The sequence below is a fragment of the Numenius arquata genome, chromosome 4 (assembly GCF_964106895.1).
Source record: "Numenius arquata chromosome 4, bNumArq3.hap1.1, whole genome shotgun sequence".
NCBI lineage: Eukaryota > Metazoa > Chordata > Aves > Charadriiformes > Scolopacidae > Numenius > Numenius arquata.
In genome coordinates, this window is record NC_133579.1 from 56916971 (window position 1) to 57046278 (window position 129308).

The following is a 129308-nucleotide window of genomic DNA, read 5'->3' on the forward strand; positions in this document are numbered from 1 at the left end:
GGGATGTGGGACCAAAGGGCCTTTTCCTTCAGCTTCCTTGTGTGTCCTTCCTTGGGGTGATCCCACTTCATGGGTGGTGCCAGCCCAGTTGAAAAAAAGAAGTAGGAAAAAAAAAGGCAATTATAGCTACGTGTGCATTCAGGAAGGGCCAGTGCACGGCAGCTCCCCGGCGAGGGGGCTGAGCTGCAGGCCTGGCCCTGCGGGGGAGCATCAAACATACGTCAAGCCCATGGGGGACAGAAGCTCCCTTTCTTTCCCAAACTCCCTCAATCCTGAAAAAAATCCCCGAAGATCAGGTCTTTGAGGCACCCTGCAACTTCGAGGGAGTCAGTAGTGAACAGTGGGATGGAATGGTTTTGGCCCATTTGGATCACGAGGTGCGGAGGGCTGCCTCCCCAAGGCAGTGTTTACCCAAAAAAGGGTGATCTACCTCGATGATTTCTACCAGGGGGTACAAGTTGTCCTTAATTTCCAACTGCAATAAGGGAGGGGAGGGGAAGGATGGGCAGAGAGAGGCCAGAGTTATTAGCCTGTGTCCTCAGGAGAGAAGGCTTCCTCCATCCCACTTTGCCTCTCTCTGGAAGCCAATTTCAGCTGAATTCAAAGCAGTCTCAGAGGCATAAGTCTCAAAAATAATTGAATTTCTACAAGGCTGATGAGACATAGCAGTCTGGGAGAATAAAAGATCCCAGGGAAGAGAATGCGGCCAAGACTAGGGGGGACAACTAGCTGGTGCATCAGGAAACACCACTTGTCCGGCTGTCCCCTGCCTGGGCACCCAGTGGACAGGGACACAGCCATAGCCTCGCCCAGGCTGCGCCGGGTCTTCTGCTCACAGGGATGTAAACTCAAACAATATAGGATATTTCTGGGGACGTGAAACGATTTTTAGATTTATTTTCCATGACTAGTTTCGTTGATGAGGGTGTTCCGTGCTATAGATACAGACAGCATCAAATTCCATGGCTGCAGTTTGAAGGTACATAATCGAGGTTGCAAACAAGCTCAGTATTTTCAGAGGTGATGGATTGTCAGCAGGTGCTGATATGCTACATGAACACAGAGTTTTCTGCTTGGGGTTGCACACCTTCCTTCAGCGACTTCCAGTTAGAGCTGTAGGCTTGACGCAGTAATATCTGGTAGATGACCACTCTAGTCCTTTGAGCCTTAAAATCAATTAATAAGAAAATGTTAGCTAATAACTTTCAGCTATAATTAAATAGGTTTCATGGGATATCAGACAGAATGAATACTCGTTACTTCTTTTAGTCTATCAATGAGATTACAGGCAAGAAGTGGGGAAAAAACCAAAAATTCCTTCACCTTTCTTCTGAGTATCACAAAGCAAGAAAGATGATGAAACAAAGCAAACAAACAGATGCAAGCCCTTCTTTCACAGCCCATTTTACAGATTTCTTTAAATAAACCCACAACCCCATAAGTGAGTAAGGATCTCCGTTAAAAGACAGATTCGGTTCCTGTTGGTTTTGACATGACTTACAGAAGTAACACAAGTTTGTTTTGCTTACAGTTCCCTGTGCGTAGCTGGTGGTGATTATTCTTACTGAGCAGTAGCATTTTTCTTCATGGGAAAATAAAATCAATAAATATTTAATTCATAAATGTAAGAGAGGGTATGAACAAAAATATACAACTAATAAAGACAAATGTCTGTCGTACTCATGAAGTCTTCTTATTAAAGAGTCAGTGGAAAAAATGTCCCTGCTGGGCAAAGAGAATAAAATAAATTGTGGACTTTATACTGCAAACACAGCATTAAAAAAAAACCAAAAACAAACAAAAAAACCCCCCAACGTTAATGCATCATTAAGGTTGAGTGTTTAAATCTACAGAAGCCAGCACAAACATGAAGGAAGATTCCTGCGGCAACGTTAATTGGGACTTATTGCGGACTGTGTTATTGATGATTGCATAGATTCGGTTGCATAAACAAATTGCCAAAGCTGTATACAACTGGAATGCAAATGAGGGATGTGACGTGCAGCCATATGGCTTCTCCTACAACATGAGACCCACCAGGTAACAAGTGCAGCAGGTATGGCTTATGGGTCACCTACAGATACACACACACACGCATATATATTACCTGTATAAGCATGAGGCAAAAAAAACCCCTGGCTACCAAATCTTCAAGATACAGCTTCTAGTTATTTGTGTTTACTTATTTGCAGGCAAGTTAACAAAGGCTGTGGCTAACAATGCATTCCTTTAGTGCATGCATAATTTAATTTGCTTCATCTGTTGTATCTGCAAATGCTGAAACATGACAAGAATGTAACACTCCTGAAATCGTAAAGCACTTCTATTTAGTCATTTCTATAGCGAGACGAAAACTTTGTGTTATTTCACGTCCCACATTGCCAATAAAACCACAGCTGAGCTAACACACCCCAGTCCCTATGCCTGTTTTCCAAAGTACAGTGTCCTGGGGACATACACTCTAAATTGCCTATGGTGGCTTCAAAACAACACAAATCCAGCCTGCAAAAAGACCCCATCCATCCTGGAAAGCACATACTAATGCTATGCCAGAAAGGCTAGTGTCTGTCTCAGCTCCAGCAAGTATCATTGGCCTGTATCGGCACCAGGCAATCAAAACCTGGGAAACGGCGTTTAGCCAATGCTCTGTGTGTGTGTGTGTGTGTGTGTATTATTTGCATTATGGCAGTTCCCAGAGACTCCAAGCGAGATCAGATTCCTGCTGCACACAATACAAAGGTAGCGATAGAAAATTGCCCCTCATGTCCAGGTAGGCTATTAACCTTTCAGAGAAGGGGGAAAGTGAGCGTCATCCTCTCAGATGGTTCCCACTTCACAGGGGAAGTGCTGACGTGGGCTGTACCTTCTACTCAATGCTGTGGATTGCAGTGGGAATTTTGGTGTCATGACATTTTGTTCAAAATGAAATCAAGTGCAAATTAGTGATCCCAGACACTTTATCAACTTGCCTGAGGCCACACGCTGTGACAGAACCTAGAGCTGCCAATTTCCCCACTAGCACTTCCCATGCCTCTTCCCACCTTTTTTGCCTCTTATCAGAAAAAAATAATGGAATTCTCATGCAGTGTTGCATCTTCATTGCTACTTTTGCTTCCAAGTTCCCCAGCATCTGAGCATAGGGTGAAACAGACAGGGGGGACATCCCGCTTAGATGATTTAACTAATCTCATGCAAATGTACTCAGCAGTCTTGGTACCCATCATGCTTTCACCTACATAATGACCAAGCCAGCTGAATATTGCTTTTTCCAAAGATAATAGCATTTTTATGTATTATTCCTTAAAGCTTTTTGTGCTCACACACTGAAAAAAAGCCCCAGCTGAGGAATAACAGAAGTCAATATACTTAGTATCTGTCCAGGTAATTATGCGTCTTCCTCCCATGTTAGCTGAAGAGAATATGATGATGATAGGACATCATTAACATGGCTATTTTTTTCCTCCCTTTTCTTACTTTCAGCATATGAAATGGAAAACTGCAGTTAAACATTTATCATTACATCTTTTCTGGCTTATATTAGAAATGCTGCCTGCCTGCATTTATCTTGCATTTGAGAACCAGGAAGGATTTTGCGGGCAAGACAAAACACAGAAGAACTGGTTTAAAACAGAAAACAATAAACTTGCCTCTCCTGATATGAATTTATGTGATTTAATGATTTCTGAATCATCTGAGTCCAGATGAAAAAACAACAGTAACAAAAGACTATATATATAGTTTCTTTAGTAACATAAGCAAATCCAACCAATTCAATAACGCTAATGGAAGAGTTGTGAGCTCCTCCTCCACATCCTTCACCCACTCTCAAGTTAATTCGCTAGTGATAAAACCCACCCCAACATACCTTCTCCCCAAGGAATCAGGATTGATTATGAAAATGAATGCGAGTGATTTTTCCTTCTTCACATCCAACCAGGCATTGCTCCTGCCCGTGCTCATATGAGCTGACCAATATACAAAGAGTTTTGAGTGAAGGTTGGGATTTCAAATCTGAGACCAAGGAGCTGGAGGACTGGGCTGGAGGGAGCTGGGTGGCTTGCATATGAGAAGACAGTCAGCTCATCACCTCAACCAGAACCATTACTTGGAAAGGCTGCAGCAATGTGGCACACGCTGCAATAGCATACCAGAAATCCATGACCTCCAGATAGGTCCAGTATATCAAACCTTGCTTTAAAAAAGGAATGATAACAGACTGACAAAAAATCTAAGTTCTTGAATTTTGTAACAATCAGCCTTTAAGTTACACTCTTGAGAGAGCATTTTGACCTTTTGATCCATTGGCTTCCACGGGCTTTGGGAAATTCCTGCTGATTATGGCAGTTGTTGGCTTATATCCAAGGTCCATGCACTGGAAGAGCTTAAAATCTATATTGATGCTTTATGTGGATATGGAAGAAAGCTACAGGCCCCCCTCCGCTCTGACTACAAAAATATGACTGCTTTCATAGCAGCTGTATGCCATGCTGTTTGATCATTGTTCAGTGTCTTTCAAGTTATTTCCATTAGGAGGAAAAATTGCTGAGGGATTCAGGTATTTTTCACGCAATCCTGTTGATCTTGCAAAAAAGAAAAAGAAATAGAAAAGCCTTGAAGATAGTCTGAATCAAATCAGAGATAATTTCTTTGTCATTTTCTAGGCTGCACTCAAATGTAAAGAGAATTCAGCCATTTTCTCAGGATTCTATTTCCAACTTTTTTCTGTGTCCAGGACAGTTCCCTTTTTCTGCCTGTTTCCTGGCTACTCTGGAAAATACACTCCAGTAACAGTATTTTATTGCTTAGATCTCTTCTCACAAGGAACAAGCAATAGGACAAGAGGAAATGGCCTCAAGTTGTGCCAGGGGAGGTTTAGATTTGATATTAGGAAAAGTTCCTTCACCAAAAGGGTTATCAGGCATTGGAACAGGCTGCCCAGGGAAGCGGTTGAATCACCATCCCTGGAGGTATTGAAAAGACGGGTAGATGTGGTTCTGAGGGACATGATTTAGTGGTGGACTTGGCAGTGTTAGATTGATGGTTGGACTCAATGATCTTAAAGGTCTTTTCCAACCTAAGCGATTCTATGATTCTGTGATTTCACTTGAAGTTCTAGTTTGCTAAATTTCACTCAGGCACATAAAAACATCCTCACAGCCTTTCAAGAAAGTTTGTTACATGGAGTCCGAAACCAAAATAATCAGCACGACCCTGTTTTGGAGCTTCAACTTTTGCTTACCACTTGTGGTTCACAGCAGCTTTTTCCACCTTCAGCTTCAGAAATTCCAAACACACTGCAAGAAAGTGGCTTGTGATGAAGCTAAGTTACTAACAGGCTTCCTGGTGGGTAGCATGAGGCCAGTGCCGGATGAATTCTGAAGAAGAGTTTCAAGATACTGGAAAACAAAAGCACTGTTTGTTGGGCGCTTGGGGGTGTTGGCTTTTTTTGGCCTAATTCCATTTCCAATTAAGCCATTTAGTGAAAGCAACAACAATAAAATATTTAATACGTTTTGTGTTCCCAAAAATTAAAACCACAACAAACCAGAGCAAAATGCACAGAACAAAATGCTGTTCTGAAACGGACAGACTAGATTAATCTTTTGCTGGAATACCTCTATTTTTGCCCAAAGTCTGAGAAATCCTAGGCAACTGACAACTCCCACTTCATCAACAGGAGCTGGGGATGCTCCATCCACGACGAGCTCTGATCTGTTTGCAGTCCTGCTTACTGCTGCCACTCTGGTTTAAGTGTTATATGAGAAAGTTTTTCCCTTTTATAAGCTCTCTTAGCCACACTCTGGTCCTCCAGGTCACTTAAGCACATGTTTAACTGAAGCGCATGATCAGTTTCTTGAACTTAAGAGAGGACCCGACTCTGCCCCACTGCAGTCAGCAGAGCCAGGTTGTCCGATGGCAAGCACATGCTTAAATGCTCTGCTGGATTTTTGCCCAAACTGTCAATCTTTTATAGTTAATCATTTATCACCCTGCTTATGTGCTGGTAGCTATGCTTCAGTGTGCAAATATGTAAATTGCTTTCATAAAGCTCCACGCACCAAGCACAAATAATGCTTTCTCAGCCCTTTACAGGAGTTCTCCAGTCCTGTGACATCTCAGATAGATCAAACAGCACTTAGAACCGGCAAGAAAGTTACTTCTCCGTTAATTAAACGGAATCATTACTGTGTTCCTCTTCTTAATAGTGAGGCGCATTCGCAGACTTGCAAAATAAACAAATAAATAATGCCATTTAGCTCTAACCTGACAAGTATTACACATTTTGCCTTTAGGAGCGTGTACATCGATCCATCTTACACACACCGCCACTCCCGCAGCGAGGAAGGGAGCAAGCTGTCAAATGCATGATAAGCATATTTGCATAAGTGTGGCACAGATTAAGTTAAATAACTGCCTACAACGAGGGTATTTGCAATGTATCACAAGGTAATTCTCCCAAACACAAGTGACCGGTTTAATTTCTCTTTCCCTGGCTAAGGTTAATTGCTGTGAACTACAGGGGAATGTCACCTCCGCTTACCCGTGCCCTGTTGCTTTGCATTCAGAAAGCTCACAGCTCCCGCGATCTTTCACAAAGAATTAAAATTGCCACGAGGAGAGAAAATATAGTTACTGCCGTTCAGTTTCAATATATTGTATTGGAATGATAGGCGGCAATGGTGCCGCACTGAAATAGAGCCTTAAAATACAATTAGTTGCAGTTCTGTAGATCGCAGAGCCAGTTATTCTGCACTCCTGCCCTTCCGTGCATCCACTAATGAAAAGGCTGCTGTTCCTCAAATGTCAGGTGCTTTTGCAAGAAATGAGTACCAGGAAGGGAAAATGACAAAGTCTGTTCCCTTGCTCCGTAGAGCAATTTTCGTAAAAATTTATTCTCTGTCAAGCAAACTGCCTGAAAAAAAACATGCAGTCAGCCACTTTTTCTAAGAGGAAGCTTGAATACTTCTCAGATTGAGTCATATTAAAATGAATTAATGCCGACGGCTGGTCTCCCAATCATTAATTGAAAAAAAATAAAAGTAATACCCCAACCTTCAAGTATCATTAAAAAAAATATCTTAAACAAACAAACAAAAGCAGCAAACCAAGCAAACAGGCTCCCCCATGACAGACTAGTTGCCATCATGACCTACTGAACAGGACAAAACTTGTCCCCTGAGATGTCCTGGGCTCGGGCACTGACTCTGCAAACGCTCCCAAGCTTCTGCCGCAGTGCCGGGCTGGCAGGTTGGGTCCTGGGCCACCCAGGACACAGGTGGAGGAGCAAGGGTAGGAGGGACTCTCAGGGGGAACTGCAGAAAGCCATGCTTGGGGAAGGGGTCCGCTGCATGACTGTTTCGGGATTGGCAAGGAAATAAAGCGCCAGGAAAAGGAGGAGCTTGGGACAATGTTTTGGAAGGCTTGTGTTCAATTCAGGTCCCAGATGAAGATTTGGCCGTCATCCCAAATACTAGGAGGTTTTCCTTTGCTATGTAATTCTTTAAAAATGACATGCACGTTTCCTTTCTACTTTTGTCTGTAAATACCAGTCAATTACCAAGTTACATTAAAGCAAATAAGTTTGTAGCATTTTAAAGGAAATATAATGTGTCAATGTAGGTTAGAAGAGACACAGAAACATACTGCTTCTATGAAAAAATACATGGTGGGGAAATGGATATTTTATTTTCCCAGTAGGTCAGATATAACAATCTTCCTACTCAAAACCCACGATGGAAACTATCCACTCATTTCTGGAGATCTAGTGAGATGGACACACAAACATCTGAGCAGCTAAATATAAGTCTGAACAGCAGTGCTTTGTACAGTAAGTTCTAGTGTCTCTTAACTTAATATGGAAATTGATACAAAAATAAAGTATTTTCAGAGCCTGTCTCTGCTTGTGTGCTCACTGGGACTCAAACCACCAAATTTCAGCCCCTCTTGAAATTACTCCGCACTTTTTGTCTTGCACTGTCTCATATGCCAAGACGACAGAATAATGAAGTCCAGCACAAAAGGCCACGGCTATTGAGATATATAAAGGTTACTCCAAAGAAAGTCAACATGAGAACCACACTCAGAATGCCTTGTCCTTTAGCATTTCTTGCAAGAGCGGTAAGCTAAGTTTAATTAGAGGAGTATAGGTCTTGGTCAGAGATTTCCCCAACCCAAAATGCCAGTGGTTCAATTTTGCAACATTTGTTACTGGACACATGCCCTTTGGATCAGCTTGAGGTTGCTGAAGCTTGGGGTCGGGCTTGGGCAGGTACTGCTGGAGCAACGCTGCAAAACCCCGAGGAGGAAGGGAAGGCGGTGGGAAGAGCAAAGAGCCGTGCTAGTCACACATGGCTTTCACATATTTCTCCTCCCATCTTGCTGCAAGGCAAAAATGGACCCAGGTGTGATTGCACTTGCAGTGATTTAAATTTACATTGTCCAAGCCTGACCCTGCACTATCCCGTCCCTCACTCAGCCGTTGGCCCAAGCACAGGGCCTGCAGGACTCGGCAGCCGGTACACTGGATCACAGGACAATTCAGGCCAGGAAGGACCTCCTTGCAGTGGAGGTGACACCCCGAGAAGTAGGGCTGCAGGGGGCAAGAAATTCAGAGCAGAAGCGGACTCCATCACCGGGCGTTTCCCATTGCAAGCACCCGGGGCTGGGGATCTTGGTGTGGTGCTTTCTCTCTCCCCCTCTCAGAGAAGGCGCTGCATGATAGCCAGTCATTAACAGGTTTGTCAACGCTACTGACCCGAGTGAAAGGTAAACCTGTATGTCAGCTTCATCTTATGTAACATTACAGGAAATAAGAAAAAAAAAAAAAAAAAAAAAGCATTTACTCTTGCAACTCACATGCAAAATAAAACGCAGAGTAAGGTGTGTTTTCCTCTATTTCCACTTCATATTATCCACCTTCCAAGTCAGAAAGTTATGAAGCTTGCTGCAAGGCGTAATTCAATAAACAAAGAAAGAAAGAAAGTGTCGACAAGGTCGATTTCAAAGGTTACAGGAAGGGGGCAAGTGCCGTACTTTCAGCCTTCTCTCTCTTTTCAGTCCTCCTCAAATGTTAAAATGCTGTGCCCTGCCCCGGGGCAAGGAGGGAGCTCTCGCAGGTGGCAGCTGAATTCAGAGCCTCTTTAAGCTGATGAACTGGAATTCAACCCTGCGCATCCTTATTAACATAACCAGCCCTGGAGAGACTAACTGAGGAGACAGTTGTAAATAATTTGGTGACTGCCAGCCACTGTGACGGTCAGTTCCAGCTCATCTTGAGCCCTGTCTCACAAACGACCAGGGCTGATCTGGGGCTGTCCCACACACATGGCAGCAGCACAAGATAGGTTCCCAAACCTTCCCCAGCCACGACAGCTCACAAAGCAGCTGCCCAAAGACAACACACAGGACACAGGAGAGAAGAAAGTCAAAGTTTCTTGCCTTTAGAATGGATGAAGCCATGTGATGACGGAGAAGGGGGCATCTTGAGCAACCCCACCACTGTGATGCAAAGCACAGCCCAAAACAGATGCAAGACAGAGACATACTCCCTTCCCCACCACAACTGCAGCTCCCCAAAATGTTTTCTCCAGCTGGCTCCTGCTCACAGCAGCCCACATCTATCAGGATGCAGCAGCAAGCCTGGCACTCTCCACGCTCTCTTCCTCCTTGCCAAAGGCATCTGAGAGAAGTATCCTCACCACCCCAAAGACACAGGAAAAGGGACTGCAGGATCACATGGACAATTTTGGAAAGCGATGAGCATCATACCCTTACAGATTAGCTAGGGTGGGGTAGGAACTGAAATGACATTTGTATTGCAGCTTGGCCAAAACAGAGACCGCAGTTCCAGGGCGATGCTGGAGAGCAAGGTTTGGGTAGGACCATGAATGTTCATTCATATCTTTATTCTCATTCAAGAATGTGAAGGCTGTAGCAGCCTTACAACTAACAGCCACGGCATGCATTGAAATTGCCAAAGCTTGTAAAATCTGGAGGGGGAAGGGGAAGTCATTTAGTTTGAGTCATAAGAGGTCTTGATAGAATCTAAGCTTCATCACCTCTGAAGAAACAGCTCGCTCCCTGGACGGATATCAAAAGGCTGCTGTGTACAGCCTTGATAACACAGTAGCAGAGAACAATTCCTAGCGCTGAAGATTACAAGATCTTTTCTATCAGCTGCTCTTCAGTACAGCTTCTCTTGCATTACACCACCTGATGGGCAGTCCAGGTTTATGGTTAACTCTTCAGGGGTCCATGGCCCTGAAAGCAAGAAGATAGAACCCTTGCAAAGGTTTTTATACTATGAGTATAGTAAAAAAAAATAATAATGCAGCCCTAGACATACATAGCAATCTACCTGCCTTTGCCTGCTTGAGGTTTTCACTGGCTGGAGCCTCACCTGTTCTAGGAATCAGAGCATCTGCAACTCTGCTGCAGGTGAAAAAAGGCAGGCAGGAGGGCTCGGGGTAATTCTGCCTTTGTGCCCTTCACAGTAAACACAGTGGCTGGGTAATACCTGCACTGGCCTGCAAGACTGCTGGCTCAGAGCCCCCTTTCTGTGGCCCGAGTCCTGTCTGAGCCCCATGAAGAAAAATGATGCTGGAAGACCCACAAGTAGAGGAAAAGAAAGCTTAAACTCAGCTGAGAACAAAACGGTATTCCCTACCTTATCTCCTAAGGCTAGGGAGGACTTCTTATTGCTGATGACATTTGTTTCTGGAAAGGAGAGGAACATGCATCCGTGGGAGGGGAGAATCAACTTTTGTCACACACCCCATGGGGCTGTGTAAAGTAGCTGAGTGGAAGAATTTTTGACACCTCCCTGTGCTGGAGTAAATCCAAAAGTGCAGGCCAAGACTCCTGCAGGAGCCTCCCCTGGGGAGACACGGGAATAGCACAGCCAATCCTGTCTCTCCATCAGAGCTGCTCTCCAGCACTCCCGCATTCTCGGCTAGAAGCTGAATTCACAAATGGCACAGAGATGCAAGGGACCAGCAGGAGAAAGGGAAAGGTCAGCTAAGGCTGCTACCACTACGGCCCAAGCAGAGCAAATGGCAAACAAGAACATACCCCTGCAAAGCAGCGTGTTGCAAGTGTTCCCCCATGCTCATCGTCCCCTTTCTGCCCTTACAAGAATGAACGTAAAAACCAAAACCAGACTTTATGGAAAGAGACACTATGGAAGCCATAAGCAGAAAGAGTAATTGATGCAGGCTGTACTTTAGACAGCCATTTCCACTCACCTGCATACCAGAGAACATGGATTATTCCTATTCATAGATGAGCAGCACCAGACGCAGTGGGGTGAGATGCTGCTTCATTACCAGCCCACTGTGGTAAGAAAAGACATCAGGCTTGAGCTCCTGTGCATTCTCCCATGGAGCGTGCAGCACCAGACAGTGTGTACCTTCAGTGTTTTCACTTAGTAGGTAGGGCATCCACTTGGTCTTGTCATAGATAACAAGCAGTTTTGACATGCCTGCAGAAGATGTGCCTTCAGGGTGGCAGTCCTGCAGGTCCCGCGTTCCTACTTTTTCAATCAATTCCTTCACATCACACCAACGTCAACTGTTCAGCTGCTCCCATCAGTGAATTTGCTCCACAAACAGTAGTTTTGCAAAGAAACCACTCCAGCAATGGTGGCTGGGATGCTCAATGGTACAGTTTCCTATAGCTGTGTGTACTGAAATGACAGTGCTGTAGACAGAGATCTCAAGACATCAGTCAGGTCACACAAAGCTGATCATACAGTACCCCGCAATGATACAGTACACTGTAGATACTTGTAGACTGGGGCTGAGGTGGGGATAGCTCTCCATCGCAGAGACTCACTGGATCTAAGGAGAACAAGCGTTGCAGATTCCCATGCCTACACATCATTTTTGCTGTAGCAGCAACTTTCCACCTGCTCGTGGTTTCTCCTTGCCTTGGCTGTATGGTATGATTATCAGCCGTGGGCACATGCCCACCTTCTGTCGTGTAAGTCCGTGGGCATAGTCTGTAACAAATGTGAAATATCTTCCGTGACCGAGGCCAGCTGTGCTAGCAACATGCCCAGTAGGACTACCCGACCACTACCTAGTGGAAAAACAGCTCCTTCTCCAGTGCTCAGACACTCTCAAGAGGCACTCTGAAGCTGCATGGATGGCTGCAGGCCCACGATACGGTATTTTTCTAGCACTCAACAAGCAGATGGAGGTTTGTGACTGGTTTCTCCCAGCCAAACTTCCTGCAGAGGGATGACTAGTTTCCAGAGCGTTAAACAGACGTGTGACCACGGCCAAATGCCAGATGGCTGGGAAGAGTGTTAGAGCAGCCCTCATGACGAATGTCTAGCCCCGGCTGCCAGCATCACATACCGTATGTATCAGCTCCCAGATAGGAAGGCCCGGCTGCAAGGTGGGAGTGTGACACAGGGATATTACATAGCACAATTTTTAGTGATGCCATCATACAATAGTGCAGAAAGAAGAAAGTTTTTTATTTCACTCACTTCCTTCACTGTGCAAAGGGATCTGTTTCAAAAGCCCTTCTATTGATGGTGTGGTTGGAAAAAGCTGTTTCAAAGGCAGCACACCTAGCTTTCTGTGTGTGGCCTCCTGCTGAGCAGGAGATACAATTTTTGCTTCAGGACACACAATTTTTGTTTAATTCTCACAACAGATGACCTCAGGGAGACATGAAGCATTGAGGTGTAGGTGGGTACTGTAGTTTGTGCTACTTAATCAGCTGTGGGTTCGTGGTAGGGAAGCCGATGCTTGCTGTTGAAAGGGCTACAAAGTCACAAGTCTATCTCAAAGCCTCATGCAATGTATTTACAGTTACTGGGTCCCCAGGGCCACCCACAACAGCAGAGCCTCGTAAGCACCCTGGCTCTTCGCTCCCACTTGTAATCAGCGTATAACCAGGGGATTTGTGTCTGCGTTTGACTCACAGTGCAGCCATTACCCAGGCTGACGCTTGTAATCAGGAGCAGAAACAAGCGGAAAGGAAAACAAGGAAAGAAAGGAAAAAACAGTCTCCATGTGGCATCACTCTACGCAAACCACCAACTCCAGCTGCAGTTTCGTGACCCTCTTTATGCTGATTAACGCTGGGCTGCCACTGAAACAGTCAACCCTAACCTTCCTGCCTGCCCCATCATGAGCTGGACCAGTCAATCTGTCTGAATGCTATTTTGCAATTATTTAATCAGGTTCCTTTTCATTTGTACCAATTACCTGAGCTGGCATACTGCTCAGCTCACCCAAGCACAGGAGGCAGCAGGAGAGCACAGTCAGCAGCAGCAGCAGTTCACACCAAGATTAGCTAAAATCTGTTGCCTTACGAGCCACAGCCTCACAGTGTACCAGTCTTAACCTGCCTCAACATATCCTCACACGCACATCGACACAGCTTGCAAAAAGCGTAGCCAGTTTCCAAGACATTCAAATGGTATGCCACATCGGCAACATACTAATCAGTGATCTGCCCAGACTGATTCCATTTACACTTTAGTCGTGAGATGCTTATGCAAGACATGAAATGAAGCTAGGGCTCTGCAGACTCCTAATGACAGTGAGTATGTGAGACAAACAGCTGGCAGACAAGTTATAACAACCAAAAAAAACCCCAAAAGATAGTTTCCTATTTTTTTTTAAAAAAGGATTTTTTTGCCGTTTTTATTTTCAAGAAATATGTACACTTGGAGAATAAAGCTGAGGTTTTTTAGCTCCACTGATGTCTAAATGGCAATCTCCAAATGCAAACTTCAGTCTCGGGACAGCATTTAACTTGTATCAGCAGAGTGCTCCAATCCCTGGATGGGATTTTGGCACTCTAGTCCATTAACATATATTTACATTCCAGAGGTGGAGATTGGTTCAGAGGACGCCTGAGGATGGAAACAAGGCAGGAAGATTTATCCCTTTATCATGTGGAATGGTGCTTGGTCCTTCTGGGAAGTTCAAGTCTCTTTGTAGTTAGCAGCTGGGCCAGTCCATTCATCAGCATCATAAATATGGTCAACGACATCACAAGCACATAGTGGCTAATGCTGCAAGGAGGAGACAGATAAAAAAAGTGAGAGAAAAATGCAAATTTGCAGAGTAAAAAAAAAAAAAGACATACAACCCTGTGAATATATTTTTTTTTCTTTTTAACTATTCCTAATTATTGGCCTAGTATGTCATTTTATATATTCTGCTCCTAGAAAAAAAACTATTTTAGCAGCACTGTCGTGTAAAAACCAAAGTCTGACAAAATAAAATGGTGGGGACAACAGAAAACACAACTGAGTGTATACCAAGTGAATAAGAGGTACTGGTTATATTTTTCATTCAAGTGGGTAATTCAACATATGTGACTGAAACCATTGCAAAACTTCCATTTGCTGTGAACTGATAATGCAGTTATCAGAACCTAGGGAGAACTTGCCATCACGTAGACATTCCTTGGTAGTAAGACAACTCAGATATTTATGTCAGCTGAAGCACAATTTTCTAGAGAAAACACTATTCCAGTGATGACCAGCTTAAAGAAAAAAAAACTCCACTACTTTTTCACTCAGCTTCTAAAAATTGCAGAGTTCTCTGCTGTGGCAACACATGGTTTCAAAGAGATTAAACAAATGAGGTCAAGAGTGGCTAATAAACATAATTTGAAGATGCAGCTCCTGGGTTAGGAAGTCCTTAAGTCACTAGTGATTAAAAGGATAACAAGAAGAAAGCCTGTTCTCCACTTGCTCAAATTCTGGTACCTGATGTTCACTAGTGTTACAGATTTAGGATCAGACTGAGACTTGACCTGGGATATTCAGCATCCTGTGTTCAATGTCTGAATCAAGCCACTATTAATGTAAACCACTAGCCATTAAGAAATAAGACTTTTCCAAATCCAGTGAAACAGTTTGCTTTTTTCCTGGGACTACTGAAGATACGGGCTTTCTGACATGAGAGGCGCCCTTGCCCACTATTTCAAAGCAGATGGCTCTTTAGGGTGAGTGGGGTAACTTCAGACTCAATGAAATCTGAGTTTAGTCACAAAAGTGGATTGCAAGGAGCACTTGCCCATTTAACGACCTGGAATTTCTGCCAGAGGACTCATTCAGTTTGAGAGTTTAGCCACGGAAGAGCAGCAAAGCTCATAATGCCAACACTACTGATCCTCACGACCCCGAGACTGACAACCCTGGTGCTCGCTTTGTGCAATTTAGCTCTGTGAAGTGGAGAAGCACCAGCTCTTAACAAAGCTGGGCTGCTAACTAGTGTGAGAGAATAAAAGTAATCCAAAAAGTTCACTAATGAGCAGGAGCTCTTCTACAGCCAGGATACTAGCAACCAAAGGAGCTGGAGTCTGACCAAATTGGATGGAGAACACAGAAAGGGGCTTGACTCATGCTACAAGTTTTTTCTGTTTCAGTTGAGCCTGACTAAACCTTCTCACAAATACCTTGCTCAAATTACATAGTTTTAAGAAATCAATTACAAAATTCCAGCGGCATAACTGGGCTTAAACCTCAACAAGCACAATCCACCCCAACAGCCTGCAACTTGCATCTCTGGAAACTCCCACCTGTACGCAGCACAACTGAAAATATTCACCAATGTGAACAACTCAAGGTTTAAAACACCAGACAGGAGCCATCTTTCCTGCATACCTTTCCCATAAGCATCTCCCCTCTCCAGCTTTAGCTAAGAAGAGCAGCACACCTACGAGCCACGCTGCTGCTCTGTTTCTGTGGGGAAGGTCTAAGAAGACACAGGGGGAGCATGAAGTCAGGCACAAAGCCTACTTCCACCTGGTCAGTGCACTTCAGACTTCGCAGCTCACAGCGCATTTACAGGAACAAAGATAACACAAGTCCCTCAACTTCCACACCCTCGGAAGTCCACCTGGGTGAGTTACAGGTTCAGTTTCAGTTCTCCATGGGAAAGGACATGTTGACAACTGGAAGTAAAACCCTTGTTGCAGTTATCTTCATGGTGTAATGCACCCTTTGGGACTGTACATGCACCACAGGTACAGAAGTTTGCATGGCTCTTAAGGGAACAGCCACTTAACAGTAAATAGCTAGATGGCTTAATGTCCCCTGCATTACTGGTAATACCTCAAATTTCCTTCTCACCTGGCACCGGAATTGTAGTTTTTAATTTAAATAGCAACACCACTTTCCTTCTAGCTTTCAAAGAAAGCTTGAATGAGAAATCTGAAAATCGGAAGCCAAATGAAGACCCTGCCTTTATTCCTAAAGACACCCTGAGACAGTCACCAGAGGATCAGCCACTTGCTGCCATCAGTATGGTCCTTACACAGGCATCTGAGCTCCTGTCTAGACCGAAAGGAGCTTTTCCAGATGTGGGTGCTAATCAATGATTTTGGGGGGCATAGAAAGGGGGCTTTCTCAAAAGAAAAAACTAACCACAAACTCTGCTTTGCTGCCTGTCAGTTGAGGGACTGGGTCCTCTGTATTTTTGTAGAGAAAAGTGCTGCACACACTTTTCCCTTGCTATACTGCAAAAGGCTGAATAGTTATGCTCCTTTATTAAAATATCAGATGTTCAGAGTAAAGAAATATAGATATATGTATTATGCCATAGAGCACAATTAAAAACAATTTCAGCCTACTTGCAACATAATTACAAACAGCCAGCATCTCTAGGGCTATCAGCAACTGGTACTCCATTGCCTGCAGAGAGCTCTGCTTGGTAAATTAGTTCTCAGGCTGGGGTAATGCTGTAATTAAACAAACAAACCAAGCAAGACTCTTACAGGTATCTGCCACAACAGCAGTGGCAAAATCTTGATCCCTATGCAATCCAGAACCACACCCTTGGCTGGACCTGTAGTTACAGTGGAACGGATAATTCTCAAAACAAGCTTCCTCCATCAGAAGTCAAACCCAAGCTAATAATAAGATTCCAGGCTCCAGGCAAGTTAGATCCATGTGGAGGAAGAAGAGACATTAAACACGTACAAGAAAATAGCATAGTGGGGCAAAGAGGGGCAATGCTTATAAAGGATGAGATGGGCAGGGACAGTTAGTGGCAGAGAAGAGGTTAGGTGGTGTCGGGCAACACGGATGATCTAAGGTAAGGCAGGACTGTTCAACGGGAAGGCAAGTGCCCTATGTATGTATGGATCAAGGTCAACAGGCAAAGCTGGTGCTAGGAAAATTTTTTATCAGGGAGGAAGACACCTGTTTCAGTGGCAAAGAACCAAAAGGAGAACATATGAGGTACTACCACCTCCTGGCTTTGTTTGTGAAAGTGTACATCAGTGAGAAGTACTAATCAAAATCAAGAAGAATCAAAGACCGTTAAAAAAGAGGAGTGGGGGGGGGGGAATCAAGCTTGCTCCAAAACATGGCTTTCTCCCAAGACAGGCTAATTCCTAAGATGGCAGACCTGATTAGAAGCTGGGAAGACAGGAAGATGGAGTAAGTTACCATAGCAATTAAAAAACTAGAAATAAAACAAGTGAAATAAAAACAACTCATGCACGGACTTGGAAGAGCACTCTCCAAAAAAGTCCGAGGACCTTATTTCTACACAACATGCTACTTTGAACTGTGGGATTGTTCCCAAGCACACACTGAGACATGAGATTTAGATTCTGAATTTAGTCTCCTGCATTTCCAGCCAGGATCCCACACCCTCTCTCCTCTGTTTCATACAAAACAAATAATGAAGCACATCACTGCTAGCTCCAGGTTTAGAAATTGTTGGTAAACATTATTTTTCTCCTAGTTACAAAACCTTTGTTTTAATAGTAAGACCTAGAAACCCCAGCATCCCAAACCTGACATCTATTCTGCTATCCTAAAATCTAAAAACCAGTCTCCTGCACTTTATCTATGTCCCCTGAACTTTGAAACTGCAGAAGAACAGTTAAGATTGTATCTTTGTCTTTATGTTCCAGCGAGCGTTATAAAAAGAGGAAGGGAGCAGTACAGTATGTGTCTGTATAAAACTATATAATACTGCCATATAAAGAAAGCTTTAGGATTTATCTTGACTATCTGAATACTGAATATACAGCTATTTACAAAATGCATATACTGTATAGATATAGTAGGCTTTAAAGGCTGTATCTCTCTATCTATAAAGGTCTATAGATAGAGATAGGTAAACATACCTTTTAAGCCACAGAGAAATTATTTTAGTGACAAAGAAGCCAAAAAGCTAGTTATTCCATTTGTATGTTAGTCAAAAATAAAAAAATCTGTCAGAACAAACTTCTCATGACCACGTACTACATACTGATAGATCAAAAATACTAGGAAAACAGCATTATTATTTTTACAAAATGTAATAGTCTGTTCTTCTAGGGCATATGATGCAATTTGGGGTGACCTCAAGATATACAGGTAGAGGGTAAAGTTTGCAGACCTCAGAAGCTTGCGTAAGCCACTGCTACGATTTCTGCATTCACTGCAAGACCATTATCCTGTTATATCAAAACAATGAAAAGCACTCTCTGAAAAAAAGTTCACATTGATCTTGGCATGACCATTAAGCAATGGGGCTGTAAAACTTTCTAAGAAGCCACAAATATTTATGGTATTTGATAATTTACTGAGAAGAGGGAATCAATGGTTTGTTGATAATTGCTGAATGTGGTAATACAGGACCGTATGTTGGATCTGTTGCTGCTCAGCATTTCATTAAGGATTTGGAAGAGTGGGAAAAGTAGAAATCTCTTTACATGCAAAGACAATACTTAAGTGGCATGGTGAATTCAACCACAAGAATAAAGATATCACATTTTTAAGGCAGATATGAGGCATAGTAAAATGATGTTAATGTGGTTAAGACATGGTAGAATGCGATGTAAAAGCAAGGTGTTAGGGGTGAAATTAAAAAAAAAGAGAAATATGTGAAATATGTTAGTTCAGTAAACAAACCCTGCTTCCAAACAATGAGAGAGATCCACTAGGAAACAAAACACCACCATAAAAAAGCAGCGAAGGTCTTAGTTTATAGCAAGGGATTTAAAACCAGCTCTTACACATGGAACTTCTGAGCACTGGTACTGGAAAACCCAAGTATTGCCTAACAAGGGTTTCCAACTGAACTTGCACATTCTTAGTGAGAAGACATACAAAAGTTTTGAAGTGTGGTAATTAGAAAATCCATAGGAAGCTATCACCACAAAAGGTAATGAGTACAGAAATACACATCAGAATCTTTGCAAATGTGGCACATACACCACTGGACTTTAGAGGAATGAATCTTCACTGGGAAATTAAAATGCTGCTTTTCCACCTGATTTCAGTGATTCAATGATGTGATAACTAGACATATAAAATGAACCCTGATAATTGCATGCACACATACATACACATTTCCTATTAGTGCCACGAAAAAAAAAGGAAAAAAATAAAGATGAGAGCAGCTGTCCCTAAGGATGCTCCTATTTTTTTGTTCCATGAAATCCTGCACAGGTTTTGTTGAGATACAAACAGTTGGGAAAAAAAGAACTACAATTTCCTTAACTGACTCAGCCTTCTCGGGAAAATTTTGGCAACACCTAAAATGTCAACTGAGATGGGATATTTTCAGACCTTGCTGTCAGAGCAACAACAGAAAACACTGCAATGGGAATGCCACAGAGCTGTCACTGCAGTTGCGATAGGAGGACAGGAAAGAGCCACGTTAGTACCTCTCTCCCACTGGTTTTGGGAATTGCCCAAAACCCCACGAAGCTCATCTTCCCTTTCAGGAATAAGCAAAAAAAAAAAAAAAAAAAAAAAAAAGTTATCTTCTGCTGTTGCCTGCTAATTTTGCCAAGGCCTGAGGATCACACGTTAGAAATCTGCTCAGAGGAGACGGGTCAGGTGCCAAAATATTGCTCATGCTAGGTAATAAAAGAAGGACCACTTCAGCTCTGTGCCTGTGGCTTCATCTCTTTTCTTACGCAACCTAGTCATTTTTATCTTATGTGCATATATGCACATACATAGAAAATATATATAAAGAAACTACAATAAAATAACGTAGGTGGCAAAGTCAAACACTCAGAAGTGAAATAATGACAAATTTAAGGCTGCCTGAGCATTATGCATTACCATGTTAAAAATTAATCACAAATTACTCTTTTGAAAAGACATTTTCAGTGCTTTCTTCAGTGCTCAAAACACACACGTGGAGAGGCAAAATTACAGTTGTGTGTAATGAGCTCCCCTAAACTCTTCAACATAAGGCAAACTTCCAGCTGAAATGCATCCAACAATCTATCACTGTTACAAATCTCTATGCAATGAAGACCGTAAATCAGACAGGAAGGTTTTGGATACTTGTAACAATTAATATTTTTGCTTGCTAACTCCCAACTAGAAAGCTTCTTGCCCAGCAGAACAGAGCTTTTCTGAGGTCTCTAACATCCTTACTGATCTGCGTAGGAATTCAAACCAAAGGGTGACGCCATCTGATTTACCACAAAATGATCATAGCAAGAAAGCGTGACGTTAAAGCATTGTTTCCACTATTTGATCTAACTGTATCTCCTCCCTTAAGAACCTTCAAAAGGTAGCCACAAGCTGGAATTTTAACCTCCAGAGAAAACAGGCAGGATACGTGCGCACGTGTGCGTGCACACATGCATGCGCTGGAGGAAACATCGGGGCTCAGCAAAGCACAGAGTAGAGGTAGACTAAACAGAATATTAACAATGGGTCACTATTCAACTTCTGTTTAAATAACAATGTCAAGTGACCAGATTGGCTGGATTATTAACAACACATTCCCTACTGAGTTTATTAGAGCATATTATCTATTTCCACAACTCAGGGAACACAGATCTGAAATACGTATTCCTCGTATTTGTTATTTCTGGACTATTCACAAATAAGACCGCACAGTTGAAAACCCAGCCCATGATGTATGCTGTGGAGGCTAGTACAACTCATGATGTAAAATAAATTATCTCATTTTAGCTTTGATTTCTATGTTTAAATGCTACAAATTTACTCTTCCCCAACTAGGGGGAGGATAAATACATGGGTCTTGGTAGCCACCAAGATATTTGCACAAGGTTCATTAATTCATAGGGGATTGTATATGGAAGCTTAAGTAGATTCAAGATAATTAACAATTTTTATAAATTAGTATTTTAACAGTGATTACAATTAAAATGCAAAACAGTACTTAAAATATTTTTGGGTTCTGTTCTTCAGAAATCAAACAAATCCTACTAACTGTTTTTCTTGCTGTATTAGATTCATTACTTCATGTTGCTCTGGCACAGATTTTTAAGACACAGGTTTTAGCCCGGGATATACGTGTGCACACATGTATGCAAATACATTTTAAGTACAGGGAACATCACTGAAGCATTTGATTAAGCAGAATAATTGGAAAAAATTACAAGAATTCTGAGTAGATAAACAACAATATTAACCTACGAGCCTTTTAAAAATGCAATGGAGGCAAAAAAAATACTGTACCTTGTTCCAATATCCAGCCAGCTTCCATAATCTTTAACCAAAAAGAAAAAATGCTGGGAAATAAAAACGACTTTGATTAGTACATCAACATTGCACAATTTGAAACACAAAATTAAAAACCATGTTTTCAGGCTGTTTACTCCAAGTTTCTAATTCTTCAAGTAGAACAAGGGCAAGACCTTTTCAGGAATGCTCATTTGGACCAAAGCAAAGAAAAGTTCAGGAGCCAAAAATAGATTTAACATGGTATCAAACACAAGCAGCTAAAAATGGACTAAGTTCTGTCACACTGGGCTTGCAAGAAACAGAAGATTACCAGCAGAGAAGTTCTTCAATAAGAAAATTCAAGACACATGATTGTTTGAAATAATGGGATCCCAAATAACACCTAGTGCCAAAGAGAAGGCTGCATATTTATTTTCATGGAATTCTGTCACAAATTTCTTTGGGCAGCTCTGGTAGTTTCCCACCTGTAAAATGGGAATAGCGCTGGGAGAAGACAGCACTTGCCTATTAGTGAATCCACCAAATTCTAGCTGGTGGCCACATTGATTCAAGACCACAAACTAGTTCTTTTTTTTTTCCTGCCAACTTTCTCATTTCTTAATAAACACACAGCTCCTGCATCTCAAACCTCTTTGGTAATATTTTATTTTGTACTCCAAATACATATTTGCTAATTGTTTTAAAATAGTTAAACCAAAATAGGAGAATATGTGAGATATAAGACCTGGATATACTGGGGCTTGCTACACAACAGTAACTCTTCTTTTGGTCTAGTTAGACTGATTTTATTAGTGAAATGCTATGAGTGTGGTTTACTGGTATTTTAATCATTTTCCTGTGGAAGTTGTAAAAATCAGATTAGTCAAACAGATTTATTTGAAACTGCACAAAACTATACCTTATCAATTTCTCACTCTACAGACACATTAGTCATTATTTGGTTTTTCACTCACTGTTTTTGCTATCAGGTGAGATCCACAGATCACACTGTCCAAGGAAATCACATCTGGAATGCTTACTCCAAAGGGAGGAAACTCAAACAGCGGGTATGAAGTAAGAACACCAGCTCTACCTGCTGCTTTGGAAGGGTTTCTGTTTACCTTATGATACCCCAAGGTACTGCCTGCTGGGTTGAAGACAGTTTGAAGGGGCAACAAAACCATACTTTTAATCTGTAAAAATTATGTTGGGGTATTGTTCAGCTTTGGGTCGTTTTAGCTAGCTTGGTTTGTGTAGGCAGGCTTTCTGAAGATGTCCTTTGTAATAAGCTGTTAGAAAATGCTATGAAGTGTTTTTTTGAGTATTGCTGATCTCCTACATCCGACAACTCTAGCTGGTGGGTCATGCATTTCTTCTTTTCTTCTCTTTTTGAAAGGAAGGTGGGGTGAGTAAAAGGTTCAAAATTCCTGAAAAAATTAACGAAACCCTGCACACAACTAAACCAAATATTCTTATTTAAATTCTTCCTAAGAATTTCACTGGAAAGCACATGAAAAACTCAGAACGGTAACTTATTCCTTCATTTTTGTCTCTTATTATTATGAGAATATTGCTTCTTCAGAAGCATTAATTACATGAAATTCAAAGAGCTGTGATTGGAGGAGTTTTATATCTAAATTATGCTAGGATTTCAATCCAATTCACTGCCCTAGTTACAAAAACTTTGAAGTCTGAAACAAATTCAGATCTCTCTAGACGGAGTTAGGACAGCGCTCTGCTTCTTGATCTTATTTGAATAGAACATGCAACAACAACTTACCAAAGCCATAATATCTGAAATCACAAGAACAATGAGGAAAAGGCTGCAAAGGAAAAAAAAAAAAAAAAAGGAACTAGACCATCAACCTTTATTCATGGCCACAGATGTTACATAGCTTATTAAAACCCTCATAAAGGAATTAAAACAAGATACAATTTTTTGCACTTGCCTTTCAATCACTCACATACATTTCAATTTATTAGAAAACAGATAAAATATATGGCTAGAACATCTGGCATTTGTAATCCCACCCTGCTTGAAAAAGACATTTCACATTAACAGAGTTTCAATCTTGCAACAGAGAAACCCAACACAATTCATTTACTGGCGAACAAGAGCATCTTACAAACAGCGCCTGCCCGTTCCTCATGCAGAAAGCTCATATGCTGGTTAGGCCAAATAAAGCTGATTTAGACGTTTCAAGCTGGACTCAGGAGCGAGCAAAGCTGTTTGGTATAGACAGACAGATACCTGAGCCGATCGGTCCTATCCTGACAACCACCCTGCTGGGGAGGAGGCTGCTAAAGGAGGTGCTCACCCCCTTTCCAGATCCCTGGGTGCCCATAAGCTTGTCTGGGAATGCCCAGCATTTTGGTGGCAAGCTCCCAAACCCATGGGCCTCTCTGTCAGGCAGGAGTTACTTAAGGAAAATAGGCTCAGCCAGTAAAAGGAACCAGAAGGGAGCGCGCAGAGCTATTTTTTCCCCCATTAACCTAATCTTCCTTTCATTAAACTATGTAAATCCTAAATTACATGAAAGCAATTGCTATAACTGGTTAAAACTAGTTTCTAAGTTAATGACACTAAAGCAATGTTGCAAATAGCCGACCCATTAACAGAGAAGTCTTTAACTAGAGTATAGTTAATTTATCAGTACTACCATCATAAATTCATGAAGCTTTTTTGCGAAATGCTGCAGCATTGCACGAGCATGTACTGAGGGGACATCCATACCAATGCCTCCTGATGAGGAAGTTTCTGATAGAGCCTACGTCAGCTGTGCTTCATCAGTAAATCAGGATGCAACGAACACACTGTATCTCAGATGCACTGAAAGGCTTCCCCTCCACTCACCTATGGCTCAGATAGGATGTCGCAATCTTGTAGTGCCTAGGAGGCACTCAGCTAGAGGGCTGTTTTCACAGGCGAGTTCCAAGAACATACTCTGACAGAACATTCCCCATGAACAGCAAAAAAAATTATCTTTAATCTGTAAACAGGAAGTTCAGGAGCAATTTGTCCAAATCGGAAAAATCTACTTTTTGCCCTTCTGGATGGCAGGAAGCCTTTCACAACAGAAGGACAACACTAATTTCAGGGCATGTTTATATACCACAGAGACAAGATTGTCCCCTGTGATGGCTTAATTTATCTAGCAGGGGTAGCAAGAGCAATAAAGAGTGCGGCACAGACTTCAGGACGCGCTGACAATCAGGGCGCCACCTCTCCAGGGATCCTGGCCACATCTTGTGGTTTCTGCCTTGTTCCCAGGCTGACACTGTGGCAGTATCACTGCTGTCGTTACCTGAGCACAGCTAAATGAAGCTGGCACAAATACCAGCTGGAGTTACAATCCACAGCCCCGTAAAGCAGCACAGACGTATTCATGTCACCTGATTTCAGAAGTTGATATCGTTTTCCCCTCTCACACACTCAGATGCACATTTCATAAAAGCTTGCAATATCATTGGTGCTGCCAAGGCAAGCATTAGCAAGTTAAGAAATGCTGACCTTTATGATGCCTGAGCCCTAGAAATGTAAATTGCTAGCTAGTCTCAATTCCTCCATGAGCCCTGCTTCTGTATAAGCCTTAGTGAGGAGGACAAATATCCTTCCTTGGGCGTGCAAGAACAGCCCACGTATGCTGTACGCACAGCTAAGGCAGAGAAGGTAAAAGGGATGGTGAGCCTTGCGCTTCCTCTCCAACAAGAAGGCAGATTTCAGGCTGCCATAGTATCATAGAATGGTTTGGGTTGGAAGGGACCTTGAAGATCATCTAGTTCCAAACCCCTTGCCATGGGCAGGGGCACCTCCCACTAGACCAGATTGCTCAAACCTCCATCCAGCCTGGCCTTGAACACGTCCAGGGATGGGGCCTCCACAACTTCCCTGGTCAACCTGTTCCAGTGCCTCACCACTCTCAGAGTAAAGAATTTCTTCCTAATATCTAATCTACATCTCCCCTCATTCAGTTTAAAAACATCACCCCTCGTCCTATTGCTACACTCCCTGATAAAGAGTCCCTCCCCGTCTCTTCTGTAGGCCCCCTTTACATACCGGAAGGCTGCTATAAGGTCTCCCCAGCACTGGTCCCAATACCGACCCAAAAGGAACTCCATTTATGATTGGCTTCCACTTGGACGTTGAGCTGTTGACCGCAACTCTTTGAGTGTGACCATCCAGCCAATTCCTTATCCACCGAGTGGTCAATCCACCAAATCCATGTCTCTCCAATTTAGAGACAAGGATGTTGTGCAGGACAGCATCAAATGCTTTGCACAAGCCCAAGTAGATGATGTCAGTTGCTCTTCCTGTATCCACCAATGCTTTAATGCTACCACAGAAGGCCACCAAATTTGTCAGACGCTATTTGCTTTTAGTGAAGCCACGTTGGCTGTCACTGATCACCACCTTATTTTCCGTGTGCCATAGTATAGTTTCCAGGAGGATCTGTTCCATGATATTGCTGGGCACAGAGGTGATCTGGCCTCTAGTTCCCTGGGTCTTCCTTTTGTACTGGGTGGCATTGTAAAAGGGGACAACAGGCTGGGTACAGGCAGGATGATAATAAACAGGAAGGCAGAGGGCATCACACAGAGTCAGGGCAGCTTCCTTCTGCTCAGCTGAGAATATACAGGACACTGCAGTCCCCCTGCCACTGTCCAGTGAGACTTTCAGTCAAACCCACACAACATCCCATGGTGACAAACTCAGAACCACGTGGTTGACAGGGACCTCCTCTGTCTCAGCACCATTCGTAATCCCACATGATGAGCGTAGGGTTCAGTCATGTGCACTGGGTGCACTGAAAGGGGCAGGGAGGGATAACAGTAAAAAAAATAAAAACTTGAGACAGTGAAAAGAGTGAGGGTAGTTCAAGTCTGGATACAGCACTCTGTGAGGCTGGGCATCCATCCCATGTTCTCTCTGAAAAGTCTTTAAAGATGGAGACAGGACTGGCAGCCATCTAGTCCTACTGCAAAAAACATGTAATACTGAATGCACCTGGGAAGCACTGAACTGCAATGGATGTGCACGTAGCCTTCTTTTTTTTAAAATCCTATTTGTGATGAGGTCAGTGCTACAAAGCTATAAATTGATTACATTATAAACGGGTTATTTTTAAAATACTGTCCTATGGGCAGAGATGCAACAGAAAACAAAAATCAGACTTTGAATTCTGCTCATTTTTCTACATTACTGGGGAAAAGTGCTCCTTCTGTGAATTGTCAACAAAGAATATTAAATATCTGATTGTTTCAGACAGGGCCAACACTTTCATTTATACTCATTTATCACTAAGAAAAGAATTCCTGAGCTTGCAAAATCACTGAACAAAATCCCAAACCATAATAACAAATAAAAGTAATGATGTGATCTACATTTTTTTTTTTATATATTAAATTTAGATTAAGATTTGACAATTTGAATTCTTGTGAAACAGACTAGAAACCCTTTCTAATGCAGAAATATAGCATTTACTGTACCTCTTGGAAGACAGTTGTGTTGTGACTTGAATAGCTTCGAAAGCACATGATACCAGAACAAACGGGATTACAACCTGTTTAACACACAAGCTACATTTTGGTTAACAGCCATATTTACAAAACAACCTGGCAGGTTGTGGAAACATTTTTCTGCTTTTGAAATTATGACAGAATGTGTATGGCACAAAAATAAAACATTGGCAAGAAAGGGTAGAAACTAATTTTGCAGGAAGCACTTTTAGTAAATGAATAAAAACCCCCTTCCATGGTCATAGCTGAACTGCAGTGAAATAAGCCATGAGGTAATATGGAAAACTATAATTAAAACACATTAATGATCCTCACTTCATTTACCCATTTTAGAACTAGTGATAAATACTTCAACAAGGCTAGAAGACAGAGCTATTCAGATCCAATATCTCATTTGACAGGGTGCAGAGCTCCAAGTGTAATAGGACAATCCCATCTCAACCACAAAAAAATCTGAATATAGAATATATTCAGTAAGGCGAGGATCACACTGCCCCTCCAAAGCCAAGCCAAGGAAATGGAAACAGTAAAATAAGAACAATACAAACAAACAAGTTAGAAACATGAATGTTGCCTTTTGCTCTTTTCAAAGTTGACTTGTAATCCTTAAATTAGTAGTGTAAATGCATTGCTATAACCTGTTCTCTTGCATCCAGAAGGTTTGCATTATTGACTTATGTCCTGCAGTATAACAGGCAGTATGCCTGTAACTTAAGTCTGCTTTCTCTGGGACAGAAGCAGCAGAAAGGCAGAGGCAGGAAATACTGCTTGTTTTAGCAATAACCCATAAATCCCATGTCTCCCTTCCTGTCGGCCTCTTTACCCCTCCAGCTGATCCCTTATTCAAATATTAGAAAAGAGCTCCCATGCCTTGCCTGCAAACAACAAGTGCAATCCAATCTTTGATAGACTATTAAGAATACAAAAAATAATATTAAATGTAAAATGACAACCTAATCAGTAGAGCATTCAAAGCCTGTACTTAATGTAATGTAGACAGAGCTAATAAAAAATACATATATCCCTCAATGTTTCTGTAGATATTATACTATAGGGAAAACATAATTTTTATAATAATTTAAGTATTTTCAATATTTAAAATTACCATTTTAATACAATAAAGCAATCTAATGCAGTTAAATTATACTTCCATGCACTTTAGCTTCTCTCTTTTAGGAAACAGGAGGATCCATCACTACACTACAAAGGCTGAAAGCTTCGCACATGGTTAAGAAGGCTAATGAAGCTCAAATACACATGTATGTTTTTGTATATTGCAAACAGCAACCCTGTATGTGATATGTTGCTTATTAAACAGTTCTTTGAGAAAATGTCACTAAGAGAAAATTACTAACCTTTAGCACAAGCAAGCCTCCCATCATGAAGGGACTGAACACAGTCAAGAAACAATAGACAGAAGCAGGATCAAAACTAGAGAAACATGAAAAAGACATTACAACATACCCTTGAAATGGCATTTTCCATTAAAAAAAAACGAGTATTTCGTTACTCCTGTAACACACTGTGCCTGTATACATTTTTAAACAAGGCTTCAAACTTTCTCTTCTCTTGCTCAAATATTAAATTAGCCAGGACAGCTGACCTCACTTTTCTTTCTCTACAATTTTTCTCTGCTTGTGTCTTTTGAGGCACCATGCTATTGGTGAGCAGCCGAGCTCTCTCTGCTCACGCTGCCAATAACTTCTAATGGAAATTGAGATGACCTCGTAACCAACAATCTCAGGCTCTCAGGCAACGTGTTACAGAGAGCAGAAATGAAATAAATTGTTATCGTTATTCCACTGACAACTGCTTTAATTCTGCGGCCCCGATTTTGCTAACCAAATTTATATTTAGTATGTCAACTACAGGAAGAAATTTTTGTACCCTGTGTCTCAAATCAATGAATAAAATTTACCTGTTAATAGAAGCTATGTTTCCGGTGCCAAAAAAAGCCGTCACTATGAAGAAAACCTAGATGTATTTAAGGAAAATACACCACAAAAATGGTTGCAGCAAAACAAAACCAGCATTTTCCCCCCTTCATTCCAATTTACTTTCAAAATCCTATCATGAAACTACAAGAAGGTGACCCAGTACTACAGCTTTATCTGCATTAAGAAATCCAAAGTATTGTCTAGCTCTACCCAAGATTTCACAAATGACTATCAATTTTAAAATACAGGGACTGCCTGGGTAAGATTTTAGAGCCTGTCTTGAGGCCCCTGACAGAAAGCTGCAGCTTATTTTTTCTGGGCCCCTACCTAGCAAGACAGGAACATCCCTGGACCGCAATCCCAGCTATGCATTCAAACACACATGCTTTTGCAGAAAGCAATGACATATGCATGTGCACTGCACAGCAAAAGAGATGGCTTTATTAAGGAACCGACCACAGAAGAGGTAGTTGGCTGTGAAACAAGACGAAAGGTTCCTATGCTATACCCCCCATAGTTTTGTTTTCCAAAAGTTATGCTGAGTCTATCCATTGCCACATGGGACTCACAGGTTTTTTTTCTTACTTGAGAGAAGGAGGGAGGATGACTCCAGTAGTATCTGTATAGCTGTAAGTTTTTTTATAAACCCTACCCTTTTCATCTAGGTACAACACTTGCTGCTATATGAGCCCACGAAAGACATTTTTCTCCCTCCTGAGCACATTGAGGCGCATTATAGCTCACATGTCTTCAGTTGAAGAATGGTTTTTAACTGCTTTTTTTCATCAGGCAGAGGGTTAATAAGTGACAATGGCTGCTGTTGCCAGAGCTCCCTCTGGTCCCTCCACTCCTGTTAGAGCTTCTGCACCGGATCATTTAAGTCTCTGCATAAACAATTTGCTCCCAACTGTTCAGAAGAATCATTGGAATTCTGCATGCAATATTTTTGAAGGATTAGGTCAGCATAACTAAAGAAATTATGCTTCCCAAGAGTATCACATCATTTCAAGTTTAGTAACACAGCAGTCTTAACAGCATAGCACAGTCCTGCCAGTTATAAGAACAACAGTTCTGCAATAAAACAAAAAAAAATACTAGTAGCACATAGGTCTAATCAAAATGCTAAGCATAAGCAATCTGAATCTTCTTCTGGAAGAGCAGGCTATAAGGTCCCTCAGCACATGCTGACTGTTGGGCCCTATTTAGGCACCTTGAGACAAGAAATACAGCTCACAGGGTCATAGTTGCAATGTGACTGCTCTAGTAGAAAAGGTTTCTCTTCTAAATCTTAAACAGCATCTACATTAAAAAAGCCAGGACATCTTTTGAGCAGGTGTGTATCATTCCTGGTCTCTGCGAAGGAGACCTGCAAATTGTGTATTTTTTCAGGAGGTGAACAAAATACATTCACCTGTTTTAGATTAAGATGAGATTAAATTAGTACTACATTCAAGTGTTAGATTAAAGTAGCCGGAACTTTAAAAAATACAATTGGATTGTATGATTTTTGTTTTGGCTACTTTTTAGCATCTGGCAGACAGTAGAAGCCTTAATAAAAGTTAGCTTATTTTTTGTTAAAATAGCAAAATAGCAAATGAAATTGATAAATTTACTGCAAGGTGTCTCAGCTGCTTTTCAGGTACACTCTAAAGCAAAAGCAAATGTTCAACACCTAGCAAATTGTTTTACCTCCTTCCTTAGTGATGAACTGTCTTTTCTTAATGAGGTATCTGTCACACTTCCTCTGCTGCAGGTTCCCAATATCCAAGAGCGTTGTCCCAAATTCCAACAGCATAGACTCTCCGACTGTGGTCCACCCTCTCAGATTTGGTTATTCCACAAACTATAAGGCCTATTTTTGTGTGAGCCACTACTGAGACAACTCCCTCCCCATCTGCAGCTATGATGCACTAGAAACCCATATGTTCTAGACTGGCTTATAATTTCTCTCCCACTTGCACACCCATCACCCTTACTGCCAAATACCTTTCACTTAACCACAGTCCCACAATGGAAGAGAAAAACGACAACCTTATCAAGTCTGTAAAGTATCAGGAAAAAAAAAAAAATCAGCTGTAGTTTCAGTTACAGTAATGCAAAATAACTGCTCTGTTAGTGAACAAACAGCTCTTCCCTCCCAAGCCCATATAATTTCTAACAGCAGAAACCACGTGTGATATAAATAATTCTAGGCCAGATTCTGGGAACACGTTTCACTAAGAGTCTGCAAGAACTTTCCTTTTCATCTGCCTGGATATGGCCAATGCCTGCCAAAATGTAATAAACCAAAACCAAACTGAAAGCAGGACTCCTAAGAATAAAGTTTACCTCAACTGCAATGGTCAAGAGAGACCAAAGTTTTCAAAGTGACCAAGGAGGCAGATTCCGAAACAGCGCAGTTTGTACTGAGTTTTTTACTACTTTATCAAAAGACACACTGTACAAGACCATTGCCTTTTGAGCAACAAATCATCTTCACCAGCTTGTTTCCAGTGGCTACCAGGCTACAAATTTTGATGGCGGGGCCTTTTGAAACAAACCCATATTCTCCCTGGAAAGCAGCAACCAGCAAAAGGATACAAAGAAAAAAGACCTGCGGACGTCATCTAGGTGGAGCTGTCGAAACTGAGTTATATCAGTAGCATAGGCGAAGTTGAAAACTGCAAGCTGGAAGGACAGCAGAAGAAATCAATACCAAATATCAACTGATGTACTTTGATAGAACCACGATGTTTTTACTGAAACATATGAGAAATAAACCTACTTCCCTATCAGCTGTTATTAGAGTAGTATTATGATGAAGACTGCAAACCTTTCCCATATTTTCATTATACATTAATGAATCTGCCAGAAAGATTGTACAAGTGAGATGATCAAATGAACAGTGGAGCTTCCGCTACTATCTACACTAAAAATGAACTCCTATGCCTTAGACTAATCATCACCTTTTTTCATCATAAATATTCCTCCTACACACACGCACTTCCACTGCTCACATGAGCATGTGGATAAAGATCCACAGAAATAAAAGACTGTAATTATCCTCGGTTGACTTATGTTGTGAGTAAGAATACTAAAATATTCTCCATCTCCTTTACTCAGTTCTCAGCACAATATCACTTGACCTGAAGAGAAATTGTCTTCATGGAGTTTAAGAGGTCAATGAACTCCTTTTCACTGGGGAAAAGAAAGAATTCAAGTGATAGAGATTGAACACTGAAAACATTTTAATTAAAAATAATCTCACATCATCAGAGAACTAAGCTGGTTTCTCTAGGACAAGATTTACTTTGTGGTATGTATTAACAGGCATTCTAGAGATGATTTTTCTAACCTAAAAACGGGAAGCAGGGGTGAGCATTATTGTTCCTTCCACTTGAAACCAGAAGTCAAATGACATACAGAGAGTGATAACAGAAAACTTAATTACAGCTTACCTATGTTCTTTTCATTTGCATTTGATTAATAAAGTGTTCATCACTGTTTAATACTGCTTTAATAGAAGTTTATTTTAAAACAAACAGAACGTCAGCCCACCATCAGACAGAGAAGCATCACAGATGCCTTGTTACAAGACGCAAAAGGTAGAGTGGGTTCTAGAGTGGAAGAGAAAGTACATCCCACAGACAACTCTGCTGTGCTAGAAACTTCCGCTTGCAATCATGGCCTCATGCTAAATATATACTTTTTACATTCAGATTCCTTTACTATCACTTAAGATGCTACAGGACATTCTCACACAAAATATCATAACTATATGTAACATAAATGAAAAGTGGTTCCCAATTTCGTTTCTGATATTCAGCTTTGAATTGGTAAAGTCTATTCTCTCTCAAGTTTTCAAACTGTGTCCCTTGCAGAAGAACCGCAAACCCATAGCATGTGTCAGGTCTGCTCTGGTGACTGCCTTGGCTCAGATCTCACCTCCCGGCACTTCTCCCTAATTATTATGAGCTGCAAAAGGAAGGAAAGATGTGTTTCCCCCCTTCTCTTACCAGTGACTCTGGCCACTCCCATGCATCTGTACCCAGGTTCTCTGTGACCTGCACCACGGAGGGCACATTTGGGAGAAGCAGGGGAGAGCTGTGCTGCACACCCGCCTGACTCCGAGCACCCAGACAGCTCTGCAACCAGCACTTTGGATCTAACCAAACCAATAACACAGCCACAGTTTGTTAAACCATTCACCTAATCTAAAAGCTAAGTAGCAGTGGGAGCAGCATGGGCTTTGAAAATTGCTAACACAATATGCTAAATTTTAGGGTGAAAGAACTTGCATTGATACCCGTTATAAAACTCCATCGCTGAGCAAATCTGAGAATGTACTAGTTCCAATTTAGTCTCTAGCTCCTTGTCTGTCTAAGCATAAATAAAACACCATCCTTGAAGAAAAAGAGACCTTCTCAGCCTCTCACGGACACTCAAGACTGCCATCAGAATAGAAAAAGTACAATGACATTGTACTTACTCTAAAGAGAGTTACTGTACCTTATGCTGAATTAGCACTGCACTTCATGAACTGAGCTTTGTAGCCCGCAGAACATGCCACTAAGTCAAAATGATTTCCTGCATTCCTAGAAATGGCTCTGATGTGGAATATCTTAAATAACATCAATTATAAATCCGTCTTACAAGGTCACATTATCATTTCATAAAACATCTGATACTGGCTTCCCAAACTTAAAGAAATACAAAGTGTAGCTCCATGAAAACCACTCAGAACATTTATTATATCCTAGAGGAAAATAAAGATAAAGTTGATAATTAACCTGATATAGCTATCTGGAGCTGTTACCTTTTGTTTGAGTGAAAGACCATAGTGCTGCAGTGCTTCTTGCTCCATATTTACCCATACAAACATCAAACCAGACAGCACCAGTGGAAACAGAGCTTCATACCTGAAGAGCAACATAATAATCATAGTAAGTGCAGTCACTAACAACCATTTAACATCAAATAACTGACATGTTTCTTTTCTTCTTTACACAAATGATATACCAAAGACATAGTGGCATTCTGCCCCCTCTCTCCCCGTTTCTGAGGAGTACCCACAGCTGGTTGGTTGAAGTTTAAAGCCATGCAGTAATTAAATGGTAAAAGCAGGAGAAACAGAGGCTGCTGTCATGTTTTGCACCTATTTACTTATTTGATGGCTGCCACAATGTTGGATGACTGCCCTTTGTGTCATCATTAATTTTAACAAAACTGGAATAAAATTAGAAAGAAACAGGGAAAAAAATATCACATTTGGCATCTGTAAAATAAAAAGAGCATTATATTTTTTTTCTTTACCACATACCAGTCCATTGCAACAGCAGCATCAAGTCGTGCTCTAACCAAGGCAGCTAAGCTATTCTAGCTAGACCCCTGACCTCAGAGGAGTACTTCTGGCTTCTGCAGCACTCAAACACAGAAAACTGTGAGTATGCTTACATGAGAGATTAAAATCCCCGGATAACTTCGGAGTATAGGTTGGCATTGGATAATACTAGTTTGTCCCTGCCCTCTAGATCTCAGTTGCACTTCATGGTGCCACTCAGTGATTTTTTTCTTTTGGGATAAAATTATACTACTGACACTGACTGTGACACTAATACTGACAAGATTGTGGTTTTTCCTTTTTACTTTTTTCCTTCTTGGACACAGACTTGTCTAAAAATGAGAAAATTATTGCAATTAATCTTGATATTGTTTCTGTGTTGTGCCTCCCCACTAACACAGCTAACAAAGGAGTTTCAAACTGGCAAAAAAAAAAAAAAATTCGATAGACATTCCTGCTTTAATTATCACAATTATAAGCAGTCAATGAATATAAAGATGACAATGCTTGGGTTATCAGTAAAAAAAAAGTACCTGCAAGCTTCACAGTGGTCTACACTTGCCTACAAACTGAATGCCTTCAACTAAGACAGTGGCAACTGGTCACACGCAACCGTGCTCTTCAACTGGCTTCAATACTTCCATTTAACTGTACCTAGAGAGGTGCCATAATTACCTAAGCAAGGCACTGGGTTATTAATACATGATATAACAGAGCACTGAGGAGAGAAACACCGGATACTTGGCACTGAGCATCTTGCTTTGTTTGTTTTTTAAGAATTATTGCAAAATTTGTTGGTCTATTTGAACATTGTAGGAAGACTGTAGGGAGCTGTCAATGTGTAAGGGGTCTGGTGCAGGACCAAAATACAAAGGGGGAGGTTACCAGTCTGAAAGAGCATAACATTAATGCTTTATTCAGTAGCCAGGATAGGCTAAGAAGGTCAAGTATAAGAGTGTGTGTGGACAGAAGGTAAGATTAGGATCAAAACCTTAATGGGGAAGTGGGAGGAAGGGGAGGCAGGAGATTAAAAAAAAGAGATATGCTTCATCTGAAATGAGAGGATCCACAAGAGGCAGCTATTGTAAAATGTCTGCTGCAAGATATTTTATTCCACTTAATTTTCCATGGTAATTAAATCCAGAGGATAAGTGGGAGGGGAGGTGGAAAGAATGGTTCCTACACTCCCCATTAATTATGCTTTTAAGAGCTACTGAGTCTGGGGAAAAAAAGGGTTGGCTGACAGTGTTTTCTTCATTTACAAGCTCTGAGGAGTTTGTCTTCTATATGAAAAGAAGCAAGGCCTACACTTTATGGGGACTAGCATCCCTTTGCAAAAAGTTACTTCCATGAAAATCTCTCTGAATAAGATTCCCCTCATTTTAGGGTTACCTGTCTCCTGTTGAGTATCATTTAAGCCATAACTAGGCACCAGTGCTGAACAGCTGGGAGAGAAGGTTTTTTTTTTTGTTTTTGTGTTTTTTTGTTTGTTTGTTTGGGGTTTTTTTTGTGAGCAGAAAAGCACATGCCAAAACAACAAAAGATGCAAACTAAAACAGACTTATTTTGGTGCAAGATTGTTTGAATACATACTCTTTCAGTCACTGCTTGTTCTAGCTGAAAGGAATGTCAACAAAACAGATTGTTTATAATACAAGGAGAAATATGGAAGTTCCCCTGAAATTTTATTTAGGGAAGCAAACAGATAAATGGTGAGACTACAGCAGGAAGCACACATTACACCTTTGACAGAAATGTTAATGAGATTCAACAGACAGTTTCATATTTAGCCCTTGATTTTCATACGTAAGATCAACCCAAACAGAGTAAGCAAGAAGTACCCTGTGCTGAGGAGCAGGTAGGTGGACATCAGGGAGAGCAGTACACTGAACAGTCGCTGGAAGAGAAACGTAGGGCTCAGTAACGGCAACACCAAGGAAGAAACTGCAACAACGAGAGATTCATCAGTCAGTGCATGGAAAACATTTCATCCTCTCTAACAAGATAACATTCTTCAGACCTTGATGCTTTATGTACAGAAATTCAATATGGGTCATATAAGCCCTACTTTTCAGAAGTTACTTTTGCTAAAGAAAACCCAATGTTTGGAGTGTTTAATATTTATTAAAAGGAATTTTTGTTCTCTATCATGTTAATTCCCTGGCTTTCTAGTTCACGCCCTTAATAATTCCTCACGAACTACTGTTCCCTTAAGATAACGCAGAAGCATTATCCCAAAAAAAGGTCAAACATGACTGTTTAATACGACTCTATGAACCACTTACCATGGACCTGAGGACCTCCAGCAGCCCAAAGACTGCAGTCACAGAGCCATTGCTCTACTGGATTAGATTAGGAAACCTGCCACATTCTGAGCTGCAACTGAAAATACTGGTAGTACATATACAGAAACTACCGACTTCTTGAACTTGAAAGTTTCAAAACAGGAACATTTGAAGGAACTACAGGGGACCTATCTGTTGTGACTCATGCCTCTTGCCTTTAACTTGTAATGCATTTCTCTAATGCAGGTGGAGGATCTAAAGAGTGGTGTGTTGCTCCTTAGTGTGGTCCATTGCTCAGCTGCCCTGTCGGCCCTGGTTAGCAGAGTCCGTGCTGCCCCTAAAGAGACTTCACTAGCTGGGAAACTTCTGCAGACGAGGACAGGGCCCAGTGGTTTGCAGGAGGTGAGGAAAATTGGGAAGAGAGGAAATGGGATACTGGAAGTGTCAGTACAGAGAAAGAAAAGTGGAGGAAAAGTGGCCAGTGCTTGAGGCAAGAAAAGGGAGAAAGAAAAGCACTGTTGTGATTTCATCTTTAAACCTGATTTTTTTAATATGAAAATTTTATGCCTTTATGAAGAAGTGCATTGAGAAATAACATCGGTGTGATTCTTCGTTTTGCTATAGTGCCCTCAATCACTCAAAGACTGCATCAACAGTAAGCCATAATTAATTCTATTAAGGAACCAAAATACAATTGTAATATATGGGAAGTGTTCACTTTTTTTTATTGTCATACTATACTTTAGTATTTACAATAAACGTATCGACAATAGAGAGATGAGGCTGTTACTAAAACCTGTGGGTCAGCATGTTTTATGTTCTGGCTTTCAGCCTTGGCCGCTGCGACAATTACAAAATAAGTGACTTCATTTTAAGGGTGCTTCAGTCTTTCAGCATCACTTGTAGCTTTTTATACTTAAAGAAGGTCCAGCTCAAGGAGGAACTCCAGGGACCTTACCACAAGTCAGAACAGCTGAAAAGAAATTCAGTGTGGCAACCAGCCTCTGTGAATGACACTCAACAGATCAGATGTGCATCGCTCTCTGGGCGCAACCACAGATGACAACAGATGAGTGGCTGGTGTAGATGATAATTAGCCATTCCCTTCCATCTCTGATGTGAGACATCAGATACTAACCATCAAAAGATCTGCAAGTTTCTGGCTGACCTATACAGATGTCTGTATGTGTCCTCTGCACACAGTTGTGACCCCAAATTCCTCAAAATTTGGCAAGGTGCTATGATAGAATTCTACTGATGAAAACTTTAAAATGTAACATACCTTCATTTGGAAATATCTGCTAGGATAAAGATGGTTCTGAAGAACATGGGAAGCAGCTAGATTCACTTTATGACTCCTAGTTTTACCTCTATGTTTGTGGTTAAGTCCACTGCACCAACCATAGAGCATAACAGCTAAAACCAGCTGGACACAGGCCTGCAGAAACCCACCATCACCAATTCATTTGCCTGGTTCTCCAAAAACCAGTCTTTCTTCAAACAAATAATTTTAGGCCTAAATTAAAACTTTAAACAAGATAGGCTTCATATTCATCAGAATAAATAGCTGGGGAGGGGGGAACAATTTGCTGGAAAACTTCAGAAGTCTCAATTCCAGCCCATCACTATTATGAATAAATACTGATAATTGCGTATTTCTCATTATATAAACACATACAGCGGTGCAAAATGAGAGTTTAACAAGTAGCAGTGTCATTCTTCCATAACTAAGCAAAAAGATGAAGAGGTGTTTGACTACCTGAAATGACACCAACCTTGGAAAAGCTACACTAGAAACCTTTGTACCTTAATTCTTACAACGCCATGTTTGTGGTAGATGGTAGGGACAAGGCAGATGCTAGTTGTGGTTATGCTAGTGACAAGGCATTTCTCTCCAACAGGAGTACTGAGGACACATTGTTGGATGCCTTAGCTTTTTACCTGCTTGGTTCTGTGTTTAATTATGTAAAGCAACTTCAACAAATGCATAAAGCTCCTTGTATATCATATCCACTTAAAATGATTACTTCCAGTCTGAAAGTCTTTGCTAAAATATTCAATACCACCATGGCAGCAAACTGACTTCTGTGTACACACAGTTTACTTCACTTTCAGGTTTATTTTTACCATAGAATCATCACCCAGAGCAAAGAGAATCTCTAATATACTTTTTCTTCATAACTCTAGACCTCTCTGACTGGTCAAATCATCTCTTAGATGAAAAAAGTTTTTTTTCTCACCCTTATACAGGAGAGGAAGATAACCTTTACCCTTAATTCCTGCTCCAGTAAGCCAAGCAGGACGTCATTGATTTCATTGACTTTACAACTGCAAGGGATTCATCCACACAGAGATCTCCACTTAGCTTTGAAGGCTATGAAGAGTTAGGAAAGCAGGATGTAAAGGAAAACGCTCCAAAGAAAACTACATTACAAAGAGAGTGTTGCTCACACACATTGATCACAAACAGTTGTAATAATTTCGGATCTCTTTGCTCAAACAGAAGCAGGATTGCCAAAAATGACAAGATCTGCTTAAGTTAAAACAATGTCACCAGTACAGAAATGTACACAATATATGACATCCATCAGCCAGATAGCAAGAGTTGTAATTCTTTCTTTTAGCAATATTTAAATTCCTAGTCCTGACTTTTAGCAAAGAGTTGCTGACAAACTTTGCATGGGATACATTTAGATGTAAAACAAATCTCACATTCCAGATCACTGTGGGATGAACAATGCCTAACGTCTTCTAACAGAGCCGTACAGAAATGATTTTATAGCTGAAATACCAAAGGTATTGCTTTACTGCATTCCATAACCCCGGTGATAATTACATTTGCTCTGTTTAATCAATCCTAAGATTTTAGAGTGGTGAAAACTCCATAGATTTGTCAATTGTTTTTTTCTTTAATAATTATGTTCTAATAGCTGTCAATCATACATTAGCATCATTAGTTCACAGGCATTTTGCAAGGCAGCTCTGAAAAGCACTTCCATATCCCAATGGTCTCCACCATCAGCTGCAAGTTCCAGTTTCTACTGAAACGCAACAACAATCTTTCCTTGCTTCCCTATGCTTAACTGGATGTCTGCAGAACATCTCAGATCACCTTTTATGTGGCTCCAAGTGAAACAAAAAGGGAATGTATCTTCATGATATTCAGAATATTCAAAACAAAAGACAAAGCTACTTGTAAATCAACATTGTTTGTCTTTTATTACAAACCTACAAAGTAGTAATATTTTAGAAGACTTTCTAACACATTCCTAAAAAAACTTCACTTCAGAAAGAATAGCGAACACACATAAGAACTAGTAGGAGTCAAATAAAGGAATATGTGCAAAAGTAAGCTGTTAATATAAAAGTCTCGCTGCCCCATACCCAACCACAAACCTCACAAACTATCAGCATACAAGTTTGGGAGGGAACATGTTCTTACCTAGAGTCATCCAGCTAATAATTTGATTCAATACAGGCAATCCCTGTTTGTTCTCAAGACTGTCATGGGTACTGCTCACAATGTATGTCGAAAGTGCAATACTCAACACCTAGAAAGAAGAATCAGGCAACAAAACACTTAATTAATGTATGGATCTCTGCCATCTCATACTAAATATGTAAATACACTTTAGAGTTGCATAACCACTTCATCTGAGTCAACATAAGAACAGGAAATTTGATATGTAGTGTCAAGTATTTCTAGCTTTTTACAATTTATGCTTTTCAACACCTCCTTCCAGGGTTTTTAAAATTCTTCTCATGGTTATTTATTTGTGCTATTTTAAAATAGTTTAAACAAGCGCTCTGGATCACTGGCTTGAAACGATACGCTCTTTGTCAAGAGTAACTCCTTAAATACTCATGTAAACCACTGAAAACAAACGCCTCCAGTTTTTTGAGGAGCACTTGTCCTCAAACAGCAACCACGAAGAACTAACAGAACCTCCGGCTTCACTGCAAGATGAGGTACAGGGTGAAGGAGAAGCCTAGTTAAGGCAAGAGCTTTGCATGGGCTGCACAGCTCCTGTAAGAAGAGACAGCAGCAGTAGAGCAGATTGGAGGTGGATTTTAAGAGATGGAAAGAAGCTGCAGTCTTAGCAGGCTGTTCAAATGAAATTGTCTTAACCACCTCAAGCAGAGCCCTCTGTCTTAGAGAAGCAGTGAAGCTGAAGAAGGTCTTTTTTTTTTTATGACTAATTCAAGAGACACCATTCAGTCATCAGGTAGGTGCAAAGAAAGCTTAGGAAAATTATCCCATGAGTCAGTTATTTTTGAAAGATTACAATTATCCAAGAAAATGCTTGAGCCAAATTTTCAATTACTGCTATTTATTCACAACTCTGCAGTTCCACTAAAAGGCAAATCAAGCATGCATGGTACTTTGCAAACATGTCCTTTAAAACTGCATTACGAGATATAATTGCTATTGTGGCTTTTTCTTTTTTTTTTGTGCAAAGCAACTACACAGTGTTCACATCTGTCACTTTTTACCATATGAACATCTGATATTTCCCTGACAGAGATACCCTGCAGAGATACCTAGTAGTACCTGCCCAGAGTATACACCCCACAGTCAGCATTGTCCTTTGGCCTGGTTTCACAAGTGCTCAGTATCTGCTGCTTCTATTTAATTTCAGGCCACAAGAACATGTAACTTGTATTTCTGTGTGACATCAATAAGGTAGGTCGAAGCATTAAGCCTCCAAAAGCTCAGGGAATCAGCCTCTTTAGACCTCTGATGTGTATTTAGGATGCTTTTGCCGTATTCAGACCAGATGTCTCCCCTTTGATATATTTTTTCAACCTCTTTTAGTGTCATGAGCTGTGGTAATCATTTTGCTATCCCCTAGCCACTGCTGAAGTCACTTTGCACTTACTTTTCTGTCATCTCCCATAATATACCTTGTGCCTTGGAAGACTTGTGATGAACTGTGCACATTAGTAAACCCAATTTACTGCCGCTAGATCTATGCCAGTGTCCAGGGAAGAGCCCAGCATCTGCTTTTATGATTCCTGTGTTCGTGGTTTAAGTAACGTTCAAACTGCTCTCAGCTTTCACCAACAACTCCAGGTCTGTGAAACAGTGCAGATGCAACCTGGAGATGCAAACTGTGGTCTCCAGCCAAGAATCTGACTTTTTTCCCCCTTCACAACCTTCTTTGAAGTTCAGAGATGTTTCTTGAACAGTTAAGAGCTGGCTTCTCAGAAACACTCATCTATAGGTCACAGCTTGAAAGAAAAAACCAAGGGTGACATCTGCAGTCCCAGCACCTCTTTGCCAGCAGCTCTGGTTGGGAGCTTTTCTTAAGCATCTAGTATGGTAACAAACCATAGAGAGAATGGTAGGAGAACCAGCACCTGGTACAGCTGGACTGTACACAAGGCTGGACGAAAACACTCCTCTGGTCTCCTAGTTCCACCAATATGACATGGATTCCTACTGTTTATTTCTCCTCCTAATTTAGAAGAGAAAACTAATAAACTGACCACCTGGGACACACATGAAGCTCAAGCCTCCTAGGAATAATAACTTGGCCCAACATTATCAACCAATGGAAACAGCAGTATTTTTGGTAGTGCAGCAAAAACTGACTTCACCTATGAAACTGCTGGCAAAGAGAAACTGGTGTTTACTCCAGAAAAAAATATTAAGTTGTACAGTAAGCACTGCAGCAGTCTAGCTGATGGATTAGAAATAACTCCTCTTTTTCACCATTCCTGAAGCTTTAATGACTTCTCAAAGATAGTATTAACTAAAAGACAATTCTCTCCTTGCCATAGCAAACAACATTCAGTAAAAACTGTTATTCCTGCTTTAATGATATGAATAGAAAACTTGAGAAACTCTTGGCAATTTTCAGAATCTGTGAGAGTCTAATTAGTATCTTTTCCCTCAAGTAAACAGTGACATGTATTAAAACATTAAAATTAGATCTAAACATAACTGAAGTGTTTGTAACAGAAGTGTAAATGTAACCATATGAAGTTACTCAAGCTTGCATTTTTACTTTTAGAAATGTCTTTATATGCTTTTGCTGAAAAATAACTTTGTGGTGGGGCTTTTTTGTTTCTTTAAGGTTAATACCCATGTTGGAGATCTATAGTGTATAGGTACAAAAATCAGTCACTAAATTTGTAGCCTGTAAATGGCCTCTCAGATCCATATGTAGTTCATACTCATTTGCTAAGGTGTACATCAAAGGGAATTATCTTTTCTGTGGAGGCTACATGCAAACTGGTGGGGTTTTTTTACCTATTCTGAAGGTCTCTGCCAGCTCTGGTTTCTTTTCGACCAAAAGGAGAGCAATTAATGTAATGGAACAAGCTTTGTTCCGTACCAGACATGGTATCTTCACTACAGGCTAATTCCCAGACGGAAAAGGAAACTCACTTGGACAAGAAAGAAAAAAGCTGCTTTCAGAAGAGAAAAAAATTCATCATAAGCACAACAAAAAGCCTAGACTATGCTGAATTCCTCTCTTTCTCTGACTGAAATTGGAAGAGAACTGAAAAGGGAAGTGTCTTTATTCAGATGCAATTCCAAAATAACTTGCAAAGAACAACTCTACGAACTACCTGAGTCTTTCGGAACTATTATCTTATTTCTTGTATAAAAATGTATGTCACCCCAAATAAGCAGATAGGTGAAATGAAGGATTTAAAAGAGGGTTCTTGCACACAGCAGACACTACCAAAACAAAGAGGAAAAGGATATTAAAAAAAAAAAGTACTCAGGGGATCCTGATCAGAGAAGTTTGGCAAGATCAGTAGGCTTTTTACTAAAAGGAAAAAAACCTAGAAACATCAGCTATTCCTTTTCCATTGAGCAATTCAAAGGCTTTTAGTCAGAGCTGAACCTACCCAAGAGTTTAGCAGAATCCCCAAGACAAACGATAAAGAGTACAAGGAAGGGCCACCATACTTTCCCTTCCAATTCAGTGAATATTTGCCAGGAAAGTGGCACACAAAGACCTCTAGCAAATTAATCTATCTTCTCATTTCCCAAAATGAAGAAACATCAACCAACCAATCTTAGTTTCCTGTCTAGGAAGGAACAATGTTATCAGAGGAAAACATGACCTTCAGTCACTGCCTCCAAACACCACACACAGGGGAGCTGAAAAAAGTACTTTTAAGAAAACCTTTGTCAGATGCAAAGCAGGAACCTGATCACGTGTGCTTATGTATATGAATGTCAGTGCCCTCATCACTGGCTGTCATTGCAAAATAGGTATGTTTCATCTGACTAGATGATTCATCTCACCCTTAAAACTGCCTGGGAGCTATAAACCAAAACGCTCTAAACCAGCATTTTTGATGATTACCCACTTCCCTGTCCCCACTGAAAACTCCCACTCAAAAGAAAAAGGGGAACAAGGGAATTCCATTGCCTAGAAATACTAGTCTTCTGAAACATTTTCTTATGCAACCTAACTGCAAAACAAGTTATTTACTTAGAAACATGCAATGTCCTTTTCTCCCTCTAAGTCTGAATACTCTCCCCTCCCAATCCTTTCCTTACCCTGAGTGTGAATGGTGCATCCCACATTTTCCATTCCCAAGTAAGCTTTTGAAATAAAAATCTAATAGAGACTAGTAATTAGATGTCACTATTGTAAAATATCCTCTGATTAAGAAGCAATTTGAGGAGCTTTATGATCTTCTTGAAGGTTGGGAGAAAAACGATGACGTTACTCGCTGAACAAGCAGGCAGAACATTTTTATCTAATTAAGTATCTCAGGGTTCTGTGAGTGAATTTCCTGATTCTCTAAAGTTGGCTTAAGAGTAGTCTGGCATTACTTTTTGACTACAGTTCTAATTCATCATCATAACTTGTAAGCTTCTCCACAAAGTTACACCGCATAAGATGCTGCAGCAGTTGCATAGTGAGCTGACGTTGGCCCACCCATCTACTCTCTCACTCCCCCCTCCAGTACAATTTGTTTTCAGGCATTCCAGTGAGAAATCCTCTGCTGAGTATATACTGGAAATAGCTGTCCTAAATACTTAGGAAAGGAACTGATACCTCTTTTCCACAGTTAAGCTTGAAAAGATAAGAGAAACCATCAGCACATTATACATGTGTGTGTGTGCTCAGGTAAAGGCATTTTAAGCATTCATTATTCTTGCCCCCCCTCCTTTTAACCAATTTGAGCTCCATACCTAAATCACTGATATAATGCTCAATAAGAAACTCCAGTATGTAAGTCATAACCAATAAAGCTGGTCCTGAAATAAAACCATTATCTTGTAATAAGTTAAAAAAAAATTAAAAAAGAGGATAGCAGACGTGCAAGGTATTATTAGAATCTCAATTAGCTAGAGAACTCTAGAACTTAATTAGCACCTACTATGAGAAGATCTACCTTTTTCATGAAGCTATAAAGAAAAAAAATAATCTCATATTTCATCTGAAAGAAGATTTAACCAACGGAAAACCCAGCTCTGTATCAGTCTCGCATTGTGATTCAACAGCCAAAAACTGGAAAGAATCCCCTGAACTAGCAAGCCCGTGCAGTTCCTACAAAGGTCATTGCAAGTTACAGACACAGACTGAAGCTCTCAAAATCTCCGAGTAGAGCATCAAAATGTGTATGCACCTCTGTGTATCAATACACATAAATATGCACGGATAAGCTTTCGGGAACACAGCATTATGATATTTAAAACACATATTACCATGAGCGCATGGTCCTTTTGAAACAGTCAAGGGGAAAACTCTTAGGAACAATAATTTTCTTCCTGAAAACTGTGACCTCGGTAGGAATATGTTCTTAGAAAGCATGTAAAAATTTGCACAAAAACCCCCTCTTAATATTCAGAATTACGGAAAAGTATTAACTGACCTGATAAAAATGTATTTTCAGATCTTCGTTATTTCTGTACTTATTTTCACTTTTACAAAGCGATCCCAGTGAGAAGCAAGAGATCAAGAGAGTCAGCAAACCAGCTGCTATTCTGTAAAAACAAACAAAAGAACAATAAAATCCCAGACAGTATCATCAAAAGGTTCAGGAAATTTTCATCCAAGTGTTCTTCATCAAGATTTAATAATTCATTACAGTATCAAGACTTAATGTGTTAAGGCAACTTCAACATCCAACTTCAGAAAAACAAAACCCAACCCAGAATCAAGTGTGGTTTGTTGTTTTGTTTTGGTTTTTTTTTGTTTTGTTTTGTTTTGTTTTTGTAGTGGCTGGTAGGGGTTTTTTTTTGGGGGGAGGGGGCTGTGGGTGTGTGTTTGTGGGTTTGGGTTGGGTTTTTGTTTGTGAGGGTTTTGTTTTTTATTTTTTATTATTTTTTTTTTAATACAAGCTTGCCATCAACAAATATATTTATGTTCTTCTTATGGCAGTGGCAAAAAAAAAAAAAAAAAAATCTCCATTTTGGCCATATCTGATCTGTCACCCATTATTTTTAGGCACTTTCGATTACCTCCAAATAATATTTTGAACAAAATAGTGGCAGCTATCAGTGATATAGTTAGCAGTTTCAAGTTTGTCAGGTTTGTCATCTAACAGGGTAATTACACCACCAGTACTATCAAACACATAGCTTTGTTTAAATGCAACAGCAAGACTAACTGGAAGATTGTCACTCATCACGAAAACACAGGAAAAAAAATAGCACTTGGCAGTATTGAGTAAATCTGCTAACTATGACACTGTTCCAAAGTAACAGACATGATTCACTAAAGGACCAATACTAATATCACCTCCATTTGTCTTCCTGCAGTCATCAAGCAAGCAGGGGAACTGTAAAGGCAGCAGAAGTTTCCTGCATGTATTTCTCTGTCATGCTACAACCTTGATATGGAAGTAGTCAAACCACACAGCCCTTGCTTCCACTTGTTCCTTGGCATCTCTACTGAGGGACCACTGACAAAAATGTCCATTTGTGACTGCTCCGCTCATTGTGTTTTCTCAGGCATAACACAAAAATGTACAAATACCTCATATTCATTGAAATCAGGCTACATAGGTCGATCTCAATAGCAATTTTCAAGTAATGATCCAACCAATACAAGAACACAGTTGCAGGCTACTTGCTCACAGAATGGAGATTGAAAGGTATCTCTGGAGATCAGTCTAGTCCAACTCCCTACTCAAAGCAGTGCCAACTACAGCATGCTGCTCACGCCTGTGTCTAGCTGGTGTTGAATACTTCCACTGATGGAGACTCCACAACCTCTCTGGGGAACCTGTTGAGCGCGTGACCTCCCTCAGTGTAATAAAGCTTTTTCCTTACGTTTAAATGGAACTTCCTGTATCTGAATTTTTGCCCATTTCTCTGTCTTCTTTATTCTTCTCTCCCAGACAGGTATTTATATCATTGATAAGATACTCCTGAGTCTTCTGTTCTCCAGAATAACCACTTCCAGCTCTCTCAGTCTCTCCTCCAGGATAAGCAGTCGCAGCTCTCACTTGTTTTCCTGTGACAGATGCTCTAATCCCCTACTCAACAGCCATTCTCTGGAGCTGGTCCAGTATGTCCACATCTCTCTTTCCAGAGAGCCCAGAACTGGACACAGCACTTTCAGATGCATCTCATCAGGCCTGAGTAGAGAGGAATAATCACCTTCCTCATCACCATCCTGGTGATGCCAAGGACACCACTGGCCTCTCCTGCAAGGGGCACACTGGTGGCTTGTGCATGGAAATTACTTCTGCTCAGGTGCGGAACTTCGAACTTCCCTTTTCTGAACTTCATGAGCTTCCTGTCTGCCCATTTCTCCAGCTTGTTGATTTCTCTTTGAAGGGCATTATGTCCATACGCTGCATCAACCACTTCTCCCAGTTTTGTATCACCTGCAAACTTGTTGAGGGTTCATTCTGTCCCATCATCTAGGTCACTAATGAAGATGTTAAAACAGTACTGGCCCCAGTACCAACCCCTGCTGTACACCACTAGTGACTAGCCTCCAGCTGGACTTTGTGCCGCTGATTACAATCCTTTGAACTCGACAGTTTAGCCTGTTTCCAGTCCACCTCACTGTCCACTGATCTTGTGCATCATCAGTTTGTGTACGAGGATATTATGGGAGACAGTACCAAAATCCTTGCTGAAGTCAAAATAAACAATATTCACTGTTCTCCCCTGGCTCACTGAGCCAGTCTTCTCATCTTAGAAGGCTACCAGGTTGGTCCCCTTCATAAATTCATGCTGACTACTCCCAATAACCTTCTTGTCCTTCCTATGTTTAGAAATGGTTTGGTTCCAGGATTAGTTGCTTGAGTACCTTTCCAGGGATTGAGGTGAGGCTGACCAGCCTGTAGTCCCCTGGATCCCTGTCTTGCCACTCTTGAAGATAGCAGCGAGAACATCTGCTTTCTTCCAGTCCTCAGGAACCTCTCCTACCAGCTGTTGCCGCAACTCTTCAAAGACTAGCACAGTGACATTAGCCAGCTCCCTCAGCCCTCTTGGGTGTATCCCATCAAGGCCCATAGACTCATGCACGTGCAATTTGTTTAAGTGTTCCCTAACCTGATCCTCTTCCACTAAGGCTATGACTTTCCCACAGGTCTCAGCAGTCCGAAGGCTGGGGTTTCCTGATGGCCAGTCTTACCAGTAAAGATGAAGACAAAAGAAGGCCTCAGCCTTTTCCATGTCCTTTATCACCAGATCCCAATTAGCAGCAGGGCCACACTTTCCCTAGTCTTCCTTTTGCTGCTGTACGCTGTCTTGTACTTTACATCCTACATCAGATTCAACTCCAGGAGAGCTTTGGCTTTCCTAATCTATCCTGCATATGCAGACAGGTCTCCTGTGCTCCTCCTGGGTCACCTGACCCTGCTTTCACCTCCTGTATGCTCCTTTTTTATGACTGAGCTGAGTCAGCAGCTCCCTGTTTGTACCATACAAGTTTTATTAATGTACTGAAGAAGCCCTGACCTGATGTATAGTGCCACTGCTCAAGAACAGATTTAATAAATGCACCTGTTTCTCACTGGTACTCTAATTTCTTCATCCTCTATCTTCTCTCCCAGCATCTCCTTATATTCAATATCCTGAAGTTTCACATATACATATATTTTTAATTGTTGCTTCAAGCCTTTTCAGCTTCAAAACTCCCTTGACAAGATTCCAACGGCTGCAAACTGTTTCAGAGGTACAATGTTTCATAAGAATAATAAATAGGAAGATGTACAGCCTGGGTAAGGTGAATGGAAAGAAGTGTCGAGGAGGAAGATCTGAAGATAATTTAATTCCATTTTGATTTCTAAGCTGTGCTCAAATGTTCTAAATAATAAAAAATCCCTCAGTTTGGATCAGCAGAAATACATATATGTGTACATACAGTTGAGAGGTTGTTAATACAGCCAAAGCAGATTGTCCTGAATATTTCTAACGGGCCAAAGCACCAAGACTAAGAAGGGTTTTCTACAGATATATTTAAATCATAGTGAAAAACATTGTGGCAGAGTGTCAATAATTTTGGAAATATCTGGGCTCATAATTCTACCTGTAATCATATATTACTGCTCAAATCCCATATTTTACTGAGGATCTGGCACCCGGGCTCCAACGGGTCATAGTATCTTCTGCGAGACAGCAGAAGGAGCCGTTGCCATCCAGGTCAATTCAAATGTCTCTCTGCAGTAACTACAATGATACCACAAGCCTAACGCCTTCAGACCAACCACCTGGATAGCATCCAGATATAAGAGAATGCTTGTATAATGAAAGAGTAGCTCAAAAGAGGAGAGGGACAGATGACAAAGATGCACTAGAAAAAAATGCAAATCAACAACTGTAGGAAATATCAGATGAGCAGCACGGAGAAGCAGAACTGGAAAAAGAAGATACAAAGGAGACACCAAGGAAGAAGAGAGCTCTGCCTATCCTATTTGTTCTATTTCCCTGAATATTTCATTAGGTACAGAGTGCTACTCAAAGACAGATTATTCAAAATTACATGAAGGAATTCAGAAAGATGCTGTCAAAGTAAATTGCTTTTGAACAAATGTTCTTATTCATGTCAGTGGTATTTACCATGTTTGCACCCCAGTGAAGCTCTCCCTCTAATGATAACCTTTATTTTCATGTAAAATTTGCAGGTTTTTGTATTTTGAGAAATGTTTCCCTCTACAAGAAATTACAGAATAATGCAAAGAGCAAATCGATGTGGCAAAAGAATTAAAAGTCTATTCTCATTCACATTAGTGAATAACCAAGGTCTCTATAATCATGTTATTTAAATTCTGAATTTCAATACCTGTCTCGGCCAGCTTTCAACAATACAATTCCTCATATATATCAAAAGTCAGCCTAAATTTTGAATATCAAAGAGGGAAATAAGTTTAAAGAAGATGAGAGTCTTACACCAGAGAAATGTTTGGTTCTCTTCCTACAACAGGCATTAAAGGAAATATTGCCAGGAGCACACACAGAAGAGTCCAGATCAATGCTGTTCTCTGGAAGAAGAAAAACAAATGGGATTTTTTGGAGGTCATGTGGACAGACAATTGAGACACTTGTCTAATCAGAAAAAAATACTTCAGCGAACTACTAACAGCTACTAGCATCTCCTACAGGCAAAACCCCCTGCATCTATCAAGAGTAAAATTAACTTAAAAAAGGGCACAGGGTCATTGGTATTACAGCACTTCAATTTAATACAGAAAAGAATCTCATTTACACAGCCGTCAAAATCTTATCAAAGACTATGAGAATTAAAGCTAAGCTTATACTTAAAATCACTTTCTCAAAGTGTGGCCTTCACATTGCAGTCATCAAAAAGCTGATGAATAACCTTATGGAAGAAAGGAATAAAACTAATCTCATCAGAACTTTGCAGCTGCTAGCTAATCACCTATTCTCTAGCAATATTGTAACATTTTCCAGTTTTTGAATCTGAATGCCATTTGATTTAACCACCATAATCATCTACATAATTCCCAACTCTTTGCTAGGAGGGGGAAAAAAACCACCAACCTATCCCAGGTATTTTACTCTAAATAGAAACATTAAGAGTTACACCACTTAAAGTTTTCAAGTTCAAGTCAGATTCAAGTTCTGAAAGGAAATGTTCAGTGCTACAAAACATCTTCTGTGTATACCCAGCTTTAAGACAAGTTACTTGATGACAATAAAAAAAGGTAAATAAACAAATACAAGCCTCCATCTTGACAGTTCTTGCAAAGCAAGATTTAGCAATTTCACTCCGTTTTATTTGTTTTTAATTAAAATGTTAATGTTACCCCAGAACTCTAGATTTTAGGTATCCTATGAAATAAAGAGATGTTTGAATAAACTAATAGAAGAAATATCTCTTATATTAAAGGTTGTGCCACTTCACACCCATAACTACAAAAGTTGATTTTTTTTTTCCCTGGGAACAACAGCACAGAAATCTGCCTCTGAGGAACAACGTGTGCCAGCTGATTGCAGACAATTATGAATCAACAAGAGTTTTTCAGTTGTTTTCAATTTTTTTTTTTTGATAAATAATCATATTACTAAAATGGTGGCACTTTCACCCATTGTGCACGTCAACATTTTTGCCACTGTGACATTTTGAGAAATGATGTGCATTTCATATGATTTTAAGTCAAGCATTTTTTAGTTATCATTAACAACAGAAAACTGATAGTTAACTCATAGCTACCCCAAAATTCTTAAGCAGTCTTATTACTTTTCTTGTATAACAGATCTATCCAGATCATATTAAACTCCCTTGCCTGGCTACATGCTGCTCATGACAGAGATCAGAATAAGAGCATAAGCGAACAAGAATCTAGAGCAGCATTCCAAAGAGACCAGTCCCATCCTAAGATGCAATCAGCTGCTAGCCATTTAAAATGCTCTTTTTAAGCAAAGCAATACAGTACCTTTGCTTGAACCCACAGCTGTGTGATCACTGGCCAGCCAGCAAAGACAAGAAGACCAATAGTAAGGGTAGAGCGGTAGAAAAAGCTGAAGACCTAGTGAAAAAAAAAAAAAAAAAATCCAACAGAAGACTGAAAAACAAGCACATTAATAAAACTTAGAATTCCTCAAAGAGGTAGAATGCAAGCAATGAGATACCCTGTTCATACATATGGATAAAATACTTACTAGTATTTCAATTCCCAGTGTACAAACCAAGAGGAATCCTATAGACTGACCAATACGAAGTGACAAGAGATTTGTGGCAAGGTCTTGAATAACAGGAAGTCTGTTCAAAATGATGGAACAAGATAGTAATTGTTTTAAAAAAACAGAAATAATATAGGATTTTACCTCTGAAGGGCGGGGAGAGGGTCAGAACACAGAAATGTTTTAGGTATTGCTGATCCTGCCTGCTGTTTAGAAACAGCAGGTGATGGCTTGAGGCTCCTTCTGCCCAGTTTTACTCAATATCAAATCTACAATAAAACCCTCCAAGCTTTTTCCCTCCCATTTCTGGCACATCTTCGCCAGTATTTGGACAAACTTCAGATTACTCTTTATCCAAATCAACTCTGCGTTTATGAATATTTTTGGTTATGCTGTGCTTAACGTCCGTCATAACTGATGAAACATTCAGAAGCTTTAGAGAGAGGAAAAAAACCCCAGTTCGTTTTTCCAGTGTTTTATGAGGCAGCTCATTATCTAACTGCAGTTGGTCTCATTTTCTCTGAATAATACTGAGTTGGTATCTACAGAATTGCCAGCGGGTTAGGTAAGTAATAGAAATCAGAAGGTAACGAGCGTTTTTTTGATTTGGATAAAAGGAGATCCAAACAAGACAAGTTTGTTTCAATATCAGAGCACAATCCTCAATGTGACAAACACACATTCTTCAAATGCAGCTGGAGTTCAGCTTATTTGACACTTTGCAGGGTCAGACTATTTCAAAAAAATTACTGAAGAAAAGGAACAATCTGTCCCATTTTATAAAAGAAGTCAGCTGCTGCAGGTATTTGCCCAAGATTTTAGCATCCTGTTGCTACAGTTACAAGAGTACTAAAAACATTTTGTCTTGGAAACACATTAATTTATTGTTGTTAATAGAAAAGATATCTTCTAGAATTGGCAGATGTATCATTCAGTTTGGAAACTATTCTATATGTCAAGTGAAATATAAACCAGAGTCCTCTAAAATGTCTTAGGAAGCATTTTGGGAAGTTTGATAAAATTATATCTAACTTTTTCTCCCAAACTTATGGGAAAAATTTAGCTGTCAACAAAAAGGAAGCACAGACCTGGTTTTAGACATTCTTTGTAAAATGTATTCTTTACTTACTCTCTCACAACTGCATACCACACTGGTACTGGCAAGAGACAGTATACGTAGTATGTCCAAGGACATGTTTGAATCAACAGGAAAAAAGCTATTATCATTCCAACAAAGGCAAAACTGTAGAAGAGAACTGTAGATTCCTGAAAAAAAACCAAATGGTTGGACAAACATTCCTGAAACAGCAATAAAAAATTTTAAACTGCATGCTATTTTCCATTTGTTAGTTACACAGTACAGTAAATGTTATTTTAACACAGTCACTCAAGCGGCCTTGTGTCTATGGACACAAGTCCGGATACTGTTTCTAGCCAGATGAAAAAAATTTTGATTTGAAGATCTAATTCTAAATATGTCCTGCAGTAAAATCTGCACAGGCAAGGCACACTTGTACAATGTGGAAGCCCAATGTATGCAATCTTATATATGTTCAATGGATACTTGAAATCCCGTGGAAGTCAAAGATGCTAAGGGTCTTGGAAAAAAGAACTCTTAAATTTAGATTCTAAAAACAGACTTGGAGCATAACCTTTTTAGTTCAAGTTCATAGCATTATGGCCAAAATGTTTAATGAAAATTCCATTAGCATGTTTCCTCCTTCTGCTTTAGACGTTTGTAAGAGAACTAATTAAATTAAAATACAGATCATTAACTCCTACTGGAAAAACCCCAACTCCTTAGGATTTAGGGACAGCTATTGAAGGAGGCTTGTGATCAATCTTCCACAGGAGAGATGGCCTTACCCAAAGAACCTACAGTTTCAAAACACAACAGAGGACTAGAGTCGCACAGCACTAAAAGGTTCCTAGCATAGCTAGAACTGTTATTATATTACAATGCTTTTGCTTTGGCCTTTCCTAAAAAAAAATAATAAAAAAAATAAGATATGAGATCAGAACATTCTTCCTACACTGTACTCAAAGAAACACGTGCTCAGACCAAGAGAGCTGTAAGGAGGAACATCAAAGAGAGAAAGAAAATTTTTGAAATGGGTAATCTCAGACAGGAAGGCCAGTCCTTAATCATCAGGCAGCAAAGAGAAGCATTAAACAATCGCTTTGCATCTGCCTTTTACCTGGTCATTGAACTACTCTTCCTTATTTAAGGACATTCAGATATCAGAAGAATTACTGGTAAGGGAAGATTATGTACAGGTTTTCAATAAACAATTTTATCTTTAGGCACTGCAACTTGACGTAGCAAAGGTAACTTCAGTGACTGAGCAGTCTTCAGTATATTTTATAGGTGATGACTGAAGACACTGTTTTCTTCTACATGAATGCCAGTTTCTTTGAATGAGTTATGGAGACAGTTATTTGACTATGTTAAATATGCTGAGAAGAAAAGACATTTAATTAGCAATTCACATAGATGGGTTAGAATTTTTTCTGGTCCCTTCCCATAACTGACATACAACTGCCTTGATCTAAACTGACAGCAAATGCAAGTTCTAAATGATTTTTAGATAGAATTTCTGTTAAGATATGCCATTAAAGTAAGAAAAAAAAGTCAAATAGAAAGCTGACCTAATGCAATTTTATTAGTTTTAAATTTCACATTTCTGACATATAGACAGAATGAAGATGTATAGATATGGTATGTATACAATATAATTTATCGTTGAATGAGTAAACATATACAATCAACATTTTATTCCATACAGAGACATAAACATTGTAGAGTCCAATATAGTTGGTCATGCATTGAAAATGGAAATCAGTTTTGGATTTTCTGTAGATGTTTAAACACAGTTAAAAGGTTATGCTTCTTGCTAAGCAAAACAGCACACTATTCTAAAAGAAAAAAAAATTCATATGCAGCATAAGAAGCCAAAAAACTTTTAAAGATGATACATATAGTATATGCAGTTTCATTATTCAGAGGCTCCTTTCAGATTTTGTAAGGCTGTGCTTTGCAGAAGACTATTTGTCAATGGTAGATTAGTTTCTCAGCAAAATTATTTAAGTAGCTCCAATATTAGCTATAAACCAAATAAGTTCCATATATGAAGCATTAGCTTCACACTGTGATTCCCTAAGTATTTAGGAACACTAAAAAAGGTTTCTACAGAAAAAGGCCTCTTACTAAAACTGGGGAAAGAAAAATTCTGTAGACAAAGAACTAAGAAATCTAATTTTTTTCTACCAGTGTCACTAGCATAAAATTTCTTTGACAAGTAAAATCAATATACCAAATGAAAATCTGTCAATTAAAAATGTGAAGTTTTTGCTTAATGTAGTTACTAATATGCCCAATACTCAGTCTATTTATTGTAATTATTTTGTTTGTATCTAGCATACCATGCATCTTGGATTATTTCTTCTCGTTTATTTGATGAAAGAAAACCTAAATCATGCAGTACAGCACTTATGAATATTTTCCATTTCAATTTTGTTTGATCATTCTCATTAAAGGCCAAGACTATCTCATTTCAGCCAGTAGTAAAAACCTCAAGATAGTACGATAGGAATTTTCTCAGAGTAATATATTGAAGGCAGTAAAGATGCTAAGTGAGTGCTCATTCTCATTTACATTATCAAATGAAACAATTCCTTTTATTCTGAAACAAATTCTTGAAGTTTGGGAGACTCCCCCCCTGCCCAAGGCTTTAATTCTTCTCTAATGAAATGCCAGCTTTTTGCCTCTTCACCTTTTTGAGGTATTTCTTTCCTTGATGAATGACTGAAAGTAAACGAATTTCCTAAGATTCTGTACTTCGTGAAAAATCAAACCATAATAATCTTGTCAAAAAGTGTTTCCTTCATCTTTGATGTCTTCTGCTTCACCCTTGCAAATCACAAAGAGCAAGAGAGCAAGCCAATCTGTGAAACCACATTTCACCTTTCTATTAAAACACATTATACATTTTAAAAACACCATGACTAGACTGCACAGCTTCTGAAAACTGATTTCACCATGCCAAAGAGGACAGGAATAAAATAATCTACACACTAGTGGGTTTTTTTGCCTTACAGTAAAGAACAAAAATCAAAATGGAAGCATGAAGTCCGTATTCTTCCAAACAAGTATTATTACAACAGAGGGCTTGACTTTACTACAATTACTGCTAAAAATTGACTTCTGGTTAGACAGACCCTCTCATAGTTTTCACGGAATCACAGAATCATATGGGGTTGGAAGGGACCTCTGGAGATCATCTAGTCCAACCCCCCTGCCAAAGCAGGTCCATCTAGAGCAGGTTGCACAGGAACGTGTCCAGGCAGGTTTCGAATGTCTCCCGTGACGGAGACTTCACCACCCCCCTGGGCAGCCTGTTCCAGTGCTCTGCCACCCGCAGAGTCAAGAAGTTCCTCCTCATGTTTAGGTGGAACTTCCTATGTTCAAGTTTGTGCCCATTTCCTCTTGCCCTGTCACAGAATCACAGAATCACAGAATCTTAGTGGTTGGAAGGGACCTTTGAGATCATCGAGTCCAACCACATTAAAAAAAAAAAAAAAAAAACAAAAAAACAAAACACAAAAACACACAAACAAACAAAAAAACACAACACAAAACCAAACAAACAACAACACCCCCCCAAAAAAAAAAAAAAAAAAAAAAAAAAAAAAAAAAGCAGCAAGCAGCATCCATCAACTAAACCCCACACACAACACCCCACCACAAACCAACAATCCCGGGCACTAGAGCATGCCCTGAAGAGCCACGTCTACACGTTTCTTAAATACCTCCAGGGATGGTGACTCCACCACCTCCCTGGGCAGGCTGTTCCAGTGCTTGACCACTCTCTCAGTAAAGTAATTCTTCCTAATATCTAATCTAAACCTCCCCTGCCGCAACTTCAGACCATTTCCTCTGGTCCTGTCGTTATTCCCTTGGGAGAAGAGGCCAACCCCCGCCTCTCTACAGTTTCCTTTCAGGTAGTTGTAGAGGGAGTTGTAGTTGTAGTTGTAGTTGCCCAGTTGTAGTTGCCCAGTTGTAGTTGCCCAGTTGTAGTTGCCCAGAGTCACTGGGCACCACTGAAAAAAGACTGGCCCCATCCTCTTGACACCCACCCTTTAAGTATTTATAAGCATTGATCAGATCCCCCCTCAGTCTTCTCTAGACTAAAAAGACCCAAGTCCCTCAGCCTGTCCTCGTAAGGGAGATGCTCCAGGCCCCTAATCATCTTTGTAGCCCTCTGCTATACCCTCTCCAGCAGTTTCCTGTCCTTCTTGAACTGGGGTTCCCAGAACTGGACACACTACTCCAGATGGGGCCTCACCAGGGCAGAGCAGAGGGGCAGGATAACCCCTCTCGACCTGCTGGTCACACTCTTCTTGATGCATCCCAGGATGCCATTGGCCTTCTTAGCCACAAGGGCACATTGCTGGCTCATGGGCATCCTGTTGTCCACCAGGACTCCCAGGTCTTTTTCCACAGAGCTGCTCTCCAGCAGGTCAGCCTCTAACCTGTACTGGTGCGTGGGGTTATTCCTCCCCAGGTGCAGCACCCTACACTTGCCTTTATTGAAGTTCATCAGGTTCCTCTCTTACCAGCTCTTCAGCCCGTCCAGGTCTCGCTGTATGGCAGCACAGCCCTCCGGCGTGTCAACAACCCCTCCCAGTTTTGTATCGTCAGCAAACTTGCTGAGGGTACACTCCATCTCCTCATCCAGGTCATTGATGAATATATTGAAGAGGACTGGACCCAGTACCCTGGGGGACCTTACTTGTTACAGACCTCCAACTAGATTCTGTGCCCCTAATAACAACCCTCTGAGCTCTGTCTTTCAGCCAGTTTTCAATCCACCTCACTGTCCATTCCTCTAATCCACACTTCCGAAGCTTACTTATGAGGATGCTGTGGGAGACTGTGTCAAAAGCCTTGCTGAAGTCATTGTAGAAAACATCCACTGGCCTCCTCTCATCTATCCAACCAGTCATGCCATCATAGAAGGCAATCAGGTTAGTCAGACGTGACCTCCCCTTGGTGAATCTGTGTTGACTACTTCTGATAGCTTTCTTTTCCTCCATATGCTTTGAGATGATGCCCAGAACAAGTCATTCCATCATCTTTCCAGCGATGGAGGTGAGGCTGACCGGCCTGTAGTTTCCTAGGTCCTCCTTCTTGCCCTTTTTGAAGACTGGGATGACATTGGCTTTCCTCCAGTCCTCAGGCACCTCGCCTGTTCTCCAGGACTTTTCGAAGATGATGGAGAGTGGCTCAGCAATGACTTCTGCTAGCTTCTTCAGTACTCACAGGTGCATCCCTTCAGGACCCATGGACTTGTGGGTATCCATTTCACTTAACTGCTCCTTAACTTGGTCTTCCTGCACCAAGGGAAGGGCTTCCTTTGTCCAGACTTTCTCTGATTCTTCCAAATTCTGTGGCTCCTGAGGGCTGGCCTGAGCAGTAAAGACTGAAGCAAAGAAAGCATTTAGCCACTCTGCTTTCTCTGCATCTTCCGTCACCATGGCACCTGTCTCATTCAACAGTGGGCCCACATTTTCTCTAGTCATCCTTTTGCCTCCAATATAGTTGAAAAAACCCTTCTTGTTAACTTTGACATCCCTTGCTAATTTTAATTCCAAGGAGGCCTTGGCTTTCCTCGGTTCATCCCTGCATACTCTAACGGCATTCTTATTATCTTCCCAAGCAGTCAGTCCCTTCTTCCACTCAGTGTAAACTTCCTTCTTCCACTTGAGTTTTTTCAGGAGCTCCCTGCTTAACCACGCAGGTCTCCTGTTTCCCTTGCCTGTCTTCTTGCTCTTAGGGATGCACTGATCCTGAGCTTGGAGAAAGCGATGTTTGAATATCAACCAGCTCTCATGAGCCCCCCCACCTTCCAGAGCCTTATCCCATGGGATTTCTCCTAGCAGTTTCTTGAAAAGGTCAAAGTTAGCCCTCCTGAAATCTAAGGTTTCAGTCCTACTTATTGGTTTACACGTACTGCCCACGATCCTGAACTCTACCTTTACATGGTCACTGCAATCAAGGTTGCCCCCAAACTTTATGTCCTCCACCAGTCCCTCTTTGTTTGTCAGCACTAGGCCCAGTAGTGCTTCTCTCCTCGTTGGTTCCTCCACCAGCTGAGTTAAGAAGTTATCATCAATACACTGGAGGAACCTCCTGGACTGTAGATACTTGGCTGTGTAGACTTTCCAGCAGATATGAGAGTGGCTGAAGTCCCCCACGAGAATCGAAGCCTGCGATTGCAAGGCTACTTTGAGCTGATTGTAAAAGGCTTCATCAGCTTCCCCATCCTGATCAGGCGGCCTGTAATAAACACTCACCACAGTGTCCCTCATATTGGCCTGCCCCTTAATTCTCACCCACAAGCTCTCAACTATCTCTTCATCTGACCCCAGGGAGGGCTTTGGGATCACCTCCTCACACTCTATCCATTCCTTAACATAGAGGGCAACACCTCCACCCCTTCTTCCTCACCTGTCCCTTCTGAACAGCTTGTAGCCCTCAATAGCCACACTCCAGTTGTAGGATTCATCCCACCAGGTTTCAGCGATGGCCACTGTATCATATCTTTCCAGCAGCATGGTAGCCTCCAACTCCTCCTGCTTGTTGCCCATGCTGCGTGCATTTGTGCAGAGGCACTTCAGCTGGGCTGCTGGCTGTGCTGCCTTTTTAAGGGAACATCCCTTGAGGTGTCTCACAGGGGTTTCTCTGTTTACTTCAACTTCCTCAGGAGCTGCTGGCAATTCTCCATAAGTCTTTGAGTGCAATGCAGTGTCATCAGCTTGGCTCGGGGAGCCAGGCTGAAGATCCTTACTAGCACCCTGTCCCCCTAACCCTGATGTGTTATCGCTCAGCTTGCTACAGTCAAGTCTGATATTATTAACCCCCTCACATCTAGTTTAAAGCTCTGCCAACCAACCCCACAATCTCCTGTGCAAGTTTTAAATCACTATGTTAGCTTACACTTTCATCAGCATCTAGTAAAATGCACAGCTGTAGGAAGGAAGAAACTGAGAAAGCACAGTATTGCACACTCAGACTTACACAGCTTAGAAATACTGATCCTAATGAATGGACCAAACAGTAACACTACGCAGGATTCCAGTAACTACAAAACTCCACAGCTTCCCAGTTTCCACATGCAGTCAAAAGAAGTGGAAGCTGTGCGATTTGGTCTCCTGCACAGAGAGACTGAATATGTATAATGCTGAAAACTGATAGAAAAAAACATTGCATGTTTCCGACTTACCTTACTATTAGTTTGGACAGTCTTGGTCAAATTGGTATGAGTCTTGATAATCACCAAAATCACATAAGTTGTCCAGCCCACAAAACCCATTGCAATACTTAGACCCAGGAATAATCTATCATAAGTATGGTAATAAGACAAGCCTTCCAAAGCAAGGTTAATCAGGGTTTTGCACAGAGATACCTAGGGACAAATAAAACATATAAGCAACAGTTTAGAATAGTGTAAGTTTCATTCCACAAATCAACCTTACCGACAGCAACTGGAGCTCAAGCAGCACCACCACTCTTGTCCCTTCTCTGCACTCAGGTATAGTGCTTTGGCCAGCACCAACTGCAGGAGTACACCCTGCTTTGGACTCCTGTTGGACCTAACATGAACCATCATTTGGCTCCTCCACCATCATCCCTGGCCATGACAGTGGTCAGATGGTGAAAGCTACACAGATAGCACACCTTGAACACCACCTACTACCAAGCATGCCACTTGTCTTTCCCGTGAGCATTTGACCATATATATGTTCCAGAATAAGTGATCCCCCCAAAAAAACCCAGTCATGTGCTTCTGAAGGCACAACATTTACATAGGAGGAGGATTATGGATGCAGCTGAAACATGTCACTCTCCATAGCCTGAAATACCCACTTCCTAGGACTTGATGTTCTCCATTTCAGTAGTACCTGATACCCCCAGTGCTTTGCTTAAGCACCAGAGGTGAATTCAGAGACAGAACTGGAACCCAAGTTTCATTCAAAAAGCAGCTGCTTGGGGGTCTCAGGATGCAAATCATTTGGATACATGAAGGGTTGTGTCCAGTCTAACCATAGGTCCCCTTACTCAGTACCTCCACTGGGGAGACACTGTAAGAAAGACAGTGTTTTTTCCCTGCCACGAGTGTCATTCCTTACACAGAGGTGTGCTGACCCCTGGGGCTTACCCAAAGACAGGAAGCTCAGCTGTGGAATCTGTAATCACAGAGGATTCTCTGGTGATTAAAAGATCGGTAAGGAAGAGTATAATAAGAAATTGAGCATACATGATGATGCTTCTTTGTATGTCCAGGTATCCAGTTGAGACTTAACCACAACAAATCAACAGAAAAAGGTATGTCAACTACTGAAGAGATCACAAGTCTGCCAATGGGCGAACACCCAAAATCACGTCACTCGTGAGGATACAATTATGAACGCATATTTGCAATGCAAAGGGCTGCAAAGTTGAGGTGGCAAAGAATCATCTACACCTCAGCAGGTGGCAATGCACCAACCCGCCTGCGCTGCGATACGGGAAGCTGAGGATAACCGGGGCACAGGCACAAGCCCAATGTGTTAGCGATCAAGATTGAACTTTAGCACATGGGGCACTCAAGTGAACGAGGGGTAAAATTCATATATAACCAATGACACAAACTCACAGGTTCTACTGCTGAAATGTATCAAACATCTCCTATAAGTAAACGTGTGACAGGCAAGTAGTAGTATTAGGAAATCAAAAAGAAAACCTGCTCCCACAGCAAAACAGAGCCATTGATTTAAACTGAGCCATTTCCAATTTACAATGAACTAAAGAAAAAGGCACAAGGTATAAAATAGATTTAGCTGTCTTGTGCATAAAATAGTAATTTATTACCCCGAGAAACATATTAGGGAAAAAGAAGAGCTGAACCCTAACACATAAAGGAATTATTCTTCCACACATCTGGCAGGTTAAATGTAATCTTGCATATTCAACTTTTTAATGTAATTTTTAACACAAAAGTCAGTGACCAAAACAAACCTGTTAAAATGAACGACTTCTTTGTACCATTTAGTTCTACAAATTATTTCTGTGTCAGAATACAAGCACTGATGAACTGCACCCACCGAGTACCCTGTCACACAGTGAGTGGTAGCAAACACTTAGGAAAGCAATACCAGAACTGGGAAGCACGGAATGATTCCACACATGGCTCTCTGTCTCTGACAAACTGAAATGTGAAATTAAAACTAAGAACATCTGATTCAGGTAAAAGAAGAAAACAAAGCAGGATCTATGAAGAAGCAAGACATTATACTTTTTCTTTCATGCAACTAGCACCCTATGAAGTGTAAATATGAACTACATTCCTCAGTTTCTCACTCAATTTACCCTTTTTTACAGTGGAAAAAAACCCCATACACGGTGTGTTAGTATACTATGGAATGGTAACAAACAGCTTAAGAAGTATGAGGAAAAAATACAGCAAGTCAGTATTACTTATTAGAACTGATGTCAAAATGCAAAATTTTGGAGACTTACAGTGGGATTTTGTGTTAATAAGTGAGATATGCATCATAAGGGAAGAAAAAAGTTTTATTTCCCAGTTTCGTTTCAAGTTAAGCAAATCTAAATATTTACATACAATAGAAATTCCTGTAAAAAGTTTCTATCGAGAAAGCATATAGCAAAAACAGACTTACCGCTTCGTCGTATCTCTGTTGCTGAATATATAGTCTTGCTTTCTTTAAAAAGTTGATCTGTTCAGAATCAGAAAGTGGTCTATACAACAAAGAGATATTAATGTTTCTTCTTTTCAGGAGCAAAGGAAGAGGCAGAAAAAATTAACTTTGTAATAAAAAAATATTCTGGAATGAAACATATCAAAATATTCTGAACCTCATTAAAGGTAATTAGGTAACTGAAACTAATCCATTCCTCTACATTGAGTCTTCACACTTGTGTCAACACTGCTGCTGTCGATCTTTGCATTAAGAGATATTTTTTTATGTAGGTGTTCCCATCTAATACTGCTGAAAATTATCTCCCTTGTGCATTATTATTGACCATTGCTCTGGACAAGAAGCACTGCACATACAAGAATTAAGCAATTTAACTGATTTGATAGATGGCTGTAAGCACTTCGTTAGCTCATCAGCATAGGATGAATTGTTCAGGTTCCACACCAACACACACAGTAGATCATGCCTAGCAATCTGCTCCTTCGTCTGCACCAACTTCATGTTTCAGGCTGTGCCAAATCAGGACCAGCCCTGGGGTCCCACTCCTACCCTTTAAATCAGCAGCAATCACCAGTGTGGTCACTCAGCTGAACCACAAGGACAGGTCTTGATCTCACACAACTGCTGCATGGAAATGCTCACTCCTGCAGCTCCCATCAAATACCTGGGAACCACTTCTGCCTGCCACCCAGAAGCAGTTGATCCATCATCAACAATACATACATATCGCCTTTTGAGATCTGAAATGTGCTAAGAGGATTCTGTGCCTGAACAATCTGAAATTTTATTACTAATAACATCCTGGTATATTTTGACCTTGAGTTCAGAGTACAAGCAGTATTGTGCAGGAGTCTTCTAAAACATATTGGATAATAGCAGCAGCAATATACCTCACTTTTGAGAAGAGTAAATGAAATAACTGTATTAAAAAATGTTTGACTCTCTTCAATCCAGAAAAGAATCGAAGGATGGCATCTATAAACATGTAGGAAGAGAGAGGTCCCATGGAAAAAAGGAGGAAAAGATGATGACAAGGTGAAGGCAAGCGTTTGATCACCTTAACTTTGTGGGGAGAACAGAGGACTTTAGAAAACAGAGCTGAAAAACAGCAGAGGGAAAGGTTGGCACCTTCATGACATGTCACTATGAAAGCCAACCTTACAGCTCCACAGGCCGAGGGCTACCAGTATGAGCCAGCAAGTGTGTACCAAGGCTGATGACGACTCAAGTTAGAATCGATTCTTCAAGCAGGCGAACCAAACCCAAGTTCTGCCTCAAGGAAATCTGTAACCCTCAAGTTTTTCTAAGTTTTTTGGCAGGTGAAAGGGAGCAAAACATGAAACCAAGGTGGGAGTTTTCACCATGTATGGAGATTAATAGGAGGAAAGGTATCTTAGCTTTTAGGTAAGGATTTTTAAAAATCTGGAATAAAAATTAAGCAGCTTTATTTAGGACTTAAATACATCCAAGATGTTCCTATGTTCACTATTTCATTTTTATTGTTTTACACACACTATTTTCTGTGGATTTTATCCTTGTCATATTCGATACAAATTTTTAATAACCTAAAAAAACCCTTATTTTTACCTTTCATTTTGTATCTTTAGCCATTTAGCTATAAACCCCTTAATTATCTTTTTATTCTCAACGAATCATTTTATTATTAACGAACAATAGTCTTTACCTATTCCTTCTTGGATGACAGCACCTGGGATCTCTGTACATGGACGGTGTAACACAATAAATGGGTTTTTAAGCAGTAAAGCTTCAGCAAGTTAAGTGCAAAAAGCAATTATTTTGTCAAGTGGGGTTACCATTAGAAGGTGCATTGTTCATTTTCAATAGCTAACATCATAGCACAAGTTCTACCTTACTTCCATATGCATGCTTTTCAAGATGCTGAAATTTACAATTGGCTACAGATTGTTTTTGTACAGTTTATCAATTCCAGCAGAAATTAAGGACTGTTCGTATATAACTGTACCAAAATGCAGGTTTTACTCTGAATGCAAGGTGTGATCGTTGCCTTAGATTTTGCCTCCATATTAAGCAAAAGCTCAAAGAAATGATTAGAGAAATTTTGCATCTCACATCAGACTAGAAAGAAGAGTTACCAAACGTGCTGATTGTCTCTTGGTTAAGGAATGGCTATAGCTCACCATAAGCAGTTTACCATCCATTCAGGATTGTGATTCTTTTCCTAAAGCTGACAAAGTAGATGGGACATTTAAAAGGAGCCCCTTGCAAGATGTAGCAGAAAGCATAGAGACAAAGCTCAGCCATGAACAGAAGTGGAAAGTTGCCTCTGGAAAGAAGTCAGGAACTTTAGAAGCGGTGATTCTATAAAACCTGCGAGACTCATCAAACAAAAAAACCACAAGGAAAATTTAAATCTGAGAAGTTCAAGAGTGAACTATTCTTAGCAGCACATCATTTTAACTTAAACTATTTAAAATGTTTTGAATATGAGACAGATAGTGTAAGAAAAAAATAAACTGCATACTAAAACATAGGGAAATAAATCTGATCAATGTGCCAGGGGCTCTGCTAGAATGCCAATGTATTCTCAAGGTCACTTAATGCACACATCCATACAATAGTTACATTAATAGTAATGAAGTAATTTTACTGATCCTTATTAGAAAGATTCTGAAGCCTGTAAAGAAAACTAAGTTATGTATGTATGTGCTCTTCCCAGCTACCCACTGCCAAAATCCAATGCTACCAAATTCAAGATGAATAGTCTTGACTAGTAAAATCAAAAGTCTTTCTCTGTAACAGGTAAAAAAACCTGTCCTACTAATTAACAAACACACACAAAGTGAATTCAGTCAGTGGACTCAACTCTATCCTCCTATTCTTGTCTTGAAGGTATTGCAAAACACACATGCTGTAAAGTGTAGTACTCCGAGGTTTAACACAGTATCATGAGGATTCCAAAGACTTAAGATAACATTCTTCACAGGAAACAATGGTGGTTCTAGAAGAGTAATTTTGTTTTTTCATAATAGCTGAGATTAACTTTCTAGTTCCAGACAGAAATCACAGCTTCATCCATGAATAAACATAATTAATTATGAAACAAAACAATTGGGCTAATTGTGCAAGTGCTTGTAAACTATCCCTTCTGAGATGTTAGCTACCTTTGTCATAAGTATACCTGACAAAATTAATCTTTCCAACACATTCATGCTTCGTATAAGCTAAGCTATTTGACAGCACTAACAAGACTGTGATGAAGTACGTTCACCATAGCAATGTCAAGGGGACCTCTCTTTGGCCAGTGACTCTTGTTTATCATCAGACTGCAGAAATTACCATTCCCAACAGCACAGGTGGCATGCTGCAGTCAATCATGAAATAATCTTGGAGCAGGAGGAAATGTCTTGCAAATACATCTGTATCTACCACTACTAGTTTGTTAATTTTATCATGTCTGGTTATTTGGGTAGTGGTTTATAGTCATTTCATTGTACAGTAAATTTTCTGGAATTCTACTATAAAAAGTAACCCCTTAGGATCTGTAGTAGTCTAACACTGAAAATGCTGCAGATTTAATAACAAAAGTCAAGGAAGCATTGCAGACCTGCAGATGCAATGTACAAAGAGAAAAGCTGAGATCTTTGCCTAGCTCACAGTCAGATGAAAATAAATTAATTTCAGTTGCTTCTCTCCGCACACACATATATCCCTGTGTGTAAAACTGATAGACTACTCATGCTTGAGAACTTAATTTCTTACAGGAAGACCCAATAATCTCTTCAACATAAACTCCACGTACCTGACTGTTATCAGCTCATGCACATCTACATTCTTCTATCACTCCCTTTTCACACTCTCCACTAGAAAAAAACCCCAAAACTGTGCATCCCACAGCCCTCTGAGACCAGCAAGATTCGCAGAAGACATAGTGATCACATTTCTTTGACCTATATCCACCACCAGCAGCAAACCAGCACTAGCTGCTCAGCAGACTTGAGTCTACTAACTTTTCGTATTGGCTGTTGGGGGGTAGGGAGAAAAGGACCAACTGCTCCTCTTCATTCAGAACTGAAAAAGCTAGAGGATAAGGATACACATCCCTTGAACCTCATGATAGTCCCAGCAAGGCCACCTGAATAAAGGCAGCTAGGATTTTGTATGGGTCACCTTCTCACTTGCTTTGCTATTTCTAACTTCAAAACGGTTGGCAGGGAAAGAGGCATCCGACTGCCACTGTCCAAACAGCTCCGGCAACTTCTTCTGCCAAAAGCCTGAGCAGCCACAGCTTTTAGGCCCCTTCTCCAGAAAGAAGATCCTGGGCATCTTGGTAACTTGAAAGAAATCCCCTAGGTTAACATTGCCCCTCTCACCACTAAGCTCTTCCACTGGCACCATCCCACCAAGCAGCCCAGGCCTCTGCCACCCACCACTTGGGCACTGAGGGGGCAGGCGCCAGTGCCTCTCTGTTCTCACCATGGGAGAAGACTGCCAGCAACAGAAGCAGCTGAATATGTTCAAACTCTGTTTGCCATCTGTGAGATTGCCATACGACGGAGGAAAGATCTCTTCCAGTCAAGCAATTCTGCAATCAGCTGAAAGAGGACCCGCTGTTACTGCTTTGATTCAACATCACCGCTGTTGGCAATTGCATCTTGAAAATGCAGATGTAAGACTGGCCTGATGTTTTTGCAGGGCCAGTATTCAAAAGTTATACACGTAATCAAACAACACTTTTTGACAGCCTTTTTCGGAGTAGCAACAGGCTTCACAAAGTCAGACTCCCACGAGAGCTGTCTTCAAACATTCCCACTGTACAACAGAGACGGCATCTCAGAAAGCATAAGGAAGGTAATGAGAAAATAGGGACACAGATCTTGCATTCAACACTATTAATTTAGCAGAAACATGGTTGCATGCTTATGCCTGCTCCACATCAAATTCACCCCAGTTAGCAACCCAGGAGTGCAGAGATTTAATATTAATGATACAGCAATCACAAACCAGCCTGTTTATTGTTCTATCATTTCTTTTGAAGGTATGGTGCATAGCCTTGTAGGAGCAGAATGAAACGCACAATATAAAACCTTCCGATTTCTCCTTCAAGAGCAGAGAATCATCAGAAAGAAAGTGAATGGCAAGTGATGCAAAGTCATGAGTTCATTCAGCAAAGCGTGGAAAAATTGACCAAGTAAATATTTCAAAAATCAAAGTCTAGAACCATGATGTTTACTTTCTGTTGAACGTGCTGTGCAGTAAAGAGTACACAATGCTGCTAGGGGCAATAATCAGGAAAAAAAAGTGTTACAGTTCTATGGACTTTACCAAATTACATATTTACATGAATTTCAATAGCTAGAAGCTGGTTTTTTCCATTTGTAAAATGCATTCAATTCCAGTTCTTTATATGTGCCTACTCAAAAGAAAGAATTGTTTTACTGTATCTGCCAAATAGAGGTTGAAAGCACATGCTATGAGATACAAAGACAGTCCTTTGCATATATTTTAGTTTTGATGAAAGAGTGAAGTTTCAAAGATTAAACGATTTGGTGGGTAACTCAGTGATCCTTAATCTGTTTAGATGGCCTGAATTTTACTGGTTTACTAAAACAGGCAAGTCCTATGAAACTCGATTTTCATAATTTCAAAGCAAGATGCATGTTGTTTTACAGATTAAAAAAATTACAGCAATGTGTTTAGTGTGCTAAAGCTGTGCTTCTTTAAAGCGAAAGTACTCCACATAAACCTACACTAATGGGTTTGTTACAGCTTCTTAAAGCCCGGGACCCTCAATATTCCCTCTCCCAACTTGATCTACTCTCTTTTCTCCTGCTGTTCCGCTGCCAGGAGTTTCAGTCTTGGAGTGTCTAAATTTCAAGTAGGTTTTTGTGTTTCTGGATTCTCTGACTACCATGTTAGATTGTAAATCAGCCAGTCCAGCTGTAGGGTTCTACTTGGTTATCTTTGCAACCTTTTTTCTTTTAAGAAGGATTAAAAAGCACTGCTGCATGCATCACCCACTGCAAAAGAAAGAAAAAGGGTTTGAAAGTCAATGAGAGGCTCCTGGTTTAATATACTGAACTTTTTGTTCTTTAAAGCATAACGAAATGAAGGGACACACACTTCCACAGGCCAAAGATAGCAAAAAAGCATCTTTATTGACACATTGCAAAAACCTACCAGTACACCAGTATGCTTTTGGATTCAGATTTACAAACATGCAAAGGAGGAAACAGCAGGACGTCAGTGAAACCACAGGAAGTGCTCTGACTCCTAATGGTCTAATCCTGGACTGTCAAGTTCTAGGAATTAAAATAGCCTTTTAATTTGCACAAATCAGTGTCCCTGATGCAGCATATTCGCATATTCAACAGCAAAGTGCCTTAGGATATTTATGTAAATCCTTTAGATAGCAGAGATGAGAGAAAAAGGAGCGGGCATGCTAACTGCCAGCTGCCAATTCACTGAACAGAGAGAAACAATTAAGATAACTGGGCTGCACACAGCAGATTTTGCATGTTAACTACTACAGCAAGAGCTGCGGACACCCAGAGGCCAGAAGGGAGGAGGCCACACTCTGAAGCGGTCCCTCTGGCCCCCTCCAAGTGGCACAGAGAAGCTGGATGCAGGGATCGATCTAGCAGGGGCAGGGGTTTTGCCTGAAGAGCCAGCAGGATGTGATGCAGCAGCCTTGAAAAGGGAAACGGCTTAATAAGAAAGATGGAGATCCGTGAAGGAAAGGAAATGCACCATTTTCAAAGTCTCTGCTATTTCAGTATGGTAGGGGACATGAGCTGACTCTAAATAACAATCCCCTACCTATGCAGCAAGTCAGCCCTCATCTGTGCATGATGTATGGTGATTTATGTCATACATTGAGCTGGATCTAGATATCTGCAGTGTTGTGGATATGTCATGCTGTGCCACTGGTCCTCTTCTGCTCCATGATCGTATGTCACGACGGAGGGAAGACAGGGCCACTCAATATGAGTGATCAGCAAGCTTCGTTTATTGATTCACACAGTGGCCTTTTATGTTCTAACATAATTAGCTCATACATATTACAAAAGTTAAGCTCATGATTGGTTAGTTCTTAGAAAGATCAACTCCACCCTTGGTTCCTTTTTTACAGTTACTTTCATCCTCTTTTCCCATGCCTGAGCAGCTGCAACCTCCCTGTTATCATACAACAATTATAGTCAAGGACAAGGTGTCCTTACCAGCCCAGTAGTTACGGGGGCTGAATCCGATGTTTCTCAAGCTTTTGCTCGGCCAGCTGGATCATGTCTACGTAACCCTTCTCAGCTAGCCATTCTCCCACAATCGTACATGCCAAACCTAAACCGTAGCAACCATTTTCCAACCAGCTGCATACGGAGCAGGCAGCATGTGCTGTGTTTGGGCAGGTACCTACGAGTGGAGCCCCATGGCCATCAAAACACATGTTTGGGCAGCTCCCCCGGTACTTATCCTGATAGGAGACCACTGTACTTCAAGGAGCCAGTGATCCACTTAGCAGTTAACCTGAGTATGCCCAGGTCTGTGCTGCACAAATCCTTGGCTGCAGGACAAACCCAACCAGGTTGTAGTAACCAAGGAGCCTGCAGGCGGTTCCCACTCCATACTGGTGATTACACTGCCTGCCTGTCCTCCTATTTATCTAGAAGTGCAGCAGGAAGTGCTCATGTGAACCTCCATTCTGTTTGACAGTAGAAGTTGTTACTAAAGTTGATTTCTTGCAAGAAAATCATACAATAACTTGAATAAACACAAAGGGAGAACCTCTCCACAGACAGGATCTGTGCAGCACCATGGGAAAACCCATCCAGGCTCCATTTGAGGCTGCACGAACACAGGGTACCCAGCATCTGAAGCGACATGATTCACTCGCTATCTGTATTATTCTATCTTATTAAAAAAGCTATTTTATTAAGCTATTTGTTATCAGGCCTTTCTTACTGGGATCCAAAAAGAGCCCTGCGCTGTCTCTCTTACTTCACGCCCTGGTACAGAACATCCTCTGCCCATCCCATCCCACCACCTACCTGTACACCCTCCCTCAACCTCATTGCAAGAAGCCTCATGAGTTCCAAGAAAAGGCCAAAGGAATTTATGCAAGGAAACGAAGAAATACACATAAATCTTGTGATATTTCATCTTATACATTAGCCTCTTAGCTCCTTCTAAAGACCTTACCTACTTCCTACTTGCTAGTAAATCCAATTATGCCTGGTCCTCCTGCACAGAAGCTGCTGCCAGTAAGCTTTTCATCTACAAACTAAAGCTCCTGAGCGTGCTGCTGAAACCCAAGACCAGCAGGATGCCTGCTTTCTAAGAGGAATGCATCCTCCCTGAGCAGCGTTTAACAGAGTGCTGCAGAGACAGCCCATTCAGTGAAAGAGAAGCTGACATTTTTGCCAAAGAACATGCATTTTATAGCAGAGGCATCGATTTCTCCCTAAAGAGATAACACATCTACTATTCAAGCAGGTCTGGTGTTTTTTGTTGGTTTTTTTTTTTTTTTCAAATAATACGAAGTCATTCTTTCCATTTGACCACTTTTGTCTCTACAGCACAACATTTCTATTTTTTGTTTGCATGGGTATACGCAGGTTCCTAAAGCCAAGGGTGGAAGGGAGAGGGCTGCCAGTCTGTCTCCCCGGACACCAACAGGCTAAAGGTGCCCGTACTGGCCTGCTTGTACCAGCTGCCCCAGAAGCAGGCTGATGTCTAGATTCCCACCTGGTAACACAGTGGGGACAAACTGGAGAAAGGAAAAAACTGGCTGCCTTTCCAGGTTCACCAGAAGTTGAGAGAAGCTGTTGTCCTTCTTTCTTGACCACAGGGTAAAGGGGCTGAAGCATCTTTCCAGATAAATCGGTGCCTCTGCTAGATCAAGGTTCCTCTGGAGACAGAAAGCATTCAGACAAATGGACAGGGAGAGTAATCAGTTAGAAATATCCTTCCCTACTGCAATGGCTTCACCCTTTCCTCTTGACATTCTATCCTTAATGTTTATTCTTGCAATGCATTATCACTTGTACCACAAATGTCTCACATACCACCATTTATTTAAACAAAACAAGAATAGGATGCTTCAAAGGATGTACTATGTTTACTGACATCTTAAGAGACCTTGACCCATTTAATGGTGGAGGAGAAATCACTTGTTTCACTTTGCTCCAAATGTCAATTTTGTGGAAATATCTATTATTTAAGCTTTGAAAGGCCATCAGACAGAGGGAACAATGTAGTACTGTATCTTCAGTCATCAGAGAAAGGAAGAAAAGAGAGGTATTTGTGCATATGGCATATCTTTGAAGTTGCTGTACATCTTCAAAGACACTCTACATTATAAAAGAGCTATTTTCTTTTCTATCACCATGACAAATACATGATGCATAATTATGTGGAAAGACTCAGTCTACATGACTGATCCTTCCTTGCATCAAATCCATGCAAATGTTTAAGGGAGTTATATCTCAATTCATATTAGAGGGTAGAGGAAAAAGAAAGAGTCACATTTTTATAGGGTGAAGGAGAGGAAAAATTCCATTTAATAGCTGTACACTGCACATTAAAAATGCAGTGACTTTTTATATAACTATGCAAGTTATAACTTGATAATAAACAAAAATAAGTATTTGGGATGATTAAAATGTAGTATTCAAACAATTAAGCTACTTTTAAAAATGCAGCATCAAGATGGAATGGGATTTTTCATATATGACAAGATACAAACTTGACTTTAGCTGTTCCCTGCTAAAAAAACCCAAACCTTTATTGATATAAACTTGAAGACATTCAACAAAAAAGCACAGCTAGTGGAAAGCAACAAAAAAAAAAAAATGATTGTAATTCAGGTCCTCATCTCTCGTTTTCTTTTGTATACGGTGGTTCTTAAACTACCGCTCCTGCTATCCTACTGTGAGGCACCAGAACAGCTGGAAACACAGTCTTCCCCGAAAGCACTGTATACACCAGGCATACACAAAAAGACTCCTGCGCTTTTGTGTAATTTAATATCTTAAATCTCTTGTACCTCTCGGGATAATCAAATTGCATTAATTGGTTAAGAGGATTTTAATGCAACGCTGATGTCTGATGATGGATCTACTCACCTCACGACACCACTACACTGTCCTCCTGCTACTCCTTGTAGGATTACTTTCCCAGCCCAGAGATGCCAGCTTTGGGAATGCTTTTGCAACAGCAGCATCTGGCCCCTTGGCACACTCCTCTTTGAGCTCTGCCAGCTCAGCAGTTGCCTTAAGATATATCAAATGGTCAGAAAGCTAGTAAGATAGTTCACTATCCTGGACATTGGTTTTCCTCTGCCAGCAATGTTCAGATTTGTCCTCAACCCTTCCTTCAAAGCATCTGCCACCTCGGTACCTGCTTTTCTTACACAGAAAGGTCAAAGCATTGTGCTTATGTCTCAGAATCCTGATCAGAAAAGCCTCTGATTTTGCTAAGCAAATAATTTTTGAGAACACGTCTTTCATAGTTGGGGAAAAACAAGGGAGGGAGCGGAAGGAAGTGGGAAAGAAAATTATTTCGGACAGTAAATCTCTTCAGGTATCCAACTGGAAATGCGGATAAGCATTCTAAACAAGTATTCTATATCAGCAAGGGACACTGTTCTGCTCTTGTGCATTCATTCCCCCGGGAGCAGGCTGCGCACCTTGCCTTGCAGACACTTGCAGCTGAGCTCTTCCTGAAATGTATTCTCAACAGTTTCACAGGTAGCCTCAAGATACGCTTTTACACACATCTGTTCCTTGATGAAGGCACTTTGACAAAATGAAAATGACATTACTGGCAGCCAGACACATTCTTATTAATAGATACAGCTATCCAAATTCTAACCTGCCTCAAACCTGGTCAAGTAGACACTACTGAAGTTTCTATCACACAAAACAAAGATCACCTCCATTCTCCTCATCATTATAGACCTGACAGATGGATTTCAGAGAGAGATGCAATTTAGATCCAAGTGGGAACGGGCACATGTCTAACGACCTCCTTCATTCCCTGCCTATTGTGACAACCATGTTTCTATGAGGGATGAGACTCCCTGTGGAAATCAGAAGCCTTATATCAATTCAAGAAACTTTCTCTGTTGCCAACATTGTGTAAATAAGGAGTAAAAATAGGCTTGTAATATATATATATATGAACTAGCTTAATGCTTTTTATATTCAACATAAAACTCAAACACTAGTTTTTAAGTCATTGCATCTGAAGGTCATGAACAGTCTTCTAGTCGCTTGATCATAAAACACTTGAAATTCAAGGTCAGAAACAGGATTTTCCCCACAGAATATTAATACAAACTTTTTCATGCTATTTCTGGCTGAAAAAAATTAAGTTGAGGTTTTTGTTAAGTTGTAGTTTCTACAGACCACGTTATTTGTGAACATATTCTCCCCCTCAGATAAACACATCTTCAATAGTAATTATTTTCACTTCTCTGAAACGAGAATGTCTCAATCTGAAATTTTAGATTCAGATTTCTTCTGGAGCTCATATCTATGCTTCTATTATACAGACTTTATTCAAATACATAATTTAATTTAAATAATTTAGGAAAGACAGTTCTTAGATATATCTTTGTTCATTTTCAGGTTATCAAGATGCTGAAAATATATAAAATCTACAATATCCCAAACGAGACCATTCACATTTTTAATTTCTACATAACTTGATGGTCCCAAAGCACTTCAGACATGAATTAACCTCCAGTGGACTAGGAAGGAAAAAGGAATATGCTGGTGCACACACTTTCTGAGCTTCATGTTACAGATTTCAGGCACCAGAAGGATTAATAAAAAGGATATGACTCCTTTGTACAACAACTCAAATCAATGAAGAGTGGTGCAAGAAGCTATTCTTGTCTTAATGAAAGGACAGCAGTGCCTAGCAGAAACACAGCACAGAACTGTGTTCAGCTGCAGCAGTGGACAAGGCTAACCATAAATTAACACAAATTAGTGGGCAAACCTGGTCTGACAAGTCCAAATAGTGTATAGCTGTGCAGAAATGCAATCTCCATACCATTACCAATCACTCTGAAATGTAGCACAGCATACCAAGAGGTCTCTTGCTCCAGACACAGAAGTAAGCTATCCCCAACTTTGCCTCTTTAATTTCTCCTGAGAAAGGTAGAGTAACTGTACCTTTCTATACCCTTTTATCTACCACTGCATTGGGTTTGCATGGTAAAGTTTTGGTAGAGTGTGGGCTACAGGGGTGGCCTCTGTGAGAAGCTGCCAGAAGTCTCCCCCACATCCAAAAGAGCCAATGCCAGCCAGCTCCAAGATAGACCCACTGGTGGCCAAGGCTGAGGGATGGTGGCAGCGCCTCTGTGATAACACATTTAAGAAGGGGGGCAAAAAGCCCGTGGAACAGCAAGAGAGAGAGGACTGAGAAGAGGAGTGAGAATATGTGAGAGCAACAGCTCTGCAGACACCAAGGTCAGTGAAGAAGGAGGGGCAGGAAGTGCTCCAGGTGCCAGAACAGAGATTCCCTTGCAGCCCATAGTGAAGACCATGGTAAAGCAGGCTGCCCTCCTGCAGCCAATAGAGGTCCACAGTGGAGCAGATATTCACCTGCAGCCTGTGGAGGACACCACACCAGAGCAGGTGGATGCCCAAAGAAGGCTGTGACCCTGTGGGAAGCCTGCACTGGAGCAGGTTTCCTCGCAGGACCTGTGGAGAGAGGAGCCCACCCTGGAGCAGTTCTGCTGGCAGGACTTGTGACCCCATAGGGGATCCATGCTGGAGCAGTCTGTTCCTGAAGGACTGCACTCCATGGAAAGGACCCACACTGGAGCAGTTTGTGAAGAACTGCAGCCCATGGGAAGGACTCACACTGAAAAAGTTCATGGAGAACTGTCTCCTGTGGGAGGGACCCCAGGCTGGAGCAGGGGAAGAGTGTGAGAAGTCCTCCCCCTAAGGAGGAAGGAGCAGTAGAAACAACGTGTGATGAACTGACCACAAGCCCCATTTCCTGACTCCCTGCACTGCTTCGGGGGAGGAGATGAAGAAAATCGGGAGTGAAATTGAGCCCAGAAAGAAGGGGGGGAAGTTGTTTGAAGATTCGGTTTTTATTTCTCATTACCCTACTCTGATTTGATTGGTAATAAATTAAATTAATTTCCCCAAGTTGAGTCTGTTTTGCCTGTGACAGTAACTGGTGAGTGATCTCCCTGTCCTTATCTTGATCCTCAAGCCTTTCATTGTATTTTTGTCTCCCCTGCCCAGATGAGGAGCAGGGAGTGATAGAGTGGCTTGGTGGGCATCTGGCATCGAGCCAGGGTCAAACTACCACAACCACCAAAAAAAAGCATCACAGCAAAGCCAGCAGAAGGGCATTTGTGCCTTTCCCTCAGTATCTCGCTTTGGTTCAAGTAAAATTTGTTTGAAGAACTGATGAGGGCTGCCTTACCCTAATACATCAGATCATGACCTGCAGCTGAAGCGCTGGCTCATGTTTATTGTTCACACAGTCACCTCCACATGAAGGAGGGGACAGACCTGTAGACAGGTCATGTCTAAAACTGCCTCAGGTTTCTTTCATTTCGTGTGAGCTGGAGCACTAGGAAGTGACTTGTCTGCTTAAAAATAAGTGGATGTTCAACTGTTTCATCCCAAGTATTAGTAACTGGTTGGACAAAGCCCCTTAGTAGCTTCTCAGACGATGGAAAGTTTTGAAAGTCAAGGAGAGTTGTGAAGACTGATTAGAATCTCCCCAAACTCCCCTCCACAGCACACTGTGGATGAGTATTTGCATTGACGTGTGACCATCTGTGCTATGAATCTTTTCCTGTTTTCCTAGAGCAAAGATAAACAATAGCAGCTTCAGGAACCAAAGAAAGTCTTTGCCTAAACAACGTGCAAAGACAGGCACCTTTTGTAAGATAATTCATACATTCAAGCAATTCTTTTGGTCTCGCACAAAAACCTTTCCCCGGAAGGACCATTAATGCAAATTCTGTTTCAGAAAAGTTTTAAGAATCCCTGAAAAAAGTAAAATAAGTTTATTTTTTACAATGGACCATGCCAAAGTAACATCATGTTCCTACCAAGTTGCAGTCATATTTTCAAAGTGATAAGTGTCTGCAGCATTTCCACTTAAAACAATCCAACTATCACAAAAAAGAATACATACCAGTCCATAAGGCAACCATTAATACTTAGTTCCTTTAAAAGTAAATTTAGCATTAAGAAAAACGTCCTGTTTTACAGTATCAGACACATTTCTGGAGGAAAGGTAAAATTTAAAAAAGAGCTGTGAAATCAAACTAATAGTCTTCCCCACAGAATCAAAGACGACTGACCACTCTTTCCATCTGGCATTTTACTTCTATACGGCTCAGTAAATTCTTTGATAATGCAGCTGTCATTCTTAATCAGAATTTGATCTAAAACATTCATTATGTCCCCAAGATCTACTTGACTCAGGTCTCAGAGACTGTCTTGAACCCTTCCCTTTGAAGAAGCCAGTGGTATAAAATAACACAGTAAATCTCTGTTCAGAAAGACAGAAATCTTATTTAGCGGTTAAATGTACTTCACAGGAAGAGACTCAAGTACTTTTTACTGCTTGTATGATTTAAAGGTCTTAATTAACATCAGTTTTGTTTCCCAAAGAAAAACAGCTGCTCTTGGTGACAAAGTGTTTTTGGAGCATTCCACAAACTGAAAGCAGAATTGAACAGTATCACGTGCCCCCATAGCATAACTTTCAAAAACCTTTCAGGGGGGAACGAGAAAGGAAAAAGCAGCTTTAATTGGATAAGACTGAAGGGTGAGCAGGTCAGTAACTGCTCCACACACTAGAACACAGAGCTCACAGATACACAAATCACTACAGAGACTCCTTCACAGCCCTGGAAACACTAACATCAGGCAGCACAAATTCTAAAGATTTTGATCTTCTTTTCTGTATGCAAGGCATTTTGTTTGTTTGCTTTTCATTAGAATTTAAATCACAGAAGAAACAATTCTTAGTTCTACTTTTATATACATCTAAACGAGAACAGATTGCATTTCCTGACCCTACAAAGAATTACACCTCTCTCAAGGAATACTAAAAGAATATAGCAAAAAAGAACAAAAGTCAGTGTAAACTACCATGCAGTCTATATACAACTATATTATCAAAAAGGTTAGGCAAATAACCCTTAATGGAAGACTAAATGTAAGGAATGGATTTAAAAAAAATAATCTACTTCTAGCCAGAATTTTAAAATAGAAATTAATCACAGAGAGTTCATTGTAATGCAAAGTTTTATAGTCAAATATACAGTATCATTTAAAAAGAGACTGAAGAGATCAAATATCTCTGTTGTTGGATCTCACTGAAATACCACGGTAGTAAGACAAACAACCATGTAAAATATATTCAGTATTTACAGGCACTTACTTGAATGGTGTGAACAGAAATGACAATGTAGTTTCCTTTTTCTGACTCATCTTAACCTGCATAAAAAAAAAATTAAAAATTATATGCAAGTTGCAACAAGACTAAAAACTGTATCAGACATTGAACTAAAAGTCCCAGAAATGTTCCAAGACTTTGGAAAAGGAATGAAACCACATTGTCCATACATTGTCCAGGAAACTAGGTGTTGTATTCTCATATGTCTAACTCTTTCGAGTGCTGAACTAGTGTTCCTGGAAACATAGACCTGCTCTAAAGTAGGTAAAATAAACCACCCCCCAGCCAATGATTTTCACAGAAGGACTTTTACAGTTTGGAGTATAAAGGGAAGATACGGCTAGAAATGCTACCAGACTTCAATGACAACCTCCCTCAATGAAATCGGTATTATATATGCCAGACAGGAGCTACTACACTGTGGTAACACTACCGAAGCAATGCTGTTAGATCAATTAACATGCATATGGATAAAAATAGAAGGCTTTAATGCTATCGGAGCCACTTTGCCCAAGGCCCTTCGAAATATCTTTAAGGCCTCTTGCAGCAGCCCCCCTCGAGTCTGACTGCCGGTGCAAAGTGCAGACAGGAACTTTCTAGCACACTGCTCCCACAATCTGACAGCTTGAAGTAGCAACCTGCATGTCTCATCCTAGCCATCCAAGGCAACATCCTCTCCAGGGAGTAGAAACTGTGATCAGGTCAGCCCATCACAGGAAAAGTGAAAACCCACTTGGCATGTCTAAGCCACTGCGCTACTCTGCTTCAGTAGAGAAACACAAAGGAAATTCACGTACGATCCTTCCAAAACAGTGTTAGAAACAAGGCAGCCAAGAAGAAAACAGACAATTTAGCACCACAATATGACAGAAGAAAAGTAAACTTAAAGGAGGACCAGAACTCTTTTTTTTTTTATATAATCCCTGATACACCAATTTAACAGAAAAAGACCTGAGTCACACAGAATCAGAGAATGATATGGGGTTGGAAGGGACCTCTGGAGATCATCTAGTCCAACCCCCCTGCCAAAGCAGGTCCATCTAGAGCAGGTTGCACAGGAACGTGTCCAGGCAGGTTTCGAATGTCTCCCGTGACGGAGACTCCACCACCCCCCTGGGCAGCCTGTTCCAGTGCTCTGCCACCCGCAGAGTCAAGAAGTTCCTCCTTACGTTTAGGTGGAACTTCCTATGTTCAAGTTTGTGCCCATTTCCTCTTGCCCTGTCACTGGGCACCACTGAAAAAAGACTGGCCCCATCCTCTTGACACCCACCCTTTAAGTATTTATAAGCATTGATCGGATCCCCCCTCAGCCTTCTCTTCTCTAGACTAAAAAGACCCAAGTCCCTCAGCCTGTCCTCGTAAGGGAGATGCTCCAGGCCCCTAATCATCTTTGTAGCCCTCTGCTGTACCCTCTCCAGCAGTTTCCTGTCCTTCTTGAACTGGGGTTCCCAGAACTGGACACACTACTCCAGATGGGGCCTCACCAGGGCAGAGCAGAGGGGCAGGATAACCTCTCTCGACCTGCTGGTCACACTCTTCTTGACGCATCCCAGGATGCCATTGGCCTTCTTGGCCACAAGGGCACATTGCTGGCTCATGGGCATCCTGTTGTCCACCAGGACTCCCAGGTCTTTTTCCACAGAGCTGCTCTCCAGCAGGTCAGCCTCTAACCTGTACTGGTGCGTGGGGTTATTCCTCCCCAGGTGCAGCACCCTACATTTGCTGTTGTTGAACTTCATTAGGTTTCTCTCTGCCCAGCCCGTCCAGGTCTCGCTGTATGGCAGTGCAGCCCTCTGGTGTGTCACATCCTTAATTCTTAGAACAGAGGTCTTCCAACTGGGGAGGTTATACTGGCATGCTTCAACTTCATGTGCAGCCCATAGATCACCTCCCCTGCTTTCCACCATAGATTTGGAAGTGACTCTGCTGTTGACACTGCCAACCTGGTATCCACACAAACTAACTTTGGGAACCTGGCATTCAAGGGACAGAAGGTGCTAGTTCCATGTTCCACTACCATCACACAGATTTCCCGACAGGGCAACAGCTTGTGTGGCTCAGCTTCCTGTCTGTGGAAAGGATGGTTTTCCCTCAAAGTATTTCTGTGTCTTGCCAAAACTGTGATTTTTGGATTTGGGACTGTTTCTTATTCCACCATCTAGTGAAACAACCTTTTTTGTCTGGACTACAAGTTCTCATAATCGGATACTATCCACTATTAGATGAATCAAGACAGAGAAGCCAGAGATGAACACTTGCAAAGCAAAACAACAGATACAACAGCATTAGTTAAAAGTTAATTAGGCCACTAATTTAATTTCTTTAATGGACAGGTGCCTGTTACCTTTTTGATCTGCTTGTATACTGTCCCTGACTTAGAGTCTTGTCTCCCAGCCCCAAAGGCAGTATATCCCTTTTCAGGTATCAGCATTCAGATTCTACCTTCATACTGCAAGTAGGTTTACACTACCGTTAATGAATATCAGCATTTATGTTAAGAATCAAGAAAAAAAAGTTACTCATCCTTCTTACATAGAAGGTGTTTATTAAAAGTCTTTCAGTTCCTTCAGATATGGCTCACAGCTAGTCAATCAACATCACCCAGTACGTGCATTCAATTGTAGTCCTTTGAATAGCAGCATGCTACATACAGCGTATATCCTAGTATAATTATCTTTGCACACAGCAACAACTATTATTCGAAGAAATATTTTTATTTACCATATGTTTAGTTACCTTAAATTGCTCAAGAATCTGAACAGCGTTGGTAAATATGCTCTCTGCTTTGAAATGAGCACTATTGTTCAGATATTCAAGAGGTAGAGTTCCCTGGGGAAAAAAATACATATATATGTAAAAAAAATTAAATGAAGAAACAGAAATCTCTCTAACTGAATGGCGGTACAAATTAGCAGTAAGAATACTTCAAATTACGGCTGAAATAACTACTGTAACTCCCTTGAACATACTCTTCTCATATAATTTCACAACTTACAGGGATTGTTCACAATAACCCACCTCCCACAGAAACGCAAAAAAGGTCAATAACAGAAGTCATTATTAAAGTATATAGTAATAAAAAACCTTTAATCAGAAGCCATTTTTTGGAATCCTACATGTCTTCCATCCAAAGACTTGCCTGGGCCTGACTCACCCAGTACTCATGATGGGAAAGCAAGCAGTTCCCATGCCACCCTATGTTGGGCAGCTTTCCCCGCATGACCAGCAGTGAGTGCAGGACAAGCGGACAGAATTTGGGACACAGACTCCAGAAGAAATATTTTGAAAAATATGCTGTAAGTAGGAGTTTTAAAAACGAAACAAGCAGCATGAAAGCACACTAAAGTAATGCTAATTGTTGATTAGATATTTATGAGACAACCTTTGGACTATGTAACAATATATGAAGGAAATTCAAAGAAACATACATCTCACAGTGAGTGCATTCACTGTTCACTAAATTAGAGGCACAAGATACCATCTGAAGAAAGTACACTAGTTTAAACAAGAAATAATTAAACATTAAATTGCAGGAACCAGCTTGTTTACAGGCTCAGCTTTCATGATCAAAATCAAGTGTTATTCAAACCATACTGCGTTTTTAGCATCCCTAAATCCAAAGTAACAAAAAACTTTTATGTAGCTCAAGAGTATAAAGTTACAGATTATAAAAGGATCAGCTGCCTTTTCAATTGAAAGCACTATACAATGCATAAAAAGATCGAGTTTATGCTCCAAACTGAAGACATACATATAAAGCTAAAACTACAAGCAGTCTCTATAACCTACAGCAGTTTTGCAAATTTATAACCTTTCCCCTCACATGCCTCAGGTCTTGTCCCCAACACCTCTGTGCAAGCAGATTTCTATAATACAGAAAAACATTTGCACATCTTACCACAGAATTCAGGGGAAAAGGCACACCAATAAGGGAAGCCATCAGCGGTGCAATATCAGCCTGTGCAAAAAGAAAGCATCCCCATTTTAAGATACTTCCAGCTTCTAGAGCTAATAAATTCAGTTTAATTTTAATGTATCTGCATTTTCAAAAGTAAATGGTAATAATACTGTGAAGTTATAACACACAAAACTCCTTTATAATATTTTTTGTTTCCAGGATTCATCATGGCATGATTAGATTCAAAATGTGAGGCTCCAGTACTGACAAAACTTCAAAAATACATTTAATTTAAAAAACGAATATAAAATCCCACAGTATTTATTCACAGGAATTCACTATCTCCTTCACTGCACTCAGAGGCATACCACTTTTTATGACTATTTATACCACTGAAAGAACTAATTTCATATTTACAGTTTTAAGCAGTACACTGAATATACTGCTTTTCACAGCACTCCTTATCCCATGTTTCCATGGTGCCAATTACTCACCTTCTCCCCTTCAGAGGGGAATTCTGCACTTTTACTCATGTCCCAGTCAGCCGTCAGCTCTCAGGAAGGCCCCTCAATCTACACCAAGGCTTCTCATAAAACATTACCATTACCTTCTACTTGCGATGATAAACACTGGCTCTCACCAGGTTTATACTCTCCTTTGATATAAAACTATGCACCAAAATTCTTTGGTTTTCCAGCATAAATCTGAAGAAACTGTACTGAAACCACAGGCACTGCTCCAGCCTGATTTGCTGTGCAGAAGGAGACTCCAAGCCATTATTTGTAGAGGTCAATATACATGTGTAATAGTAAGCAGAAGTCTAGTTTCCTATTTTTACCCACAGACCCACACGTACTACAGTACAAGAGCTCTGTCTCTGGGGACTCCGTTACCCAGAACATAGTGACACTCGAGACTCTTGCATACAGTCTCTCCCCATAACTCCTGCCAACCTGGAGAAGAAAATTCATTTCTAATTTTGTACCAGAGCTTTGCTGAAAGCAGCTGATCCAGAACATTCCCAACTTCAACTGCCTAAAACAACCTTATTTTCCTTGTTTGAGCAGGTTTGGAGTCTGTTATTCAAATAGTGGGTTTCATAGGATGATAGGAAGAAAGCAGCAAAAAAGCTTCAGGTACATACATATATATGTGTTATCATGATTTAAAAAAAGCTTGGCTCATTTAGTATCAGGGGTCAAGTCGTCCACCTCTTTTTCCTTCCTTTACAGTACAAATTCTCTAAATTGCTAAGTGGCTGGGCCATAATCACAGACCCTGTTGAAAAAACCCATGGTTTAACAGCAAGAATTGCTTTTGATTCGATAATGATAGCAACTTCTGGAAAAAGTGATAAAATACAGACATTGAAATAGGTAGCTCTGAAAACCTACATTGAACACACACGTGGCTAACTTCAGTGTAGCAAAAAGCATACAGCAAACACTTACCAACTTGGGAAACACAGTCGTTAGACCATGCTTTTTTTTTGTGTGTTTAGCTGGGCAACTTCATAGGAGATACCAAGGAGCTCTAAGCTCAGCTCCAGAACATTTTCAAAGTAGAAAGTAGAGGGAAAGCATCAAAAGTTATTCCTAAAGGTTTGCAAAAACAAATCCCACTCTGAAAACACATTAGATGCTATTCAAGTTACCTTCAGATAATGCACTGAGTTTTCAAGGAGTACCTGGCATATTGTACTCCACTCTTTCTACAATGGCATGCGATCACATAACTAAAAATGGTGTAATTAATGCATCCTCAGGAAGAGAGGTTGTATGCAGCTGCCACATGTGTTAATAAGCAACTTAAAGTTTTTCATATTATATTCAGTATGCTGAATATATTGCTACTGCAACTCTAACATTTAAGTAACATATTCCAAGGAAATGATATGCCAGTGTGATCATTCATTCAAATTCCATCAATTAGTTTAAATCATACAAAACTCAATTTAAGGGGAAAATTTATGAGCTATTAAATTAGGCATGTTTGATACCTGATTGACATCCAGTCTCTTCAAGTCCTCCAGTTTCCATTCTGCAAGAAATAACAGAGCACATGAACAGCTAATCTACACAGATTTGAAAGGGATAATTCAGTTGACATTTAATGTCTTGTTGCTGTTTTCTGTAAAGTGTTGTTACTAAAGAAAATTATAATTTGGCTTTAGGATGGTAGCTCAAGAGGAGTTACAGATGGAACTCAACAGGCAGAAACAATAACATGCATTCATTTCAGTTCACATTTTCTTTTATCCATCAGGATAAATTGCTGCCTGCAATTGTGACCCCGATCAGTTGAAGAAAGTCTCAGGTTTTTATTCTTTTTTCAGCACAGTATAGAAAGTGATGTATTACCTCCCGTGCCAACTAAAAGATTCAAATTCAGGTTTAGGAGAAGGGCTGTTTAAATCTCTTCAATAGTTTTTTTTAAAAAGGTTAACCCAAGGTCCCCAATATACTGGCACAGAGTGGTACAAATATACTTCATGTCTGCCATAAGCAATATTGGCCAAGAGCAGGCTCAAGGGAAAAGTTCAACAATTTAGCAATCAGAACAACTATAACAAAGGCAGAGACAAAGCCAAATGTACAAACCCCTAAAGCTGTGGCACATCATACAAAAAGCTGGTTCAAAACTGTATTTTCCTGTTCTTCATTAGCCTCTGAGGAAATAAAGAGGAAATTGCCTGTTTTCTTTGGAGGTAGAGAGTTATTTAGATTTGTTTGGGTTTTTTTTTTTTTTTTATGTCTTCTTTTCCTAATGTTTAAATTTGCTGCCCCAATACTCACAGCAATAATATGAACAGGAAAAAGACAACCAAAAAAACCCCCAAACACACAACACAGGGCTTATTTATTTATTCAAGCTTAAAAAAAATAAGACACACAGGAAAACACCATCGAGGCTGAAACAGACTTGCTGATACAGTACTTTAAATACTGTCAATGACTTACCTAGAGCAAATCTCAGAGCAGTAAAGACGTTGAGGGCACCTACCCTCAACTTGGAAACCAAACAATGTTAGCAACAGGGGCATAGCCACCTTCCCCAGTACACAAAGCTAAACGGGCCAGTTGCCGCCCTGCTAACGCCACTTGCTGAAATGACACTGCAGAAACAGCACAGACAGAAGCAGGAGTCTGCCTAGTACCTCAGATAACTGTTGGTATAGCCATGTTACCCAAAAATTATCCTTTGGGTTTATGTGGGGTAGAAGTTTAAACGCACCAGAAACAGGCTTCATGAAAAATACCAGTAAACCAATTGCTCAAAGGTCTGGCTCAACCTCATGCATTTTCTCCAAACACACATTCAAATCCCAGACCATACCTCTCTTTCTCCATCTTTCGACAGACCCTGTCTGTGCCAGATCCAAACCTGTCTCAGCTGAAAACAGCCCAAGACAGGAAACATCCACATTTGCAGTATTGCATGTACCAAACTTATTTTCGGCAATTAGTTCATACCACTGCTAGCTCTGGAGGTCTGAGTACAGGTTCACTGTTATTTGGTCCCACGAGCCCCCTAAAGAGCAACCATGTACCTTAACGGTAGTGAGACATACAGTTACAGCGAGTTCCCATGGCAACGCAGGGGAAGTATTACCAGCATTAATCATGAATGGTGTTAAACTCACACCAAAACGAACAAATTTGCTTCCTCTTGCTTCCCAGAAAAGGAAATGCGTTTATATTTCTAGAGGTATAGACTCTCATCCATATTTTTGTTATATAAATGCATTGTTTGTTTTCCTTTAAATAACATTTTCCAATGAAAAATATTGGAAAACTGTCTACATACACATTGTGTGCTTAAGGTGGGAAGAAACTGTAGCTCTGCTAGATGAACATCTAGCTTTGTCAGAAGCTTTTACATCTCCACTTCCCCTACTCAGATGTTCCCAAAAGGCACAGAGTTGAAGACATCTGCCTCGGACCAGGAACTGTATGGAAACCACTGAGCCCTGGAGCTCTCGAGGACCAGAACACACCTTCAGACCATCCAGTCCGGGCTGTACTCCCGGGATTGAGTTGCCTTGGGTGTACGTGGTGCCCACAATTCCAGCTCACTGTCGAGGTTTCCTGTACAGTGCTCAGCACAGTTTTCCACCCGCTTGATAGGTTTTTTTTTTCCTTTACCTTGCCCTGCTTCTACTGCAGCCCTCCGGGCAGTCAGATGCAAACAGTCCAGGGGAAACATCAGGGTTCAAGAAGAGGCTACATGAACCAAAGGAAATCTCAGGTAAAACCTCACAGAAGCAAAACCAGTGAAGGGGTACGCTGAGCTCCCTCAGCCGTGGCAAAGCAGGATGAGACCCCTTCGAAACAGGGATGCGTATAGATGACAACAACCACCTCACATCCTTCTGCTGCAGAAGGTTGTGTCTTCACTTGCAGGCTTCTCTGGACTTGTGCCCCAAGGCCACATGGCAGGGCCTGTGCTGAGGAGCCAGAGAGCAGCTCTGTACTCTCTCTTTCTGAAGAAGGGTCAAGCCAACAACCAAAAGGGTAATACCACACATTGCCCACGGGATGCAGGGCTGCCATCACAAATCTTTCCAAGATGATTGCATGCCCAGGCCTAAGGGAAGGCAGAGCACAGGTGAAGGGACTGATGAGGAAAAGGCAGTCATCCCAGAGCAAACACCGTGCCCTTCTAGCCATCCAAGGAACACATTTTATCTTTCTATGACAAATTGGACAGACTAAGTCCTGCCTGTTGGCACTGCCTCTGGGATGACAATGATGAGAAGAGAGACAATTCACTGAGATGCCTACAGCCTGCTTGCATTGAACAGAGCATAAGAAGTTTGTCAGCATTAGAAATATTCTGCTCTTCCATGAACTCTTAACTCGGAGAAATTAGGAAGGTTTGTCAATAGATGCAAGAACTTCAGCACTGGTGCATGCAATCGCAAACGTGAAGTCAGACACTCGCATACATCAGTGACACGGCAGTCTTGAAAACAGTCTCCTCTCCTGCACAGTCTCAGCTGCTTTTGTATGGAGCAGGAAAGGCAAATTCAAAGAACTTTAAGCGACCTCTTTTAAGCATCTTTTCTTTCATATGTTAGCTTTGTGAAAATAGCTTGGGACTGTAACTTAATGGAGTAGCTGAACCGTATTGACCTGCAAAAGTGCCAACTTCCATTTCAACAACAATCTTTTCTTTTAAGATACATAGCCTACTAGAAGCTATAATGTACTACCATAGAGAGAACAGTCACTTTTTAAGAAGATACTAATTACTCAGAGATTCAAACTCCCAAGGTACTCAGAGAGACTCAAATCTCCAATAGAGATTATCCCTGGCAATTAAGAACCTGTAAAGATAGTAGACAAACAAAGCAACAACATGCTCGACAGCTGCAGAGTAAGTCCAGAACGAAGGGAGGAGTTTCTGATGTTTGCTTTGGGCTGTTTGGTTTCTTTTTTCTGGTTGTTGGTTTGTTTTTTGTTTGTTTTGGTTTTTTTTTTAAACCATCAGAAGGAAAACATGAAGCGGCATAGAAGGGTGCAGACACATCCCTCCTTTAAGAAAATACACATTTCCTAACAGATGACAGCCAAAAGCCTTTTCCTATTGTGTACCTGGAAGTCAGCTCAATGCTCATCTTTTTTGAAATGCTCTCACACTATTTTCATCATTACTTGAAGTCAAACGCTCAGCGGTACTCAAGCTGCTGAGAATCAAGGAAACTGACAGCTGTAAAAATCAACTATTACAGATCAACGCTTAGAGAGAGCAAGCGTCTTCAGAAGTCGAGCAGATCAGCCATCACAGACACCAAAATCAGTTGGTTTTACTGTTTCCTATTTTTTATTCTACAACTCATTTTCAGTTTTATCAGAGATGTCATAGTTCTACAGCAGCAGTTAATCACAAAGAGTGAAATGTTAGCATGCTCTATATCTGTGTAGTCCTTTATGTTTAATCTTTTCCCAAATATCCTGTCAAGAGCAGGGCGGGGTTAAAACCTCAGAGCTGAAGTCATTTTTGCCTGTTTTCTCCTCTCTAATGCAGCTTGATAAACTGCAAAAAAAAAAAAGTTTACTCTTCTTAAATAGACTACTAAGGGGAAAAATAGCAGTAAAGAGTCACAGTTTTTCATTGAGAAAGACTTTTCTCAATGTTTACATTTCCACAACAGCCACAAGGATGCAAGTGAGACAAGACAGCGCTTGGAAAGTCCCCAGGGCTGTACTGTGAAGCTACAGAAGAGTCTTAGACCATGTCAACTTATCTTGTTTCTGTACAACTAGCTTTTAACCTCTGGGAGTTTTCTGAAGAATTAAGCCTCCTCTGGAACTAAGTTTTAGGACTGTGAATAGCCTCCTGTACCCAAAGAGAGAAAGTCTTCAATTCCATGATTAGAAAAGAAAACTGACTCTGGTATTATCTACCCAATTCTGCTATATCCTCCACAGGCGTGCCCTATCACCTCTTCTTTCCACACCACACAAAGCAAGTCATATTTACTAGAACAGAAATCAGTGAAGATCAATAGGTGTAATGGTTAAACACCTCCCTTTCCACCAAAATCTTGCACTGAAGTTTTATAATTTACCTACCTTTCAAAAAATTGTCTTCAAAGAACTGGGATGTGACTTTTTGTGGATAATTCACCCCAGCACCCCAAACAATCAGTGGTGTTAAAGTTTCTGAGGGATGACCAGCTCCATGGGATCCTAAGACATACCAGACAAAACAAAGGTGTAAACTTTAAGGTACATGGTGTAAAACCAAACAAACCCCATATATATACACACATGCATACATGTAATAAGTTCTTGTTACAGTATACATACTAAAATTCTGTGACAGACAACCTATTCCAGCTTCATAGTTTATTTTTTGCCACTAACAATAAAGGCTAAATTCAAGTCACAAGTTGGGAAATCAGTGCCAATTAAGTCAAGCTTACGAAGATACAACTTTGTATATGAGAAAACTCAAACCGTTAACATATAGAAAATAAAGCCAAAATATTTGAAAGCCTCAAGATGTAGAGGAATTACCTGCTCAAAACACATACATATGTCTATCCTGAGCATGCCATGGAAATCAGGGATGGTTGATTTGAGTAAAATGAGGCACGTGCCCAAAAAGTAATACACAACTGATCTCTGGTCCGCAAATAAGGATTAGACTTCCATTTCAAAACCAGAAGACTATGTATTGCAACTGTCATTCTGTCCCCAGTGATACAAGTTCAGATTTAAAGTTTCAAAGCCTGGTAAAAGACTCCTTAAAAATTGATAAAACACGACTTCCTTCCCCAGGGAAATTAATTCCCTCCAGATTAACGTATCAGCCGCCCAAAGCAGGAAGCTTTAAAACTATGATGTCTCAACAGCAGCTGCACTGAAGCAAAAGCGACACAAGCTTGAGAGTCATTGAACTCAGTGGTTGAGGTACCGCAGCAGTGAGATAACCCAGTCTCAAAGGGAATGACATTATTATACAAATGCTATGCCGATCACTGCACGGTCTACAAGATTATACATTTTCCTTGTATTTGCATAAACACACACTCTTCCCTCTGTGTGTGTATATACATATATTAATAATTACAAAAGAGAATAACACATTGTTTTAAGGACAGCCTTTTTCTTTAAAACAAAAAAAAACAAAAACCAGAGTTGGGTATGAAACTGGGAATAGCATTGAGGCTGTACAACAATCACTAATGGCAGAGCTGAAGAGCTAGCTTTGCGTTCTTTAAACAGCCCTAAGCTTAAGAACACACAGGTCTGGGAATAAGATTTCCGATGTTCAGAAATCCCTTGAAAGACACTCTCTGGGCTCAAAAGCAGCAACAACTGCTCTTCTTTGCAGAGCTTGGGAAAAGAGCAGATGGAGAAGGCACTTCCTCCATCCTCCAGGCATCAGTTATTTCTTTCTATTGCAAGAGGAAAGTGCATTTTTTGGTGAGTTTTCATTTTAGCCAAGTCACCAGCTCCATCAGCATTTTACTGAGACAATGCCTCTGTGAATACTTTAAGGCAGATGCAGCTGAGAGAGGCAGCTATATCCACCCTCCCTCTGTTACAAGAACCAGGTTTCAGCCTGCTCTGAATTATAAGAGGGAGAAACAAAATAATTTGATTTTCAGCTGGGTCAGTTCTCTGTTCCACCCCTCAGCACCCTCCAAACACACCTCTTCAGGGGAAAAGGAAGGAAAGGGTGCTGTTGTTTAGTTTTCTGTTCTGCCGTCCAGTGTACCACACAGTAGTACTTATGCCAGGATGGTAGCAGGAACAAGTGGCCAAGGTGAGGGTGGATGTGGGACACCTATGCTGGTAGTCAGCAGTTCCACCTGAGCTCACCTTAAAGCAAAATCATGGAGTACGACTAAGAAAGCAAGTGATTTTATTGGTCTTTTCCAACAACCAGAGTTTCTTCGATCATGTCAAGTTCAGAACATGTTCTCTTCCTTAATAGGTCCCCCCAGCCCTTTTCATTTTTAATTTGTTTTAAAACTGGTGCAGATCCCATTCTACAAATAACCACTGCAAGACTGCAGCAGTTGCTGATACTACAAGCTCAAACAAAAAACCACTGAACTAGCCTTCAGACCTCTGGCTATGGGCCTGAGCATCATCTCTGGCTTTGCTCTCAGACTCTCTAAAGACAACTTTAAAGTTATTAACACTTCTGGCAGAAGATCAAGCTTTTTCTTCAGACAGAAAGAGGTGACAAAAAACTACAACAGACCAATGGTTCTTAAAGCCTGAAGAGCTACTCCTATAACCTTTTATTCCCCCTTCAAAGGATCCAGTACATAATGAGAACACCCCAGCAGCACACTCTGGCAGTGATGAATGCCAGCTTCACCCCAGGCTGTGTTAACAGGAGCACGGTCCAGGAAAGGGATTATCCTCCTCGACTCAGTACCCGTGAGACAACCTCCAGACACTGGACCCAGATTTGGGCCCCTCCAGTGCCAGAAAGATATCAAGCATCTGGAATGAGCTCAGTGGGGGGCCCCCCAAATTGGTCAGAGGAGCACTTGACTTGTGAGGAGAGGCGGAAGGACTGGGACTTGTTCAGCCTGGAGCTTTGGGAAGGATGTGACAGAGCTTCCTGCCTGTACCCCACTGCAAGGGGGTTTGAGAGAGGATGGAGCCAGGTTCTCACTGTGGTGCACAGTGAGAGGATTGGAGAGAACAGGCATGAGCTGGAAAAAAGGAGGTTCAGATTGCAGGTAAATAAAACCTTTTTCCCTCCGTGAGGGCAGGCAAGCAGCAGACAAGAGGCCGCCCAAAGGGGGTGCATAGGCTCCATCCATTGAGGTTTAAAAAGCCCTGCTGGATAAAGCCCAAGCAGCCGTGTTTGATCCCAAAGCTGATCCTGCTTTGAGTAGGTGATTACTTGATGATTACTTGAAATGGACAAAAAATAATAATGCCAGAATTAAAACTTTATTGCAAGTGGCAGTCAGCTCAACAGTAAATAAAATTCAAAACGGACAATTTTGCAAATGAGCAGATGCTAATTAGGCTAATTTCTAATAAATATATGAATATTTTTGTCATCTCTGATGACAGAAAGTCTGCATCCCTCCCTTTTGAAAAGTTTAGGATTTCACACACAGAATAAGATGCTGAATTTTGCCTGAAGTGGTTTAAAAGTATCACAGTTAGGAGTTACAAACACACACAGCATCAGCAGTGAGACTTATCACTTTCACTGGCTGCACACAAGGATCGGAGTGTTCTTAAAATTCTTAAAAAAAAGCGGAGAAAAAAAAAAATTTGTCTAAATGAGTTCACTGCCGTAAACTCTTCTCATCTGCCCTTAATCTAGTTACACCAAAGTTGCCTCAAGTCATTTGGCCACTGTGGTCACGTCCTTCACAAGTGCCCTCTGTGAGTACCAGCCTGGCTGGCCATCTGCCTCACTCTCCTTCCTGTACTCTCAGCTGATCCACCTACACTTCCATCCCAGCTTCCTCTAGAAAGATCACACAGAAGTCCCATCCTTTCTGCTGTGCTTAACAGGACAACACAAGCAAAAAAAAAAAAAACACCCAAAAAAAGTTTTGCACCAGCTCCCAGACAGGTTTGACACTTTTCCCAGGTGCTTCAAGAGCAAAACGATAACTATATCTGTCCCACACGGACTGCAACAGCTTTGAGGTTGGCAACCAAATAATACAACCTCCCCCAGCTCAGGCTAGTTTTCTGCCAGGCGGCTGACAGAGGTGTTTTTCAGATCTTTTTCTCCCCCCTACCAGCCACGAAGGGAGTTAAACTTTACCCTAATAACTTATTTTTTACTGTCCAGATATGCAACTCAGCTGTCATAGGGTCGATGAGGGCCCCTGCAGCCAATTAACCATTTCCTAATTTGCATAGGTCTCATACACAAGCAACACTTGCAATATCAAATCAAAGCAGGGGCTCCAAATCTTCTAATGTGACAGAGCTCTAATTGCACTCTAGATACTCATCCAAAAAACTCAGCTGACTCAATATTTAAAAAGACTCACCCCAGTCTGTCATTCCATGGTCAGAAGTTAAAATAAATGCAGTTTTCCCATCATTTCCATAGAAATTTTCAATCATCAAAACAATTTCTTTTATACCCTCGTCAACTTTTTTAATATTCTCCTTGTATTCCCTAGAAAAATATGAAAAAGATGTTATTAAATTCCAGGTGGCTCTCCCACTTGGTATAAAGCAAGTTATCCGTGGTAATAATGCCCAGTCCTTTGATTATAGATAGCTTTACCCTCTACAGAACCTCAAGGTAACAAAAGGCATCCTAGACATAAAATCTCTTATCCTCCAAGTCTTGCATGAGATACTAAATGGTCACAGCACAGTTTGAAGGTTCCTGAAACTACAGTCTCAAGTGGATGTTTATTTATATTTCAAATCTGACCCGTCCTTGATTGAAGACTGTAATTTAGTCACCCGCAGCTATCAGGCAAGTTAAGTAGAATGCCAGAACTAAGGAATTCTGGAAAACTCAAACACTTTACATTGTAAGTTTCAAAAATTATTCAAAAATACTATAAGCCATTAACTGTAACAAAGAAAGGTCTCACCATGGAGGGACTGTTTTGAGATGATTCACAGATCAGCACAGATTCCACAGTTTTGTGGAATAGAGGCTAAACCTAAAATTTGTGTATTTTTAGAAAAAGTGACCACAATTACCTTTCAGCCAACTAATTTTCTATTTGTTGCTGTTGCTAAAGTCAGTTTAAAAATTCTGTATCAAAAAATCATAACAAAAAATAACATGAGACAGAGCAAGTATGAACTTGGGAATGATGTAGGAAATCAGAGCAAGGATTTTGAAAGTATTCAAGGATCAAAAGACATAATATCCTACACTCAAAGCATGTGAGGAAATGAAAAGAAAGTTCTCAAATAGCACACTTCAAGCTGAATTGGTGATTAGTACTGTTATCTAAACTCTTCATTCCAGTGTCCTAAGGAAAGCTAAAGCATAACGCAGCCATTATTCCTGAACTTACCATTGTCTATAAATTCAACCATACCATTTTCAGCCATGGGGAATCAGAGAACTGTTTCCATTTTATATGTAAAATTAAGATTTCCTACATGTCCCCTAGATCATGTACTGACTATAACTAAGACAACCTGCTAAAAATCAGACTTGAGTAAAGAAGCATAACCAGGCACACGGTATATGGCAAAAATCTGTCACTTCTACAGATGAAACCTTAAAACCAAAAAAACACAGAAAATTCAGAACATAGGTAATCATGGCGACATACGTGACCTAGTGTAGAAACCCTCAAGACTGCAAGCCTTGTTTCAGGCTTGATAAATAGCACTGTTAAAAAAAGTTCCTGTAAGCATTTTAAACTAATAAGAAAGATATGGTTAATATCTCAATTACCTTGAGTTTGGCCGATGAGCGTGTCCATTTGTGTCTATGCCTAGCAAGTGAAGGAACAGAACCACTTTGTCTTCATGCAGTGCAGAGAACAAGGTTTGATTACTTCTGGAAGAATTAAAGAAGCTCTGTATGGAATAAACCATTAAGATATTAATCAGAGTACAATGGAAAAAGATGAAAGGCAGGGTATGAAAAATAAAACACAGTTGTTTTCATGTCAAAATACTAATAGTTATTAGAGTTACGAAAGGGAATAATTAATTACTTCCCAATTTACTTCTTGGAGGATAACTACCATTAATATAGTCAGTCCAAAATTTCAGCCTAAGACAGGCAACACTCCTCAAGTCGAGGGTTTTTTTTTTTGTGTTTGTTTTTTTTTTTTTTTTAAAGTGTTATTTGAGTTTCTTCAGGCAGAAATACCAGATAACTGGTATCATCCCTTCTTTGCCTTCTATGTAATCATAACTATGCACCATTCCCAAGATCCATTTATGGCTTTATATTTCCATTGATTTATCGATTCCAAACTAGACGCAAAGGTCTCAAATACTCTTGTTTTGGAAGCAGGTGCTGTAGGACTGAGATACCCAGCTACAATTCATTTGCAGAAACCAAACTGAAACAGAACAAAACAAGACATGCTTTGCAAATACATGAACTATGGAACATACATCTGCCTTGCACATGTCCTACTTAAGCATCCCTGAGGCAGATGCCGGGGGGATTTTCCCCTCAGATTGAATGAGTCTTGACATGGCTATTCAGTGTTAGACCAGCCATATTACAGCAATGCAAGATGCAGGCAGACAGCTATTCCGATATGATCTTCTTAGTAACAGCACTGCCCAAGGAAACGAAGTTGTGTAGGGTTTTAGTTCAAAGAGCATCCCGAGACCCCTTTCAGTAAACTACTATACAGGAAAGTGTCTTCAAATTTCACACAAGAGTCCAGGGAAAATGCTGATAGAGCCAGTAAACCATTTCTGCCACCAAAGAACAGAGCAGTCCACTACACGCTTGTGATAGCAGTGCAGCTCCTAAAAAATAAACCTTGTATAAATAAAAGTTACTGTACCCAAAGGAAGACCAAACTGGCAGCAAAAGTATCATAGTAAGCCATGTCAGGAAACCATGATAGTACACAATTCCATCTTTCCCTCCCCCACCCGCCAAATATACACAAGCCACATGGACTAACATTTGCACACTCTCAACTTCAGCTCTTGTCCAAACAAAATCATGACCAAAGTCCAGAGATATTTTAAATAAAGATACAAGAACAAAATCCAATCACATTGAATGACAATGTAATTATTTTTATGGAGATCTTCATTTCTCACAGGGGTCCGTCTACCTGCACATATTTGACCGTAGACTGAAGAAGCCTTCCAGATCACACCAGCAATTTGCAGGATACAATATAATCCTGTTTTCTTATTTAAATTAAATAAAAAGAAACAACCTATCAAAACAGACAAACAGGAAACTCCCAAAATTAAACCCCAAATGTAGGTCAATATTAGAAGGCAGGTATTTTTCTATCATGGACTGATCAAGCCAAAGAATCCATTGTGTGGAAGGCAAGGCCTGAGCTTCTCTTCTCCCACCAGAGGAGTCCCCATAACATGCCAAAACCACCCCACTCCCCCAGCCCCAGCCACCTCATAACCCGGAGCAGCAGCAGCCAGAAGAGCTTGCTCAATCTCTGGCTAATTGAGAATGAGACAACAAAAAGATGTGTGACACCTAAAACATGGCATCTTTTCCCAAAGCAAATAACAAACTTTATCTCATGGAACTGAATGGTTTACTGAAAAGAAAAAAATAGGAAGTTCACCACAAACAGTTATCTTAGGCTGATAAAGGTGGTGAGTTGGTAAGCAGAACATCAAACAGTGGGTGCAAAAAACACTTCACCTTGCTCTGGAGATTGCTGAACTGTTTGTCCAGCGCTATCCTTGTATCTCCTTGTAGCTTGCTAAAGGCCACCTTTTTTTGGTACTCAGTATTCACAAAACTTGACACCTACCGCCACTCAACACTAGTTCCCAAGCCACTGTTACACATTCACTATATATATACTGTTCCTGTCTCCATTTTTTTTTTTTGTTTCTATGTTATTTGCTCTATTCAGTAATACTACCTCTCTTGTCTATTTAAGCCAAATGCCACCAAGAAGTTTCAGGGAGGGAAGTAAACAATGGAGGCTGAGATAAGTCTCAAATAACTTATCTCAACTTGAGATAAGTTTCTCAAGTCTCAAGAAAAGGCAACTAAGGAGAGATCTCATTGCTGTCTACAACTGTCTACTGGGAGGGTACAGAGAAGACTGAGCCAGACTGCTCAAAGGGCCTTGGTGATGATGGGACAAGTGGAAAGTCACAATTTGAAATGTGGGAAATTCCAGTATGATAAAGAAACTTTTAAAATTTATTTAAAAAACCCCACAACACCATAACTGTAGCCAGATACTGGAACAAGTGCTCAAGAGGTTGTTGAAGATGCTCAAAACTTGACTGGGCAAGGCGCAAGCAGCTTGCTCTAACTGGACCTTGTTCATGCAGGGAGTTGGCAGCTTTCTTCCAACCTTCTTTTTCAATGATTCTGGCAACTTTTCCATGATTTTCTGGCAACTAACAACAAATAATACACTTGCTACAACCGATACACAGTTTAGTAGGATCAGAAATGTTTCCCATTAAAACATTCACAGAAAACTGTAAAGTTAATTATAATGTAATATTAATTAAAATATTACAGGAGAAGTTTGGTTACAACTATGTGAAATCTTTTAGTATCATCTCCCTCCTTGGATGGGAGAAAGCAAAGAAGAAAAAAAGACTACCTAGAAGGTCTAGCAAATACAGGATTTCCTGATGTCTGAACAAAATACAGATTCCATAGATGTTTAACATAAGTTCTTGGGGACTGTTTGCTCCCCCAGAGCCCTCCATGGAAACATGATCTTTTAATAGAGCTGATAAACTGTTGCTGACTGCATGGATGTACAGGGAGAAAGAGACCAAACAAACTTTCTCCTTTCACAGAGCTCCTTCATACATAAATCTGGGACAACTTAATTAAATTGGTTGACTAAAGCTGTGCACACTGATTTGTGCTGATGAGAGAGTTTACATAGTTATGCCAGTTTTTAGATGTAAAATAAATGTACAAAGGCAGGATAAACATGTATATGCCAGGTTTATATCAGTTAAGCATGCTCAAGTACAAGACTTCTACACATATTTAAAATAAATCATTCAACCATTGTACTGCTAATTAGAGCAGAGCTATCTGTATTGAAATCCACTGGCAGAAATCAACATCAGGTCATGGCACTGTCTGCAGAGCTTAAAAGTTTAACATCATTCAGTTCTGGACTCCAGCCCTCACCCTGCACAGAAGAGACCATCTGAAGGCTTGGTCTGACCTTCTTCCAGCAGAAAGGGGGCAAAGGAAGAATGAAGTACTGTGTTCAAAATGAGAAAGAAAAAAAAAAAGAAAAAAAAGAAATGTCTATCATGTGCACCTACATGCCCATTTAAGTCAGAAGACATCTACTGAATATCTTGAGCATATCCTACCCTGTGGTCATAATAAATTGTGGTTAGACCACTACTGGGACTCAGCTCCAAGACTGTTTTGAATTCCTGGAATTTTAATCATTTTACCCTAAAAAGGTGTTCAATCTTATAAAACTGTTTTTCACAAGATACTTCAAAAAATCAGAAATACATTAAACACTTCATGGATCTGAGATCTTGCCAGGACTCACAAAGTGCCCCTCGCCTTCGGTCTCACAAAGGCAGACTGTTGTGGAGCAGCAGCCAAGTGTGGGGAAGAGAAGGGGCCAGCACCGACCACGAGCTACAGAAGAGGTCCTTCTTTGCATACATGGACCTCATTGCTAACGATAAAGGGAAGACACATCATAGATCTGAGATCTTACCTGGGGTCCTGAAGGTATTCTGCCTGACCCCTCCCCAGCCCCTGCACACATGGACAGCCTTTCCCAGGGTGCTTTCCCAAATTTCACTTTAAGATGAGAAGATGAGGGGTCGGTCTCTCCTGCCTCCACGTCTTTCCCAGAAAAGGAGGAAGTGCAAAAGATGACATGGTAGACAAGGTGCTTAGCGACATGGTTTAGTGGTGGTTTTGTCACTGTAAGGTTGATGGTTGGGCTCGATCTGAAAGGTCCCTTCCAACCTAGAGAATTTTATGGTTCTAAAAAGACCTTTTTTTTTTGGCCTGTTAGTTAACCTAGACTCCCAGTATTTTGCTCCCTAACTTTTCTTTAGCGCAGACTCCAACTATGATCCAGGTAAAGGTTATTGAACTAAGAATCATTGAGCCACATCACACTAAATTATACTCAGTCCCTTAATTATTTGAAGGCTTCTGAAAAAAAACCAAAAAAATCAGAAAAAGAGTCAATCCCCACAGTCAATCAACTCCATACCCATCTGAATCTCCAAGCCACTCCCAAGGTATTACCACACATTAAAATTATTTTTAACTCAGTTGCAGATAAAAACCCCACCCAGTTTAGTCTATATTCAATTTTCTCTGTTCCAATAAAGAGCTAGGATTACCTTGTAACACGAGCAGACATGAGAGGAACTATCAAGTATCATGCATTTTTCTCCCCCACTCATGATTTAAGCAATCTGCTTCTGATCCATACAAAGAGAAACAAGACAGAGTTTCGCATCTCCTGATGAACTGAGTTATTGTTAGTTAAGTGCTTTTTAACAGAAGAAGCAATTTCAGGGTGCCAGCAGTAGTAGCCCAAACATTAGTTGGCCATTCTCCATTTTATCCCCATCTTTCTTGGAGCAGAGGAAATCACAAGTGACCCTCACGATGCTTGGGACCTGCTGACTCTACAGTGGAGATGGAGTACACCTTAGTGCCTTTACTTTCTAGAGTCAGAAATACAGGGAACATTTTGCCCAACACAGAGTTAAATGAGACGTTGTTAAGTATTTGAGATAAAACTCAAAGGAAGAAAGAAAAAGAGTAGGCAAAGGAGAATTTAGATTTTCAGCAAATTGTCATTGGTACTTATATATAATCTCACTAGCATAGCTAAGAGTTGCTCGAGTTATCATAGCAGAGTGACCTCAGTTTGTCAGCCTCAAGTTTCATGCTTCTGAAGCAATCACTGATGTGCAATTGAAGAGATGATTAATGGAATGAGTGTTTTACACCAGTCAATCAAGTCCTATCTGTTCACAGTATGAACTTTAGGTAGGCAAAGTAAGTCTTTAAAATAATGGTGCTGGTTCCAAGGAAAAAGTCATGCTAAATGGCATATATATCAAGCATATCATTATAGTTTGGAAAAAGAAATGCCATTAGGCATTCTGAAGCAAAAGAAAGGTAGTACCACCCTCACATACCTGTGCAGCTCCAAGTGACAGCAGGATGCAACTTTAAGACAACAGCTCTCTGAGTGTAATTGGCAGTCTAATTTGATTTGTATTATTCATACGCATTACAACACGCAACCTGGCACAAGTGCAAGTTCAGGGAGAGGACGGCAGCTCAAAAAACCATCTTTTCACTTGCAAACTCAGGAAATCACTTAGTTTGAAAATTAGCAAACTATAATTAATTTTTCCACCCTATGTCACTGCATAAAGCAGACCAACCATTGGCCTCCTAATGAAGTTACTGATTTGGTTTATTTATTTGTTGGTTTATTTGTTTTGATTTTTAGTTTGATTTCATTTATGCTGGTTGGCTAATGTTAATGCATACAGCCCAAAGATCTTGTGGAAAAAGTTTTAAGTCCATCAACATTCTTATGAGACCCAAGAAGTAACTCACCTAATTGCTCCACTGATGTAGATATTTATACATTAATACCCACTATCAGCATTTCCTAATTCAGGACAAGTGAGGCAGCATGGAATAACACGAATAGAGGAATTAATGAATAATCAGAAACTATGTGCCTTGGACTATTTATACTCACAGTGACAGCATCACAGAAAACGACAGTCATGAACCAGCACTGACCCAAGTCAGCTGAGCAGAGCACCACGTGAACAAGTTACACTGCTTCAGGGCCTGAGCTGCCTCCGCCACCCCCCGCAAGTAGCTGTGATTTGTAACAGCCACAGCATAGCATGAACCGCAGCAGATAACCAAGAGTCAGCTACATGCATCAGAACAAGCCACATTGTATAATTACCACGGGTACTAGCCTGACTAAAATTAAGTCAATAATATTGTCCATTTATTTCTCATCATGAAGGCTTACCGTTTCTGTCGTGACATAATACTTGTTAGAAAATCCTTAACTAATCACATTCTGTAGTCCTCTAAAATAGGCTTCAGATTATACGCAAATTTAAGACAAAGAAAAGCTAAGTATGTTTTTAAAGCCCACTTTTATTAATGTTAGGTTTTTTTATTAGCAGCAAATGACAAAAATACTTCCTCTAAGCTTCCACTACACTAGTCATGATAATCAATTTACGTAATTTTTACTTATGACCCCAAGTGATAGGTCTTTCAAAAATTTCTTCCTTTCTAGTTCTATAAAGTTAACGTGTTCTATGATAAAGCTAACATCCAGCTGTGCTTTTTATACACAGGTAGCACAAAATGATTCTCTGCTCACCTTAACATGATCAAAAACCCACGTGTCAAGCTTTGCTGCATCTTGTGCTCCAAAGTCTTCACTTTCTGCTGTGTAACAAAATGTATAAACGTGATCTCCAGTAGCACCTGTAAAAACAATATAGATGGAATAAGAGACACAGAAAAATTTTCCTCCTTTTTGCATAGATAAAAATACACAAATATTAATGTATTATTTTAAACTTTCCCATCATTTATGTTTGGGTTTTTTTTTTTTTGAAGCCTGGATATAATTTTAACTTATTAGCTTATCAGCACCTGAGAGGAATGAGGAGCCATGTTATCCAGTATGCTCAGGTGAGCTAATAAAGTATGGAAAAAGCATATAGGAGTAGAACACATCCCTGTTAAAGCAAATTAAACATAATTTAGTTTTGAAACAAGGAATTTAACTGAGAAACTTCTAACAGAGAAAGCTACATGTTAAGTCTTGTTTGAACACATGTGGTTTGGGTTGGTTTGGGGTTTTTTTTTTTTGGTTGGTTGTTTTTTTTTTTTTTTTAAGAAAACATACTTAGTTTGTGGTTCTTACACTGAATCATACAAGACAATGTCCTGTCAATGAGGTCTTTTACACAGGAAAGCATCATATATCACATACTCTGCTGGAAAAGTAACACGGCCAGCTGTAGACAATCCAGGAGGTTCCTGGAATGCCTCGACAGTTGCTTCCTAAGACACGAAATAGACAGCTCTACCTGAGGGGATGTGACACTGGACCTGATAGTCACCAATGCAAGTGTGTTCATGTCAAGATTAGAGGCAGCCTGGGCTGCAGCGATCACGCACTGGTAGAGTTCACAGTCCTAAAGGATACATGTCAGATAAGGAGTGTAGTGAGGACCCTGAATTTTAGGAAAGCAAATCTCCAGCTCTTCAAGGAGTTAGTAAATAGGACCCCCAGGGAAACCATACTCAGGGACAAGGGGGCAGAACAGAGCTGGCAGATCTTTAAGGATGCTTTCCATAGAGCACAAGAGCTCTTGATCCCCAGGTGTAAGAAATCAAGCAAGAAAGAGAAGAGACCAACATGGCTGAGTCAGGACTTGCTGGTCAAACTAAAAGGCAAGAAGGAACTGCACAGACAGTTCAACCAGAATCAGGAATCCCATTTTTAAAAAGCGTAGAAAGGAGTACCCCAGGAATTACCGATCTGTCAGCCTCACCTCTGTGCCTGGGAAGATCATGGAACAGAACCTCCTAATGCTGTGCTAAGGCACATGGAGGACAGGGAGGTGATTCAAGACAGCCAGCATGGCTTTACTAAGGACAAGTCGTGCCTGACCAACCTAGTAGCTTTCTACAATGGAACGACTAAATCAGTGGACAAGGGAAGAGCAACAGATATCACCTATATGGACTTCTGCACGGCCTTTGACGCAGTCCCCACAACATCCTTCTCTCTAAATTGGAGAGATACGGATTTGATGGGTGGACTGTTCAGTGGTTAAGGAACTGGCTGGATGGTTGCATCCAGAGGGTAGTGGTCAATGGCTCGATGTCCAGATGGAGATGGGTGACAAGTGGTGACCCTCAGGAATCCATACTGGGACTAGTGCTGTTTAATATCTTCATCGATAATACAGACAGTGGGATCAAGTGCACTCTCAGCAAGTTTGCAGATGACACCAAGCTGAGTGGTGTGGTTGACATGCCAGAGGGACGCGATGTCATCCAGAGGGACCTGGACAAGCTAGAGAGGTGAGCCTGTGCAAAACTCATGAAGTTCAACAAGGCCAAGTGCAAGGCCTTGCACTTGGGTCAGGACAATCCTCATTATCAATATAGGCTGGGGGATGATGTGATAGAGAGCAGCTAACAATGTGCACTCACAGCCCAGAAGGCCAACTGCATCCTGGGTTGCATCAAAAGAAGTGCGGCCAGCAGGTCGTGGGAGGTGATTCTACCCTCTACCCTGCTCTTGTGAGACCCCATCTGGATTACCTTGTCCAGCTTTAGAGCCCTCAGCACAAGAAGGACATGGACCTGTTGGAGCAGGTCCAGAGGAGGGCCACGAGGATGATCAGAGGGCTGGAGCACCTCTCCTACAAAGAAAGGCTGAGAGAGTTGGAGATGTTCAGCCTGGAAAAGAGAAGGCTCTGGGGAGACCTTATAGCAGCCTTTCAGTACCCAAAGGGGGCCTACAGGAAAGCTGGGGAGGGACTATTTGCAAGGGCATGTAGGACGAGGTCAATGGTTTGAAACTACAGCAGGGCAAGTTTAGATTAGACATTAGGAAGAAGTTCTTTACAATGAGAGTGGTAAGACACTGGAACAAGTTACCCAGAGAGGTGGTGGAGGCCCCATCCCTGGAGACATTCAAGGTCAGGCTTGATGAGGCTTTGAGCAATCTGATCCAGTTAAAGATGACCCTGCTTACTGCAGGTGGGTTGGACTAGATGACCTTTAAAGATCCCTTCCAACCCAACACATTCTATGATTCTATATAAAGGCAGCAACAGGAGGAATGTAACTTAGTTACTGCACATCAATTCTGGGAGGCAACAGTATTGAAAGCCAAATGGACAACTTCAGAAAGACAATATTCAAAGTCTGCATCTTTAAAACACGGATTCAAAATATAAAAGGGAGAACTACTGGACTATGTTCAGGCATAAAGTACAACATGGCCACTGATGCGAAAACACAGCATCTGGACAAGGCAATTACATTCTGTACTCACTGTCAAGACAGCAAAGCAGAGAAAGGCTGGGGGAAGACGGAGACCTAGAAGAAAGTAAACTTCTGAAGTCCTGGAAAGATTTGAAGTTGGGTGGGATTTAATGAACTAATTCAGTGAATGGCCGAGACGTTACAGTTCAGGGATGCTATTTCTACCATGACTATGTAAAGTCCCAGAGGGAAAATGTTCTTCTATCAGCTGATGGCCAGAGAGAATATAACCTATTTGCTGGATGTCACAATTATATAATGCAGTTTTGTAGGCTTCCAGGCTTGTGAATGAACTAATATCCCAGTATAAGGGAGCTGTTTAACTAAGATTATGTCCAAACCCACAAAAGGGATGCAGGTATTTCAGGCCATGAAGATAAAAGCCGGCACAGATTTTCTAGTGCAGCTTCCCCCTGTCCCCCAGGAGGCTTTACTACTACTTACAACCCAGAACACTCGCTGCAGTTCTCACAGTCTGAAAGAAAAAGAAGAAAACACTCCCAGGCATTAAAAAGTGAATTAAGGAGCTCCAATTGGTGGATAAATGACTTCAAAAGAACAAATAAGCCCTGGCCATCCCTGTCAGGATGACTGATGGTCTAAGAGGGTAGAGTGCTGTACTGTTTTTCCTCAGTGTCACAGCAAACCCGAGAAGACTTGTCTTTGAGGCACCACACCAAAGTGGCCAAACGAAAGCATGCAGTTTGCAGACTGGGCAGAGGAACACATCTATTACTTACCCATTTCTAATTTCTACCACAGCAAATAAAAAACCCCACCCAACCCTGCATTGCAAAATGACTCCATACTAGGGAAGTTTTGGACTGCCTGCAGAGCTTAAATAATGGATTTTTTTTTTTTTTTTAAATAAGAAAACCTACTATGCAATATGTTACAAAAATATTTTATTGCTGGTGTTTGAGAGGTGGCAGACAACAGTATAGTCAATATTTTTTTTAAGTCTGGGGATGAAGAAGCAAAGACGGGATAGAGAAGTAGAAGGAAGCCAGGGATGAAAATGTCCTTTAGAAGTGAGCACAGAGCTTTACTGGGTTTGGTGCTGCTATTACACTAGCGGAAATAACTGGAGATGCCAGAAACTCCCACACCAGATACCACCTATTCCTATTGCAGACTTGTCTGGCACATCATCTTGCCCTCAGCATCAATATTCAAATATTAGGATCAGGGAATCAAGTTATCACCCTCTTGTAGTAAGATTTACATCCTGCATAAAGCTGGCGGGGCAGGTCCTGTGTCTGACAAGTCTTTCAGGGGTCAGAGCCCCGACCAGCAGGATACTTTTGCTAGCAAATTTTGCAGGCACAAAAGAGGAAAAAAGAATAAAGGCACAAGGACAGTCAGACACTGAGCTGACAGTGTGGGCATTAGAGAGCTGTCACACACAGCCAGGTGAGCAACGTGGGAAATTCTGCATTTTATTTGGTGTGCTGTAGCAAAAAGGAACTACAAGACGAGACCAAGAGGTCTTGTCTGTCCAGAATAAACCTGGCAAAGCCTTGTTCCGGTTGTCCCTATGGTCTCAATAACACCCTTCTTCATACTCAAGCTAAACAATGACCCTGTTTGCTGTGAGTTTCCAACAGAGAGAAAGTGAACCTGTGGAACACATGACAATCTGGGTGCAAAGGACTAACATCTACTTCCCTTAACAGAAGCAACAGCCTCAGCTCCTTTTCCAGTGTGGGATTTAATATTTTGGTTTAGGCTCCAGCCTAGACCCATGACAAAACAGTACAGGACTGGACTGTTCAAGTCAAACCTCAATTTCTGGCAACTCTAGAAGAAAACCTCAAAATTTTAAGAAGCTTTCTGGAAATAACAGGCATTTTCAAAGTACATTATTTTCAGATAATTTCAAAGTAATAATCTAAAAATATCACGGAAAATAAGGTTAAAATTAGTGCACTGAATTTGTGTAGCTGTTGTGGTTTGACCCCAGCTGGAAACTAGGACCACGCAGCTGTTCACTCACTCCCCTCCCTACAAGTAGGGTAGGGAGGAAAGAAAAAGTAGAGGGGGGGAAAAAAAGGAAAAAAACCTCAACCTGTGGGTTGAGATAAAGACAGTTTAACAGAACAGTAATGAGAGATAAAAAAAAAAAAAAAAGATTATAACAATGGCAAAAGAATATACAAAATAAAGTGATGCAACACAAATGGCTCTCACAACCTGAGCATCAGTTGCCCAGCCTGTCCCGAGCAGCGATTGTGGATTCCTGCCCTCCCGCCAACCCCCATTTATATATCAAGCATGATGCCTACGGTATGGAATATTCCTTCGGCCAGCTTGTTCTGTCTGTGCTCTCTCTCAGCTTCTGTGGGAAGCTGAAAAAGTCCTTGACTTAATAGAAGCATTACTTAGCAACAACTAAACACATACGTGTTATCAGCATTATTCTCATACTAAATCCAAAACACAGCAGCTACTAGGGATAAAATTAACTCTATCCCAGCTGAAACCAGGACAGTAGCTTAAGTAAGTTTAACTGTTAGAAACTAACATCTTTTAATCCTGCTTAAGATATAAGTAAATTGCACACCAGTTCCAAAGGTACTTCAGACATTTTCTCAGACTAAAACACTAATCACACAGTCTTTGAGACTCGGACAAAGTTAGATTTGATGCATACCTATTTTGATATTAAAAGAGATCTGTGAGCATTTTATTTACCTTCTCTATTATTTAATTTAAATATTTATTTTATGATAGGAAAAGGACCTGAAGAACATAGACAATGACAGGAAAGAAAGGATTTTTCTCTCCTTCCCAAAACCCAGCAGGTGTTCTATATTCTTTAGGCGTCACCCAACAAAAGCAGTGAAACAGCTAACAAAATTCTGAACATTTTGGCATGGGAAAATACAAGAGAAAGCCTGTGACTTCACTACTTTGCAACATGGAAAGAGGGAGAGAAATTAAGCTATGCTCCCCTATCTCCTTTTTGGTTATTTTGTAAAAGTAAAGAACACACACTTGACTCCATTCCCTTCTGTATTATAAAACTTTTCTCTTTGGAAACTCTGTATTACAAAATCCTTTCTGTATTATAAAACTTCTATTTGAAAGAAGGGGGAATACCTTTTTCTACTGAAAGACGTTAATCTACCTCTCTATTGTGAGAAACTATGATTCGTTTTCCCACACAGCATCTACTTCTCAGATAGATTTAGTGCCGCACTGTTTCTCAATTTCGGGGGATTTCCCCCCCTGCGAAAGAAAGCTCCATTGTTGATGCCACTCAGAACAAGCCACATTGAGAGACACGGCAACACAATGGTATTACCCTTGCACATCCCTCCAGATAACATCAAAGCTGCTTCCAAGTCCTGCGCTTATCTTCTCACTCAAACAAAACTAGTAGAAGGACAGGGCTATGGGAAATTCCTGAATTCCCCAAATATTTTCCCAAGAACATATCTCCAAAAGTGTAAATAAGCCATGCAAGGGCAGTGTACTACCCTTCCCCTCTCCCCAGTCACCATCATAATATTCCCAAATACAAGCTGTAATCTGAGGTCATGGGAAATTATCAGGAGATATTTTTACAGCTTACCATAAATTTTTGAGGATGAAGCAAAGAACAGAAAAGTGGTGGTGGTGGTGGGGAATATCAGTAGGAGAGGAGGAAGAGACTGGAGTTCAGACAGAGTTCAATAATCATCATGAGAAATATGATGTACGCTTTTTCTAAAGCAATGTTAGATTCCACTCCTATCCTGCCTATCACGTTTTTCTGATTTGTCAACGCCAATACTTAGAACAGAACAGAAGTACATGCCCCTGTCTTGTCTCCCTTTTCACTTCAGTCTGTTTTACTCTGAGATTATGGAAAAGGGTGTATATGCCCTCATTCTTCCAAGAACAAAAACAAATTAAACTTGGAGACGCTTTAAATGTATGAAGTGTTGCTCAGCAATCTCTGCATGCTGAACGACCAGTTGCACATGGCTGACAAGATTTTAACACACTGCACACCATGGGGAAAAGACCTCAGCTTCAGGAATAGTACTGGGCAGTTCCTACTTGCATAAAGTTCCTTCCTTTACACATTATTGTTCTGGCGTAGAAGCAGGATAACCCACAATAAGCTACTTCTCCAGCTCAGACACTCAAAAAGCACGGCTGCAGTTCTATCACCCGATTCACTGGGAGATGTATGCGGGGGAAGAAAAAACCCAGCTGCAGGCTTGCAAATAAGAGCTTTAAACCTCAAGCAAAGGAAAAATATTAGATCCTTTTAACTAAGGGTTTGTTTCATTTAGTATGCTGATAGAATCAGCAAAGACCCATTTTAAATGGATGAATAATAAATGGAGATACCCTCTTTAAAAGCTTGCTTCTTTTTCTCCACCCAGTCTTGAATTTACCAACTAGGAATCAGGTACACACAAATACACAAACTGGAAATACTTTATTCACCTTCTCTAACTCACAAGATTTAAGTGTCTCTTTTTTAACACCTGATAACTACCCATTAAGATTCATAAAATTTCACCTTACCTTTTGCAAACATTGGCAAAATATCTGGGCTTCCCCAGCTCCAAGTATATTTACTTTCATTGAAAACAGAGTCAAATTCCACTGGATTCTCCTTCCATCCTGTTAAACAAACACATCGGGATTTAAATAGGGTTGCCAGAAGATCTCAATGGCTCCTGAGATTAATAGTCCATGCAAAAATGTTTGTTGTTGTGTTTGGGGTTTTTTTTAAAGTTTCCCTTACATTATTTCACGATGAACTCCACTTTGCGAGTCTCTGTTTTACTTCCATTTCAACCTCTATTTGCAATTAGTCCCTCATTCATTAAGTAGTAAGCTGAAAACTTAAACTAATCTCCTTATGCAGGGATTCAAACAGACAAAACACACAGCTAGTTTACCTTCAAAACAGCTAAAGTTCTCCTGAATTCTAAATCCCCTGTTGTCTAAACTCAGCTTTTGGCATTTTAGGCAATAAATTACACACTCATATATCATATTTCCAGCAATCATGTTCCACCTCATCACAATAAAACCTTCAAGATGTTCTGTTTCCATGACAAGGCAGCTGACAGAAATATAAAGAGATGCTGTTAACAGCAATTCCCACCAATCCTGCATTTGTAGCAGATGTCAGAAAAAACAAACTCCCTTGTCCAAAACCAGCACACAACATTACAAGTGCTCAGGCCTGGAAGCCTGGGGGAAGGCAGAGGACCACAAAAAAGACCAAGTCAGTTATGCGAAGGCGTGTTCCACATTATTAACGACCAAGCAGGCAGTAACAGCTAGCTCTGGACAAAACACAGAGCTGAGGTTTTCGCTTTATTTTGCTACTGATTCTCCAACTCAACCTAGCAACGGCTCAGCTAAAACACCACAGTTCACTTCTTGCTCGTGACATCTACTTAGCCATTTCCCATTACATCCCAAACAATAATTAAAAACTTTGTTACATGAAGAGATCATTCCATACAGTTCTGCTTTTAACCTCAGGGTGCTAAATTTTACAATGTTACAAAATATTAACTTATGTAAGCTATTTTCACAGCTATCAATATTAAGAGTGGGAAATCCATCCAAAATCATTCTTTTCCATATAATCTTGGTGTACAAACCACTATGCAGGTATTTATCAATCATCATCTACTGAAGCCCAGCACATCACCGAAACACTTGATTTTGGAGGACAGTGTTCAAAGCTTTAGGACTGGCATACCTTTAGCAACTGCACTGACATCTTCATAAAATCCAGCTATAAGCGCAACATGTCCTGGCCTGGATTCTGTTGGGACCCGGGTGTGAGAGATTCCCCAGCTGCCATTATTCTCTATAATACTCCTGAAAACAGGATACAAGGCAGTTAATGCTTATGACTTCTTGAAAGTACAATGAACTGCAGATAAAAAGAGCGACAGGTAGATGTGAGGCAGGAAGTGCAAAAAAAACCCCAGACTGAAAGAGATTTTTCACTACCACCTGCTGTGCAGCAAAACAAGCAGAACATTAACCTGCAAGTAGTTCTATATTATAACACCCCACAGAGAACATTACTATTGTGGCCCATCAGCACTGCAAACAGATGACTTTGGCTGGTGTTCTAACACACTTAGAATTAACATACCATTTTTTTTTCTGCTGCTTTCTGCTATAGCTAACTCTTTCTCCCCCTGACAGATGGTTTCTGCTTGGTGTTACTTTTCTTTGTTCCTTCCATTTAGCTGAAAAGTGTCTATCTTCTCTTCAATCTTCTCTTACTCATTAAATATGCTCAATTATAATTAGTTCTTGTGACCATGTCTGCCTTTATTTGTGCTGAATAATGGAAGCCAGCATCAAGACAATTTAAGAAGGACATAAATCTAAGGTGCAAATCATTTCAGCAACATGGAGAAAATTTAAGTAAACCTCGTAGCTCTTGCAATTACACCAAAGCAGAGGAGAATGCCTTCTGAAAGATATACAGAAAGACATAAATTGTCTAGGGATTGTGCACATACAATCGTTATAACAGATAAAAAGTAAAGAAAATAGAGGACAAAGCCCAAGTGTAAGAAACAGCCTCATAAACTACTCTTGTCTGCTGAAGGTATGAACAGCTGGAGCCCGTCAGAGAGCAAGCGGTGAGCATTACCATATGCTGTTTTCTTGTCTCCATCTTCTGGAAGAAGAGAAAGATTCACTGCCCACTGGCAGAGCAAGGGGAGAAAGAAAGAAAACAAAACACACCAGGACATACCTTATACTAATGCTTAGGAAAAAAGCAGCAGAATCCTCAGAACAAATTCAAAGCAGTTTTTAAGAGTCAAATCTAACTGGAAAGTGTATTTTTGCCGTTCATTATACAAGCTACAAAATTTGCTATATTTTTATTGGATGTGTTTTAGCCCTAGTAGATTCGAAGTTTGTGCTTTGTAACTTTAACAGAGACTTTATACAACTGTTAATTACAAGATCCACACACTCAGCTCTAAATGTATTTCTCACTAATGAAGCAAGAATCAAACCACAACTTAAAATTTCAGGCTCCACTCTAAGCTTGCAGGATTCACAGTTTACTTGTTTTTTAACTCATCTTAGACCTCACATTGTCAGGTCTGCTTGAAAGCTCACAGGACTATCAGGGATAGTCCAAATATTACAGTGAAATATGTAAAAGGCGATATCGCACTCTGACATGTTATTCCTAGCTCTCATCTCAGCTTGGTTTTAAGACAAGTTGTATTGAAAAAAGTACTAATTTGAAAAAAAGGATTTAAGTATGACTTAAAGTGGTTTCTAATTTATTCTCACTGGAGACTGATAACAATGTATTGCACTAGCATTAGTGGAAGATTTAAGACAAAAATAAAACACTTGGCTCTCCTCACAATTCATTGTCACAACAGGTAGGAAATTGTTTAAATTAGAATTTGATTTCTATTGAGTTGGAAAGTAATCCTTTACCTTTGCTTTTGTCAGACTGTATCACAGGATCTGAAGTCAGCAACAACACATACCACGCAGTAAAAAATATAGGCAGATATTGTCATTTACCTGTTAAAAATTCATTTAGCTATTTTGAATTATTTCAAAGCCTTTTACTCAGAAGAACCATTTAAAAAAATTAATTTCCTTGACAGTATAAACATTAGCTACCCATAATAACAATGATGAATCTGAATATGATATAGTGATACAGCTGAAACATGACAGAAAAGGAAAAAAAACCCACATCTTCCCTGAAATCCCCACCATCACTACAGCAATTCAGACCACCTACCATTCCTCACAGCTATCACAACACTGCTGAAAAACTGATTTTTCAAGAATATTTGTAAGAGAAAAGACTAGGCACTTGGCATATATCAGCCAGAAATCTGCTCCAATCCTAATGGATATTTATTATTAATTTTATGTACCTACTAAAACGTTGTTTGTATTTATAGCACAATGCTACAAGAATGGTTGTGCTCATTTAAAGATAATCTTTCCTCATTAACAACACAGTAGTTCCCAAAGTGCTCCACCTGGATAAGACAAGTAATCTGGCTGTTACGCTGCCCGCTACTATAAAGCGGATAAGGGACTGAACACTTGGCATTTAGGAATGAATATGCAAAAAAAAAGTGAACTTTATATTAAATTGCATGTACTTTGGGTTAATATTAGTGAAAAAAGAAAGCTCATACAGCAATAACTTGGCAGAATAAAAAAGGAAACACTCCCAGCAACCAAAATTTGATCTTGTCAACCCATTTACAAGGCTAACTTACAGAAGTTGTGTTGCTCAAAGGTTCGGAAACAAAATGCTGAGCATCTTGCTTTGAAATTGTATCAGTATACATAATAGAGCCAAAGATATGCCCTGGACTGCCTGGCCCTTCGCCTTTCAGAAGGCATAACATGCCACGTTTTTTCTTTTCATTATGTCTCACTTATAAATATATATATATATGTGTGAGCATGTATATGCAGAATGAGTGACAACGGGAGAAATGCAGATTGCCCTGCAAATCTCTGCTGGCATTTTATTTCACTCTGGGACCTACCAGCATCTTTGCTTATCACACGGCAGTTCCACCCCTCCATTCACCCATGTACTTTCAGCACAAGTGACAATGTTTTACTTCTACAGATTTTGAAATAGAAAGTCTGTAACTTCACGAACAAGGTAAAGCAGAGATAGCAGAAGTGCAAATTTCCCAACATTGGACAAGCTAATATATGGCTTAACTTTTTATTTCTAGATAGGCACGATAATGCTGAATGGCTGAAACTGAAAAAGTCAAACCACTTAATGGCAAAAATATCCACTATAACTCTTTCCTAGCCAGTACCCACCACTGCTCCTAGTGATGGGGCCATTACAGCATTCACACCTTGTTGGTAGTGCACAAGACCAACGGTTTTACTGCTAAGAGAAGAAACTGCTCTGAAGGAAGTGTGAAGTTCACTGCTAAAAGACAACATGGAAAACTCACACCGATGTGGCAGACATCTGACAGTGGCAGACAACACCTTACAAAAACACTAATAACAGGAGAAGCAGGTACAAGTAATGCCATATAAGCTGGCAAATGCTGTAGCCAGGGCTCCTCAGATTTCTGTAGCAGACTGCAAATGCCCTAGCAGCTTCAGATGATTGATTATTCCCGTTTCCTCTGATATTCAAGCCAGACCAGTGCTATTACACAAAAGTAGTCTTATTCAGGTTTTTTTAGCTGAAGAAATTATTTGTTTTATGATCAAATAATTATCTTGTTACAAGGAAACAGCAAAGGTCGGTGAAAATTAGTTTCAAGCACTCAAGGATACGACTTCTAACACTCTTTTTTGGCATGATTAGTTTTTCACAATCTTAAACCAAATCATTCCCTTAAGCAATCAGACACACACTAGAGAGCACAAGGGAGGCAGCAGGGTCATGCATGCAGGAAGGATGGAACAAATAGGAAGTGGCAGCCTGCTGTTAGATCCATTCGGGCCATCCTTTTTAATCACTCCTTAAAAAGCTTCATCAGTAGCTTAGAATTAGAAGACAAGCACATTAATGAACTACAGTTTATATTAACGACTCTGTTAGGCTTCAGAACTGATACCACGCTGATGTGAATGGAGAAAGTTCACACTCCTCTCAGTTACTAGCTAGCTGTAGTTTTCAGAGGACAATATTGACTCAATTTACTCTGTTCACAGTCTAGCAGCTTTACTGACAACAAGGGACACCAACTCAAATTCATGCATGTCTGCAGAGTGTAACTCTGCAAAGTTAGTTTCTTCAAGGGCAGAGGGAAGGCAGTACTCAAGCCACCACGGCTGCTGTTGTTCCACTTATTGTCTTTTCAACATTACATAGAGCAGCCTCAAAAGCAGAGTCTTCTGGATCAGTAGCGTTTTCAGATGGACTTACCGCAAGTAAGGTGCTTGGGGCATACCGCTGCCGTTCAATTCATACAGTGAATCTGCCCGCAGTCCGTCAGCAACAAAGAGTATGAGACGTTGTGCCGGAGGTGGCAGCGGAGTCTGCTGAGGGGTCATGCCGTGAACCAGGGGAGAGCTGAAGTAGATTTCAAAAATGGACACCAAGAACACACAATGCACAAGGAGACCAGCGAGTATGAAGACAAGTATACCCATGGCAGCAGCAGGCTGGCAAGGAAAAGTCCAACACTAAGAGAGAGTGAGAAAAATAAAGTTAGGCAGATGAGACTTATCAAAATCAATATTTATTTCATTTATTATAAAACAGGAGTACCATAAACACAGTCATTACCCAGGATACATAATCAATCTCTGCTTCCAACAAGCTTTTTCCCAGAAGCTTTGATCACAAGTCACTGCATGGCTAATTCAGACTTTCATGTCAGTCATCATGTCTCAGGAGCTCATCTCTGGTGTTCAGTGGGTTACCAGATGGCTTCAAAAGGCTACTAAATCAAGCCAGTTTGCGTGATATTCAGCTGCTTTTGTTACCTACATCAGTGACAGAAGACTTGGACAACACAATGTCTCCATGAACATACTACCCTCTGCCGGCTGATTGCATGACAGCGTTGAGATCTGTTTAGGCAAACACAAGCCAAAGATAGTTAGGGAAAGTCATTCTATAGCAAACATCCATCCAAAGTTGCTTTTTCTAAGCTCACTATCAATTCTGGTGTCATTATATTCTGCCTAGAAACTTCTTTTAAAGGAAAAAAGATGCTGTGCAACAGTGCAGAACACGGTTCCTCTTCTAAAACAGATGACAAAACACAACAGCTGGAGGATTATGTTTCATGGATAATGATACTCCTTTTCTGAATGTTTTTTCTGCCCTGAGATCCTCTGAAGTCAGGTTAGGAATACAAATATGCTTAATAATAGGTACACTGGAAATGTGTGTGTCTGCCACAAGTACTGAGGGGTTCATATGATGCATACTGAAGGCAACACAAATATGTGTATTGACTCAAGTAAGTGTGGGATCTGAGCCGAGTGAGGGTTAGTTCTGACAAAGTACTATTAGTGCTGCCCAGGTTGCTAACTTAGTTATTCAAATATTAGCTGATTATCAACCCTAACAAAGCAACACCTCCACTCACCAGGTTAGAAACAGAGGTTCGTAACAGGCTGGAAGGTTCAGATATTCAATTACCTATGTAAATACACACCTCTAAAATAAACTCTTTGTTTCAGAATCTACTTAGTGCTTCTAAATGACAATATATTAAGTTTATCTTGTTCCTTGCAGAATTCCAGTAGCTGGACACAGCCAACCACCACATAACCTTAACTCTGATCAAAACTCTGAAAGATGTTTTTTACAATAAAAATTTTAAAGTGTAAGGAAAACGATAGAAAAAAAAAACCCACACTAAAAAAAAATATTTGAAAGTTAATATATATTTTTGCTTACTAATCCAAAGAAAATTCAGGTCTGTATGCAACTTAACCATAACTTCCAATTCCACCCATTTTCCCTACTGAAACAGAGATGCAACAACTCCAATCCTAATCAGAAACATTAATACAGTAATTTCTCATTTTAGAGATTTGGACAGAAAACCATGTAACAAGATTGAGATAACTAAATACAACATTTCAAAAAGACACCTAATAGTCATGCTTAAGTGATCAAACAAAAATTTTTCATTAATCAGGAACTTACACGCTTTTATGTCTACAAGTGAAATTCCAAGACAGACTTGGAATGTTTGTAAGTATCAGTTTGTTTATTTTTTAAGAACTCTGGGTTCCTGCATGAATTACAATACATGAAACCACAGTCACAGAAATACCATTAAGTTGAACGCCAGAACTCATTTTATTCAATCAGTTTTATCTTCCATAGGGCTTTCTCTTTTGATGTAGTGGTGTTTGATAAGAGAATCCAAGCTATTCATGCCTTAAACTGATGAGACTAAACACTCTACTAAACAAAGCAGTTACTTCAATCAGATACTTGCTGTTGTATACTCCCAGTGCTACAATTCTACAGCTTAACATATTCTAAATTGTTCTCATTAAAGTATTAGTAACCTAATCTGTTTTCAGCACTAACTATTCCTCTTTGCTTTAACTCTCCCCAGGCCTGAGCCCTTGCTTGCAGCAAAGAGTGCAAGCAACACAATTCAAATTTAGTGCTTAGGCTGTAGTGATCTACAGAATTTAAAGAAAAAAGAGAGACTTTCTTTTGCAACTACAGTTTGACTACATTACATTAGACTATTCATCTGGCACAGTATATCCAACTGCTCGTCACCATCATATGATTTCAAGACAGGCAGCTCCCAGAGCACCTGCTTCTGCCACGTCCCTCAGAGAATCACAGAACAGTTAGAGTCAGAAGGGACCTTAAAGACAGAGTTCAAACCCCCTGCCCTGGGCAGGGACACCTCCCACTAGACCAGGAGCCTCATCCAGCCTGGCCTTAAACACTTCCAGGGATGGGGCATCCACAGCTTCTCTGGGCAACTTGCTCCAGTGTCTCACCACCCTCACAGTAAAGAATTTCTTTCTAGTATCTAATCTAAATCTCCCCTCTTTCAGTTTAAAATCATTGTCCTACCACTATACTCCCTGATAAAGAGTCCCTCCCCATCTCTCCTGAAGCCCCCTTCAGGTACTGGAAGGCTGCTATAAGGTCTCCCCGGAGCCTTCTCTTCTCCAGGCTGAACAGCCCCAACTCTCTCAGCCTGTCCTCATAGCAGAGGTGCTCCAGCTCTCTGATCATTTTTGTGGCCCTCTGCCAGGCCTGTTCCAACAGGTCCATGTCCTTCCTGTGTTGAGGACTCCAAAGCTGGACACAGTACTCCAGGTGGGATCTCATGAGAGCAGAGGGGTAGAATCAGCTCCCACGACCTGCTGGCCACGCTTCTTTTGATGCAGCCCAGGATGCATCAACCTGCTTCTTCTGCCTCTAGTTTAGCTTACATTGCTCCTTTAACGCATGACTTTGTATTTCATCACTGTGACATAACACTGTGATGAGCATCCTATCCTCAGGCTTACAAATTCTTTCCCACAGGTATAAAGTGTTTGAAAAGCTCCTAACTGCATCTCAGCTGAATGCCAGCATGGCACCTGGTGCCTTTTGCTAATAGCAGTCCTGCTTTCAAACTACTAAGCCACAGGGAGAAGTGTTGCAAATGAGCACTGGTCTGTGGTTAGAGAAGGCTCCCGCTCAAAGAACAAAGTTTAAATACAGTCCACAGCAATTCTAGAGAGGCATCAGTGACCTCCTGCACCTTTTCATCTTGATCAAGTTACAGCTTGGTCATTGCCAGCCCAAAGCGCCTAAAGTTCATTTAAAACAGCTGATTTGTGAAATACATCCTCTTCAAACATCCAAAGTATCACGGAAGCACAACACATTTATCGTAACTGGTTTTCAATGGAAAAGGAAGGTCTTTATCACTGCCTGAGTTTCTCTGGGTCTTCCAAACCCCTGTAGGGCAGACACCCAAGACCAAGGCTTTTTTGGACCCAACTTTCCACAGGTCCATTCACATCTCGATGTCAACTCCTCTCAACACATGCTATGCCACTTGGAGCACACCCTTATTTCTTCTCAGCCTGCAATACTGATACACATTTGACTATGGAGAAGGGTGTAAGAATAGCAAGCAGGCACATGGATGACATTTGTTATAGAGATCCTCTTCTCTAACAGCTGAAAGGGGCCAGCGGGAGAGAGCACTAAGATTGTATCACAACGAATGACTGTGCACATTAGTCCTCTCAAAGGGAGATGATGCTCAGGGGAAGGGCAAAGCTTGGGTCCTTGAATGCAGAGCTAAGTTTCTGTTTTCACCCATGATGTGGAAACATTGGTTTCCCTAAAAAGTATGGCAACACGAACGAAAATGGGCAAGTTAATTTCCAGAAAGCTATTCCTAGAGACTGAAGACAGCCAGAAGGGTCTCCCAGGGATGCTATCTGTGACAGACACTGCAACCAGCATAGGTACGGACCAGGTTCTGAGCCACTCTAATGCAGATAAAAATGGTAACCAAGATAACACATTCAGTCATTCATATTCACTGAATTACAAAATTACTTATCAGAGGCCTGACAAATACTCACACCTGGAAACAAAGATTCAGATATTAATAAAGTAAAGTATTCTCTGTCAAATGCCTTCACTAGGCCCCTCTGAACTTAAAAGTCCCACGGTCGAAGACAGACAGGGGTAGACAGTTGAATGATAGGCTGAAACAGCTCCTTCTCATAAAAAAACAGTTTGCGTTTTGAGAAAGAGCTTGTCTGAGTGATCCACTGCTGTGCAGCAACAGGTCTTGGCTGATAGTGGTTCATTTCTTGGCTGAATTGCTACCAACTGGTGCTTTATACAGTTCTTTTAACTAAAAAAGCCAGCAAGACAGGAAGGCAAAAAAAAAAATAAAATCAAAAAGAGCATCAGTGGTATCATTCAGAAGTCTTCTTCAGTTTATACCTACACTGGTAAGAAAAATGAGGGTATTTTATCTCCTCCTAGAAAGAGAGATAAAAAAGTCACCCCAGCTACAATCCAAGTTAAGGCTGACAGAGCTGACAAGGCCAGACCACCAGCATTTCGCTATCAACATTTAATTTTAAGCTTTTGGATTTCATGTGTTAGAACAAATCCTGGAAATCGGAGGACAACCCTCTTCCCTAATTGGAAATGCCAAAGTCACTTGAATCCACAATTGCAGGTATTTTAGCTTCTTAAATCTAGGATGGGCTACCACCTTTCGTTCTGCTGTGAACAAGATACTTTTGTCCATGCGTTTCTAGCTACTTGACATGAAAAGACATTAGTTAAATGGATGCCAAGGCAACAGAGCAAAAACATCTCTTCTTGGAGCAGTCATCCATCTCCCAGTATTCTACTATTAAAGTTGATTTACCATGCATCACTGAACCATGAAAGGTAAACCATCAACAAAGAAAGTGAAGGTAAAAGACAGAAGGACCTCTGGGATTTGTGAATGGACCTCCATAGTAAAGGAAGATTAATGCTAAGCAGCGTTTGTGCTGTGTAATTGCGGCTACAAGCATTTGTGGTACAAACAGAAGAAAAAGATCAGTATCTTTCACTTCAAGTAGAAATTGCATACTTGTTGTCATTTCTCCTCCACTGCACTTTTGTATGAGGGGCCATCAACACGGAGAGGGAAAGCAAAACACCTTATGAGATCTGGACATGACCTTCATGAGTCAGAGAAAGGAGATTAAGGAAAAACAAGATTTGTGGAAAAACCTCAGTGTACATCTCCTAGGACAGCTGTGTTTTTTCTGCCTATGATATGCTCTAGCATTATATCTTTTCTTCCCCATCCATTTCCAAGAGGAGTAGAATCATCGGCTGGTATGTGTGCTCAAAGATGTAATGCAAAGTCTCAGACTGCAAGTCCAAGGAGGGATGTCACTTCGCTGTGAACACAGCCTCCACACAACAAGTGCAGGAAGAGCTGAACCTAGTTGACAGCACCTCTACATTTGAAAATGCACAGATCTTCACTCATCTGAGTCCTCTACCATACAGAGACCTCTTCCACTCCTCTTTTCTTCCCCCTTTATGCTTGCGCATCACCATTTGACAGGGTCGTTCAAAAGCCAGTCTGAACCTGCAAGGTCCAATGTGGGAACCAGACGCTGAACAGCATCTCATAGGTGTTCCGGCAGGTCTGTTGACATCGGGGGGAGCTGCAAATGGAAGCATCAGTATCAGACTCCTTGGTGCCCAGCAGCCTCCTGGCATGCTTTTCTGGCTGGGAAGAGGAGAGAGCAGCTAACCCAGTAAAATTTGGGTGCTCAGACATCCCTCAAACTTACAGTGTTTCATGTCTTCTAGGCACAGAGAAAGCACACCTAGCACTGTGTATGCATCTACCCTAGCAGGAAACATCTATAAACTATTTTTCTGTATCTCAGATTAGATACAGAAATGAAATCCAGCGGCTACGGGATACCACAAAAAAAAGGAAAAAAAAAAGTCCTTTAGCTTTTGTCTCCCTGCTCTGTTACAGAGGTCATCATGAGCAAATTTCTCTATAGAGCCTGGTGCTCGATGGTTCAAGGCAGAAACCTCACAAGGCATGCTAAAAGGAAGAAATAATAAGGATAAAAGGAAAAAAGTGGATTAAGTACTAGCTTATAAGAAAAAGCAAAAGCCACAGCCTGTCAAGAGAAGAAAAATAGAAAGGTATTAAACAGACCCACACCCACCCCTTTTCACTCTGGAGGACAAGGAGGCAGATCTAAGTATTTATTACTAGTGCAAAAATGCCTCTGCCCTCAGGTGCCTGGCCATCCAAAAAGTGGATAAACAAACTGTCACTTGAAAATATATCTTACCTCTTTCTGTCAAGAAAACTTAAGCCAAAGATATCTCAGCATTTTTGTGTCCTCTGATACTTTCCCAGGCAATCCATAAAAAGTGACTTCATGTGCTACCTCCCACAGTCCTTATTTTCACAAAGCAAAATGCAAGCTTTGCCCAAATCCTGATTGCATTATTCTACTTAATTCTGTTAAGCCATTGCCTACCACACCAAGAGGAGAGAAAGAAGCTTCTAGTCTTGTAGATAATAAAGGGGCAAGTTGCAACCTATTTGCCACATATCATTTCTTACTGTCCAACAAACATATCACACTCAGACAGCCAATTCACCTCCTCCACAGACTCAGCCCAACTAGTAAACTATGTATGAGACTCAGATTTATTCTGTTCTTTCTACATTTTCTCTCCTTCTGTCACCACCTCCTAAACTAAACACTGAGCCAATAACGATGCTGTCCAACGTCCAGTATGTCAGTATTTAAGCCATCCCAGTAAGCTATTCCATGTTCAAACAATTTGGAGCCAGCAACACAAAGCTGGCATGCATTTTTAAAGACCCTTTTCGGATCCTTGACAGAAAAGTACTGAAGATCCACCAAGCTACTCACTGCCTGTTAAATACGAGTTGTCCCCATGAACAGAGCAAGTAGAAAATTAGCACTGCCCTGGCTATGCCAGGGCCTTCAGCAGACTTCAGATCTTCTGACTTCACTGGATGCTGTACATGAGCAGAGAAGAGAGCAAGCAGATGCAGGGGAGCAATCGTTCTGAGAGACAAGGCAGAACTACCAGACACCTTTCTTAAAGTCTAGGAGATTAAAAGAAAGAAAAGCAGCAAGGATCTCCTGACCGCAATTATTTATTTTTCCAGAATAAAGTGATTTGCACAGATTAGAGAAGGTTTGGTTTTGTTGGGGGTTTTTTTTTTGGTGGTTTTTTTTTTTTTTTAGAATCCTCAGACAGAAAGTTCAGCTCCCAGCTGGTGGCAGATGGGGTGAAGAGACCCCCTCTTTCTTTGTACTCCCACCTATCAAAACAATACAAACTCCCCTGTTATTAGCTGGAAGTTCCTCACCAATAGTCATGTCGGAGCAAGGACAAAAACACCCAGACTGTGACAGTGGCAGGGAAGCAAGACAACTGCAACAAACCACATAAGCCCAACTATCAGAGACAAGAAGCAGGCAGTTTATTTCACACGAGCTCTTCCTTCTTTTCAAGTAGATCTGTAACTTGCTGACAAGATTTTATTCTTCTCCTCTTTCTTTTTTTTTTTTTTTTTCCTCACTCATGCCACAGAACCCACATCCATAGCCCCAAGCTGGATCAGGTCCCTTGGTGCTTAACGTGAAGGCTGACATAATTAAGGGCAGCCCCCATTTCCCCAGAGTAATCAGCATCTAAGCTGCATTCCTCAAGTTATAATCTCTCAGCATTATTTATAAGGCAAAGAAAACCATACTTGTACTGTAATACAATATAGTTCTTTGTGAGAAATGTAACATTTCCCTTTTACATTTTTCTTTCTTCAAATATGCAGTAAAACATATACAAAATACTACGTGGCATATGCCCCATTGGCAGGAATATTTTTTTAAGGATAATAAAGTGTCAAGACAGGGAACTCAAAATACATTAGTCATTTCTTTTAGAGGGACCATGCTTCACTAATACTGTCAAGTCTGTTGGTTAAGATGAAGAAAATCCATTGGAAATGCATTTTCAATAAGCTTGAATGGCCTTGGTAAGTATCTTTTACAGGAAAAAAAAAGTAGACAGGAATTTCTGCTAAGTTTCTGGCTGAGGAATACATTTTTCAACTAAACAGTGTTGTGTATCTTGTAATTTAAACTGTCAAAGTGGTGACAGTACAATTTGTCTGTACATAAAAGAATGATCCTTTTGCTTAGGGGAGGGGAGCAAAGTGGCAGTTGTGTGGTCTAAGTGACAGTAGTTTGCATGGTATGGCAGTTATACATCATCTAAGATGGTACTAGCAGTTCCTACTCTATTCTTTTACTAATTTAGATTTTTAAAGAGTTACACTAGTCAAGAAATACAATCAAGTCATTCCTGCTGTCACAGCACATAGACCTGTTGACTGCACAAATTAATTTATACAAGAGACTTACCACCTGGTCTCAGAGTAACTCTCTCTCATATCTTTACACAGTACTTAAACATAGGAAACACAAAATCCTCATCTTGACTTCATTGTATAATCATAGTATGAATAGAAGTGGGATAATGATCAAGTCGCTTTTTCTCCCTTCCAAAATTTCATTTCCTTTTTCTATTGAGGCATAACATGCTCTGTCAGACAATGGAACTGCAACTACAGTACTTCCACTTGCTCTTGCACTGAAGTGGCTTTTGTAATTCAAACCATCTGTTTAAAATTATTTTATGTTCAACATCTTCACTGAGCATTTTAGGGATTATAATAACAAATGACATCTGTTTTAAATTTTAAATGCTGTTCAGCAAAGCACATCCAAACCTGAGGCAAAGAGCACAAAGAATATTTAATTTCATTTTAACATCATTTGATAAGCAAAATTACTCTGCTTGCATAGAATAGTGTCTTTTGCCAAAAGTGTCCAAGGAGAAATTTACTATGGCCTTCAAGGAGCCAAGGAAACATCAAGTGTCCTAATACTTGAACATACTGCAAATCAGTTACCCCAATGTTAGCCTAAGCAACTTTCCCTGAATTATCCTCTAAACATGGGAAATCGTATCCACAAGTCTCCCAGGCACAAAAACATACATGAGACAACACTGACAACATGATAGCACTGACAAAAAGATGCTTCTTTAAGAAACAATGACTGCTTCAAGGCACAAAACAGGAAACAAGAGCATCACCCTTTGGTAACACTTGTTAGGCAAGTAGAGAAAAAATAAAGAGTAAAATTCAGCATTACATCTGCTCAGTATGCAGGCAGCCAGAAATGCAGAACTCAGAAGAAGCAAAACCCAGCAACAATAAACCCTGTATTTATTGTGTGGTTTTGCTGTGAATGAGGTATTTCACTGGGTAAAAGCATTTTGGGGGCCTATGCCTGTTTTCCCAGGTATTTGCAAATCCTCTGGAGTATTTCTTGACTTCAGAGTCATTCAGCAATACTCTATCAGCAAGTTTTCTTCAAGCACCACTGTTCTATAGCTTAATATCACATTTTCATCTCAATATGGACTGTTTAATTCTTTTGTGCTGCCAAAAGTGTCTTGCATTACTTTGGGCAACTTCTATATTCTTGAAGAAAAGAAGGATTTTTTTTTTTTTTTTCTTTTTTCTGTCTTTGTTTTTTCTTTGCCCTGTTTGGAGATCTTGTAGACAGATTTTTTTGGTACTACAAGTTTCATGGGTTACTTCTGGAGAAAGAACATCAGCCTGGGAGCATCTAACAAAACCCAACCCACTAACTGCTGTGGCTGCTTGGGTCAAGGGGCAAGCGGCCCTTAAGAGAATGCAAGCTCATGAAAGACAGCTTGCCACAGCGCTCCCTGTCAATCTAAGGCTGAAAACCCCGAGGCATTTTAAAAGATATTTGCAATAAAACTACGCAAACACATGCACCAATGAAAGCAGCACAGTTCCTCCCTTTAGCAATAAAAGGGACAAGGATTAAACTCTTTAAAGTCATACAGAAAATATGAAGGTAGAGCACACGGGAAAAGGATGGAAAAAGAACAACTTTCAGCTGCATTGAGCTAGCTTTGCAAAACCAGCTTGCAAATATATTCTATATATACACACAGAAGAAAACACACTATAAAAAAAACCGAACAGTGCTTAAAGTATGTTCCATAGAAGCTAATATGAAGAAGGAAGGATTAAAAAAAAAAGCTGACAGAATTTGTCTTTAAGTCATATTTTCTTACTGATATCAACAATTACATATAAACAAGAATTACATTAAATAATAACAAGCCTCATCTGTTGAATCTTGCACATAAGTCTCTGAATGCCAATTTGCCAATAGCTTCAGTTTGAAAGAAACAAAGGACTAAACCTTTTAAGCAAATGGTTATGTTCTCAATAGAAGAAATACAGAAGTCAAATAATTACTTTGTAGGTACCCATCCTTTCAAAAGCATTTTTCTAAAAAAAAGTACTTCGGAGCTTTTGAGTTCAAAAGCACTATTAATTGTGCTAGCCAGTTGAATATAATGTATAACTCTATACAATTCAGCTGGCTAGCATAAATGACACCTTTAATATCTTTACCTACTCAACTTCACAGCAAAGTTGACACAGGTAGAGGTAAGTTAAGTTGCCTACTGAGAAGAACTCCTTTAAAGCCCGAGGTGAACACACTTAAGGAAAGCAATCCTAATGAGATGGGTTATATGACACTTTGTTGATGCTCACAGCTCAGAAGAACAACCTGCAAGCACAGAGGGGAGGGACGGCCAGTGGCCCCCCAGGACAGGGACACGCAGCCCCCACCCATGGCAGGCAGGCACCCTCCAGACTCCTGCACTGCTCCCAGCCCCACGAAGTCCATTGTGCTCCTGGGTGCGACGTGGGACTCGGCACCATGACAGAGTCCCTGGGCAATCCCACCCTGAAAACATGCTGTCAGGAAGTACTGCTTTGTCATAAAGAAATAAGCAAGAGGGGAAAAAAAATTCTCCAATTCCTTCAATCACCAAATGAACCCAACTATTAAAAAAGAAATAATCACAATAGCCAAGGAGTAAAGCACAGAGATACACTAAAAGGATGGATTAGGATTGTATCACCTTCAAAAGAACATTCAAGTTCTCAAGTAGTAATGTAGGTATATTACAGTATTTGTCCAAGGATACTTTGAGGTGTAGTAAAAAAATCTTTGTACAGAGGAATCACCTCCTCTTTTAACTCTTCTACTTGCAGCCACAGTTGGAAGGTGTGCACATCAAAAATGTTTTCCTAACTGCATAACGCACAAACCCCACTCAAATCATCAGTTACTACCACCTGAAATACATTCACTTTAGAAAAAAGTTCTTTTTGCTCCTACAGCAATCTCTACTAACACAGTAATTAACATTCATTATCATTTATGATATATCAACCTGTAAACACCATCTGTTGAAACTCTGTGAGCTTACATTTGTTTTTAAGACAAAGCCAAGCCACTTTTCATTTCTGTAAGACACCTTTACTTTCAGCTGCTGACTGACTCTAATAATTAATAGAGCCAGGAAATGATTTCTGGAAACAATCAATATTCTGCCTTTTTGCAATATGAGGCACTGCTGATTTGAAATGGAAGCTCCCCAGCACTCAAACTTATTTGGCAAAAAAATGGCAATAGTCTTATTGTAGGAAAAAAGCTAAGAGTACAAGAAAAAAAATTGTTAGACAAAGACCCAGAAACCTGGAAAACACAGACAGGCAGCATCTCTCCAGTTCTCCTATTACACGTTCCCACCACAAATAAGAGAATCGTGTAGTTTCCTGATCTCTCTGCTGGCAAAAGAAGGGAGCAATAAACACTGGTAGGCAGAAGATTCCAAAGAGATGACAATTACTATCAAGACAGACACCAAATACAGTTTCACGTCAAGAATACAAAGGCAAAGTCCACCTATCTTGGTAATTGCTCACAGGGAGGACGCAACCACCTACTTTTGAGATGACAGAAAAAGTCTATTATTCATTTCTGTGTAGTTATTCACCCGTACTCTACCATCTGTAGAAACTTGTTTGTAATTAAAAGCATGTTTTCCAAAATACTTAAGAACAGCAAGGCAAATATATTTTATGAGGTATTTTACAAAAAAATGGCTGTCATGGGAGTAGCAGTTAAAAGAACAAGAGGTCTTCACAGTCACAAATAATGCAAGGAAAACGAATTCAGTACAGCTGCAGAGAGCTCTCCTGTCCTTCTCAGCTCCTGCCCACTTATTCCCATGCAAAACCTCTTCCTTGGGCTGGCACAGCCATCTGTACAACTGCATAGTTAAGCAGACTGGAGAATGAATTCAACTGAAAATAACTTCAAGAAAAAAAAAGCAAGGAAGAGTAAAGATAACTTTGCTGCAGTTTATTTCCCCAGTCTAATTCCCAAAACAACCTCTGCATTGGCACCAGGACTGGACTTGCATCTCCTCCCAACAACACTGCTAGTTCAGCTATGCCTAAAGCACATCCTCAGACTCCTTCTTTGTTCTCTGAAGCCTGCATCTCACAATAGTTGTATTCCTTCCATTAACACCACAGTTTATTGCATGACCTCCTCCTGAACTGGCTCCTTTGAGTCTGTCTCAAATCTCTCTTATCCTATTTCTCCCCTTATATTTGAACATGACTGAAGAACAGTAGGCTGTATAAGGAAAATGTAAGGGGTTTTTTTTTTTTCAGAACTGTGCAAATACTAAATTGAAGAGGAGTAAGGTGAAGCAGGCAACCCTCAAAAGCACAGAGCAGCAGCGTGGAGTCAGCATAGCAACATCTCTGCAAGTTGGCTCATGCTTCTGCAGTGATGGGAATAAATAAGACCTTTTCAATGTCAAGTTGTTATTGTCTTCACCTCCACAATGCTTCAATAAAAGACACCTTAAAAAAATTCAGGCAAAACAGCTTTTCATTTTAATTTAGTACCTTTAGACCTCAGAACTCAAGAATGACTTAACTACGATCATTTTCGTATTTCACTTCAGTGCACTGTTTCTCTTCCCCATCTACACCATCCTTCACCGTGGTAAGGGACGTGGTAAGGCAAACCATCTTAGAATGGTCTGATACCATTCCTCCACAACAGCTTGCTGTGCAGCCTGCAGTTCCAGGAAACACACTCCATCTTCCAGACTAGGGTGAACGAAGCCCAAGCAATTCAATTCTCTAGTGTTTGTGGTGTCATAAAATGTCATATCTTTTATTCCTAAATTATGTCTCCTCACTCAACTGTAACAGCGTTTCTTTCCCTCTATTCATTCTCACAAAAACACAACACACATCATGAAGCTTGAACAAGTTTTCTAAATGACTTCTTAGGACCCGAGTGTGTTTGCTCACTGTATGTTTGATGGTAGGCTTCCAAATATCCACTGTTCACAGTCATGCTTCAAAACAGCAGTTTTAGAGGTAGAAAAATGCAGCCAAACTTTGATACAAAGGGATTTTGGAAGTTTGTTTTGTTTAATTCAGATTTTCATCTGACTTCATGGGACATCATCACATTTTTAGGGAGGCTGAAAGTATTTCCACACACTGCTGTACTACTTTTACTTCAAATCCGAACTTAACAAATACTTTCTAAATTCAGTTTCTCCGGGTAAAGCTACATCTGTACTTAACACACAAGTAACTATTAACTACTGATATAAGCTATTCTCGTTAAAAGCCATGCCATAAAACTGGAAGGGACAGGCACAGTTTCAGAGAAATAGCAGAGACCTTTAAGCACAAACTACCAACATTATGAGTCTCAACATTTGCATTATTCAGAATATCAAAATATTTTTGAGGTTAGAGTTCTTACAAAGCACTGAAATTCAATTTTTTTTTTTTAAGGTCTGAAAATAAACAAAAATCACAATGTCTGTAAAGTTTCCTTTGAAAGGAGGTAAACATTCGTCTTAAATAAATATAGACTACGATTCTTTCAGGTATCTCAGTTTTGGGAGAAAACTTAAGCAAGAATTGGAAGAACTCACATATCTGCATTATTTTAAAGTAGAAATCAGATTTGCTTCAGATTTTCCTCCATTATTTTGTTCCTGTGCCTTGATTGGGACTCCAATCAGATAAAAAAAAAAAAGCTACTTCACTGTAGGACTCACTAGAATACATTAATTCATACATTTCAAGTATTCAGCACAGAAAAACCACAATATGGACCTAACAGAATTATTTTATTAAAAATTAAATTAGCCTTGTCTGTAGAAGCTGAAACAGAAAAACCCCTTGTAGGCTGACTTAAACTGCGCATTCACTGTGAGAGCAGTTGATGCTGCACCAGAGCAGCACAGAGAGCAAGCATACTTTACACACAAGACTCCAAACAGCATAGAGGGAACCCGAAACTGGTCATATGTTTAAGTTCATTAAACTTTGAAGCATTAGCTCAAGATTTAACGCTCCTACCAAAATCAACATATTAAAACCAAACAGTTTTTTCTACTTATTTTCCATCTCAAGAACCATGACCTTAAAAGTTCATGCAAAAACATGTATAGACTGGAAAAAAATATTTATATGCCACCACCTCCAAAAAACTCTTTAGATCTTTTTTTTTTCTACGAGCCTCTTGTATTTTGGATACTTAGCGTGACAGACCCATTTTTAGAACTCAAGCTTTCTGAGATGTATTAAGGTATGCTGTTCTTCAGATATAGAACTCGAAGGAGGAAGGAAAGAAGGAAGGTAAGAAGGAAACACTAATTCCAGTAAGAGACAAAGTAGCTTGATGAACAATCTGCCTCTCAGAACAAGTACCAAATAAATTACAAATATTAATTTGTAGCTGTCTCCCTCAAGTAGACCTATATAACGGTTCATTTCCAGAACTCTTGCATCTTTTTCTGCCTCACACATCCTCCAAGGTACTACACTTTCCTTATCATGTTTTCAGGCATCTCAAAACAATACCCCTTTGGTATATAACAAGAAACTGTTTTGAAGCATGTTTTAAGCACATTTCTCTCCCTACATTCTTCAGCTCGGGCATACATATTTCAGCAATGTTAACTTTATCCTAGCCATCCATAAATTATTTCGGAGCAACTGAGTGACATCTGTAAATAATTTAGTTAGTTTCATAAACCAAACAAACCTCTTTTGAAGTACCAAAACAGAGGAATACTTTTCTATTATTTTAAGTGAGAAAGGGGGGGAAAAAAGTTAGTCCTTACTGTAACAGCACAAAAAAGTCGGCTGAAATAAGTCTTTTAAAAGAAAGGCAGAACTTAGGGCTTGAACTACCTTTAAACCTCAAGTCACAGGTAAACATTGCCGATCGCCACTAGAGGCTGCTACAGGACATCAGTAAGTTATTTCCCTCCATTTTAAGGGAAGAGGCAGAACACCGGTGTACCAAGTTCATACTGCACATGCTCTCACTCTCCAGGAAGGAAAGGAAAAAGCACAAGACTTCTTTAATGGTTTCTAATTCCACTGGAGCAGAAAAACAGTAAAATTTTTTTGGTTCTTATTTTTATTGTGGTCCTAATAGAATTTTAAAGCACTTCCAATATACCACCATTTTACTTTATGCTACAACCAGTTCACACTCCATTACTTACTCTCTTTTTGTATATCAACAATGTAAAATAGTTAGTAAAAAAACCCTCAAAGTTTATTATAAGACAGAATGCAACACTGATTACCCTATTTACAAAAATGTATGTAAATTAAAAACAGAAGGAAAGCACCAGTCTTTTACAGCATACTATCACAATACAAATGGAATAGTTTGCTGACACAGTACTGAATATTGTTGCTGGATCTGCATCACGGGAAAACGTCACCATTTTATTAACAAGACTTCAATCCCAATTTTGCTGTCGATAACACAAATAACTCCCAAGTGAATAAGCTTCACACAAACAAAGCTGCTATTAGTGGGAAAGGAATGTTAACTTCAAAGAAGCAGAACAGAAACCAGCGCTCTGTTCTGCATTGCTTCTAGCGAGCAGAACTTCCTTCAGTAACAAACACTACCTGTTACTACACTCCGGCTTTGAGTTTTGTGCCAGGTTAACACACAAACAGCTTGGCACCACCTCTTTAGGAGCCACAGCATCATGCTTCTAGACACACAACTTATCACCACCCCTGCTCGGCACCCTCCCCAATTTCAGGCCTATCGGGCACACCTAACGCCAGACGACAGCCCAGGCCCATCGGGGGCGCGGGGCCCAGGCCTCCCAACTGCCCGGCGCACGGGCCCTCGCAAGGGGCCGGCTGACAGGTGCCTTGGGGCCTGGGCCCGAGGCCGGGCGCCTAAATCCAGTCTTTCATCATAGCAACACCCTTAAGCCACCGGCTGGGCCACTACCAGGAGGCCCCCAGACCTGCCAAGGCTCTCCAGATGCCGGGAGACGCAGGCCCACACCCAACCCACAGCACGGACCCGACCCTATGGACACGGCCCGGCCCCGGTATCCCCTACTTCCCCCCCGACCGCGGGAAGCGCTCAGTGCGCACGCGCCAGGACTCACTCATCTCTCCC

The 129308-nt window shown here is 40.6% G+C and overlaps 1 protein-coding gene across 2 annotated transcripts; it reads right to left on the reverse strand.

Moving 5' to 3' along the window:
- Nucleotides 1–13638: 13638 nt before the first annotated feature.
- On the reverse strand, nucleotides 13639–112994 carry PIGN (phosphatidylinositol glycan anchor biosynthesis class N). 2 transcript variants are annotated; one of them, XM_074146242.1, is made up of 28 exons: nucleotides 112741–112967; nucleotides 108568–108689; nucleotides 107370–107468; nucleotides 100153–100259; nucleotides 93519–93643; nucleotides 92134–92264; nucleotides 88211–88327; nucleotides 83632–83672; nucleotides 81633–81692; nucleotides 80471–80563; nucleotides 77720–77775; nucleotides 62273–62351; nucleotides 59836–60018; nucleotides 52680–52816; nucleotides 51530–51629; nucleotides 51304–51396; nucleotides 49796–49887; nucleotides 45319–45430; nucleotides 39911–40019; nucleotides 36025–36127; nucleotides 33659–33761; nucleotides 31444–31530; nucleotides 28845–28900; nucleotides 28282–28357; nucleotides 26897–26970; nucleotides 23190–23232; nucleotides 21425–21477; nucleotides 13639–14035 (listed from the first exon to the last, which is right to left on the reverse strand). In XM_074146242.1, exons 1-28 carry the CDS (start codon nucleotides 112965–112967, stop codon nucleotides 13912–13914), a joined length of 2802 nt encoding a protein of 933 aa, XP_074002343.1. In that variant the 3' UTR covers nucleotides 13639–13911. The 2 variants fall into 2 exon arrangements, with proteins under 2 accessions (XP_074002343.1, XP_074002344.1); XM_074146243.1 differs by lacking the exon at nucleotides 26897–26970 and having other exon boundaries at nucleotides 13640–14035; nucleotides 112741–112994.
- Nucleotides 112995–129308: the final 16314 nt, after the last annotated feature.

Excerpts from the sequence above, each read along its gene's own strand:
- PIGN (XM_074146242.1), bottom strand. The coding sequence starts at position 112,967 with ATGGGTATACTTGTCTTCATACTCGCTGGTCTCCTTGTGCATTGTGTG. Across the intron at positions 77,776-80,470 it reads AGATTCTTGAGCAATTTAAG|GTTAAGATGAGTCAGAAAAA; the intron begins GTAACTAAACAT and ends TTTTTTATGCAG. Across the intron at positions 49,888-51,303 it reads AGCTGTGGGTTCAAGCAAAG|AGAACAGCATTGATCTGGAC; the intron begins GTACTGTATTGC and ends TTCTTCTTCCAG.